This window comes from Filicampus tigris, chromosome 13 (assembly GCF_054856515.1).
Source record: "Filicampus tigris isolate MCC_2025a chromosome 13, RoL_Ftig_1.0, whole genome shotgun sequence".
Lineage (NCBI taxonomy): Eukaryota > Metazoa > Chordata > Actinopteri > Syngnathiformes > Syngnathidae > Filicampus > Filicampus tigris.
Genome location: NC_141229.1, coordinates 11,154,472 through 11,298,231, shown reverse-complemented (window position 1 = coordinate 11,298,231; position 143,760 = coordinate 11,154,472). Strand labels below are relative to the sequence as shown.

The 143,760-nt window shown below is 40.5% G+C and overlaps 8 protein-coding genes across 16 annotated transcripts; 4 read left to right on the top strand and 4 right to left on the bottom strand.

The window, feature by feature from the left end:
• The first annotated feature begins 26,813 nt into the window (after positions 1–26,813).
• Positions 26,814–38,086, top strand: nt5e (5'-nucleotidase, ecto (CD73)). The gene is made up of 9 exons (XM_086050605.1): positions 26,814–27,201; positions 27,275–27,497; positions 28,419–28,607; positions 32,928–33,125; positions 33,250–33,404; positions 34,791–34,899; positions 35,135–35,284; positions 35,701–35,901; positions 37,192–38,086. Exons 1-9 carry the CDS (start codon positions 26,863–26,865, stop codon positions 37,350–37,352), a joined length of 1,725 nt encoding a protein of 574 aa, XP_085906731.1. The 5' UTR covers positions 26,814–26,862; the 3' UTR covers positions 37,353–38,086.
• A 777-nt stretch (positions 38,087–38,863) lies between these two features.
• LOC147137591 (sorting nexin-14-like) lies at positions 38,864–68,107 on the bottom strand. Of its 6 annotated transcripts, XM_086050604.1 has the most exons (31): positions 67,725–68,107; positions 67,493–67,657; positions 67,301–67,421; positions 65,298–65,371; positions 64,721–64,799; positions 64,586–64,629; positions 64,330–64,417; positions 64,159–64,243; positions 63,932–64,088; positions 63,727–63,802; positions 63,572–63,616; positions 63,375–63,455; positions 63,138–63,252; positions 62,786–62,941; positions 62,581–62,705; positions 60,651–60,709; positions 60,428–60,454; positions 59,261–59,410; positions 57,236–57,368; positions 56,192–56,378; positions 54,278–54,361; positions 53,244–53,344; positions 51,464–51,575; positions 51,197–51,237; positions 49,752–49,871; positions 47,416–47,539; positions 46,671–46,835; positions 41,340–41,435; positions 41,163–41,254; positions 39,696–39,752; positions 38,864–39,048 (listed from the first exon to the last, which is right to left on the bottom strand). In XM_086050604.1, the coding sequence occupies exons 2-31, from the start codon at positions 67,645–67,647 to the stop codon at positions 39,007–39,009; spliced, it is 2,991 nt and encodes a 996-aa protein (XP_085906730.1). In that variant the 5' UTR covers positions 67,648–67,657; positions 67,725–68,107; the 3' UTR covers positions 38,864–39,006. The 6 variants fall into 6 exon arrangements, with proteins under 6 accessions (XP_085906730.1, XP_085906729.1, XP_085906726.1 ...); XM_086050603.1 differs by lacking the exon at positions 59,261–59,410 and having other exon boundaries at positions 62,786–62,911; positions 67,725–68,106; XM_086050600.1 differs by lacking the exon at positions 59,261–59,410 and having other exon boundaries at positions 38,864–39,045; positions 67,725–68,105.
• Positions 68,108–68,597: 490 nt separating this feature from the next.
• On the bottom strand, positions 68,598–76,383 carry LOC147137590 (heterogeneous nuclear ribonucleoprotein Q-like). 2 transcript variants are annotated; one of them, XM_086050606.1, is made up of 12 exons: positions 76,141–76,383; positions 74,405–74,564; positions 73,446–73,564; positions 72,919–73,026; positions 72,656–72,769; positions 72,051–72,227; positions 71,718–71,853; positions 71,057–71,262; positions 70,820–70,969; positions 70,623–70,744; positions 70,213–70,538; positions 68,598–70,063 (listed from the first exon to the last, which is right to left on the bottom strand). In XM_086050606.1, the coding sequence occupies exons 2-12, from the start codon at positions 74,550–74,552 to the stop codon at positions 70,035–70,037; spliced, it is 1,635 nt and encodes a 544-aa protein (XP_085906732.1). In that variant the 5' UTR covers positions 74,553–74,564; positions 76,141–76,383; the 3' UTR covers positions 68,598–70,034. The 2 variants fall into 2 exon arrangements, with proteins under 2 accessions (XP_085906732.1, XP_085906733.1); XM_086050607.1 differs by lacking the exon at positions 74,405–74,564 and having other exon boundaries at positions 76,141–76,381.
• Positions 76,384–79,813: 3,430 nt separating this feature from the next.
• On the top strand, positions 79,814–82,925 carry cga (glycoprotein hormones, alpha polypeptide). Of its 2 annotated transcripts, none has more exons than XM_086049934.1 (4): positions 79,814–79,883; positions 80,130–80,237; positions 80,359–80,543; positions 82,607–82,925. In XM_086049934.1, the coding sequence occupies exons 2-4, from the start codon at positions 80,144–80,146 to the stop codon at positions 82,679–82,681; spliced, it is 354 nt and encodes a 117-aa protein (XP_085906060.1). In that variant the 5' UTR covers positions 79,814–79,883; positions 80,130–80,143; the 3' UTR covers positions 82,682–82,925. The 2 variants fall into 2 exon arrangements, with proteins under 2 accessions (XP_085906060.1, XP_085906061.1); XM_086049935.1 differs by having other exon boundaries at positions 79,822–79,883; positions 80,126–80,237.
• A 2,301-nt stretch (positions 82,926–85,226) lies between these two features.
• znf292a (zinc finger protein 292a) lies at positions 85,227–102,339 on the top strand. Its single transcript, XM_086050137.1, has 8 exons — positions 85,227–85,480; positions 87,983–88,137; positions 89,363–89,441; positions 92,493–92,628; positions 92,723–92,925; positions 95,144–95,280; positions 95,587–95,728; positions 95,819–102,339. Exons 1-8 carry the CDS (start codon positions 85,331–85,333, stop codon positions 101,912–101,914), a joined length of 7,098 nt encoding a protein of 2,365 aa, XP_085906263.1. The 5' UTR covers positions 85,227–85,330; the 3' UTR covers positions 101,915–102,339.
• A 1,036-nt stretch (positions 102,340–103,375) lies between these two features.
• orc3 (origin recognition complex, subunit 3) lies at positions 103,376–112,803 on the top strand. Of its 2 annotated transcripts, none has more exons than XM_086049589.1 (20): positions 103,376–103,818; positions 103,904–103,964; positions 104,040–104,137; positions 104,685–104,823; positions 105,218–105,322; positions 105,682–105,869; positions 105,976–106,103; positions 106,742–106,901; positions 107,003–107,116; positions 108,389–108,522; positions 109,271–109,334; positions 109,426–109,542; positions 109,628–109,707; positions 110,497–110,630; positions 110,707–110,798; positions 110,881–110,978; positions 111,050–111,191; positions 111,500–111,616; positions 112,443–112,522; positions 112,619–112,803. In XM_086049589.1, the coding sequence occupies exons 1-20, from the start codon at positions 103,795–103,797 to the stop codon at positions 112,722–112,724; spliced, it is 2,181 nt and encodes a 726-aa protein (XP_085905715.1). In that variant the 5' UTR covers positions 103,376–103,794; the 3' UTR covers positions 112,725–112,803. The 2 variants fall into 2 exon arrangements, with proteins under 2 accessions (XP_085905715.1, XP_085905714.1); XM_086049588.1 differs by having other exon boundaries at positions 110,704–110,798.
• Positions 112,804–114,061: 1,258 nt separating this feature from the next.
• LOC147137586 (akirin-2-like) lies at positions 114,062–118,121 on the bottom strand. Its single transcript, XM_086049590.1, has 6 exons — positions 117,891–118,121; positions 117,410–117,590; positions 117,158–117,295; positions 116,216–116,365; positions 114,720–114,791; positions 114,062–114,629 (listed from the first exon to the last, which is right to left on the bottom strand). The coding sequence occupies exons 2-6, from the start codon at positions 117,579–117,581 to the stop codon at positions 114,619–114,621; spliced, it is 543 nt and encodes a 180-aa protein (XP_085905716.1). The 5' UTR covers positions 117,582–117,590; positions 117,891–118,121; the 3' UTR covers positions 114,062–114,618.
• A 1,640-nt stretch (positions 118,122–119,761) lies between these two features.
• On the bottom strand, positions 119,762–124,511 carry LOC147137585 (cannabinoid receptor type 1B-like). Its single transcript, XM_086049595.1, has 2 exons — positions 124,195–124,511; positions 119,762–122,276 (listed from the first exon to the last, which is right to left on the bottom strand). Exon 2 carries the CDS (start codon positions 122,225–122,227, stop codon positions 120,863–120,865), a length of 1,365 nt encoding a protein of 454 aa, XP_085905721.1. The 5' UTR covers positions 122,228–122,276; positions 124,195–124,511; the 3' UTR covers positions 119,762–120,862.
• Positions 124,512–143,760: the final 19,249 nt, after the last annotated feature.

Sequence of the window (143,760 nt, the reverse complement as noted above, 5' to 3'; positions counted from 1 at the left end):
GTCGTGGAAGGTATGCACATGTTATTAAAAGCTTTAGTAGAGTCATAGAGTGCATAATGATTTTGAACTATTAAAATGTTGATTTTTGATGACGAAAAATAGCTGTTGTGAGGTGGTTTAATTGGGTTGTCTGCAGTGTTGTTGTTGTTATTATTTACATATTAGACAACAACTCTTGAAGTTTATACATGTCGAATGCCTATGCAAAAATCATTGTTTTTTAATCACTTCAAGGTGACTAGCAGAGCTCAAGGGACATTGCTACAATTTTCACTGGTCCTCTCACCGTCATGAATGGATGGATGGATGGATGGATGGATGGATGGATGGATGGATGGATGGATGGATTTAATGACTGAGTGACTGATATAAATGTTTCATGGAATCCGTCCTCACATTTATAGTCACCACCTGGGGGGATAGTTGGTTGGCTGGGTGGGTGAATGGATATGTGTTTGGTTATGCATAAATGTTTAATAAGTCAGTCAGTCGATCGGTCGGTTGGTTGGGAACATGTATTGATTTTTGGTTACTTGGGTGTGTGCGTGAGTGCCTGGGTAGAACAACATTTGGTTGGTTGGCTATGCGGGTGGTACAGTGGAGTGGACAGATGGACGGGTTATCACACAACAGGATGAACAACCATCCTGTTTGGTGATTTGGTGGGCTGATTGTTAGTCAGTTGGGCAATTGGATTAAAAGGGGAATTGGTGTTTAGTTGTTCATGGATTGATGATTGGATTGGCGGGTTGAAGGGTGGTTGGGTGGGTCAGTGGTTGAATGGGTATTTGGTACGGGAATGGGTGGATGAAGTGATTGGTCGGACAGTTGGTCAATGGGTCTCGATGGATGATTGGATGAATGGGCGTAAGTGTGGATTGACAGCTCTGCCAGCCTCAATTTTCAAGGAAAAAAAGTTCCAAGTGTGTCTCCATGTTGGACTGCAAGAAAACAAGAACCACAATTAGTAAATTGTGAAAGCGTCTCACTAAATACATGTTTTTACTGACACTTCTGTAGTTTTTGTCGTACTAATGGCCTCTACCAGCTCTATCACTTGATAGACTCCTCCTTCCCTCACTATACTTTATCATATAAATCTACCCCATAATAATAAAGCTACGAGTAAGATCCAATCATAAAGCATGTCTTCTGTCACCTTGTAGCCTTGACTCACCCTGCTCGCTCTTCCTTTTCCACACATGCGGAGAATTTAGGAACTGGTGCTCGCTCACACATTTGAGTTGGTCTGCCTTTGGTATACCCACACGGCTGGAGCTGATATTAGTAATGGCTCACTGACACCAAGCTGTGACGATGCTGCGGCCATGTGAGAGCATGGCTGGAAATGGTACCGATTGTCAAGAAAGTATCCATGTGGAAAATGACAGGCTCAGATGGACCACACATACAGGACACTGTTCAGTATATACTCAGTGGAGAAAACATTAGGTACAAGAGCTGTATAAAAAATGGCTGCCTTTACAAACATAATAATACAATACAATACAATACAATTTTATTAATGCTAGAGTTTTGATTGACAGCTAAATGTTTATTACTGTTATAGGTTGCCTTGCATTACTATAAGAGGTGTTTTGGCGGGGCGGTTGGTTACATTACTTATTTTTGATAACCATTAATTGGGCATTCTTATCTTTAACTCATTCATTGCTAGGAACTTTCAGACCCTCTTTTACCTTAAACTTTGAAAAAGTTTCGAAAAAAATATCAATAAATCCCTGGGATTGAATGGTTGGACTGTGAAAAGACAAATACAGTCATTGTAAGTATATATCTTAATAATTCTGGTGTCGCACACACCATGAAGGGTCCCAGTGCCCCCTTTGAAGCTTTCAACTTTACATCATCCGCAAGTGGAAATCCTTTTGCAATTCCTTATAAATGTAGATTGCACACGGCGATCTCATGCACAGACTCCAGTGAGTCTCTTATGCTTCTGCCATGTAGACCGCACGCCTCTCCTGTGCTGAATTTAAGGGAATGAAAGGAGCATCTTCCATTCATTCATTCATTATCCATACCGCTTCTCCTCACAAGGGTCGCGGGGCGTGCTGGAGCCTATCCCAGCTGTCTTTGGGCAGTAGGCGGGGGACACCCTGAATTGGTTGCCAGCCAATCGCAGGGCACACAGAGACAGACATTCGCACTCACAATCACACCTAGGGGCAATTTAGACAGTCCAATCAACTTACCATGCATGTTTTTGGAATGTGGGAGGAAACCGGAGTACCCGGAGGAAACCCACGCAGGCACGGGGAGAACATGCAAACTCCACACAGGGAGGCCGGAGCCGGGATCGAACCCACGACCTCTGAACTGTGAGGCGGACGTGCTAACCAGTCGCCCACCGTGCCGCCCGGAGCATCTTCCATTGGATGGAAATCAAGTCGTCGGTGTTCACTCCCGTAGCGACGCAAATACCCATTCCTAACTGCGGACGTCTACAAAAATACCAAAAATACAGAGAACTCTACCCATGCACACATTTAGACTGCACTTTGCACTAGACCTGCGCTGAGTATTAAAATAGGGACCTTGACCTTGCTTTCACTAAATCATGTCACACACACAAAACACCTGACAGGAGTTTTAAACTATAGAGAAAAGGCATAATATGTCTCCTTGAATAAGATACAGTTACAATACGTGTATTGGCTCTAATTCAATTGTGCAGGTGTACCTAATGAAGTGCCTGGTGACTGTAAAAAAAAAAAAAAAAAAAACACTGTATATTCCTGGTCTTGTTTGCAGCTATTTAAAAGCCGCTAATTAAAGTACTTGAAAATTAAACATTTTAAAAAGAAAAAGAAAGCCCACTGTCAGAATTTTTTTGATTTGGAAACAAAAACTAAACCTAGTTGTAACCATGTAATGTTTAACCAAAATATATTTATATTCATATTACTTTATGTGCCCTGCGACTGGCTGGCGACCAGTTCGGGGTGTAGTCTGCCTTCGCCCATTGACGGCTGGGATAGGCTCCAGCAACTCCCCGCGACCCTATATAGGATAAGCGGTTTGGAAGATGACATGACATGACATATTACTTTATTTAGAAGCAGGGGGAGTGCATGTAAATTAACAAATTATTATTCATGTGTAAATATGCCCAATTGTAGTGTTTGCATCGTGTGTGATATAAAATTGGAACTCTTTCCTGAGATTCCTTTATTCCTCCTTTGTAATTGTTATCATTAACTTTGTTAACCTCTGTTACTTGGCTGGGGGGAATCATATGATTCTACTGAAGGCTTCGAGTTGGTTCTTTGTCTTGGTGAAGGCCGTTACAAAAACACGATGAAAAGTCGGCGCTGCCATCAGCAGACAGATGGCCGAATGGCAGAGAATGAAGGTAATGGGAGTGTGTTGGAAATAGGTGCTCGTGTAGAATGATGACAAGAGAAGAGGGCGATGTTTGCATGTCAATGAGAAGATAAGAGTCTCAGACAGAAACAGTGAAAGCTGAAGACTTGGTTGCAAAAGATGATTTGCATTTGAGCACCTATGAGTGAGCTCCCTTGTGCGCTATTATGTGGCGAAACAGTCTGTGCACCCTGCTGTGAGTTCATGATTGTAGTCCTCGACCTGCCGTGGATGTGACACCTAATGCAGAGGCACACACACTATTACAGCATCCACTTTCGCTGTTTTCATACCTTTATTCCGACATGCAAAAAGCATGCAAAGTCCCACTGTGTCGTGCCCGCTTACCTCTGCAATCCTCTTGCTCTAATTCTTTCTTTTTTTTTTTCATGAGAACACAGATTTAAATAATATGGTACATTTACACAGACTCTCTCCGTGTGACACTTCATTTGCATTCAAAGATGTTTTTAAATCATGTTTTTTATGTTACCATTATTTGGGTGTGACCCAATTCAGCAGCGGCAGCAGCAGCAGCAATATTTTCTCAGACACCGCACGGCCCTGTGTGTAATCTCACCTCATCTCTGGGCGCATTTGGGCAAAGCACAGTCGCAGACTACATATCCTATCTATCCTATCTCCCGCTGACTCTGAAAAGCCTATTTTTAGTCCTGTAAATCTCCAGAACACTTTGAGATTTTTCTGAGCAATATTACCTTACAGTTACCATTCTCTGACTTCTCTCCCAAATTTCAAAGTTTGACATATGGACAAAAGTATTGGGACACAAGGCTCCTATGACTTACAGGAAGGGAAAATGGAAGCCAATGACTGGAATGTAGTCTTCCATTTGCAGCTATTTGAAGGGCCAAGAAGGGCCTGGTTCCAAACTCTTAAAAGCTTTTGATGGACTTGTCGGATTTCAAATTCTTCCACACCAAAGTTATTAAATCACAACCATTATGGACAGTGTTTTCTACATGTTGGAACAGAAAAAGACTTGTTTCGTTATTACTTAGTTATTCCCACAAAATTGGAAGCATAGAATTGTCGAAAATGTGTTTGGAAGATTGATTAATTGAAGAATGTATCGCATTGTGATGATGAAGTGCCCCATTATTTTGTCACTATTACTCACCAAATTGCCTCAGTGTGATTATTTATTCATGGTATTTATTAATTGCATTAACTATCTCATGAGCCTGTGTGTGTTGGAGAGTTTTAACTGTTTGTTTCCTGTCACCTGGACAGATGGATGGGCGGAGTCTCCAGCACACACCTGCTTGTCATCATCATTAGTTTGGTTCATAAGCGCTGGAAACAAGAGCACTCGTCGCTGGAATATTGTGTTCTCTTTGTCATTGCCGGTTTGTGAGCGTGTTACTGGGTACTGGGCTGATGGACAGTAATGTGGGGTAGAGTGGTTTGACAAGGGGAAAAAAAGTAGTAGTAGAACTAGAAATAGGAGTGCTCTTAATTTTGTGTCACAGTTAGCACGTCTGCCTCACAGTTGAAAGATTCTAGGTTTAAATCTCGGCTCCTTGTGTGGACTTAGCATTCCATTCCTGGGCTTGCATGGGTTTGGAGTTTCTGGCCTCATCCCGCATTTCAAAAACATGTCCTGCTCTGGTGTACGCTTGCCTTTACAACTACTGTGATTAGATCAGAGGATGAAAAAAAAAAAATCTTAAAAAGCATGTAAAAGATTGAAAGTTATGCTTCTTAACTGCAACAGTGCTATATCAAAAATTACAACATCAACAGTGTAAAATGTGTGGTATTTTAGTTAACTTATTTAGCTTCAAGAAAGGGACAGAATGAGTTCAGTTCCCACTCCGTGATTGTGCGAATGAGAGTGAGGATGGTCGTCCATGGTTATATGTTCCCTGAGATTGACTGGCAACCAGATCAGTGCGGAGGCTGCTTTTCGCCTGAAGTCACCTCGTACATGCGATACCTGAAGCGCGACCCCAAACAGGACAATCAATATAGAAAATGGGTGGATGTAATGGAATGGAATGGAATGTAAATGGATGGAAAACACCTCTCAAACAGTGTCAATCAAAATGCGTTGGATTGTGCAGGTTTAACTAATGGATTTTCCCATGCCTGTCTATCAGCCGTTAACCTTCATATATATACAGTGTAAATAGTGTCATGATAGCATTCGTCTGAAGAGACCTTCCCCACCACCTGGCATATTTTGGTTGGTTAGTCCATATGTTTTTTCTTAAAGTCCTGAGCTGGCTGTTTTTAGGGCATCATTCACATTCTGCGCAGCTGCACATTGTATCTGCTACAAAGTGAACCTGATGAACCAAAAATAAATGAAGAGGTGATTCAGTCAGGGTGTGATTCTCCTCAGGTTCACATCACAATGAATCATAAAGACAGTCTAGCTTTTAAAGTAAGTGAGATTCGACAAGAGGGTGGGAATCTCGACACATCACGATTCCATTCGATTACGATTCAGAGGGCTACAACGCATGAGCGACTGCTCACCGTGACGCCTCTACTGCGGGGCCAAACTCAAGTTTGTTACCCTGACAACTGGGGCAGAGCTAGGTGGCAGAATGTGGCAAGTGTCTTTTTCTTACAGTTGCGGAGCCCGGAGTGAGGACAAAATCATTTTGGAGTACATTCCATACAGTACATTTCAGGGGCGGAGCTATGGGTCATTGACCCAGATTGACAGACTGCCCACCCAGTGAGATTCATGAAAAAAATATGCTTACAAATTTTGAGTAAATTATTTTTGAATTTGTGTTTCGTTGTTTTTTTTATTGTATTGAATATCAAGAATGGCATAATTGTGGTTGTCTAAGGAAAATCTGAACTTCATATTATTCAGTTTGTCATTTTATTTGAATATACAATGTGTCGGGACTGGAGGATTGTGCTCAGGGGTTAAATATTCAGGCCTAGCCAGGCCCGCCCATTAGCCATGTTCTGGCTCCGCCCCTGGTACATTTCCTACACTTGTTTCATATCTGACAATTGATTAATTGAGTCAGAATCATGATTTGACATTTGTTCAATACAACTCCAGCACTAATAGCATGTGTTTCATTTTCATTGGTCAGCTTTGAGTTGTCTTGTGATCTTCTATTTCGTTGCCAAAGGACAGCAGTGGTGACTGTGTACCAAATAGGACAAATCCAAAATGAGAGCAGATCCCCTGGTTGTCACATGCCTCCCTCTCCACCTACCCAAAACTCACCACCGCAGGAAACAACTTCACCTCGTCCAAGCGATAATGAGACGACACGGGGGAGGTGACCACTCTGAGCTGCTAGGTCAGCCGTGTTTGGCTTGGAAGATCTGGGAAGAAAAATATGTGGTTATGTCGCTGTCAGCGGGCCATTGCAAGTTTGAAGCAGTTTGTCACTAACGGTACAAGACTAAACAAAACCTGACCAAAAAAAAGCTGATATATTTCCAGGAAGTCGTGACTTATTCTGTTGTATGGATGGCAACAGGCAGGTTTATTATACCTTCTGCAATATAATGGAAGAGCATTTCATTGTTCTGCCTGTCACTATTCATCACTGACATTGATGTATGAACAAAGATTCGCTGGCGTCAGCCTGAAACCTTCCATGTCCAAATTTGGTCAACTTAATATTTTTTCACAGATCGTTACTGGCCAGTCCCCACATGTGTGTTATTTTGACCAATTATTGACCAATCTAAAGTGATGAAAATGGCTCACTCTCTTTAGACAGTGTAATGTGAAAGGCTCATCAAACATGTCAATTTTGGGGGTTTCCTGAAAGCTGATGGTTTTGGAGGTTCAAGGATTCCACCCAGTGCCAGCGATATACTGAATTTGGAATGAATAAATCCTCATTCTAGGGCAAATTAAGTGAAACTGGATCATCTCTCACAGCACACTAGGGTGACATGGTTCTCTGGGTTGGAATCACTGGTCTACACTTTACACGTTATTACTTTATATGTTTGAATGATTATCCTAATCAATCAACCATGAATGAATGAATGAACCAATGATTTAATTGAATAAAACAAAATAATTGTATATTATTGAATTACGATGTATCGGTTGACCAATTATTGAATGACTTGAGTTAAAACATATAAAAAATATATTTTTATTGAAGCAAGTTTAGGGAAAACAGCTAAATTAATGCAATAAGTATTACAATATTCTTAAAAATAATTGGTAGGCAGGATTAGAGAATGAAGTGGGCTGCATGTGGCCCTTGAGCCATACTTTGCCCACCCATGCTAGTCCAGATGCTCACTGAGCATAAATCCCAGCTCCCACATAATAACAATTAAGAGTCAACTTTGGAGGTTCTACTTTATTTTATGATGTGTTTGAGTGAGCGCTCTATAAAGCAAGCATGCCAGGCTTAAATGTAGGCCACGTACTGAGTTCCCGGAGTTGCCCCAGTGCAGTGCAGCCCTGGTCCGGTCTGGTCCGGTAGCATATGGCGCCTTGCGCTGCGCCAATCTGCCTGTTTAAAGTGTGTCACAGGAAAGATAACGGCTTTAGAAGTGAATGATTTTTTTCTGAGTGTTGGGCTCTAATTTTCCAGATGGAATGATGATTTAGTAGAAAGGGCCTCCGTGCCACTTTTTGCAGCAGTTTTGCCCCAATTTTCAGACGACCCCATGTATGTGGATTACAGTGGCGGGCAATATGTTTGATACCTGGGCACTTACTAAATTTAGTCCACCTCCTCATACCACTACTATCACATCACAAATCATAATTAAAAACAAAAAAACAATATAACTGCATGCAGCCTTGCCACATGCGGTTAAAGAAACACTCCCATAGCTAATGTAGGTTACTTAGGTTACATGGGTCAGCACAACAGCGAGGCCCTTCTATTCGTAAAGTTTCTCCGCAAATATAAAAAATGAGTAAGTAATTGACGCCAACACGAAACAGTTTGTAATTGCCTACAGGTACCAAAACCTTTTTTTTATGTTAAGACAGCCATGACTTAACTAAATAAAGCTCCCCTACTCATTTCAACATGAGTGCTTGGCACCAAGATGCCAACGTATGCCAATGCAATAGTTAGATATTAGACATGGCTTAAGCCTGAGCACAAAAACAGCGAGTAGGTGAACATTTCAGTGAATAACACGGGATAGCCAATAGTTAACTTTATGAATGCCAAACTACGGATATGTGAGTGTTCACTGTACATATTTTGAAGGCCCTGAGTAGATTTGATTGACATGGAACCCAGAGGTTCTGATTGGGAAAAAAATCCAACATCCATACACACCTACTGGAAGCTGTGCAGCCAAGAAAAATGATGCAAAATGAACAGTACAGACAATTTAATGGAACAAATATTAGAATTATGTTGTAGATAGTTAGTGCTTCTGCTCATGTTTAGGCTGGCAGAGATGGCCTTGCTGGCCCTGCCCGGCACTGGTAACTTAGCAGTTTTGGTACGTTTTTTGGCTTCCATCCAATAAGAGGAAGGTCACAAGTACATCTCATAAGCTGAGTGTGATGCACAACTTCATCCCCCTTTGGGGAATACGAGACGTGAAATGAGCCATGATACTGCGGTCGGGCCCGTTACGGCTCGTGCGGAAAAGACTGAGTCCATTTAGTAGCAGAATGGTCAGATGGGAAACCAAGTGCTGATTGTTTCCACGAGCTGGACGCTCGCCACGCTTCGCAGAGAAAGAAGCAAAAGCACGGGATTGATTTATCAAAGCCGGGGCCTTGACACTGCGCCGATACCGTTGTGCCAATGAACCAGGTTTGGTTGCATTATGCATTTTGAGCTCTAAACATTCCCAGAAATCAACCAAAGCACCACAGATGGCTTCCTTTTATCAATTAATCGGAGATTACCCAACGGCACAGGCAGCAAACATTGCAAATGACACGTCGCTATGAGGTACAAGCGAAATTAGACGCAATTATTCGAGCGACGTGAGATGAGGCTTGATTCGCAGCCTCCCGCAGGAATAGGCTGTCACATTTCGCACGTCTCCGACCAATGACAAAAATGTGCGCTTGGTGTGTGTTGGCACACACGAGAGCACTGATGCAGGATTTGCAGGCGTGTGCTAATCATACGTCAGTTCTGGGGAAGAAAGTGGGAATAAGGTTAACATCTACATCTGACAAATGAGGTTGTTCGTCAGCACTTCTCAAACTTTTGAAGCTATCAATATCATACAAGGAGTTTCCGCACCCACACACACTAGAGGAAGTCAAAAGAAAGTATTTTTACAGCCAATAAAAGCATTGTTATGTCAAGCAAATGATGGAAATAGAGCAGCACAGTGAACAATTTGGTATCACGTCTGGCTCGCATTTCTTAGGTTAAAGCTTCAAATCTCAACCCTTCTTGTGAGGAATCTGTATGTTCTTTCTGCGCTATAAAGGGAACCTGTGTTTCGAATCATCTGTTTAATCTCAAGGTTCCACATGTGTTCGTTTCTGAGAAAGGACTACGATCGCGACGACGTGTTAAAAGCCAACCAATTTATTCCTGACAGAGGAGTCTATACATACTTCAGAGCTCTGGGTCACCCACTACGCCTATCTTAGCCTTAGCAGAGATGGTGTAGACCGGAACGACACAATTTCATTTCTAGACCCAGCCTTTATACAATGCATCAAAAGTGAAAGTGTAAAGATGTCTTTGTCTGGTTGGTCCAGAGTCCACTGACGTCCTTGTTGTCATGCAGAATGATGGTCGTTGCCATGGCCTCGGTTGAAGGTGGTAGACTTGTGGTTTTGCAGAACTGCTTCGTAGCGACGGTTATTTCCAACTGATGTTCCTTGTAACCTGCATCTGCACTCTAAAGGAAGCTCGCAAGCAGTACATTTTCACACCTCCTCTCCACTTTACTTCATCTTTATTACAAGACAGAATTATTGTTTAAGCACAAACCAAGCCACTAGCATGATGATATAATTTTTAGCTATCAGCATCCTAAACAGAAAAAAAACCATATCCCTTTAGCTAGCATGGGTTTTCTCCTCTTGCATTGCAAAAACATGCCTGTTAAGTTCATTGAAGACCATAAACTGTCCATGGGTGTAAAATGTGAATGGTTGTTTGTCTATATGTGCCCCGCCCCCTTGATTGGTTGGTGAGCGGTTCAGGGTGTAGTAGCCTCTTGTCCATAGTGAGCTGAGATAAGTGGAATAGAAAATGGATGGTTGGATGATCAAATTGTCAAATTGTGACATAGTCATAAAAACAGAAATAAAAACTGGAGTTTTCAGTCAGATTTGAATTGCAGCTTGAAATTAGCTCCCACAAGCTAAGCATGCATGTACTGCACCTGTGGCTGTATTGATCTTATGTTGGAAAAGAAGACACTGTAGGCTTAAAGGGGAGGACAACCTAAACATATTTTTTCAGGAATATGTTCTATGCAGGCCCACTTGTTGAAACAGGACGTTCTGATTAATATTGCGTTTATGGAATATAGCAAAATCCACCCGTTTTTAGCCATCTCAGGGGGCGGCCATTTTGTCACTTCTGTCGACTGAATATGACATCACAGTTGCTCAGAGCTTAGGTAACGACCAATCACAGCTCACCTTTCAATCGGTCATTTCCGGCGCCGCGCGATTGGCTGTGTGCTACAGTAGCACACAGCCACTCGCGCGGCTGCTATTTTTTACGCGATCGTGTCCGGGGACATGGCTCGGGGCCACGGCTCCATTGTTTACAGCCGGGATCTGCTGTTAGCACTCCATGCTAACCTCGCGCCGGCTCCCAGAGCGAGACCCCATATCCCCCGTGAGCTGAGGAGGAAAAGACGGGGATCACGTGTGGGGGTTAAACGCCGGGCAAGGAGAAGACAATTCCACCCCGTCCTCCCGTCTGTTATCATGGGAAGTGTTAGATCTCTCCCCAATAAGATGGACCCGGCATGAGAAGGACTTCGGGGAGGCTGGCCTGATGCTATTCACGTAGTCGTGGCTAACAGCGCTAACGCCGGACGCGGTCGCAGAATTGGACGGCTTCCAAATCCTACGTGCAGACAGGACACTGGAGAGTGGGAAGAGGAAAGGAGGAGGGCTGGCTGTGTTTGTGAACGATAGATAGTGTAATCCTGGGCACATCACGATTAAGGAGCAGCTCTGCAATAAGGACATTGAGCTGTTAGATGTTGGCATGACATCGTGGTACATCCCGAGTTTAGTCATGTGATCGCGGCGACCGTGTACGTCCCCCCCGCTGCCAACAGTGATGCAGCCTGTGATGTCTTGACTGCAGCTGAGAGCAGGCTACAAACACAGCACCCAAACGCCCTGCTCCTCATCTCTGGTGACTTCAACCATGCCTCTCCTTCCTCCTCTCTGCCTTCATTCACACAGTATGTCACACCAGAGACAATAGAATACAGGACCTCTTCCATGCCAACACCAAGGAGGCGTACACATCACTGTCTCTCCTCCCGCTGGGCAAAGCTGATCACAACCTGGTGGCTCTCCAGCCTGTGTACAAACCCCCGGTAGACAGGCAGCCAGCTGTGACCCGCACGGTTCAGAGATGGTCTGGAGAGGCCGAGGAGGTCTTAAAGAACTGTTTCAGCACAACTGTGTGGGAAGTATTCAGCGATGCCCACGGGAAGACATTAATAGTCTAACGGACACTGTTACAGACTATATAAATTTCTGCATGGAGAACACCATACCCACTAGGACAGGAAGATGTTTCTCCAACAACAAACCCTGGATCACACCAAAGATTAAAGCCCTCCTGAAGGAGGAGAAGAGGGCCTTTGCGTCAGGTAACAAGGAGGAGCGGAAGATTGTGCAGCCCCAACTGAGGAGGAGGATCAGGGAGGGGAAAAGGTCCTACAGGAAGAGGATGGAGGAGCAGCTGCAGCAGAATAATGCCAGGGGCGTCTGGAGGGGCCTGAAGACCATCCTAGGCCACGGACAACCCAAGACCCGGACTGGGGGGGGACCTGCAATGGGCAAATGAGCTGAACCTCTTTTTCCATAGGTTCGATCAGATGCCTGCCCCCGCTCAGTCTCTCCTGCTGCAGCCCCCACCACCTCCCTCTGCTGTGTGCGTCACCCGCTCCCCTCTTTTCTCCACATTCTCCAGCTCCCAGCCACACCAGACAGCCACCACTCCCTCCTGCCCAACCTAGGCCTTGACAACATCTCAGGTGAAGAACCAGCTGAAGAAGATGAAGGCGAGGAAGGCAGCGGGTCCAGATGGCATCAGCCCCCAGCTCCTCAAATCCTGCGCAGACCAGCTGCGTGGAATTGTCCAGCACATGTTCAACCTGGGTCCCCCAGCTGTGGAAAACATCCTGCCTGGTCCCGGTGCCAAAGACTCCCACCCGAAGGAGCTCAACAGCTTCAGACCAGTGGCGCTGACGTCTCACCTGATGAAGACCCTGGAGAGACTGGTCCTCGTCCACCTGCGCCCCCTGGTGAGCTACTCAGTGGACGCACTACAGTTCGCATACCAGGACTGGCGTGGATGATACCATCATCTACCTCCTCCACACTTCACTCTCCCATCTGGTGAAGGCGCGGAGCACTGTGAGGATCATGTTCTTTGATTTTTCCAGTGCTTTCAACACCATCCAGCCCACCTATTAGGAGACAAGCTGGAGTCTCAACTTACAAGTACCTGGGTGTTCATCTGAACAATAAACTGGACTGGAGCGACAACACAGATGCTCTCTATAGGAAGGGTCAGAGCAGACTCTTGCTACTCAGGAGACTGAGGTCCTTTGGGGTTCAGGGGACACTCCTCAGGAATTTTTATGACTCGGTGGTTGCATCGGTCATTTTCCAGGGAGTGGTCTCCTGGGCAGGCGGCATCTTGGCCCGGGACAATAAGAGGCTGGACAAAATGGTCAAGAGGGCCGGCTCTGTCCTGGGCTGCTCCCTGGACTCGGTGGACTCAGTGGGGGACAGGAGGATGATGGCTAAACTGTCATCAATGCTGGACAACCCGGCCCACCCCCTCCAGGGCACTCTAACAGCACTCCACAGCTCCTTCAGTGACAGACTGTTACACCCTCGCTGTGCAAAGGAGAGATTCTGCCGCTCCTTCTTGCCTGCTGCTGTCAGACTGCTTAACAAGAACATTGGGTAGTCTCTACAAACTGGCGGAGATTAGTGCAATTGTGCAGTCCTGCACCTGTGCTTACATTGTGGAATACTCAACATTCCCCACTACTGTATTTTTATTTTTCATCCAATGCTGTTCCTTATATTTCACTGCAGCACTGTCACTTACTTTTTAGTATTATTCCTCTGTACTATGTACTGGCTAATGAGTGTTTCTTCATACTTTATATGTAGATGTATGTTGATGTGTAAATACATGTGTATATACACATGGTTACTGCATATATTTACATAGGTTTAATTCTGAATGTTTGCTGTTAATGTTATACATTAACGGCTACATTATGCCACCGTCTCTGTGTGACCTATATCTTTGCTGCCGTAACGCTGAAAATTTCCCCACTGTGGGATCAATAAAAACCTTCTTATCTTATCTTATCTTCTGAAGCTGAGCCATGATTGGTCGTTATCTGAGAAATGGGTAGTTGTAATGTCATTTTCAGTAGACAGAAGTGACAAAATGGCCACCCCCTCAGATGGCTAAAAAATGGGTGGATTTTGCTGCTTAACTCATATTTCATAAATGCAATATTCATCAAAATGCCTTGTTTCAACTAGTGTGCCTGCATAGAACATATTTTTGAAAAAATAGGCTTGGGTTGGCGTCCGCTGATAGTGTAGTGGTACACACGCCTGAGTTGTGTGCGGGCAGCGTGGGATCGATTCCCGCTCAGTGACAGTGTCTATGTGTGCCCCGTGACTGGCTGGCGACCAGTTCGGGGTGTAGTCTGCTTTCGCCCATTGACGGCTGGGATAGGCTCCAGCAACTCCCCGCGACCCTATATAGGATAAGCGGTTTGGAAAATGACATGACATGACATGACAGGTTTGGGTTGACTTTCTCTTTAACAGTCTATTTGATTTTTTTTGTTCATTATTTACTAAATAATTTACTTGTTTGCATGAGCAGGCAACAAGGTGTAGTGGTGGTTAGCATGTCTGCCTCACAGTACTGAGGTTCAAGGTTGGAATTTGTGCTCTGGCTTTCCTGTGTGTAATTTGCATGTTCCTCCGGGTTTCCTCCCACATTCCAAAAACATGCAAGTTAGGTTCATTAAAGACTATAAATAGTCTATAAGTGGGAATGTTACTTTTAGTGGTAGTTTATGTATGTGTCCTCTAAGTATTGATCAGGGTTTAGATGGATAGATGAATGGATTTGTTTGATTGTTGGAACATCATTTTTCATTGATACACAGAGTGTCCAAAAAGTCTCTTTAGAATTTAATACATTTATTAAAAAGGCAAAAGAATAGACACATCTGTGGAAATTATTACAAAATGAGGAGTAAATATTCATTTTTTTTTTATTTGTTTGGTCATCCACTGCACCCTTTCTCCACTACTGTACCTGTATCCATTCACTTCTTGTGCCAGGGAGGAATTGACGGATGTGACGGTGGACATCTTCCATCGTTTATCGTGTAGTTTCGCAAAGTGATTTTTAGGAGTTTGTGTAACAGAATGTATTTCCTCAAATTTTAAAAAACTTGATAAATACTTTTTTGTGTTTGTTTGCTTTTTTTAATTTGGTGATATTTTAGACACACTGTGGGGAAAAATGAATAAATGACCATAAAGACTCGACCCTTAATGGGAAAATTGTTCCCCACCCTTTCTCTGGAAGAAAGTAAAATAGGATACATTTATGTTAGCGATTAATGTCACAAAGCCTCCATTTGAAAAATTGTGTGCAGACGTCTGGAGCAGATGACTAATTATTTACAAGCCTCACTACAGCAGCCAGCTGCTGTTTAAGTTGCGCTTACACTATGTTTGTCCATTTCAGGCCATTATGGAAAAAAACAGCTGGTTGTTAGACAACGTCTGGGGACAAAATGGGCAACCATGACAGGCGGTGATTGCCCTGGATGCCCTGAGAGCTCTTTAAAGTGTGAAAAAATTTGCCATGGCAGCCAGGGCGCAAATGAGAAACCGTAGCAAAATGGAGTGAACACAACTAAACCTGACAGTAACATGGGTATCCAAACTTGGACGTGGTCCACAGTGGGACAGGAAGTGATTGGACAAATTATAATCTCCTCCTCCCGGACCAGCCATTCAGCGTGACTGACTTGCACCATATAGCTATTCTATTTCCAAAATCAGTGTGGGTCTGTGGGAATTCTGGACAAATGTTTTTTTTTCGCCTTCCTTCATGGTCTCCTAACGCTTGTCTGTGCCCAGGTTGCACTGTCGATATTTCCACCAATGCCTTTTTGTAGCATTCATTCATGCCGCGGTCTGGGAGGGCCCATTGCGTATGTAGAAAAGTGCCTACAGCTCTTCTAAAGATAAGCCATGTGTTTAATTTACCTCAAACTGCCCACTGTGGCATTCATGTTTACACTGGACGTGTGTGCGTGTGTTTGTGTGTGTGTGTGAGAGAGAGAGCGAGAGAGAGACAGACAGACAGAGAGAGCTTTTATTTTCTTTTTCTGTATGTGAATAGTGGGCTGTTTTGCATGTTTCGGTTCAAGAGATGGATTACTGAGTTATTTGGTGACAGAAAACTAATTTCATCAAACATTCATGAGCAACAGTATGTATTCAATTCCACGCAACCCCCGACCCACACACCCAATATGATGACACAGAGTCAGAGTCGGGTCCTCCCAAGCTTCATTGGAATCTGACGAGATGACAAACATGCTCCAGAGGCTGCCTGGTGTCCATGCGTCGTCAGTAGCAAGCCTTGACAGAATGTGATGAATGTGAGGGACTCGATCACGACGTGACGGGCCAAGAGGGAGCGTACTGGCATCCATGGCATGCCGTGGAGCTGTACCGTATGTGACTTTGAGCCTCTGGGACTCAAAGACCCTTACCCCACAACTTGTCATAGATAGACTGAGAAAACTGAACAAGACTTGAATACAGAGGGGTGAAAAATCCTACAACGCACTACGTTTCGGGCCGTGGTGGCAAAGAGGTGAACGTCGTTTTACTACCGCCTCCTCATGAGTCACAAAGAGAGTAGCGCCCATTTTGGGTTACTAAAAGTGGAATTTCCTGTCTCTCTTTCCATGCTGCATGAAAATTGCTTTCTGCCGTATAGCATGTTAAAAATAATTCAGACATGGTCAAACTGCAATGGACAAGCATCCTGACCTTATACTATTGTGTTTAGTCTTTAAATGACTGTGTGAGGTTGCCCAGAGGCACCACATTGCTTTGGATGTAATATTTAGCAAGTGATGTGGCAGTCTCTTTAGCACCAAACGTAAAGAAACGGGTTAACACAAGGTCACTTTTTGTGGCTTTTTCTGTGATACTTATTCCAAAAGAAGAAGCAGCCTTAACAAGAGCTGTCAAGAGAAGACAAAGTGTTGAAGAGAAGATTCACGTTCAAAAGTATGGAGTAGAAATCACAGAGGAACACAATAATTAATTGTTGTCAGTGTTACCAATGACATCCTGATATCCATGCAGTAATTAAAAGTGTATATTGTAAGAAAGCCCTGACACAATATCTGTACAGTAACCTGAATAAGGGAAACCATTTATAAAAATAATCCACTTCAACTATACAATATAATACAACATATATATTTTCAATATTTAATTCAATGTTGGATGTTCGTTTTTACTTGGTTTTCAATATACATTGACAGTTCATTTAAAACAACAAAAAGAACAGAAATTAGACTGATAGATTTTGTAAATCTAGAAATCTAAGAAATATGTTTCGTCCTCAATATTTTTCAGCGGGCATATGCAATATATAATAAATATATTTATTATATTTATAAATAATATTTCAATAAATAATATTTCAATTTGTAATAAATATCTATTTACTTCTTCATAAAACTCATAAAACAAGAGCACATGCTTGGTTGCCGCCATAGTTACTGTCTTTTATTTGATTGCTTTCTTTTGATTAACAAAAAACTCTTTTTCATTTTCAGATTGACAGCAGCTGTGACTTTAGCAATGCGTTGGCTTAAGTTAATGATAAACTATAGCGTGCTCCAATTCCCGTACAATTTCAGGTTACGTTGCTACCGCAGGAACTCATTGAGAGCATCATTTGAATTAATTAATTAATTAATTGTTAAAGAATTACCATTCAAGTGCATCTCAATGAATTAAAATACCATTTAATTTAGTAGTTCAATTCAAAAGGTGACCCTCTGTATTATCAAAAACATTTTCAAATGCTTTGGTACATTTCTCAGATCCAAATTGAAATTTGCAAAACAGTAAGTGCATTTCTCAAAACTATTCCGACAAATGATAAAACATCATGGGTCCCCTGCAAAAGCCAATTTCTTTCACAAAATCCTTAGTGCATCACTCAAAAGTAAATATTTGTATCACTGAACAGGTCAGTGCCATCAGAACAGAAAAGTCTTTGTGTCATTGTGTATGGATAGCACAGTCAAATTGCTTAATCATACCAGTGTACTCTGGACAGATGTTCTGATGTAAACTGACGCGTAGCTTTTGAAGACAAATTCAATATTTTAAATTGAAAGTTACACCTCCTTTGTGCATGTGCAAGATTGATTGCAAGATACTGGGAAATATTCACATTTACTTTTACTCTTTGCACTGTGATTTGTTGACAAGCCATCTCATTGTGATACAGAAAGGAAAAGACAATCTCCCTGGGAAAAATTGTACATGCAGCACTGTAGGAATTACAGTGCAGTCTTACGCCACAAATTCTCATCCACATCATAACAATTATCTTCACTTACTATGAGGTATTTCAGAAAACTGGTTGATCGAATGCTTCACAGATCACTTCCCTTCGTTAGAAAAAGTCAAAATTCGCCTGGGAAAATGGCTAATGGAAATATATAGAAATATGCTTGACATATGACTACTAGTTTAGCCGTTTTGCATGTAAAAACTTCAATAATTAATTAATGCCAGTGTTGTGTGGTGTGAGACAATTCAACAGAGACCCATTATAATACATTTTGATTACCATGACATAAGCAATTGATATTGTCAGAAACAGCAGATGATTGTACATCATGATTTGCATGGATGTGCCAAAGTATTTGCAATTTGCTCAACAAAATGAGAAACTGCTTTTTCATGTAAACAAGTGACACGTTGGCGTAAAAATTGAGCAAGTAGTTTTGAAAAATGTAATTCTCATCTGCGAAAAAACTAATGATTTCCTTTTTAACCATTTTGACGGTTGTACCATACAGCTAATTTAAAAAGAAAAAGGAAAAAATAATCAGGAAGATAAAATACTAGATAACAAACAATAGAAGTGATTTTTAACATGGAAACTGAGAAGCCATAGGCTTTCTGAAAAGTATTTATTTGAGTTTAATTCATCTGTATAGTAAGCAAGTTTCACATTTTTAATTGAACTAATGCAATAAAATAACTTTTCTGCATCTGTAAATGCACATTCAGTTGTGATGACCTTTGCAGCATTTTGTAGCCATTAGTGCTCAATGATGCTGTCAATGCGCCTCTCTCTCTCACACACATATGCACTGATCTCCACTAAGTGTTTTCAGAAGGATGGATGGAGGCGTCCAAAGCTTGTCAAGATGTATTAGCGCAAGAAGGAAGTGGACGACAACTTTTTTTTTTTTTTTGGTGCACTCAGTATTTCACAGAGGCATGGCTCCCACTCAATAGGCTTTGGCTCCTTACCCACGAGTTACTAAACCCTGCAGGTCTCCATGGTGACAAAGCTGCCATGTGTGTCTACAGCTTGCCTGCTGGGTATAAGGAGGCTCTGTGCACTGTGCATCATCTACTGACAACACCCATGCATCGCCTTCCATATGTGATCGAGCTTGCCTTTGCTCTGGTCATTTCTTATGCATTGAATTGCATATGTGACACTGTCGGAAGGATACTCATTGAAAAAAGAAGATTTATTATTGTGGTTGCCATGGTGAAGAATAACAGGGCATCGTATCGAGAGGTTTCTCATATTGTGGGCCTCTTATGATAAGGTAAACAAACAGCTCCCAGTATCAGCAAGCACAATAATAATAAGCGTAAAAAAAAACTCATCATCATTCTGTTTGTGAAGGGTCGTTTTTCTTTTCTATTGTTTTTTATTTGAGAATATCGAATGTTAAAAACTACAGTAATTAATCAAAAATATGCAGTTGAAGTGCAATGAAAGTATTGGCCAAGTATAAAGGGTGCAATTGACAAGTAAAGTGCAGTAGTGAACCCTTGCTATTCACCGGAGATAGGGACCAAGCATAAATGATGCACCCTAAAAGGTTTATTATTGCCGATAAATGCCAGAATAGTGGAAAAGCACTATTTCTGTCTGACTGAAATTCCTCAACTCACTTCAGCATAGTTTCTTGTGTCCAAAATGCAACAAGATTGTGACAATGCACTATTTTGTCAAATGAAACACCTTACAATACAATACAATACCACTTTATTTATATAGCGCATTTCACTAATAAGAATCTTGAATTACACTTACAGTCTGCCATTGTACTCAAAGCAGGGTACATGAATGCCTATAATAGGGGCGAGATCGAAGATTTGTCCTCTCTTCTCAGCAAAGACCCAATCGTTCGATGTTTTTACTGTGGTGTGGAGGGTATTAGGGATGATTTTTCTAAACCCGTTCATTATATATTGTACTTCCCCCTTGTGCTTGTGTGCCTCTGTGACTCTGAAGGCTATACCAGTGGGGGTCACATCCCCAGTAGATTCAACCGAGCCGGGCAGGTTTCTAGAGTAGAGGTCAGACTGAGAGCAGCACCTGGTCATTAGGTTAGGGGGTTGGGCACGGGGCTAACAACTTCACCTCGTAAAACACATTTTGTTTCAGAAACTACAACAAATGCTTTAAATTGACTAATACTATACATGGCATGGCCCTAAATGTCTTCAAACAATAGGTGCAAACTTTGGTGGAATGGGAACTTGCAAGTTACAAGAACGATCAGAGCTTGCTTCAACTCGAAATATTAGACGGATGGATAGACGGGCCGGTCTGTCGGTCAAACGGAAAGCCCACCTCTGAAGATTGGCGCACGCAAAGTGCCTATACAGATGAACTGCAAGAGCTTCCCTTGCAGATGATGTAGTCGCCCGTGCATATGACGTATGCAAATGGTGAATACCTTGTACCTCCAATTGTGCATCGGTTTGTGACACACACACCCCTCCCCAGTTGTGACGCACGGTCAGAAGGTGCTATTAAAATATTATTAAGATGATAATGATAATATGTTAAATGAATTTATTTCTACAACGATTGAGAGGGATTGTCCCACACAGTTCTCATCTTTATGAATGATGAAATACAATGTTGTCCACCACTCAAGTCCGCGGAGTGCAGAATCCGTCTGTCTGTCTGCGACACCACCACTTCGAGCAAAGCATACCGCAGCTATCAAATTTCCAAACATGCTAAACTCGACTTGCCCTGGCACGAAAATGAAGATGGACCCCGTTTGTACACCGAACGCACGGGCGTCTGTGTGTGAAAATAGGGCCCGATATGTTGCTGATTATAGCTGAGAATGCCAATGTTTCAGCCATTAATGGCAGAAAATAGAACAAAGAAAACTAAACTAAAGGCCCAGTTGCTGAACACCATGTCACAGAGGCCACAGAAACAGCCCCAAAAAGCCAATAAGACCAAGGAGGTCAAAAATATTGCAATGAATGACAAGAGGGCCTTTGTTGAGATGCTAGCTTGAAAAGTAGAATGGGTGGCTGCAAGGGGTGATATGAGTGTTGCATACAAAATTACCAGACAGTTCTGCAGCATGAATAGACAATCTGCTCCTGTAAAAGCAAGGCTGGGAACAACCTCTTAACAGGCAGTGAGGAAGCAGTAAGCTCAGTATGAGCACACTTTTTGCAAACCCATCAAGACCAATTCCCCAAATGAAACAGAAGTCAAGAGTGCCTTCAAAAGCAAAAAAGAATGTAAAACCCGATGACTGTGGCAAAGGTCTGATTGCCAAAATTCATAAGAAAGGACAACTACACAAGCGCAACAAGTGGTGAGGAATCATTACTATCCATACCATACAAGGTATTCTGCAGAATGTTGCCAAGCAGAATTGATGTAGCAACCGACACCAAACTCAGACAGGAACAGGACGCCTTCAGGAAGAGAAGAGAATACATAGATCAAACATTGCACTGTGGAACATCTTTGACCACTGATTGGGCTTTTTCACACTCATTACAGTCTGCACCAACTTCATAGATTCTCAAATGACTTTCGACAATGTTACAACCTGTGAAAGATTGCGCAATCCTCTGGAGTTCCTCCAAAGATAACTGCCTTAATAATAATGTTTTGTCATCGATATAAATGCAACATCATTGAGAATGGCAACCTCACTAAATACAGTACATAGTTCCGTGTGGAATTTGCAGAGCTGGGCAGTCCGTCCCTGGGCCGGACTGGTCGGACCCTCCGGCCCGGCCGGATGCCATTTTTTGGGGCGGAGGGGTGGCGGGTGACAAATTTGAAAAAATGGCTGGACTAAGCATGGCCGGAAATGGATTTTAGTCCGGCTCATTAATTGTCCCTCATGCATGTGATGTGCTCGCCAGGCGGCCAAATTTCATCTCAGCCTACTCGGTGAAAGGCTTCTTTTTAGGCTTCTTTCAAAACAACTTGTGTCCGGGAGTATATTCAAGCTGCGCACAGCACTCAAGTAAGACACTGGCACATCATGCACTTTCCTTCTAACGGAAATATACCGTAGCAAAACTGTTGTGTAGTGGTTTGCTGGCATGCTTTTATGGGAAGTGTGAAGAAGGGGAGGTGTGGAAAATAAGTAACTTGTTGAATGCTTGCAGACTTGTCGTCTGTTGGACCCGAATAATTATACAATACGACAAAACCAACCCCAGGGCTCAGTACACGCAGCTGGGTAAGTACGTGAGTAAGTGGCACGTTTGAAGCGTGTCCACGGCGGGTTTGAATAGTAAGTTAGCCAGCTAATTGTCTTTAAATAAACCTCTTCCGTTAGCATCTCTCCCGCGGGGAATCATGCATGTTTTTTACTCTTCCTATTTGTTATTGACTGAACCATGCATAAGATCACCACAGACAAGCCCAGAGGTAACCTGCAGACACTCTTGTCCCAGCTAGATGATCTTGACTCAAGTCATAATCACCTGCAAGAGAAGATCGAATGGCTCGACAGATTTGTCAAACAGACTGGTTTGAACATTAACATCTCCAAACCCCACGTGATGTGCATAAAATCAACACCACATGCAGCAGTCACTGCTGACAGCAACCCTCTTGATTATGTCAAGTAGTTATCTGGGAAGTCTGTTCAGAAAGTATAATTCATGCAGCAAGGACATCTTCATAAGGCTCAGGAGAGCTTGAGTATGAGCACTGCACCGTAGCAACTAAATGGCAGAGAAGTCATTTTAGAAGTTTATCATACCATCCACAGTCTTGGCTTTATAAAAAATGCACGTATAACAAACTTACTTACAAAGGAACAGGAACAAACCTAAGTAAAAAGCAATGGTTAGAACTGTAAAGAATTCAGAATGTATTTTTGTCATCATTGCTTTTTAGGTGTGAATGAATGAACCATTCATTGCAGTAGGCAAAATAATGGCTATAGCTGGGTTTCAATTACAGTTTTTTGCTAAATCAAAGCGAATTTTCTACAAGTTCAATAAAGCACAGTTGCGACATGTAGGTCCTTCGTTTGTTTACTTCTGAGGCATAATTCTCGCAATGACACAGCGTGAAACCATTGAGAGATAAACGGGCGGGGCTCACACACTTGCGCAGTCCGCACGGGGGATTCAACCCGGCTGGCGCGGTGGCGGCCCAGGGCGCGCGGGATCACCCTCCGAAGTGGGTGGATTCACTGGGGGATTCACTTCCACGCTCTACAGCGCCACCCTGCCGCTTCACCCGGGGCTGCAGGAGAATGTTCGCTGCGTCCTTCATGCAGACGTGGCGCCATCCAGGCTGGGACCAGTCCACCAGCTGGTGTCAGGGGTCTGCGGCGATGTCGGTGTTGTTGGATATGCCCTTGTTGCGGTGGTCCGGGCTCGGCGGGGTCGCCTGGGGAGCCCCCGTTCCCACTGTCCTCACCTCCATCGAACCAGTGCTTGTCGCTGTGGCTGGAAATGCGAAAATTGTGTCTTCATTACACTTTTGCTATATAGTTCTATCGAAACGTCTCAAAAACCACCTCATGAGAGTGTTTTTTGCAATATTTGAGAGGTTTTTCAAAATGTATTTGTTTCCATTACCAGTTTGTTATTGTGCAATTAGCATTTTGCGAATTTCAGAGGGTAAACGAAACCCAGCTAATGTGATGGTTCACAAAAACAAAGCTACAGCAAAGAAAATTACATTAAGATCAGTAAAATGTTGCTTTTTGGAATTTGATTTCATCAAATGCTGACTGTGGATGGTATGATAAAGAATGACTCACACACACACGCACACATGCACAGCCGACCCTGACTGAGGTATTACATCACCCTGGCCACCCCACTAAAATTTTTTTTTTTTTTTTAAATCAGTCGTCTGAGCCTAGTTTTACTTTAGCTTCAGAGTCTTGACTGCGGTGTTGGACATAGAGGACGGGACCCTGATTTTTACCTGGCTCTACGAAGGTTTCTGCCAATTTAACCACAACAAATGTGTCAACTTAAATCACAAAATTTGTGTATGAAATAATAAATGATGTGCATTTAGCTTGGTATTCTCAAGAGAGTACTCTTACGCCTTGAAAGTAAATGCACAAACAACACTGCAGTTAGGAACCATGAGGACAAACACATTCTTACAAATAAATAAAAAAACATGTTTCAGTTTATCACTCTTGCCTTTTGCTACCAATGAGATTTGTTGGAGAATTGAAGCACAGGCTCTCAGCGCAATGATGCATGCCAACTTGATTGCACACAAGTGTTTTCACTTGTCACTTATCGTTGTTCCGCACCTCCTGCGTGCAGTATTATATTGTCAACTTTTATTGCTTTTCATTTCACTCCCTGACAGCTGAGCTCGCGCTCTTGCCGTTTGTGTGTTCTTCCCGTTGCTAACGTTGTTTGTTGGGTTATCATCACACAATTCATTTGTGACTGCACAGTGTCGTCTCGTACTGCAAAGTCTGAAGGCAGATGGTTATGGATTGTTTTTCCCACTCCAATATTTTATTTGTAGCCAACGGTTGATTCAAAATACACATTTTAAACTCCACTTTGACTTTTTTCAGATGATGTTTTCACATTTTAAAAAAAAGTTAAAATGATCAATATTCTTTCTTCTAATAGTATATTTAGACAGCCAAAATGTGCATTTAAACACTTTTATGTTCTACTTTCATTTTTACCAGAGTAAAGTTGTTTCCTTTCAACACTCAACTCAAAGCACTTTAGAAATATTATATTTTACAACCAACAAGTGCATTTAATCACACTTATAAGGTATATTTTCACATTTACTGATGTTTTTTTTTACTTGTACAGGAGTAAAAATTATGTTCAATCAATAAGCTTTCTTCAAATATTAGCTTTATTCCGTCAAAAAGTGTGTTTGAACACATGGCTATACTTTGATGTTACCGATATTGTTTTTCCACAGTAAATAAAATGGTGTGTTGAATTTACCGGTACTCATTTTTATTTTGTCAAGTGGTTGCACAAAATAAAATCATCTGGATCCAGATAGATTTTTTAAAAGTAGATATATAGTCTACTAAGTTTGAAATTAAAGATTATGATGATGATGATGATCATGATGATGATGATCATGATGATGATCATGATGATCATGATCATGATGATGATCATGATGATGATGATGATAATGATACTGTGGCCACACAACGTATAAATTACCCAGTTTACGAGTTTTTTGTTTTAGATACAAGGTGTCGCTCGGATGGGTTTTTATTTTGTCTTGAGTTGTGAGCAAAAATTTGAGATACAAGCGCAAGCCCGATGGCAGTGAACTCCATTACAATTGACAGTTAACAATTCTTCAAAAAATAGGCCAGGTGCTTGCTTTGAGATTCTTGACATTCTGTTTAATATATTTTAATAAAGTACAATACTGTATGGAGTAATACTCATTACGAAAATGTTGTCTGTGTTTTGGGGGAAGGTTTAATGGATTAATGGCATTTGCATTCATCCATTCAGATGAGTTTTGGTGGTTACAAGCGTGCTCACTGAATTAATAAAAGATTACAATCTTTGTTGTACTTGCATGGTAGCATATTATTTTTATTATTAGCAGTAGTAGTAGTAGTAGTTGCATTATCAGTGCTTGAGTACTGGAATTAGTAGACTTGTTTCCATCTACCTAAAATGTATTTAAATCCAGATGATTCTATCTTGATTCTTCACAATTCTAAGCTTTTTACTTAGGCTTGTTCCTGCTCATGAATGTGTTGAGCAAGGTTCTGGATATGTGTGCATTTTATTTCATGAAACCATGACTGTGGCTGCTATGAAACAATTACTTTTCAGCCATGTTAGATGCTTCCTACAGTGTAAAACTAATGGATATAATAGACATTGACGGCACCAATCAAACGCTCTATTCTGAAGATAGATGTCAGAATATTAAAAGAAGAAAAAAAGTATTCCGACATGTGTCCTGACCACCCCTGGCTACCCTGTAGCTCAGCCACTGAAGTTGATTCTGATTGGTTGAGTTTGATGTACACCTTATATTATAAATGTATTAATAGACTGATCTAAATTGTGGGCCTCTCTCTTGGGGTAAAATGGAGGATAACAATAATTAAATAGCACCGTATCGACCCCAAACAACACCAGGCATCTGCCCTCTATGCCAGATGGCCTTTCCAGCCCTGGTCCAAAGGGTCACCAGTCCCAAAGATGGCCTTGTTCTTAAAAAAAAAAAAAAAAAAAAGCTCACCACTGATGGTACACTGTGATCATTTGACAATATTAGATATTTATATATTGTAATAAATTGTCGCACATTGATTAGTTATTCTTTCCTGCCTTGGTGATTCATTATTGATAACGGTTATGAAAACATTATCAGTGTCTGTACACAGATGAATATGTATGTGAATATATAGATGTGAATATTTGTTATTTCACCGGTCGATAATAAACTGTTTTCTCTTTGCATTAATCAGTACCAAAGAATAGCTCTTAGTTTAAGAAACGCTGGTGACCCTTGTTTTATAAGCCGAGATCAACTGTACATGAGGAGGACTTGCATGCAAAAAAAAAATAAAAATAACACTCCATAAAATAAGGGACTCAATTGCCAAATACCCAAGGCGCAGAGGCAAGAGGAGCCCACGCCTTTTCCGCGTCGTGGTCACTACACTCACCCAACCCAACTCAACACACACACACGCACACACGCGCGCGGGCGCGCGCACACAATGAGTCTCTCGGTGAAGACGGTCTCGGCTTGCCTCCACTTGTTGCTGCTTTTCGATACTTGGCAGCGCGGTTTGAACTTGGAGTTAACACTGCTGCACACCAACGACAACCACGCACGTATCGAGGAGACCAGCGTGGACTCTGGAAAGTGTTCCGCCGGGGGTCACTGCTTCGCGGGGGTGGCTCGACGCTTCAGTAAAGTGTCGCAGATCCGCAGGGAGGAGAAGAATGTCTTGCTACTGGACGCCGGTGACCAGTTCCAAGGCACCGTGTGGTTTAATTACTACAAAGGCGCGGAAGCGGCTTACTTTATGAACAAACTAGGCTATAACGTGATGGTAAATGTCTTTTGAAAAGTTGCCAGGTGAAGTCTTGCAAGTGGAAACAACTTTTTTTGTGTGTGCGTCACAGGCTTTCGGGAACCACGAGTTTGATAATGGAGTGACGGGTCTTATCGCGCCTTTCCTGCAGAATGTTAATTGCTCAGTGGTGAATTCCAACATCAAACCGGACCAGACTCTGGCTGCCAACTTCAGCCGCTACTACCAGCCTTACGCGGTCATTAGCGTGGGTTTGGAGAAGGTGGCCGTGGTGGGGTACACCACCGTAGAGACCCCTTTCTTGTCGATGCCAGGTAAAATGTTTCCTAGTACAGTATTCACGTCGAGGTTTAACTGTAAAAAGTGAGTTGAGCTAATTCATTGCCCTTATAAGGCCACGTCTACCACTCCATATTAAGAAGAGGAAGACGCAGTTACCTCACAGACCACGGCACGAAATCAGAAATATCCATAACTGCTCACTGTAATTTAGCAGAAGTACACATAGTGGATTAAAAAAAATTCAAATAAAACTACTGACTCAACTCCACCCATATATACGGTATATACACTGTATTATATATATATATATATATACACTGTATTATATATATATATATATATATATATATATATATATATATATATATATATATATATATATATATATATATATATATATATATATATAAATAATATATATATGTATATGTACAGAGCTGGGCACTGGGAATTTTGCAAAAAAATTGAGCGTCCATTATTCTTCATCCGTCTGCAGCGTGGGTACGTTTCTGTCATGCATCATTCGCCTTTTTTCCAGAAAAAAAATAGTACCGGCTACAGGCCAGTCTGCCTCTCATTTTAAACGGCAGTACAGATACATTTTTAAAGTAGATGTATAGTCTACTTAAAAAATGTATCTAAATCCCGATGATTATATTTCGTGCAACCACTTGAAGAAATATAATTCAGTAAATTCAAAAGAAACCTTTTTCAGTGTTACATATACATTTGTCTTTTCCGCTCCACATTTACCTGTCCCTTCATACATTTATTGTGAAGTCAATTTTTCAATGGTAAAATTGTCTGATTTCTCAATGGACTTTTACATAGCTTTTATTTTTAAAAGGTATGAAACATTCACTGCTTCATGTCTGTTTGTATATTTACTGTGTATTCAGAGCTGCACTAACCCCTTGCTGAACCTTTCTTTCGTTCTTTTGTTTGCGCATTAGGACCACACCTAAAGTTTGAGGATGAAGTAGCATCCCTGCAGGTGGAAGTTGACAAGCTGCACACACTCGGCTATAACAAGATCATCGCCCTGGGACACTCTGGCTTTGACGTGGATCAAATAATTGCTAAGCGAGTCAGAGGGATCGATGTTGTTATTGGAGGACACACCAACACATTCCTATACACCGGTACGTATTTATGCATTTGCCCTTCTTCTTCAATCAATACCCCTTACAGTCATGGTTTGACATACTGTAAATCCAACTGGAGCTGGAATAGAGTACATATCCTCTACATACATGCATACAGAGCTGGGCAGTTTACTACAAATTGAGCGTCCGTTATTCGTCATCCGTCTGCAGCGTGGGTACCCTTTCGTCGTCCGTCATTCGCTTTTTTTACCGGGTGGATAAAACTTGTACCCTTCTTATAGAGGCAGGTCCGCCTATAATTTTAAACGGCCAGCCGTCGGCGAGTCCGACTAAACTTTCACTAGCACTAGTACAATAAACGCATAGCGCCTGACGGGGATATTGTGGGACAAATTCTGAACAGGAAGAATTAGCAATATTAAGACAAAAGACAGAGGCACGGTGGCGTCACAGGCAGTGGTGCAGCCAGACGGTGGCTTATGGGTGGGGCTGGAAAAACCAGACTGGGCCTGAATATTTCCCTCTCTGAGCACAATCCTCCTGTCCCAACACATTGTATATTCAAATAAAATGACAAACTGAGTAATATGAGGTTCAGATCTTCCTTCCAACCACAATTATGTCAATAAAATAAATTTTAAAATAACATAACAAAACGCAAATTTAAAAAATAATTTGATAATAATTATACATTTTTTCATGAATCTCACTGGCTAGGCAGGATCTTGGTTCAAATCTTGGCTCTGACATTCCAACGTAGTTTGCATGTTCTCCCGTGTTTATGTGGATACTCCGGCTTCCTCCCACATTCTCAAATCATTCATTCATTCATTCATTCATTCATTATCCATACCGCTTATCCTCACAAGGGTCGCGGGCGTGCTGGAGCCTATCCCAGCTGTCTTTGGGCAGTAGGCGGGGGACACCCTGAATCGGTTGCCAGCCAATCGCAGAGACAAACATCCGCACTCACAATCACACCTAGGGGCAATTTAGACATTCCAATCAACTTACCATGCATGTTTTTGGAATGTGGGAGGAAACCGGAGTACCCGGAGGAAACCCACGCAGGCACGGGGAGAACATGCAAACTCCACACAGGGAGGCCGGAGCCGGGATCGAACCCACGACCTCTGAACTGTGAGGTGGACGTGCTAACCAGTCGACCACCGTGCCGCCCATTTTTTAAAAAATAAAATCACGATCACGATTTTATCATGATTCTTTTTTTTAAGACTCATTTACACATTTCTGACCATTTTCCTCATGTTAAACATAAAACATTTAAAATGTGTATAAAACTCTAAAAGAAAAAAATGACATTTTAAGTCAGCTAAGCTTTCTGAACAGGTTTTAATTTGAATAGTGACAATTTTTTATCAAATTGCAGTGAATGTAAACATAACAGGTAACATAATGTAAACATAAAAACACAGCTCGTAACGCAGGTCTAGTACTTTGAAGAGCCTTTTAAAGCACTTGTTTTCCACCGTTTTAATGGGAATCATGTCTTCAGCAAGGTAATAAGTCACTGCCTCAGTTACGTCTTTACACTGCTTGCTTGTTTTTTCATATGGAGTGCTCTTGTTAAATGTGTTACCGTGGGTTGCGTTAGCTTGGAGCTAGCGGCTGCCTCCTCTGGCTACCATGTGTCCGTTTGCTATGGCTGTCGGCGCTGACGTCCAAACCGAGTCCCTGCAAACTTTGCAAATAACTGGTTTGCGCTTTCTCCTCTGAGGAAAAGCCAAACCAAATCGACACTGTGGATGTGGAGTTTCTTTTCGGGACCAACTCTGCTTAGTGGTGATTTTCCGCTATAGCCTCCCGCTATACAAACAAACAGGTAGGCGGGGAGTGTCACGTACCGTGCACTGTGCGTGCTGTGGCGTTCTATGGGATAAATGTGTTGCATCAAGATCTAAGCATAATTTATACTTTCTGTGTTGGCTTATGCTGATGATATAAATGTTACTTTCATATTTACGTGGATATGGTGGTTACATAGACTGAAATGCCTTTACTGGTAAACGTTGAAAGTGGGTATGGGTCTGGGCCTATTGAGTCCAGGTGGTGAGGCATTTCATGCCGCTACCAGTTTCTGCAGCTCTTTGTTTTCTAATGGGTCATCTCTTAAATTCTTCATCTGCTTGAATAAACGTGTTGTTTCTACATTGTATTATTCACTTTTTAATTTGCACCACTAAAAGAATGCTACACGGCGCTCCTCTTCCTCTATGCCAGGGGTGTCAAACTCATTTTTTGTCGGGGGCCACATCGTAGTTCTGGTGTACCTCAGACGGCCGTTACGACTGTGAAGTGTGAACCCATATAAAAAATATGATCGCCTTATTGACATGATCACAACAAATTGATGGATAGCTAGTTTTGAAATTCAAAGCCAGTAAGTAATTGTTTGTTCAATTATTTTAAAGGGGAGGATTGGTGACAAATAACACATTGCAGTATCTCAGTGTTGTAAAAGTGAAAACAATTTGCAAGAAACGTGAAATTGAGGCACATGATTTGCCTTCCCGGGCCACATAAAATGAGGTTGGGGGCCGGATCTGGGCCCCGAGCCTTGACTTTGACACCTGTGCTCTATGCCTTTCGGTCAATGTATATGTGCTGCTTGTTTGTGTGTGTGCTGCTGGCCTGGTCATGTTGGCTGAGCTAATTACATGTTTACATGGTGATGCTGAGTCACATGACAGGCAGCACAACATCCAAATGAAAGAAGTCTGCTCCGCTGCGACTGCCTAAAGTGACACTAGTTGTAGGTAGCGAGTAGCGGTACACAAGCTAAGTTAGTCACTCTCAAACAATGTGCCTGAGCACATTAGTGTGCAACGGGAAATTGTTCAATTTCACTTAATTGGTAAAATACACATATATATATATATATATATATATATATATATATATATATATATATATATATATATATAGTCATGATAATATAGTTACAAATATTGTATCTTTGTTCATTACCTATGTCACAAACTTATAGTGACAGACAGACAAATAAATGATCCATGATCTGAAGATTGTGCCCTCGTCGCCCTCTCCAAGCCAGCCAGCCAGCCCGCACCCCGCAAGTCACACTGCACACGCTCCTACTCAACGTTTTAACAGAGTAACAGACCTAAAATGACACAAGACCCACCACAGGAATGACTTGTAAACAAGCAAGGCAAGTCGAAATCGCTTATTTTGTTACATTTTGGGTATTCCGTGAAAGACGGCGAGCAAAGACGTTGAAAGTGCAAGTTGTCTCTGCATCCACCGGCAACACAACAAATCTATTCAACCATCGTTTGGTTTACGATGATGTTATGACACACCCAAGCAAGAAAACACCGAGTTACATTTGGCCACGTCCGCAACGAAAATCTCACTCGTTGAAACACTGTACGCAGAAACCCCCACCCATCAACATCGGAGAGACACAAAAAGATAACAGAATCTATTGCCCGGGCAAGGCTTCCAAATGTTTAGGGCACAGACTCCACTTCGCAATCGGCACGAGGGAGTTATTTTATATAACATATCTTATGCAAATATACACTACTTTTACTAGCACAAAAATAGAAACCATGCTAAACATTATTACTGTGACTTAAGTTACATTTCTTGTGTAGTCTATATGAGGTCAAATTTTTTGTGTTTATTTATGTTTCAAATTGCTTCAAATGCAATTTGCAAACATATTATTGGTCATTATATTGTAATACAGTTTAGATATGGCCTTCTGTAATTTAGAAGTATTGTATAGATTACGTAATAGTATGTAACAGTCAACATTTAAATTAGTTTGACCCAATCAGCATATTAAATTTAGAACTTATCAGAAGCAAATTACTTTAACTTTCTTTACTATGTGTAAATATTACTTTAAAAACAAAACAAAAAAGGCTCCAGACAAAGGTCTAAATCCAAACAAACTTAAATTATTATAGCGTTTTAAAGAATTTTGTCTTAATATTTTTTACATGTTTAAACCTGTTCTTGTTTTGTAGCAAAAAATAAATAATCGTTTGAATAATCGTGATTTCAGTTATTACCAAAATAATTGTGATTAATATTTTTTTCATACTCGAGCAGCCCTGGTGTTTTTCAAACTTAAAATATGCGCCTTGACTCAAATGTTGGGAATCACCGAGCTAATTTACATCTGCAATAAAACCGCAGCAGTGCATACAGTTGATGAGTTGAGAAACCAAACCATGACTCAAGTATCGATGCCATGATACTAATATGATATCCGGCGATATCAAGACCCCCATCGGTATAAATTTGTGGATCGACCCATCCATCACTAGTACTTAATAATAAAGTTTTTATTGTTCTGCGCTGTAGGACCCGCTCCATCTACTGAAGTGCCAGAAGGTCCATACCCGTTCATGGTGAGATCAGATGATGGCAGAAATGTGCCAGTTGTCCAGGCATATGCCTTTGGAAAATACCTCGGCTACCTGAAGGTTACCTTCGACCAGGCGGGAAATGTTGTCAAAGCAGTTGGAAACCCTATCCTTTTGGACAGTAGCATACCTCAAGGTAGACTGCACTAACTGACCCAGTCATGTCTGGCTGCATGGCCTGGATTAGAACGCACCAACATATCTCATTACCACCGCAAAAAGCTTTTTTCATGTTTTCATTTCCCCTTTTCACCCTCCAGATCCCAATATCCTTGCTGATGTTCAGAAGTGGAAGGAGCAGTTGGCTCACTACTCGAAAAAATACGTTGGCCAGACATTAGTGTACCTCAATGGGTCCTTTCAGGAGTGTCGTTTTCGAGAATGCAACCTTGGAAACTTGATCTGTGATGCCATGGTAATGCATCAGAACGTCTGCCAGTAGGATTTTAGGTTACAGGGGCAAGAGAGATAATCACCCATATAAGTCTGGCGCTTGAATGATTGTGGTTAGTGATTGTGATCAATTTCACATCGATCATGGTTATCACCTGCTACGTAGTCTATTTACTCGATCACACGTGGCGGAAACGTGCGTGAAAACAGCCAATTACAGTCAGGCCCGACATTGGAGGTGGCCGCTCCATGATTTTTCACAATGTAAGTATTAATAAATTATACATACATTTAAAAGTAAACTCCGCGAAGTCCACCTCCACCTTTTAAGTGTAGAAGATGAGCAGCATAGAAGACCGGAGCAATGTGGGCCATGAAAGTGTTCTCCGGACTAGCCTTCGCCCAGGGCTCGTCTCCATGGAAAGGAAGGCCAGATTTGAATGCCACATGAATTTGGACACTGGCGTCGCCGGAAGTTACGTCATGTGGTTGACAAATTCAACTGAAGAAGTACCAAGCAAGTGATTGTGTAAAAAGCAAACAAATGCAAGCGGAGTCAGTACAGCCTGTCACTCTCAGCTGCCAGCACACATAGCATTAGCAGTTAGTCACAACTAGCGGTGAAGCCACTGGACAAAAGCAGAAATGAATCATGTCATCGATGTTTATTCAACATGGCAAAACTAGTTAATCTGTATTGGTAGATAATGAGCATTTTTAAAGCAACACTAACAGTAACAAAGTACATAGCACCAGCATAACTGGAAAATGATCATGTTTACAGTCTGAGGTGTCTTCATTATCCCTGAAGGGGAAATTTGTTTATTTTCTATCTTGTACATCTCCAAAAATACTGAGGACTCTAAACGAGTGTACTGTTGTGTTCTATTTTATTATTTTATTTTATTTTGCGTATTATATTTTAACTTGAAACTATGTAATCCGTATGGTTATTACATATGTGCATTTGTTGCACGTTAATTCATAATTGGAAAATTACAGTGTTTACATTTTAAGGCGTCTTCATAGTCCCCATGCATTCCCCATATTATTTTGGGTTTTGCATACCTACAAAACACTCAGTCAAGACTTTAATCTAGTTCGCCATGTTATTTGATATTTTCCTAAATATTTTGCACAGTTGGGTCTCTCTTTTTATTTCTCCATGTTGTGAAAATGGTGAAACTCTCTAGCTGCTTTAGTTTATAGTACCGAAGCTTTCAAACTGGCAGTTTAATTAAGTTTAAAAGCACTATTAGAAAATCTTGACAATAATCGAGATCAGACGATATGAAAAAATGGTGATCTTTTCTTTTTTTCATGTCGCCAGCACTACACCCACATCAGTTGAACTGTTGAAAAGCACAGTTTCAACATCTCACGTTGTTCTTTCCTTTTGTGATGTTAGGTTAACCACAATTTAAAATACTCAAGTGAGCTGCAATGGAATCATGTGGGTTTATGCATGATGAACAGCGGAGCCATTCGCACTGCAATTGATGAGCACTACAAAAATGGTAAAGTATTAAGAGGACACTTTTTCTGCTTTTCCACTGTGTAGTAACAATTGGCCCCACATTGAGGTAGCATTCCACATACAAAATATTACAGACCCAAAACAAAAATGCAAGGAGTCTCCTGTATTCATGTCCTTTTTGTTATGTGGCCGTTGGTGGTAGTATGTCTGTCTATGGGAATGTCGCAATTTATTTCACCATTGTGTTGTGTTTTTGTGTGACCCTTTACTCACAGGTACCATAACAATGGAAGAGATCCTCACTGTCTTACCATTCCAACAAACTGTGGACTTGATTCAGATAAAGGGGTCAACTATGAAAAAGGCTTTTGAACACTCCGTTCACAGATACGGAGGAATGCACGGAGAATTCCTGCAAGTTTCAGGTCTCATTTCTCATCACCTAGCATTGCTGAACATTCTCAGTAGGAACAAGTTTGGGAAATGCATTCAGTCATTTCCGCCAGTTGATAAGACCGAGACAACGGGCTATGAATCCATCGCAGTTTGTCTCTGTTTATTGGCCAGTTAAGTTGCACCAAAAAAACTACAGAAGCAATTTACCCTTTACTTTGTAGAAGGTTGTTTTGTAAGCCAAGGAAGAAACTTTTTACATTCTGGTGTTGATCCAAAAAAATGTCACTTCCACTTCACAATCAAAATGTCAGTTCAAGCTGAAAATGATTACACCATTTACCAGGAAATTACCTGCAAACAAACTAGAAATAACATTGTTGCACCATACTGAGTGTCAGCATATTTCTGTTTCTTACCAGACGTCCTCTTTTTTCTACATTTGTAGGCATCCATGTAGAGTATGACCTGTCAAAGCCAGTAAATCAGCGGGTCGCATCCTTATCCGTCCTCTGCACCCAGTGCAGAGTGCCGAAGTATGAACCACTGGATCTGGAAAAGACATACAGTGTGCTCATGCCTTCCTACCTGGTGGGTGGAGGTGACGGCTATGCCATGTTGAAGGAGGAGGCGCTAAAGCATAATACAGGTGGGCAGACGGACGACATTTTAACCGAGATTAGCTTCGGCCATTGCCCTGGTGACTACTTGTTTGTATGCATGAGTTCTGCAATGTCTCAAACTGTTTTTTTTTATCTGCAGCAATGTGTACTTACGATAACAATGTTATAGAGATTCATGCTGAATTTACTTGGTAGAAGATATCAATGCATTTACCAACGTTCATATGTGGGTAGTGGGGCAGCACGTACTTGAAACACGATGGTGCATTTAGGGCACCAGAGTTTTTACGAGGATTCTCCCTACTTCTTTGATTTCCTCCCATATTCCAGACTACCCAGAGACTTTGGACACTCCAAATTGTCCAGAGGTGTGAATGGTTGTCTTTCATCATAATTGCTACATTTCCAACGAAAGAGTTACATAACTATCTTAAGTTCACAAGTTTTTCCATTGCTAACCGCAATCATAGAAACAATTCAGAGTCAGGATGTCTTGTGAGTATGCTGGCTCTACATTTTCTGAAAAATGTGCTCGTTTATTGGCACTGGACAGAAGAAGAGACCATTTGAAATTACATTTTTCATCCCTTAGGAGATTTGACCTAATTGCCAACCAAGTTAAACCATTTAAAAGGCTCCAGCTATAGAAGGGAAGACGATCCATCAAAGCCAGAAAAAGCTTAAAGACCTTTGATGAAGTGCAAATGTTCGCCAAGTAATGGTCCATATAAAAATGCTAGCCTGTATCCTTGCCTGAAGTCAACTTGGATAGGATTAGAGAACAGAGAGAGAGAGAGAGCAACATAAATCATTTAAAAACTTTGTTCCACGATTAATGTGACTTATAACATAAATACATAGAAATCTTTTAGAGAAGGGAAGTAAAAATAAACACCTGAGATAATGTGGTTGCGCAAATGTGCACCTTATGACCGAGAATCAATTACATTCAAGATCATCAACACACATCTGCTATCATTTGAAGTGCTTTAACACCAAATAAAGTTCGGATTTGTATGCTTTTCCTGTCATTTGTGTATATACATACATAATTAAAAAATACACATAATAAGAAACGGACATCTTTGTCATCGCTCAAGGAAAATCCTTTTGCACAATTTCCTACTAATATAATAATCATACTAGCTGCCTTCACATCAAAGTGTTTGGTTTGGTTTGGTAGGGAATTCAAAACCACTTGTTAGAAGTTTGGAGTAAAAACATGTTTAAAACCCGCCTTGCAAATGTGCATTTCTTTTGTAAAGTATAACATCCAAATCACTTACAAACTAAGCTATGTTATTTGCTTCTTGCAGGCGATATGGACGTTGTGGTTTTGTCCAAATACATCACTGACAGGAAACGTGTCTACCCAGCTGTGGAAGGTCGGATCAAGTTCAGGAGCAACTCTGCAGCATTTTTGGCACCAAGCCTCGCCCTGCTAATGTTGAGTTTAGGCCTCTCGCTGACACTTTGATTGGGAAACTATGATGTGAAACACTCTGGTAAATGTATTCTCAGGGGAGATTCAATAGCCAGCAAGAAGTGCCCCATAAATATGAAAATATTCAATAATGTAATACATTCTTTGTACACTGAAAGTAGTAGGAGTAAGAGGTGAACACCCCTGCGTGTTTTTTGTTAAGTAAAAATGTTTACACGTTTAAAGTATGTGCCTGCTACTAGTTTGCACACAATTAACACGTTTTAATATGTTATGAAGCTAAGTTTGAGAAACAAAGTACCTGGATAAATGCACACTTTGAAAATCAGTGTTCTAGCATACTATTACGAATGGATCTTAACATAGCCTTGAAAGCATTTCTGAAACATTAGTTCATTTGGTGTTACTTTGCTTTTGTCAAATTTGTTGCACTGTGTGGTGTTATGCATTGCCGTGTCGGATAAGCCATATAACAATTTCCAAAAATGTACAAACGAGTATCATAACTATTAGTGTTGCTGTCATTGTAACAGACATTTTTATATCATTTACATTTTTTCTTCATTTTAGCATCACAGTAAATGATGTTCATAAATGTCCAGATCTACAAATATTTACATTTTATTTTATGAATCAACAGCAATTTGACCTCACTGTTCTTTTGTTAACTTAGTTACTCGCTCTTAATATAACAATTTAGTTTCTATGTGACTATGATGACTTGATGTATGAACATTATTTACATATTACAAATGTCATTAAAAACAGTCATGTGTATTATACAACTTTTGTTACTGGAGTTTAAAAGTCAGTTTATCTGTGTATCCAGCAAGGGTGGAGCCAGAACGTGGCTAATGGGTGGGCCTGAATATTTCCCTCACTGAGCACAATACTCCTGTCCCGACACATCGTACATATATTCAAATAAAATGACAAACTGAATAATATGAAGGTCAGATCTTCCTTAGAAAACCACAATTATGCCATTCTTAATATTCAATACAATAAAAAAACACAACAAAACACAAATTCAAAAATAATTTCATAATCATTTACAAAAATGTAAAAGTATTTTTTTTCATTAATCTCTCTGGGTGGGCAGTCTGTCAATCTGGGTGGGCCTGTGCACACCCAGGCCCACCTATAGCTCCGCCCCTGGTATCTAGTACTCAAATTTATGTTCAAATTTCCCATTGCTAATATGCAGGACAGTATTGACCCAATCCAGTGCTGTCATACTTCAAATAAAAATATTTTTTTCATAATTGTTTTTGCCCAGAACTGTTTTAACTTCAGCCTTTTCACAGAAAATGTTCTGAACATTTCTGAACTGCCATAACAACATGGCAACAAAAATGACATAGAACAATAAAATGTCCGAGTATTGTTGCAGTTCCAGCATTTTGACAGTTTAATAAATCGAGATGAAGTTTTGGTGGATGTTTCTTTGATTGGTTGATAGTATTTTACAGCATTTCTATTTTTTACTTTCTCTCGTATCAGTTCTGTTTTACAGTGAAGAATAATCATTCAACATTTCTGAATTGCCAGTGCAACGCTGTTATTTTATTTCACAAATTAAAATATACATACTTTACAGCAGAGAAAAGACCAACAGAAGTGACTGAAGACATCAAAGTGCATTAAACGTGCATCGAAATTGTTAGTTTTTGTCAGTTGTAACTATTCACATCCAAGGAGCATTGATGGAGGACTCCTTCTGCACCTGCTGGGGAAATGGCAAAAAGAAAGAAAAGTATTAACATTGTGTAGATTTAGGGTTCATATACCTCTTACAACTTTAACCCAATCTGACAATCAGGGTGCAAGATTTTCAAGCACCCTACGTCTGATTCTATAAAATTGCTTTTGAATGAAATGTCAAACGTGGTATATGTATTTGTTCTTTGAGTGGAAGGAATTTAAATCTTTTATGCCATGTTTTTGACCTAGATTTGGATTTTTTTTAAATGTCAGTATAAAGTGCTTAGTAAATGTATCATAAGAGCATGTGCCATAACAAAACATAAATGTAACAAAAAACTAAAACATTAAGTGTGTTAATGCGGACTCTAAATTTGACTGAGCTCTTGAAATTTTACACTTTTGAACAGGAATGATGAATTGTAAAGTGAATTCCTACCCACATTTGAGCCATGGGAATCCCAAAGGAGCCAGAAATAAATGGACCTTCAACTACTAAAACAATTTTGGGGGAATGCAAGTAAATCACTACAGTTTGACATCATAATCAAATAAATAATGTGCGTTATTACTAAAGCCACGTGAAGCTTAAGTTGTAAGCTTGGTGGTGATGTAATAAATCTGTATATCTGCACTGTATATTGAGAATAGACACAGATAAGACTTTTTTACCTTATTCAGCTCTGGAAAAAGTTCTTGAATAGCAATATCCAAAAGAATATAGGTCAGCTGAGGACGGCAAAAATGAGAAACATTGAAGCTAATGATCTTAATATGTTGCAGAACTTTTACATTTGAAAACCATGCACAAGAGTACCATATTTTTGTACATCATGCAGAATTACAAAGAAGAATTAAAGTGGGACCTCCAATGCTGAACACAATTCTTTCAGGAATTTCTCACTAAAAATTAAGTAAATGAATCCATTCCAGGTTCCAACTTTTTCCATCATAAAGCCTTTTTAAACTGTACAGGCAACGTGTTAAGTCACATTTTAACATTCTCAACTTTCTTACAAGTACAAACACAAGTTAAAAAATAAAACGAAATTAAAGTAAAACATGGCACTTTTTAGAGAAGGAACAGAAAGGTGTGTGCATAGTGATATTGTCATCTCATGGTATCTTGAAGGTACTGCCACAATTAATTATATTATTCAATTATATATCACTGGTACTTTCAATGGTGGAATCTTCAAATCAGAGATGGGCAAATGTTTAGACTCAAAGTTCACCCATATTTAATTTTCAATAAAGACAGAAGAGCCAGGTCATTCAAAGATAAACAGCTAAAATGTTTGCATATGTAAACTATATCAAATGGTTCATTTTAATAATAAAATAATAAATCAGTTTTAATTGCATTGCTTATAATTAGTTTATAATGATCTAATTATTTAACAAGATAAGCCAAAACTGGTGCAAGTACCAGTATATGTAGATGTATGATTTTATTTTTTTATTAGGTACAATAAATACATGAATAATGTATTTAATAACAAAGAAGAAAATGTAGAATGTATTTGTAAAATTGTTGAACAATTTTATTTTATTACTTGCAGCAAACTGACTAATTACCGGGATTTATGTGTTGAATTAATTTGAAAATACATACGATAAATGCCTTTAATGGACCAATTCTAAGAAGAAAAAAAACAGCACAACTAGCACAAGAAATATGATAGAACTCTTGACATTATCAGTACTCGGCGGCCTGGCTCAAGAAGAGCGGCACCTATGTGGGCCGTGGCCCATACTTTGCCTACACCTGCTTAGATGCTGACTGAGCTAAAATCCGACAGTATTAGTTGACGGCTCACGTTAGATCACGTTTGATGACACATCCAATTCCAAGTTTTGTTTGACTTTCAAGGCATAGTATTCTAAAGAGGTTTGGCTTAACTTGAAGTGCTCAACATTGGAAGCTTCCACTAAAATGTGATTATTATGGTTTGCTCCATTATATGAAGTCATTAAATTCGATTGAAACATATCCACATTCAGGTTATACCACACAGTATTTGCCAGAGCTAAGTGAAGTCCATTTTTCACCTTGACAGGACAGGCTATTAAGCAGTGGAGTAGGCGGTAGAAGAGGACGTGAGCCATGCATGCAATGGCGTGGGCGAGTGTTGTTACCTGCTTGTTGACAACTGGTTGCTGCAGCCCATCAAAGAGGAGACATACACCTTCATACTTAGCCTCTTCGCCGATACATTTCCCCAGAAGGTCTGCAGATAAACGGTTTTTGAATTGGCAGCCACCCTTTTAAACATCTTTGTGTCTTATGAGGGGAAAACGCTGACAGGAAATTACCGGGAATGTATCTCATCATCTCTGCAAATGTCCTTTTTGCTCTCCTCTGCTTATCCTGAGCTGAGCGAGGTGGACTACTCTCACAAAAAACAGCATCTAGGGGAGCAATCAAATATTTTCTGTGAGGTTTTTTTTCTTCTTCGTCTTTGAATGTATAATCACAAAATCAGTGGTCACTCTCTAACCTTTTTAAAATCAAGAGTTACTTCCTGGGTACAATGCAAAGAAATACCACTTTGGTACACACTTCTGCGGTAACAAATTTGCTCAAATGACCTTGAATTGTATGTTAATATTAACAATACATATAATTCATTGATGTGGATACACTGAACACGTTAATGATTTCTTTGTCAACAATGATTTTAATAAGGTAGGAAACAGATAAATATTAATATGCACTTAAATCCTATAAATATCCGTAAGCGTTTCCATTTTCAAATGATCACTTCTACACCATTGCTTGAAAGTAACAATGTCCCGTTTTCACAAGACTGGACTCTAACACGAACGATCTGAGTTCCAGTATTTCTCAAACAGGCCCGTGGGCTACTCATGTGATCTTGGGGGTGGTCTGGTGCCGGCAGGCACCATGTTTGTGACCCATGCACTGTAACAGTATATATTTGTCACATTTTTCATTCTTAGTTTCGAAAGGATGTAATTGTAATTTCTGAAAAACACATTTATTTTTGTATGAAAGTTTAATATTTACTGTACATTTTCCCATTTCAATTTCACATTGTTTACTTTTTGGTTTCATATAATTAGCATGTTTTTGGTAGTTTTCCAATAAACTGTACATTTTACAGTACATATTTTTGAAATTCTACTTTGTTTTTTGTCATAATTGTTTCTTCCAGATATTTGTGAGATCTGAGTAGTTTTACAAAATCCCCCTTTTTTTAAGTGAGAATTAGCTCTAGAATTGTTCATTTTCTTGTGCGTGCAGCATATAGGTAATAATTCTGAGCGTGTTCACATTTATTTTTTACATCAGAATCAAAATATTTCAAGTTTGACCGAGAGTTGATGAAAACTATAAATTAGCAAACTATCCACCAAGTTGCACTAAATTCTGTTTTCATCCACTTAAAGCGGAAGTCAACATAAAACATATTTTTTTCAAGCATATGTTCCCAGCAGACCCACCAGCTGAAACACGGCATTCTGATTAATTTTGCATTTGTGGAATATAAGTCAAGCAGCAAAATGCACTTGTTTTTAGCCATATCTGGGGGCGTCCATTTTGTCTTCTGTCGACTGAAAATGACATCACAACTGCTCACAACAACCAATCACGGCTCACATTCAGATAACAAGTCAGCCGTGATTGGTCATTGTGAGCAGTTGTGACGTAATTTTTCTTCGACAGAAGACAAAATGGCCGCTCACAGATGTGTTGTCTTTCAGCTCATGAAAGATACAGACGAAGCATTTAGTTTTTACTCTGTTAAAACTTTTTTTTTTAACAACTCTCAATAAGCCTCTTAGGTGGCTGAACATGTCTCTTGAGTCTAGACAGACTTTCAGCAGCTGGTAGCGCAGACACTGCCGTCGGGCCAGGGTCCATATGACCAGGATCGCCGTCAGCCAGCTCCGCAGATCCAGCTGTGTCCTGTAGAACCTTGTCCTGGGCCACAGTGACCTATACAGTCTGCTGTAGTTGAAGATCTCTGCGGTTCCTCCTCAGAACCGGTCCATTTTCCATCTGTATTCTGTAGGAACGTGGACTAACTTCCTCCTCCACCCGTCCGTTTTCGCTCCATGTACCTGTCAGAATGTCTCTCGGACGCACGATGCCTCCAGGCTTCAGTACCGGCAGGTGTTTGGCCGTACAATCAGGAAGCTGTTTTTGTTTCGCTTCCTGCTTGACCTTTGCTTGCCGGACTCCGTGTGCGCTCTCGAGTGTCAGCAGGTCTCCATTCATCGGTATGTTGGAACGAATGCGCCTACCCATCAGCATTTGTGCTGGTGACAGTCCATTTTGTTGTGGTGCACTCCGGTAGATCAGCACATTTTTCTGAAAATCATCTCGGTCCTGAGATTTTTTCAATAAGTTCTTCACGGTTTTTACAGAGGATTCCACCAAGCCGTTGGACTTTGGATATGTTGGGCTTGACGTGAAATGTCGAAACCACCATTCCTTGGCAAAGGCAGCGAACTCACAACTAGTGAACTGGGGTCCATTGTCTGTAAACAGTTCACATGGGATGCCATGTCTGGCAAAGACAGTCTTTAAATAGCTGACAACGGATTTGCTTGACGTTGACTGCAATGCTCCAACTTCAGGATAGTTTGAAAAGTAATCAGTGACTACTATGTAGCTCTTTCCACCACAATCAAGTAGATCAGTACCCACTTTGTAGTAAGGTCTGTGGGGCACTGAATGAGTCATCGGCAGCTCAGCTTGTTGATTTGGTCTGTAGGTGCGACAGAGTTCACATGACGCTGTTGTCTGGCCAATATCCTCATTGATTCTCGGCCAGTACATCACTTCTCTAGCCCTACGTTTACACTTAACTTCTCCAAGGTGGCCTTCGTGTGTCTTTCGGAGCATCTGTTTGCGTAATGTGAAAGGAATAACAAATCTGCTCCCTTTCCTCACTACAGTGAGCTCTGCTCTACAATTCCAGTAGTCTTGTATTTCCGTGGGGCAATCCTTTTTGTTGTTAGGCCATCCTTTCAGTATTGTGCTCTTGAGTTTTTTCATTGTGTCATCCGCCATAGTTTCTCTTCTTATTTGTTCTGTTCTGTCTGCAGTAAAGACATCACAACCATGTTCACATACGCCTGTATTGCTGTGCTTTTCTCACTGTCTGCACGTTCCTGTTTGTCCACTGCTCGCGACAAAGTGTATCCGTACCGGACAGTCATTCAAGGGTTTGTTCATGATGGACACCACAGGTTTATGATCAGTTTCCACTTTAAACCTCTGGACGTAGATTAATTGATGGAAACGCTCACATGCATACAAACTTGCCAACAGTTCTTTCTCAATTTGGCCGTACCTTGTTTCAGCACTTGTCAAGGCACAGGACGCGTATGCAACAGGTGACCATTGCTCTTGCAGCAGCACTGCTCTCAGGCCGTACTGTGATGCATCTGCTGAAATCCTGGTGCTCTTCTCTGCGTCGTCAAACTTTAATACAGGCTCTTGTATCAGAGTCTCTTTAAGTTTTGTAAAACATTGATCTTGTTTCTGGTACCAAATCCATTCATTATTTTGTTCCAGAATACTCCTGAGAGGTACTGACTGCGTTGACAGTTGAGGAATGAACTTGGCAGGGTAGGTGACCATGCCTAGAAACCGTCCGACCTCATCTGTGTTGGTTGGTCTTTGCATTTTGTTGATTGCTGAAGTTTTTCCTCGGGTCTGGCTTCACTTCCTCTTCACTAACAACGTCTCCCATGAAGGTAAGTGATTTCACTCCAAACTCACATTTGTCTTTATTTAGTTTTCTTTTAGTTCACCTCCATCGTCTTGTCCAACACTTGTTTCAGTCTTTCGTCATGTTCTTCTCGAGTTGAGCCCCAACCTATGATGTCATCCATCATTGTTTCCACTCCAGGTATGTGCTCGAAAGTCATGTGTATGGTTTTTGTGGTAGACTTCTGGTGCTGACAAGATACCATAAGGCAGACGAAGAAACCTGTAGCTGCCCTGCGGGGTGTTGAATGTAGATTCGAGAACTCTCCTCATCTAGCCTCAGCTGCCAGAAACCCCACGAAGCATCTAATTTACTGAACCATTTGGCTCCAGCAAATTGTGCCATGATTTCTTCTCTGGTTGGTAACTTGAAGTGTTCTCTTTTTATTGCTTTGTTTAGATCCCTTGGATCCAAGCATGGTCTCAGAGCACCTGTTTTCTTTTGCACAACAACCAATGAGCTGACCCATTAAGTTGGCTAATCAATCTTTTTGATGACTCCTAGTTTTTCCATTCGCGCTAATTCATCCTTCAGTTTTTTCCGCAGCGCAAAAGGAACCTTTCTGCAAGGGTGCACAACAGGAGTCGCTTATTTATCCAGGTGTATTTTATGCAGTCCAGGAAGACATCCAAGTCCTTCGAAACAGTCTTTATACTCCTCCGTGAGTGAGTCTTGAGCATTTGCTGTCTCTGATGAAGTCGCTACAAACACTTTTTTGACCAGATTGAGCTTCATGCATGCACTGAGTCCCAGGATTGGTTGTACACTCATATCCACGATCAGTAGCTGTGCTCTAATCTGTCAATCTTTGTGTTTGAAGGTAGCAATGCATCCACCTTTGATAGGAACACGTTCTCCAGTACAACTACTCACTTAATTTTTACTGGATGAATTTTGCTCTCATTAGTAAGTGTTTTGTAGTCCTTCAAAGACAACAGGTTCACATGTGCACCTGTATCAAGCTTGAATGGAATGGTTGTCTCGTTCACTGTGATTAGCACAATCCATTCCTCTTTTTCAGTTGTGCACGCGTGCACCGCATCCACAATAAACTCCTCACTGTCATCATCTTCTTCAACAGTGTGAACGTTGGGTCTTGTAGCTGCCTTACTACAATTTTGCATAATGATTTCCCTTTCCACAGTTGTTACAGGATTTTCCAAATGCAGGACAAGATTTTGGCCTGTGACTGCCTCCACATTTACTGCATTTAAACTCTGTAGATTTCTCTTTTTGGCCTCTCTGTTTGGAAAATGTTTTCTTTTGTTCTTTGGTCGAGTGGTTTCTGCTGCTCTACACATACTGACACACTTATTCAGTGTAAGTCCAGTTTCTCGAAGCAGTCTCTCTCTGAGTACATTATCCACTGTACCACAAACAATCCTGTCTCTCACTAAGGAGTCTCTCAGAGTGTCAAATTCACACGTTTTGCTTAGTGTGTGTAGCTCTGCCAAGTACTGATCAAAAGGTACTCCTTGCTTCTGATCATGTGTGAAAAACTTGTACCTTTTAAAAGTCACATTTTGTTTAGGTACAAAGTACTCTTCAAACTTTGTCATTAGTTGTGCCACAGTCAAGTACGATTCATCCAACTGAAAGCTATAGTATATGTCCAATGCATCTTCTCCTAACACATGCAACAGAATGTGAGCCTTGAGTTTTTCATTGATTCAGTCTTTCCTTAATTTCTTGAGATGGTGAATTTAGGTTTTTGTTAGCTGTAAACTATAATGATCAAAATTATGAGGAAAAAAAAGGAATGATCACCTTTCACTGCAGTACATTGTTATTTTCTGTGCCATGTCCTCATTTACTGTCTAGTTACACACTGCTATTTCAAATGTGAAATAAGCTAACACTAGGTTGTTGGCGTACAGTGTGAGATGTCAGTGCAGCACACCTCTCAGCAGGGTAATGAGGGAGATGAGCCGGTGCTCTTCCACCACCTGGTTCAGTTTTTGTTGAAGGTAGTAATCAGTATAGGCCTCCAGTGTGTTCTTGAACAAGATCCTTCCACCCATCAAGAGGTGGTGCAACCAGTCAGGAATGTGGAAGACAACTCGGCCTGTCAAACAACAGGGTAGTACAGGTAATGCATTCGCAATTTGTTAAAAGGCAAGTCAACCCCAACATTTTCTTTACAATAATATGCTCTATGCAGCCCCATTAGTGTAAACTCAGCATTCTGATTGATATTGTCTGTGGAATATAGTTACGTAGTAAAATCCACCTGTTTTTGTCCATCTCAGGGGGTGTCCATTTCATCACTTGTCGTCAACTGAAAATGACATCACAGTTGCTCAGGGCTCAGGTGAGCTGTGATTGGTTGTTACCTGAGCCCTGAGCAACTGTGTTGTCATTTTTAGTCGACAGCAAGTGACAAAATGGCTGCCCCGTGAGATGTCTAAAAACGGTTGGATATTGCTGCTTAACTCATATTCCACAAATGCAATTTCAATCAGAATTCCTTGTTTAGACTAGTGGCGATGCATAGAGCATATTATTGTAAAGAAAATTTGGGGATTGACTATCTTTTTAAGCTGCAGAAATATTATGGATAAAATGAAGTTATGCTTTTACAATGTGTCATATTTGTTATTTTGATTCAGTAGTACATAATGGCAGCTGGTGATCAATCTACTTACCAACATACATTAAATAGTCGTACACCCCCTCCACAGTGAGGATTTCCATGAAGTAGTTCTGGTTGTGCCTCTTTTCTGCCATCTCGGACCGGTTGGCATTGTTTTTGAAGAGGTCGTTGAAGAGCTAAAAAAAAGCGATTCTGTATTGTTTTTGTGGCTTCAACCGAACATTTAAGTAAAAATTCCCTTCTACTTTAATGCTGAATTGCATAACGTTGCTTTCGGGCAGAAACTGCATATGTCAATGTCATATTTTTTCACACATCGGTAATATGGACCTGCCCCCACATCGTTGTATTATTTGTGCGCAGTCTGAACTAATTCATTGCACTGAAAATATCATGATAACAAATCGATTATGTTTGAGAGGTGCTGCAAAACACCACCCATTGCGAAGTTCTACGGAAACCATGCCTCTTAATTGTTGCCCATATTGAAAATCTGCATGTTTTATTTAGACAATAACAAGTGAAAATATTAAGGTTAGATGCGATTGACTTGTCTTGTTTTGTTAAAATTGATCGCTTTAATGCCTCGTTGCAGAAGGAAGCTCGTCAACCATAGATGTACATTTGTGTGCCGAATATCCATTTCATACATTTGGTTAGTCGGCTCATTGTTTTGCTTATTACATCATTCATGGCTCTAAGACCTTTGAAAATTAGTTTGGGAAGATGATGTAGTAGAGGCCTTTTCTTTAATGTAGAATAAGGCTTTTTGTACGGTCGGTGGCGTCAGCTTTGGTGTGCGCATTAGCAATTTTTAGCACTCTAAATTAGTGATTGAACATAATTTTAGGGTGGTATTGTGTTGATGTGAGCGTGCAATGGTGAACGATATATATAAGGTATAATGCCAAATTTAACAAAGTGGTGTTTGCCAACTCAAGCAAGAGGGTGTCCTTTTTTGTTTTTTCTCCTGGAATGCAATGGTTTTGCTAGATACAAAATTTCTGCCCGACAGCAATAGTATGCATTTTTTTAGGCAACATTTTGATTTGTACACATACCTTTATCAACAGTTATTTTAAATGACAAAATAAAATACACAGTACTGTGTTCAGTATGTAGTTAGGTCGATAAATATAGGGACATCGGCACAAATCTCATCTTTTTGGCTCTAAAAATCAACAAAGGATTTGATGTGCTTTAACTGCAGACTTTCAGCTTTAATTTACGGGTATTTACAGGTACAGCTAAAGCAGGTGAACGCTGTAGCAATTACAACAGTTTGTATACAGTATATACCTCCCACTTAGGGACCAAAAGTAATGGGACAATTTAACAATCATAAACTAAACTTTAGTTTTTATACTTAATACTTGGATGCAAATACTTTGCAGTCAATTACAGCCTGAAGTCTGGAATGTATTGACTAGGGATAGACGGGCCGTATCTGCGCAGATATTCATAATTTTGATGAATATCGGCATATCGGCATCCATCTTTTTTAAACAATAAGATAACAATTTAAAACTGGGTTAACTTCAGGGAACTTTGTCTTTTTTCATTTATGTAAATTTTCACTTAACTTTATGATATGCTCCAGACACTGGGAACTCCCTGCACTTTTTGTTTTTGTTTGAAATGAAAACAAATATAATGGAAAGTTCAACATTTCTGTTACAGTATGTTGAAATTTTGGAAGAACTTTATTTACTGCAGAAAACTTTAGGGAGATATTCACATGTTTAGGTTTTCATTTAACTCAAGAAATGCCCCTGGAAGTTTCCTTTACTTTTTGTTAGAATATTAACACAAAGCTGTCTGTGTCTATTTGTCTAAAATTAAAAACATTCAACATATCGCAAATTTTATAAAATATTTTGACAAACAGGCATAATGGTTTTTCAGCAATGAGTTGGAGTTAGGTTTTTTTTTTTCCATTTTGACACCAATATTTTCCCTTTTACTGCAAATGAATATTGGCTCCAAATATTGATAATCAGCCCCTTGACTATTAATAACACTGGTCAATACACATTTTGGTTCAACGGTTTGAGGGTAAGTTGATGTCGCTGACTCCGAAAATGACATTGGTTTTTCTAAATTGGATCTAGTTTTTAAGATTTTTCATGTTTTTGTTTAAAAAAAAAAAAAAAAAAAGTGATGATAATAATACACAAGTTATGTTGTACAAGTTTATGCTGCAACTTCAATGAGGCTGTTATCTGTCTTTTCAAGCATACAGTATTCTTTCATTTGTTATGTGATTTTATTGTGAACGATGGCAATCGTTATCGCAGCGAGCCTTATACATGGAAATCATGCGTCCCCTCTCAAAGTGTTTTGACTCCACCTGAACAGTCTGGTAAAAGAACAAAAAAAGGGCCAAACCTTTTTATCATTTTCTGAAGTGGGGCTCAGGATGGTGAGCTCGGGGCGGCTGGGTTTGGGCTTTGGTGACTCACACGAGTTGAAATAGGACTGAATGAACGGCTCAAGATGCTGTCCTTTCTAATGGTGAAAAGGCACAGCAAAAGGTTACAAAATGAAAGTATAATTCCTCTTACTGGTGACTATGAAACAGTCATGTTTTGACTGGTGCCCTGAAGAAGTTTGGGAGTTAAATAATAAAAAATAAAAAAATTGTTCACTTTTGATTCATTTCTTTTTGCACATTTGCACATGAGCGAGAAAATTCCCAGCAGCTGCCTGGATGCATTGAAGCTTCATGTTAATAGTGATAAATAATCAAGTACATTTGAAGTCTAAATAGATTTTTTTTTTAATGTTATGACAACAGAGAAGGAGTTAACGGGTGGGCCTCTCGGCACATATTCCCAATATTTGGAATCATGGGACAACTGTGTTACTTCTTCTCAGGCAGTTGAAACCTTTAACATAAACATGAACTCCTCTATATCAACACAGACCTTCTTCAAACACGCAGCGTGGATTCATTATTGAAAAGGGCAAAGATAGTTTAAATTCTCTGTGATAAATATTCATATTTTCCACTAAACTCATCAAACGCTCATTTTTATTAGTACAGGAATTAAGTGTATATACAGTATGTACGTTTTTTTAATTTAAATTTCAAACTGTCTGTCGCACTTTGAGATTTCTTTGAAGAATGTAAAATGCATTAAAAAAAATAATGATGATGAAGAGGAGGAGGATATTAGGGGTCAAATACAGCCATGGAAACTATTATGAGACTGCCATGTTTTTTTTTAATTTTCTTGTTCATTGTAATGTCTGGTACCACTTAAAGTGTATCAGCTGACTAATTGACACATAAGAAAACATGGAATGCCTTAAAAGCACTGTTTTTGACAGTACAACACCATAGCTATTGATGTTGGAACTTAAGAAGTGATTTTAGCTATTATCAAGAAAACCTGTGGAAAATGTCTCATCAGGTCTTAAATCCAACTCTTTTGAGAGATTTTGTATTGTCGGATTGGTCCAAAAATGCCTTTAGCTGTATTAGGCATTTGAAATGAACAGGAAACTGAAGGAACAATGGTGGTCTCATTTTTTTTTCCCATGGCTGTATAACATGACTGCAGATCAAGTGACTGTAATGATGTGCTTAAAACACATACACACCATCCTGTTCTTGCAAGAGTTTAGTAGAATCTAGTTTGAAAAGCGATGCACTGTAAAGTACTACTCTGGGGATAACTTGACTATGAACACCCCCCCCCCTCCATCTGCCTTGAAATTAGAGGGGAAAAGTGCTTTTGTTGACAATATTCTCATTTAGCTACCATTTTATTTCTAAAGTCTCATGAGAACAAATTGCACACACACATACACCACTAGGAATCACTCACCTCTTTTATCAGTTTGCTCGGGACTGACTTAATGATTTTCCCTGTAAAACATGCATAATTATTCTCAGTGATGAATGGTCATGTCGTGCCGTGACGCTTGTCTCTGTCTCTGTCACAATTATCTTTTCACCACAAGCCAAGGTCAGGCCAATCAAACACTCAGCGTTCCTAACATTGTTGCCTGTTCAAACATAATCCTTTTCAGTGGACTTTTGTCACATTTCTTTCCTCATGTGCCCACACACAGTCTAAAAAAAAAAACTGTACCGAGGTTCACATCAGGCAACATCTTGTCCAAGAACTGAGACTCCATACTGTGCGGAGACAGGAAGTCAGCAAGAAGTTGGCTGTTGCTCAGCTCGGGGTGCTGCAGGAGCTTCTGCACAATAAGCATTTGAATGACATACTTTAGTAAAGATATGAGCAATATTCCAAACACCGCTTGGCAGGCTGCTGTGGCAAATACCAAAGGACAGATGCATAACAGATGTTGACCTCATTTCATAACCATGACTCTATTTGCATTTCAAATGATTAGAAATGCCTGGGAATAACTACAAATTATTGGATAACTTGCTTTGTCCAAGCCATTATCATGTGAGATGTCATGTGAGACATCAGTGAATCTTGGGAAAATTCATCTAAGGGAGCATCTAAATGGTGTTATTCCACATTTTGCTTCCTAGAGTTTTTGTGATCTCCAAAGGAAGTTATCAGTTATGTGGAAACGTGTGATGATAACCAGAAGAAAAAAAAAAACTCTAATAGAATAGAACAAAGTGTTTGGCTCCTCATTACAATATGATCAAATACAATGCACAACAAATTACTTACAGAAATTAATTATATCAAGCAGATACACTTTTTATACACTACACATTTATTTGTCCATGTCTGTCATGCGTCTTCAAATGGTGACTCGCTTTACTTTTTGCTGCTTTATTATACAGTGGTTAAATTATCTTCATACTCGTATGACAGTTAATTTTAGACTCTTTTTGAAAAAATATTCTGTACAGTTAACTCATTTACTGCCAGACATTTTCAGACCCTCTTTTACACTAAGGTTTGAAAGAATTTGAAAAAAATATAAATAAATTCCTGGGATTGAATGGCTGGACTGTGAAAAGACAAGTAAATTCGTCAATGGCAGGGAATGAGTTAATGGTCGTTTGAAAATGAGCCTGGATCAGATTACTAATTCACATTACATTATTTCCCATGTTTCCCATTTGTTTTGAAATTAAGACTTTGAAATCAACCTGATTTAGGGAATTTGAATTCATTGTACTTTCTTTACAGTGTTTTGTTCCCGATTGGCTGAGTGCAATTGCATGGTTGTACTGTGTGGTGTCCATTTTCAAAAATTCCTTAATCCGTAATCTACAGCAGAAAGTCTGAATGAGTTTTGATAACATTGGCTGGCTGATGTTGTTTGTTCTCTTAAAAATAAATACTTAACTAAAACGGTTTTCTTTCCAACACATCTGGATCTAAATTTTGTACGCCTTCCAAAATAAAGCATCCATTTTTCTCAAATGATTTTTAAATGTGTCCTTGTAGCTCGTTACCATTAAAGTGCTTCTTCTGCAGGCAAACCACGGTTTCCATGTACATAAGAGAACATTTTCACTTAATATAAAATGAAGGATTAACAGAGGTTATCTGCATTGAAGTGATGGTGTTCTCCAGTGGCTCAAAACAGAGCGATTCCATGATAATACTGCTGTCAGAAGGTCCTTAGTGTTTCCCACGCAAATATGATGACACAAGAGTGGAACGATTTGTCCCAAGCACATTCAGTGGTATGTGTCATGGGAGAAAGTGGAATCAATACAGTTCTACATCATTGTTCGTCTGTCATGCCAAAATTGATTTTGCTCAGAGTGAGAGTATTGTGGAATATTGCATGGCTAGACAGTGGGGCAGACTGAAGCAATGCATTTACTAGACACCGAGAGAAACCAATCCGGCAGGTCTGTTTTCTTCATTATGCTTTTTTGATCCCAACTAATGGAATTCGTTAGCCGATGGCTAAGACACTCACCTGAAGATACTCCTGAAACTCCTCTCTCTTGGACGTGAGAAACTCATAATTTTTGGGGCCAATGATTCTCTTGGAAGGCAACTGTGCATCAGGAAATGAACCTGAATTTCAAAAGAAACTGTAACTTCACTCCAGCAACAAGACAACCGTTATGAGTCCTGAAACGCTTCAGTGCAATGTCAATTTAACCGTCACCCAAGAAGCACATTTAGCCTGCGAGCCAATTCTTTTAAAAAATAAAAAAAAACTCACTAATGATGGGAAATTTTAATTCCCTAGAATTATTGTAGAAGAGATCAGTTGAAAATGTAAACAAAGACATTTAAAGAAATAAAGTGCTAAATATTTAGATTGATCAGTTTGCTACCTTGTTAAATCATTGTTGATAATTAGTGAGAAATTATTAACATTATCAATGTCTTCAGATAGTTGACAACCATTAAAGAGGAAGTCAACACAAACAGAATATATTCTATGCAGGCACACTAATTGAAACATGGCATTCTGATTAATATTGCATTTGTGGAATATAAATTAAGCAGCAAAATGCACCCACTTTCAGCCATCTCAGGGGGTGGTGATTTTGTCACTTTTGTCAGCTGAAGATGACATTGAAGTTGCTCAGGGCTCAGATAACGACCAATCACGGCTCACCTGTTTTATGATTGGTCGTTATCTGAGCCCTGAACAACTTCGATGTCATCTTCAGTCAACAGAAGTGACAAAATGGGTCACTGAGCTAGCTAAAAAAAACGGGTGGATTTCTCAGATTTCACAAACACAATGTTAATCAGAATGCCGTGTTTAGATTAGTGGGCCTGCATAGAACATATTCTGGAAAAAAATATGTTTGGTTTGACTACCAATTTAACAATGACATTTAATTAAAGGTAACTCCAGCACATGCGTTATTTCAGAAATACGTTTTTAAGAAAAATCGTAGCCCAGGAACCTAGAAGTAGTGATTACTTTCAAAAAGTTGGTGAACTGTGATCAAGACAATACATTTTGCAACTCCACAGAGAAAAACCTACCGTGGAATTCAGTAAGCTTTGACTCAAGAACGTAGAACTCCAGATATCTCCTGTATACAGACCAGTGCTCAGTCTCGTGACCCACTGTGGTAAAACACAAAGACAAAAAAACGAAGGGCCTGATTTACGAAAGGTTTGCACATGCAAAAATGGTCACAAATGGTCCGTTTTCGTTCCTCGTCTTTCAAATTTACATCGTCTCAAACTAAACAGTATGCCGGTATTTAGTGGTCAACAGATGAATTACACCCAATAAACAAGAGTTAAACCAAAATAAAGTGATTAAATGCCAAAAAACAATCTGCTAAATAGTGGGACCATGAAGCTGGAAGCAGAAATGGAGTGTGGTTTAATGTACATATAATAAATACATTTATATTCAAATTAAATTTTAAGAACGAAAAAAAACCCACTATATTAACACAGTAAATGCAGCAGCACAACACAGCTCTGCTGCAACTCTCTTGTCTTTTTTAGACAGCTCAGGTACAGCTAAAATGTGTGTGTGATGGTACTCTGTGCCGCTCATACTGTACATTCTGCTAATCAGAAGCAAAATTGCTCTGCTCTGCTACCCCGCTTTGCAAGGGACCAATCAAATTACAGCCACTGTGATGAGTAAATTACATTTTATCATATTACGCAATTTGCTTTATATAACAGCTGATGACTTGCGATAGCTTATTTGGGGTCTTTAAATACAGCGTTTGAAAGGCAGGTGCAAACAGCACCACAGTGTGTAACCATGACTAGGGGGCACAGCAAAAATGCGCAATGTGGAGAATCGATCTTTTCTGCTTGTTTAAATTGAAATGCCATCCACAAATATCATCACGACAAATCAATATTTGGCATGCAATTTCAGAGCTTCTGTATTCCAACGGCTGACTTTGAGCCAGTCACCTATGGCAAAACTCCTTCGTTTCAACTCTGCATTTCTTTGAGTCTGGGTCATTTCAGCACACTGGGTGTGGTGCTAGCCTCTCTGGGAGCAGTTTTTCAGGTGTGCTGTCCCGTGTTTTAAAAGCAATGTTATGTAGGGAGGGCACTGAGGTAGAGTTACATCCAACAAAACATGACTTTTATGTGGATGTTGGCTTCACCAAAGTTACTGCGCGGAATAGATTTCTTTTCCGGAACTTGGTAATGTGTTTGTCCTCCATTCACACCTCCACTTCCATTACTTCAAACTTTGGCACTTGCAGTGCTCTCCCAAATGTTCCACGGTGAAAACCAATGCTACTGTACGTAAAGCACATAATCCTCTTTTAAATACGCGGAATCCACGACTCTCACACCTGTTGCCAAGAGCACATACAGTCACGGTGAGTGCATACGCAAAGTAGTGCCGGCTATTGAGGATCTGAGCAAAAGATTGCAATCTTAGTCGATCACGTACAACAAGCCCACTAATAGCACATGCAGCCTGTTAGAGAGAAAACACAATTTAGCACCTGCTATTTGGGATCTTAGTGAGTCAGACTATAAGACTTCTTCAACAAGCTACAAAGACTTGGACAGTTTGAAACTAAAATGAGTTGTCTCCCTCCCCTTTGCAGCTGTAACAGCTTACACTTTTCTCAGAAGAATTTTTACAAGATATTGGGGTTTGCAGTTGGGAACTGTTTGTCCAGTCATCTAGAAGTGTATTTGTGAAGTCAGTGGTTTCTAATTTTAGATGAGAGGACCTGCTGGCTCATCTTGTCTGTTCTGGCCTATCCACACTAAGAATACCTTTTGTATCATGATGGGCCTCCCTTAAACTTCTCCCACAAAAGTGGAAATTGCCAAAATGTCTTCTCAAAATGAAGAAATACAATTCAGCAGTTACGGCTCATTGATTAGTTAGTTCTCAGGGTGTGGCATACATTTTTCTAACATATATTTGTGTTGAGATGCAGCACTCTGCCTTACCTGCTTTCCGGTCATTCCGCTCCACATCAATGCAGAACACCGGAATTCTTTCCCTCTTCACGTCGTCATCATAGAAATCAATGTAAGGGATTGTGATGCTCCATGCAGAGAGATTCCGTGGGGTGCTGGGAGTGGAGGCCGCTTCTATCGGGGAGTCATCTTCCAGCACCATCATGGCTTCCTCCACCTAGAATGTAAGGAAGTGAGGGAAGTTTCAGTCACGTACACACTCGTCACACTTGTCAAATGACTTCCTTAATGTTGTAAAGAAAATATAAATGAAATTCATGCCAACGTCTGTCTCATATATCTTTATCTGAACTCATTTTCTCCGCTTGACTTCCTGTTTATTTAACAAAAGACAAATGACTTTAGAATTTGTTCAACAATCTTCCTAATCTTTAATCACTGAACAAACACTGGTGAACTTTTTGGCAACAATTGATGGCGGTCAAAGGAAATCTCAAAGGAACACAGGATATCCCCTCACAGCAGTGAAGTCAGATTATATGCTACAGCACATAAGTGTGTGCGTGTCGTGGAAATTTGTGATTTATGTACTGCAAATCATGTATCTTTATGAATACACCTTTTACCATTCATACAACAGAATTAATAACGTGTTCAATTAAACAAGCCCAGATTTCACACTAAGAAATTTGTGAGTAAATTTAGCCAAAATAATTATTATTTCAGTACACTGTATTCATTTCTGTGACATTTTTATTTGGTGGTGGACATTTTTCTAATGCAAAATATGTGTTTTGGCTGAAGTTGGAAAACAATAGGAACCACAGAGACCTTTCCCGACTCACTGGCGCCCTCATGTGGTATCTTTCATGATAGTGCAGAACAGTGTTAATGAACGAGTTGTTGCTCTTTAAGGAACACGTGCGAGACTTTGCTATATGAGTAATAAATACATAAACATGACATACCCCACGTTTGTGACAATAACACTGAACAGGGTCGAGTCAGAATACAATTTCTTTCATTTATTTGTAATTGTGCAAAGTTGAGTGTGTGTGTTTGGCTTTGCCTCACCAAATCGTCCTCTCCCTCCACGAGCCCATAGGCTGGCAGCATGGCTCCCTCCATGGTTGTGCTCTTGAAAACACCCTTGATCTTGCTGCCAATGCGACTGATTCCAAAGGACTCTCCTCTCTTTGACGTGTTCCTACAGACCAAAAGGGAAGGGGGTTTATTAGACTTTGCTTAATTGAAGGGATGTGCTTGGCTTCAGAAAAAAAAATGTCCCAGACAGTTTAACAACATGACAGGGAAGGAATTGTAGCGCATAACAAGGGAGGGAAGCACCAGCACACTGCAGTGTATCATCACTGCACATCCGGGGGAAAAAAGCTGAGGAAGCCAAACTAAAGCCAGAGCACATTCATGGAATGAAATGTCTCAATCGGTTACCATGGGAACGAAAGCAAATAAAGCAGACAGCGATTGGATATGATTAAAAATGAATTGGGATCTCGCTTTGAGATAACAAAAAAAAAAGCTGATGCACCCAGGAGAGCAATGGTAAAGAACATCAGTTTAAAGTTGCGCCCAGCAAAGCGGTGATAAGAAACATGACCCTAAAGATGTGAGATTTGATTCACTTTTCTTTCATAACAGTGTGGTTCTTACTTTGACACGGCACAATTAATCATGAAAGGTAAACCAGCGTTTCAAGATGCGTCTTGGAGAGTGTTGGTAAGTAAAATGTCCTTTCAGACCTGAGCTCCTGCAAAAATCTCAAGTTGGACAGCTTTAAAATTAATATTGTTATTACTTGGACAGAAGTATTCATACTGAAAGTGCAAAATGTGACATTTGGCTACCATCAGACGAACAGCCGGGTACATTTTTCATTAAAATCAATAATGTTCTTGCTTTGACAGAACGATAATTATTATTCCAGGTTGAAAAAGATTTAAAGGGAAAGTCAACCCAAACATGTTTTTTTCCAGAATATGTTCTATGCAGGCCCACTAGTTGAAACAAGGCATTCTGATTATATTGCATTTGTGGAATATGAGTTAAACAGCAAAATCCACCCGTTTTTAGCCATCTCAGGGGGCGGCCATTTTGTCACTTTTGTCGACTGAAAATAACATCAAAGTTGCTCAGGGCTCAGATAACGACCAATCATGGTTCAGCTTAAAAAAAAGGTGAGCCGTGATTGGTTGTTACCTGAGCCCTGAGCAACTATGATGTCATTTTTGGTTGACAGAAAAGATAAAATGGCCGCCTCCTAAGATGTCTAAAAACGGGTGGATTTTGCTGCTTAACTCATATTCCACAAACGCAATATTAATTAGAATGCCATGATTAGACTAGTGGGTCTGCATAGAACATATTCTTGTAAAGAAAATGTTTGGGTTGACCTCATCTATAAGCAGAACATTGGAAGGGAACAGCCACAAAATGACATTTGAAGAACATCAATTCCGATTTGTGACCTGTAGAGTGCTGACAAGACTCCACAGGTAGCACACCGAAGTCTCCTAACACCAGGTAATCTTATTGTTTCATTCGGAGCACGATGACCATATCATATTGTTAACTACCTAAAATAATGGCTTAACTCATTTTTTTTTTTTCTGGGATGAACAAATTGAACTAAATACTGATTATATTAGATTTATTAATAATTTTGTTTCAGGGGTAGAATTGAATGAACCGTTTAACTCAGGGTGTAGTCGATTTTAGCATAGGTGACCAGCATCAAGCGGGAACAAATATAAATACAATGAATAAATTATATGTAATATATATATATATATTTTTTTTTGTTTGTTTGTTTTTTTAAGTGACTGAGGCCATTACTGAGGCCATACCAAGATGGTACAGATATTCAAGTTGTACGTGCAGAACAGACACGCAACATTACAGGTGCTGTTTTGGGGAGTTAACTTTAGGGTTGATAGCAATACATTGGTAGGAAGGACACAAATAAACAGGAGGTTGGCTGCATGCTGCTGTTGTTGGGGGGTTGTTACACTGGGACGGGAAAGTGGACAGCATGACATCCCACTGGACCACAGCTGGAGGTATGGATGGACCCTGACTTACTTGGGTGATAAGGAGTGGCGGTGGGATAGCGAGCCGTATGGAAAAGTTGTTAACGTGGGCTGGGCATGGAGGGAGTTAAAAGATGCAGGTGAAGAGCTGCCAGAGGCGGTGAACTGTGAGGACGGGGACTCGGGGCTCCAGTCCCAGGAACTATAAGCAGAACAGGGTTATGTCCCCAAGGACAAAAAGGAGGGAGAGGATGGATCATACCAAGGCGGGCAGCATGGCGGTGACAGAATCGGGGTGGACACACACAGCATGGCGTGGCAATTGGAGCCCATACATAAAGTCAATGGAATGTTAGGAACAAAGAGCCTGAGCGAGTGATGATGTTAGTTCAGTCTCCTTCATGCTTCCATGTTAAAATGCAGTGTGAGTGTCTCTTCTGCTTTGAAAACTGCCTTCGTAACAAAGTAACAAAACAAACGCAACAAACAGCTGACATCTTCCCGTTCCAATTATATTTTTTTAAAGCCATCAGTTCTGAAATTAGCAAATCAAAGTGAAAATCTCAAGCAATTCAAAATAACCAAAATTGACATTGTACTTGTATAATCTAATTAGAGATCCATTGAGCTGCATTTAATTGCTTTACTCATAATGTTAAATTTTGTTATTTTTAGATGGCTATTAATTTAACAATATGTTTGTTTTTTGTGGTTGTAGTTTGTCCAACTGTACACCTCTCATAATCATACAGAGGGGTTTTCCTATTCCTTTGGGTGCCTTATTTTATAAAATGGGGCAAAATGAAGCAGTGCAGTTCTGCACTACTGAAAACAACAATAATAAATATATTCTAATTTAATTGGTAGTTAATACTTCTCCATGCATCAATCAAAACAGTAACATTCTTATCATTGCTTTTTTCCGACACTGAATTGTACACCTAATTAAGAATCCAGTGAGAGTAAATTATGTTAATAGGCCAGATTTTTAATGAAGCACAAAATTCAAAAAACTAAAGAAGAAGCACATATTTAGAGATTTGATTAGCAAAAAAGTCATTGTTGTACTAGTCCATTAATGCGAATTGGCTTCCCCTTTTAAGGTCAAGCAATGATGGAATTGTTAAAAAGGCAGGATCCTCTTGTGTAGAAGAGCCAAGCGAGAATGGCATGTCAGCCAGCCACTGTTCCGATCAGGACAGTGAGGCCTTGTACTCACCGGATGTCATCCATACTGATGCTATTTCTGGAACAATATGCATAAGGAGTTAGTGGCAGGGCCTGGGGCCACATACACACCCCACCTTGTGACAGATAGAAACCATCACTTAAGTCCCTTTGCTGACTTGAATAACAAATTGCCATCTGAAATCTGTTGCATTCCACCTTTTCTTTTGGCTCGCTCACACACAAACACACACACCTAATAAAATGACACCTGCCTGCTCATTTTAGAATTCCTGGCAGGGGACTCCGCCCCCCTCAGCAACTGGCGAAAGTACTAGAGAAGGGAAAAAAATTAAATTAATAAATACTGGAGTTTGCATGTTCTCCCCGTGCCTGCGTGGGTTTTCACCGGGTACTCCGGTTTCCTCCCGCATTCCAAAAACATGCATGGTAAGTTGATTGGACACTCTAAATTGCCCCTAGGTGTGGTAATGTGATTGTGAGCGCGGTTGTTTGTTTGTCTCTGTGTGCCCTGCGATTGGCTGGCAACCAATTCAGGGTGTCCCCCGCCTCCTGCCCAAAGACAGCTGGGATAGGCTCCAGCACGCGTTGTGAGGATAAGCAGTATAGATAATGAATGGATAAATAAATACATCAGCATCATCATCAGTGTAAAAATACAAGCTAGGAGCTTTACAAGACAATACTATGCTTTGCATCTGGGGACCCGTTCGGCTTAAATACTGTTATAATACTAGAGAGAGATGTATTGTTGGTTTTCAAGCAGAGCCATGCATAGAAATGGAGTATCATATATCATTTGATTTTCTAGCCGTTCTGTTTAAGCAGGACGGTGGTGTGCTGGGTACAATAGTTGCAAGCTACTCAACCTAACTGTGCCCATTGAAACAAGCTGTGAGGGGTGAAATTGGTCTTGGCAGCTTGGCTTATTGGCAGTGTTGCATCAGTGGCAAACCTTTGTATGTGTCATAGTGATGACATTGAGGTTAGTGGTTGGGCATGGAATAATTGACTCACATTATGTCTAATTCCAGTATTTTCCAAGACCAATAAAAATGAATTTTTAAAATCAGTCACTTCTGAAGTGACTAGAAATATGGGTGCATTGTGAGTCGTTTCCCACTAATTAACGGGATGTCAACAACTATTACCGGTTTGTACACGTGCATGACTGAATGTTAATGAATAAAGAGGGTTGGGAATTTCTGGCACAAGGCCGATTCTGTACAAATCTAGATACACAGATTGCAATTTGATTCAAAAACTATATAAGGGCAGAACAGTTTGATCCGATTTGCTTCAGTATGGGTGTGATACGATTCGATTTGATACAATGCAGAAACAATGCAAAATGTGCGCAGACATTTTTGGAGTAAAACACTCAAGCCAAAATAGGGCACCCATCACCAGAATTCTTAACGCGATTAAGAAAAAAAAACACTAGTAAAACCTGTGTGTGTGTGTGGGGGGGGGGCGTTACGCTGACACAATCGACACAATCATAACATAACATTACTCAGTGTGTGTGTGTGTGTGGGGGGGGGGGGGGGGGGTCAGAGTATGCTCCACTCCCATTTAATTTCCAATCAGCAGCTCATGCTTGCATTTTTTTCCTTCTATACTGCCTGATGTACTAGGCTACGTCATTCCATTTTTGGAGCACTCTGATTAACCGGATGGCACATTTGAACAACATATTTCCAAGTGGCCGGAGTGAAGCAGTGCATGGTCGGTGCATATTTCTGAAAACAACCACGATTAAGGACCAGAGATTTCGGGTACGAGTCCGAGCTGTACTGTTCTTGGTCTCGGTTTTTGGAATGAAAAAAAAAAATCCCCCTCCAAAATGCGTCTTACACTCAGGAACTTATGTTTTTTGCCTTCTTCATGATGCATTTTTTGACTAGTGTGACTTATACTCCGGAGCGACTCATAGTCCCAAAAAATACGTGTTTACCAGTGGAATTAAATGTTGATCAAATTTAAAATGTAACATTCCTCAGTTTGATTATTAAGTAACTTGTCTTTGTTGTGTATTCAATTGAATACAGGTAGGTTGAAAAGGATTTGAAAATCATTGTGTACTGTTCATATTAACATTTTTACACAACATCGCAACTTCACTGGGATTGGGATTTATACTTTGATGTCTGTGTGGGTTTGCTTTGTGTTCTGAGTGCTGACCTCATCACTGTGGCAGAACATGGGCGTGAAAACGTTCTCCAGGAGGGAGAGGACATGCTCGTATGCTTCGAACAAACATCTCATCGTCTGAAGTTTCACCACTTCTTCATATGGGCCTTCGGCAACTGAGAAAGCACAGACCATAAACCAATTAAGCAATGCAAAACTCTTAAACAGGCTAAAAATGCTAATTAAAGTATATCACTGTTGCGTATCTCCTCCACAATAAAGGGGTCAAAGCGGATCTTGTCGACACTCTCGTCTAAACAGTAGGTCTCGTAGATCTTCTTCACCTCTCCGTGAAGCATCATTTTCTCAGAGTCGGGCAGCTCTGGGCACAATATCCTGTCGTTGAACTCCTCTGAGACGTAAGAGTTGAAACAATAACTGATGATGTGCAGGTGACAAAGGCCAGTAAGATGACAGGTGCTTGCATGATCTGATCTACTAAGACAAGCTCTCAGAAATCTCACTTTCCTATGACAGTTTGCATTTGAACGACTCAAAATAGTACATGTTTAGAGAAGCTAAATTTGACAAGAATGGGAAACACTTACCGACTGCAAGGCAGAACTGGAGCACGTGAACAGCTCCCTCTTGCTTCAAAAAGTTCATGAAGCGGAAGAGTAGGTCTTGCTGCTCTCGGATTTCTTTTAACTCCAGCTTTAGAACCTGGCAAGAGAGAAAAAAAAAAGTGACTAGAATGCAAATCCAAGTTGAATTGAATTGTTGAAATGTAATTGAAAGTGCTGTCTCTCGTCTTTGTCATGATACACAGTTGTACAAGTGCTTACTGAAGGCTTTCTGCTACGGGGATCAGAGTATTTTTGAAGGAAAGGAACCAGCATTGAGGTTGGCTCTGTGGCTTCTTCGGGCTTTGTGGAGAGATATTTTAGAAAGTCCAATTATTTACCTACAAATTAGTTATAATTCATTTTATTCTACAAACTGTATTCCAAGTTAATGTTAATAGACTTTGACGCTTACTTACCGGAGAATTGTCGATGAGGAGCAGAAGCAAGTGATTCACCGTGTCCTGAAACGCAAACCAGTAGAAGTAAATGTCACATGCTTGTAGCAGAGTGCTATGCTGATGTGGGCCGTCAGTCCAGTTTTGAGTTCAAGAATCAGTCTGACTGCACTCACGGGATCAGCCAAGAAGTCCATTGACGGAAGAAAGACCGAACCAGCCAGGACTTCTCTTATCAGCAAAGTGAGAGATCTGATGGCATTTAAGGACCACAAAATGAGATATTAAAGAATATCTGCTTTGAAAGTGAATTACTGCCTCGGCCCTAACTTTTAGGTGGTGATGAAATATATTGAATATATTTGGCGGCACACGGACTACCTGCAGTCAGTAGCCTTAGGTGGCAAGATGTAAGGAAAAAGCATCTCGGTCAACTTCCTAAGGTAAAGAAGCTCATCTCTGCGACTTCGGAGGGCTACATGAAGGTCAGGACCATATTCCTCCAGGACAGCTTGTTGAAGAAACTCAGCGCTCTTCACTAAAGAGCAGAGAAAAAAAAAATAGCTTTTATGTGATGAATTTGGACAAACTGACCGTATTGACAGTACCTCTCTGCCGGGCTTTAGCAATTATTTCAATGTGCTTCATGGAAGCTTTCAGAAGCTTTCGCGTGATGAGGGACGCCACGTCAACCTGGGACATGATCCAATCCCCCACAAAAATTACAATAATGTATTGTTGACGTATTTTGGACTCCATTTTCCAGCTCGATTTGTCACCTTCTGGATCCGGCGGACCAACACGGCAGCAAAAAAACGTAAAGTCACCCTCAGCTCATCAACAAACGCCTCATCATCTGTGACATCTCTGAAAAATAAGCATGGTTACTTACACCATTGTATAGCGGCAGTCACTTAACTATTATATGTTGTAAAACTGCATGCAAAGTACTGAAAGGTGTATCTAAAAAAACATCAGTATGATTCTGTTCTAGCTCTCAATCAATACCTAGGAAAAACCACAAACAACTCCTACCTATACCAAGGGTACACAAAGTTTTCAAGAACCAGCTCCAGAATCTAGGCAAGAACAAAAACAGATGGATTTACAATATTTTAAATAAATGTTTACTAAGATGTAGTCATTATATGTTATAATTTAACATTTTACCTCTGAAAGAGAAGCATCCACCTTCGAGGAAACTTTCAAGTCAAGCCATGGTTGATAATTTTCCAGTAATAAAGTAGGTCTATAAACGAGATTACAACAACAACAACAACACCAACAACAATAAAAAAAAAAGAAAAAGACAAAGGGGGTCCTCAGTTTATACAAGTATTGACAGACGAAATTTCGAGGTTACAAATGTCATGCAACATATTTTACTGGTTTTCATTTGATTAATATTATAATATAAGCAACTAGAAGTGACCAAACCTTTATTTACTCTAATTATGAACTTAGTCCCGTGTTCCAAATAACGTACACATTCATCTTAGATGCCCCACCGGCACCAACCAACTCATGCCCGCAATTTCGGTCTCCACTAGAGGGTGCTAGAACATAAACGATTTTGTGATAAACACCAACAAGCACATTAAACACGTTTTACCAATGGTAATGAATTCTACATTTTAGCAAGGGCACACTTATTCACGTGATGGATAACATCAGAATCATTACCGTTTTGAAATGACAGTGCAACATATTTGTGCTTCTCAAAGGTAACTTGAGCAGGTAAACTCACCTGTGTCTTTTACACCTGATCTTGCCACAAACGGCACAGCTGTGACCCAGAGGAAACAACTCCTGCTGGTAGGACTGCCAAAGAATCAACACACACACAGAAAAATCAATTCATGCATGACTGCAACTATGTGCAAAATAAATATTGTAAAACATTTTGATAAACACTGAAAGATGTATTATTGTATTTGCTTAAAATACTGAAAATAATGGCCTCCACAAAGACACTGTACCTTTAATCGTTACATTCCTTTCAATAACTAAACCTTGTCTTTTTAGTCCTTAGAAAATTAAATGAGATGCCACGGTCGATGCCTTTAGCTCAACAGATAACAGCATAACCGAAATAGCATCTGTAAAGCTGAAGTTCACTGTGGAGAGTTCACAGGAAGTGCAGCTGTATGCAGCGAGTAGCATTTTGGAACAAAAATTAACGTGCATATTTTTTTAAAATATGGAAGCATATGGAGTACTCCAGTGTGGAGAACTGGCTCACTCCATGCTGGAAGGGCTGCAAGATGAGATTCAAACCTAGACCTCTCAACTGTGATGCAGCTGTGCTTACCACTCGACAACTATACTGCTAAAAATTATTTGACTTGTAATGAATTGTGGCTTTTCTTTAAAATAAATATATAAATAAAAATAAGTCTAAAAATGCTTTTGTCCAACTAAACACCTTAGCCCCAATAGGTGTATTGTGCTATTTTGGGTAAGTAAACGCCCCTGAGAAATATTAGAGGACATACAGTGGTCAGTAGTAGGACCAGACTGTTACTCAAAGTAAACTGAGCATCTTTGCAAAGGCAAGTTTCATAGTAGAGCAGATAACAGAAACATCACTGCAAATCATAATACAGGCACACATTTGAAAATACAAGATGGCAGCCATCTTTCAAGATTGTTGCCAAAAGCTTCCCGAAATACCTTTTTTCATACAAGTGTAGTTGACCTATTTGAATAACATTGGTGTGAATTTAATTTAGACAGTATATTTTAGATAACTTGTACTGTATCTGTTTATAAATAGTACTTATGTATTATTTTTTTATTCATGAATATGTGTATATGTGTTTATTAAATACATACATTACCTCATTAATGGAAAAGGGGATCAACAAGTTTTAAACTTTATTAGATAAAAAAACAAACAGCAAGGACTTTAACCCTAGAACACTCACGTTAAAATTAGCAACACCATCACTAACGTCGGGTACATTTAACGCGGTATAATATCCAGGATAAAATACAATTTATGTAAAAGTACAACACTGTATGCCAAATTGGAAGTTGTCATCTTTAATTTCCCAATACAAAATCTCACATTAAAAACTGCGTGGGTGAAAATCACCCAAAGTTAGTGTTCCAGGGTTAATATGAGAGGTCTCTTCTCAGCTTGCAAACAACAACGCTGCCCTTGTGAAACTCTCTGCCCTATTCTCAATGTTGTTGCTTCAGGGATATACAGTACGTCTCTGGGATGGACTGAGATACATCATTCTTATTTGAAATTGTTGTTGGCAAAGATGAAAGGGGCAGTTCTGTAAGTGCTTTACATACAAGTTGAAGTCTCAGCGCACAGCTTGTTTTTCATTTCACTGTATATCTTTACAAAATGATACAAATGTGAATAATTTATCATTCTGTAAAATCCCAAACTCCAATCCAACAGGACTGAAAGCATATTGATACCAATATAAATCAAATTAGACAAACTAAACACAGTAGTAGCGAAGACCAATTTTGGAGGGTCATTTGGCGGCTGCCTCATAAAATGCCAGCAACCTTGGACTTTCAAGCGGTTCCTCAGAGACAGAGTTTTTCAAAAGCCTATGGAGAACAGACCAACTTTCATGCTTGTATCAAAAATTGCACAACTCCCTTCAAATTGTGATCTATCCACTCCACTACAGGTATTATAGTAACTAGATTCTAACGGTAATATTGTGACTGGTGAGTGTGGTACTGGAAAGCCTAGCTTTCGTTTTGCTATCAGTCATATACCTTGATCTTTGGCTTGATGCCGACCAGGATGTTTGGCAGCAGAGACTCGGGTCCCAGGGAGCAGTAGAATGTAACCACACCAGCAAGAAAGGACCAGACCACCATGATGATGTGAATGTACCTGTGTTAAAATGGGAGCGTTCACGGGAAACCAATGAAGCTGTCGGGGTGATGCAAGCCCACTCCAGTTACCTGTTTAACAGCACAGTGGTCAGTAGTAGGACCAGTAGTAGGAAGCAGAACACGGGATACTGTCGGCCCAAATCTCTGAGCAGGTCCAGCTTCATTTTTCGCCGTATGCGTTGCAAACAAATCCTGATGCATCCCATCGTTGCTTCGTCAAGCATACAAACCGTGCTGTTGAATGAAGACCGCATGCATCAAACCGGCGATTATTAAACTATTAAAATGGATCTTAACTTACACGTCAAAATCGGGTTGCGGTGGCTGGTGTGGGTCACGTTTCGTTGTAGTCGTTTGCAGACGTTACATCGTATACGAATGGATAGGGATCGGGGTACACGTCAAACCCTGCTTTCTTATTGTTTACAGTCCGATCGAGCAATGTTGAGCTTCCAGCTACCACCATTCTGTGCTGTCACTTGAGCCCGTTAAAGGGGGCGTCAAAGAAGGGTGGGGGGCTGCGTTCGCGTCGGCGTGATGTCACCTCCGCTCCGTACTAGAAGGCGTTCGATGTACAGCACAGTACAAAGCCAGCCTTTATATAAAAAGAAACCACTTCCAGTAGTGGACTGCCACTTTGTCTGCGGTCATCGAACCGTCGCCATTTTTCTTTTATGCATTTGCTGGGTGAATAGCAGGCAGGGGATCTTCTTTACCTGTCTGTTCTACGTGGCCATTTTGACGAAATACGGTCATAAAGTAGATGTAGCAGATGTAGCAATGTTTTTGTATCTGGAAGGAACCTAGCTACATTTTTGGAGGCCCCAATGTTTGCCTCGCGACTAGAACACGGTTTCCCCAAACTGCCCATAAACTTAATTATAAACGTTTTGCGTTAGCGTCAATTGGCTAACCCGCTACTCAACAGAATAAGTGTTAATTCGTGAAAAACAGCGTTTAGCCATTACTCTCGACACAATTATCAATGTTTAGTATTTAGCTGGCATTTGAAATGTATCATGGCAGTACGCTCATGTGACTTTTTACCTTCTAAGAATTTAGCTCCAATATTAATGTTCACGGTTAATTCAAGCGTACAATTACGTAATTGGTTGTACTACAAATAAACCTCGTCTAACTGGTCATTTGATCATCAAATGATTTAAGACACACATAGAAATCAAAAACTTTATTACAAAAATAAGTTACACTCACCTCCATTTTACAGTATAAAACAATTTATTTGCAGGAATGCAAAAATGTTGTTGGCCACCAACAATAGTTTAAAACTGCTAACATTTTTTTTCTTAAAAGGTGGTTATGATTTCATTGAGGGAGTTAACTGTAGCCTATAGAAAACTGGAATTGATCAGCACAGTTTCCTTGTAGCTATACCTGGAAATAGAATGTTCTCTCTGCAGCATCCCTTCTACCAGAATGTTATGTTGATGATCCCACACCAAAACCATGACATTGGACACATGTTCCGTCTGGGCAATATGGCCACAAGTAGCCTGAACATGTTCTGGTGGTTTAGGAGATGGACAAGGGACCTGTCCGGTGTTTAACTATGTTTGAAGATGTTTGAATATAAAAACAAACCCACCGGATTCACAGTGGCACAAAAGGGACACTGCAGGGCTTTTATTTTTGTTATCGGTTAAAATCAAAGGCAGTCTGATGCCCGTGACATTGAAGCCTTTACAAAAGTAACATTTTATCCAAAAAAAAAAAAAAAAAAAAAAAACTATACAAACAGTAACTACATATTCTGAAGAAGCAAGGCAGCTAATTCAGTTTAAAATAGGATAAAAGCAGAGCTTGTTCTGACTCATCTCATGAGATTGTTTTGCATGCCCAGTTTGACTGTTTGCAGTGTCAGAGCTGCAGCGAAAATGACTATATTACATTAAGTACATTGTTTGTGTGCTACAGCTCTTGTGCATATTTTTTTAAAATGAGAACAAGCCCTGTTTTCATCAATATAGTTTCCCTATTTACAGTACAGGCCGGGTAGTTTAGTCCTCTGTACTGAGGTAGTCAACCAACCCTTTAAAGACAAGTTCTGAACAGAACCACTTTCCTGGAATGCCTGACTTATCCATGCCAGGTGGGTACACCCTAAATAAAAACCTGCAAATGTTCTCTTTCAAACATCCACATCAAAACGATTAACATGGATATTCCAACATTTAAAATTGCGATTAGCACAAAAATATACAATAGCATCAAGCTCCTTCGAGCCACTTCAAACCTAAGAAACTTAAAAGTGCAAATTCATCAATAATTATTTTAAAATGGCATGTTCAGGGACAGGGAACGGGGGAGATTGTTAGGGCAATAAAATGAACCCTGTATCAGGGCAAGCTATAGGGGCGAAAGAGGCTTAGGCGAATACAATAATCGTGCGGTCATCTTTTTCAAGGTGGCAGTTTCTTTTAAACAAAAACAAAACTTGGGGAAGGGGAGATGCTTCTTCTGTAAGGCTGGAATATCATTGGACCTTTTTTTGTCACGCTCTTTTTTTTTCTTTTTTCTTTTTGTTTCAACATCCTTTGCAGCTCATGGTGTAACCCCACACATCAAGTCAGTATCCGCTGTGAGTGACAGGTCAGGAACGGCCACGGCCCCGCTTCCCTGCTGGATCGATCACAGATGAAGACAAATTCAGTTTACTAAATGCATTTTTTTTTTCTGACAGAATTGCTTTCGTTTTACATTCAAAGTCTTTGTGCTGACTCAATGTAAATAATGTGACACATTTAAAAAACAATTAATCAAACAGTTACCTCTGCTTGTTCCAGGTCCGCCCCGCTGCGTGAAACCCAATCTCCCCCTAGGAGTGATGCCACCACGGGCCCTAGTCTGACCAACACCACCACGGACACTTCCCCTTGCTCCTCGGCCTCTCCCAGAGCCCTGGAAATCGTCGTAGCTGTAGAAGGGGTCATCATAGCCGCCCCGGTAATTGTGGTAATCGTATCCATAGTAATCATAATAGTCTTCGTAGCTGTAGTATTCAGGAGGGTAAGAGTAGCCTCCGCGCCCGCCTCTACCGCGACCTCTCGTGGGTGGCGGCATGTGGGGAGGCGCATAGTAATAGTATTCATCATACCTGGTAAGGAAAACGAAATATATAAACCTAAGAGCATGCTTTTAAATGACACTTTAATACCAGAAGATGCACTTTTACTCTTACATTTGTGTTTTGGCTGCTTGTCGCTGCGCTTTGCGCTCTTTCCTCTTCTGGTCAGGAGGCTTTGCGAAGACTATCTCAATATGTTCTCCTTCCAGATCTTTTCCATTGAGATCAGCAAGAGCCTGTGAAAACGTTCAACAATTAAAATCAGTTCCCATACCTCATATGTTCCAAGGTATCCACTCTTATTTCAATACCTTGACAGCACCATCTCTTTCCTCAAAGTGAACGAATGCGTAGTCTTTCAATTTCTTCACACGCTCCAATTTTCCAAACTGACTAAATGCCTTTTCAAGAATCTCCTCAGTTACAGAGCTAGCTAGGTTCCTCACAAACAACACTTTCACCTGTGAACACAAGCAAAGGTCAACATGACACAGATCTGTGCTATCACGTACCAGAAAAGGCTGAGCAATTTACACCTCAAGCTTTACCTTGGCCATGACCTCTGGGTCTGGGTCCTCGATGGGATCTGCCCACTCCACAGTGACCACGTTGCCCCAGACCTTCACCTTGCCACTCATCAGACGTCGGCGGGCCTGAGCCGCCGTCTTGTGGTCTTCATACTCCAAGAAGCAAAAGCCACGGTTCTTCTTCTTGTCATCAGGTTGGTGATACAATATGACATCATTTAAACCCTCTGCGGATCAGAAAAGCAGGAAGGGAAGAATTCACTACAATAATAAATTACTACGAACTAACCTAATCGCTACACATAGTACACACACATTGTAAGTGTAATAATGAAAAACAAAGGTTAAGTAAAAATACAACAGACCAAAGTGTTTCATCTGTAAATCAAGAGTTGTCATTCAAAAATGTAGCTCGTTGACAAAAAGTAAACATACCAGTACCAGCAAAAACAGTGGGCACACCTGATGAGGTAAGAACTACAGCTAGTGTGATGGGGCAAAAAAGCACTGCATTATACAAAAGTGTTTCTAATAATTTAGCACATTACCGAGCTTTGTGAGGGGGGACAAAAATACAAAAAAAGACATGTAAGAGCCCAAGAGGTTTAGTTTTACGTTATTGCAAACATTCATTTTGTATAAAATTATTGTAAAATAAATGATAGAAAAGGTATAAACTCACCGGTGACTTTTGCAAATTCCTCAACAATCTGCTCTTTTGTTTTACTCTTGGGGATGGAGCCAACAAACAGTCGATTATTGGCCACTGAGATGCACACGCCAATTAGTTTGCCAGGTCGGATTTCATTGTTGTTGCACTGCAGCGCAATGAACACAGACAAAAAGGGCAGTATTGTCAATTTAAAGGGTACTTGTTTTGTTATTTCCATCAGCGAGCCGTTTCTGCAGCGTTGTGGTGACATAACATTTTCAGTATTTTTGGAGAGCCTATCAACAGATGACTGGTCCCTCTTCGCCATTCTCACTCAACCTTTGAATTGCAGAAGGCACGTACCAGTTTGACAGCCTGCTGCGCCGCCTCTTTGGTGCAGAAAGTGACAAAGGCGTAGCCTCTGTTCAGGCCACTAAGGGGATCCATCATCAGGCGCAGGTCCCAGATAGGGCCAGCTTTCTCAAACAAGGGAACCAACTCATCTTCAAAGAGGTCTCTGGGGATTTTGCCAACAAATATCTGCCGGAAGAGAAAAATTAGCATGCAAGTGTCTATTTTAAAATGAGCTAAGGCTACAAGATACGGATAATGTTGACTTTAGGTATCCAATCAGCTCTTAGCGGTAAACCTTCATCGTAACTAATGTTACTACAGATAGATGAAAACTGTCATCATGTGGACACCACACCAGTTTGTACTATAGCTGTTTCTTAAACTACAGCAGAACATCTCCATTTAACCCTCAGCACACTAAGTTTCATTTCCGGTACATTACAATTTCACTCTTTTCCTATCACTTTCCCCTTCTTTGGAGTTACAACAAAAACAAAAATCAAAAAAAAAAGCAAACCTATAGTCTTTTGGAGTGTTTCATTTTGGAGGTTTCACTGTATCATTCTAAACATATCTTGGCATTACCTGCAAATAAATCAAACGATTTGTCATACCTCTGTTCCGACAGTTGGTTGTGCCCCCGAATGAGCTGACTCAGGTGGTGGACCGCCATACTTCCTCTGGCCTGTAGTGACATCGAGTGTGTAGCCAGTCCTCTCCAGCAATGCCTGACAATAGTTAGTGATGTTATATGATGAATCAAGACTTCAAAAGAATACAATTTAGGTTAAATTTAAGACCCCAGGTTTTTTTTTGTCTGTTTGTTTTTTACTCTGAAGCATTCACACTTTAATGCACTTTTTAAATTGGTTCTCACTTTGATTTTGGCTTCATCTGGTCCTTTGTTAGTGTCTGACACTTTGGTCCCTTGTTTCTCTCTTTGCCTGTATGTCTTCATCACGCCACAAAGAAAGGCACTTTTGTTCTGAAAGGGAGAGGGGAAAAAATGTGAAAAAACAACTTAGAAATTGACATTCAGTAGATGAGGCTAATGGCAACTGTGAGATGATTTTGTCATGACAAAATAACATCATCCTGACATGGTGTGAAACAGTGGAGGGCTTTTGACCAAAATTTCATATACTGGAAAATGAATCAATTGTTTGGCCATTGAGCCATTCAGTTTAAATATTTTAAGGGCATAGGAAAAATCTATACTCGTTTCCATAAATATGTCACAAATTAATGCTGCCAAGAAGACTGGCCCATAGGCTCATATCCTAACGGATATAAAGCGCTATCTCCCATATAGTTTGGGTCATTCGTTTTATTGCCCCCGCCCAATAGATTATGACCATCCCTAGTTTGAAGGCAGAAATAAACATAATTGCTGCTACTACATACCTGAACATGTGAGAGGTCGCTGTCCTTGAATTGCAAAAGGACTTGGAGAGCACCTTCGTCGTTGAATTCTTTCAGAGCCTCAATTGCTCGATCATCCAAGTCACTGTGTGACACCAATCCTGCAGTAGTAATGGGAGTAAACACATGCAGAGACAAAGAGCTGAAGACCAAACTTTCAAGACATGGAAAAATAGCAAACAAATTCAAGTAATTTTGTGCATAAAATAGGGGATGGCCATTTCTGTTGAGGGGTTATGACAGGTCTAACAAAGGGAACTGTGTTCATTCGCTGTACCTTATTTTACATTTAGCATGATATTGCAGAATTAATCACACCAGATGTGACAGTGTGACTCTATCCAACAACTATGGGTTCCTAATGAGCTACTGTGCATATGTTCCATGGAAGGATCACTTGTCCTTGCCAGTCTAATACTCAGACAGCTGTTGCAATTGTTTCTGTCCTGGACCCATATGGCTTTAAAATATTTAAAATAAAAATAAGATATACTGGTGCATTTTGGGCTGTAGCTAACCAGACAGAACCCCAAAATAGGCTACTGACAAAGTTTCTCAGAGGCCCTACGAGGACAAACATACACTTTTGATACAAATTAACCCACAACTACTTCAATGAGAAAGAAATTGCGGTAAAGTACGTGGGAGATTGGATCGGCTAGAAGATACCCACAGTGAGGGGACAACTGTTGATGTCACACCAGTAGTCAAGCAACCATATAGGGAATGCAAATGCTGCCACCGTTTACACTTTCACTGTTGTGATGTGTAATTTAACATTATGTAGCACTGCAGTACCCATTTTGGTAGGAACCACAAAAAGTTGCTTCGGGATCCCAATTCCCCCACTCAAAACGGTAATGAAGTGACAGTACATGCAAGAGATTTATCGACAAAAGAGTTGCATATTATCATATGCAAATGTGTTAACAGTGCCTTACCTGCTATGTAAATTTCATCTAGTTTTTCAGCAACTTTCTGTGGTAAACCAGCTTCTAATAAAGTCTGGAAGTGCTCAGAATGGGTAACTGCAGCAGAGGTGTCCATTGGTTCTTCTGGACCATTTCCATTAATATGTTCTGTGGCCATGTCCCCAGAAATCTGTGTAGATGCAATGAGCCAAATTAATCCGGGTGCAATGGCATGGTTTGGGAAGCGTTTTTAGGATAGTGGAAAGTCTCAAACTTGACAGGAAGATCATTTCACATATGTCGTTTCTCTGCGAAATACATTTGTCCATAGCAGAGGGCAAGGGTGCTAAATTTATTATCGCTGTGTGGTCTCCAGACATCTATACACTACATTACCGCTCTCCAAATATATACTGTATCAAATAACCTGGCATGGGCATTGGACACAGGCTGAATATTGGGCGCAAAACAGACAACTCGCACATCCAATTCTCCACAGCTATCGATAAAATGACATTTTGTAAAACACTGCTGCATGTCAGTGTTACAAAGATCTGCAAACGCTACTTGTTAAGATTAAGTTGGTGCTTCTAGTGCAGAAAGCTCGCCTGCTCTGGTCACCAAATTACATGTTAGCTTACCTTCTCAACGCTGACTTCAGCATAGACTAGATAGCTGATACACGTGTTCCATCAGAGCACTCCAGTTTCCGTGGTTGCGCACTTATATGTAAAGAATGCCGCTTTTAGCATTAGGCTTTGTGCCATTTTATGATTACTATTACACAGGTGCTATAATTACACCTTTTTTTGGGCTTTAGCTTCTTCAGACCGTCTAAGCATAGGTAGGCCGAAACACTCAGCTCCCATTGCAGCACTCCACAACCTAGTTTCTTCAAACTGGTGGGTGCACTTTATTAGGTTAAGATCACATTAAACTTGCATTATTTTTTCATATGCCAATGCTACATTGGACCATCGAATATTTCTCTTTAAGTGATTTTCATACTGTCAGAACGGTAAGCACGTGCTTTAAAAGAAAACGTGCACATCTCTGCGGCGTCGATTTTGAGGTTATAAATTCTTTAGGGGAATTCGTAACATACACTTCAAAATGTTAAACTTGGATTAGTTCGAGGCGTGGTGAAGTTCTTTAGTAAAGTGTGTGCCTCGCGCACGTTGGTCAAGCTAGTGGGCTAGTTTGCAGAGCTAATGCTAATCCAACTAGCCGTGGGTTTATCGGACAATAACACAACGAGTTCGCATGAAGCTTTAGACATTCGCATCTATACAATGTAGTTAAAATGACAATCATCCTACAGTCGTTGGTCTATAACGATCGCCGATAGCAATTATAATAGCAATAGCCAGTTAGCTTCAGTTAGCATGTGATGACAATGAGCGTGTCGATTCCATGATCTGTCAAAATAGGCTAGCTCACGCTAGCATGCTAATTCGAACGGAATTTCAGTGAGGCCATTGTTAGAACGGCAACGGCCGGCACGGATTTCATTAGTTTGGAAAATATCGACGTCGAGTTGAATTGTATTGTTAGAAACGTGGTGAGCTAAGGATTTAGCTTGCTAGGTGCGTGCTCTGCCAACGTGCCGCCACATAGGAAGAGTCCATTTTCAAAAAGCCGGTCCGGAGAACTCGTTCCCAGCCACCACCAGTTTCCACATTGTTTGAAAAAGCAGCACACGAGTCGGACTTTTCAAACACAAACCCAGCAACGATAACGCGATCAAAGTGTAGCAATCGCCCTACCTGCCGCTGGATCACCACCGTGTACGGTGTAGGGTAATTTGGGAGATAGAGGTTATGTTTGAAAGACGGAAAAAGTGGAAAACTCCCGGCACGGGTCCGGCCTCAGTCATTCACTCTTGATGATGTAAAATGGCTGCCACGTTCACGCCTCGAGTTTTGTCTCGTCGATGGGGTTTCTTGGAGAGTTGTGCACGGGCTCTGCCTTGTAAGCGTTTGTACACAGTAGACTGCGAGACCAGAGAGGCTCTCAGGCTACACACGCACCCCGTCAACTGTGGCAAACATCAAGGAGACTGCCGCACTACTCATGTCCTTATTCTTTGATCTTAAACTGACCACTTTAAACAATAACATATGTGTGTATTAGCAATAAATATATAAATCAAAAAATTAAAATAATGTGATATTAAATATAATCAACTGAGCAGGTTTTTTAATGATAATTAACTGTTTGATACCTAATCTGGTTAATAGAAAAAAATCAAATGCAACACTTTATTAGAAATATCCATATCTACGTGATATTTAATCAAAAATATTTTTTGAACAAAACAGGATTGGCATTGCTGTAGGCCTTCTGTAAGTAATGTAGGTTCTCCTTTCTCCCGCACTGTGTCACTCTTCTCATCGCTTTCACGCAAAACAACACGGACAAAAGAATAAGGGTGCATGCCAAGGAAAGCAACTGGATTATTTGAGCAGATGCAGCGAATTTGCACTAGTCCTTTGTGCAAATTAGCGGCATCTGCAGAGGGGGCTATCACAACGGCAAATGTTCAGAGCAGTACACATAAACTGCTTCATGTATATCCCGGGAGTTTACAATGAAAGCCGTTAGCCAACATGGCATTTTTTATTTTTTCAATTTGATACTTTTCAAAGTTTTTTGACTTCAAAGTGTGTGAACGCTGTCCTTCATGCAGAGCATAATCAACGTCCCATCACAAAAATCTGTAAGAGAAAAAAATGCATGCTCTAGAAATTATTTTTATGCATACAATGATCTAAAATCAGGCGGTTCCTCCAACGTTCTTTCTATTGTTCACCAATCACCACAATGCAGCCCATACAATTTACTTCCATCCGTAGCTGCAAAAAAGCATTCCTGTGAAACCTATATGTTAAACATGCATGCGATGGTAAAGAATGAATCGGAAATTGTATGCATTAATGTAAGCAGTGCATTTAATATATATATATGGTAAATATTAAGTAAGCACGTTGTCTTTAAGAGGTGCAGCAATCAGACACAAAATTCTAAGAAGCTGTTCCACTGAGCTGTGTACAACTGTTTCGATACATAAACTCCAAATAAATCTATTTGTGTCAACATGAGTCCTCCTCCTCCTCGTTAATTGAATTAAAAGCTATGGGATTTATCACCCGAACAACCAAGCGTGTAGGAAGGGGGTACTTAAGTAACAAGAAACAAAATAAATTCATATTAATCCTTGACATTTCAGATAGCAGGGGCGAGCAGATTTTGGCCTCTCAAAGACTTATCAGGTTTCTTTCTGTTTATTAACAAGTTCCCCCACCCTACCATGCACCATGTTTTAAAGAACTAAAGAACTGAAACACCACCAAAAACACAACAATTCATGATGGATACATTTTACTTAAATACTTGCAAAACTAAAATAAGCGCAGTCCAGTACTTCTATGTAAAGTACTTTGAGTGTTTAAATGTGATATTCATTATCATTTCACATCTGACATCATTTGGTAATCACTGTTTCCAGCTTTAATTTAATTTAATATCTGAAGAGCGCTGCTTTTATACGTGTTCGGACAAAAACATTTTTAATTGTTTATGCTTTAACGCACCAGCACAATGGATTTTAAATCAAGTCATGATGTGATTGAAGTGTAGACATTATGTTTTTTATGTTAAAGGTTTACATGGTATTTTTGTCTCAATAGGATTTACGAATTACAGCCACTTTATGCAGAGTACATCAATTTTCAGGGTTATATTAGCTTGCAATCATGAAACTTACTGGGCCATGGCAGTATGTTCAATTTCCTTTCTTCAAGAAGTCAACAAAAGGGGATAATACAGAATGCTTTCCTTGGTTCCACTTAACATCTTCTATCGGTGTCCCTCAGCTCAATCAACAAGCGAAGACATTTTCAGACAGGTGACATATTCAACACCGCTTATCCTGTACACTGTACTGGATGTCATTTGTACTGGAGTCTATCTCAGCTGACTTCGGGCGAAAGGCGGACTACACCAGCCAGTCGCAGGATTTTCAGATGAGTGCTTGACTTATATTTGCAGATTAGAACAATAATGCACTATGTGCAGCCATGAAACACCATGAAAGTGATCAAGGCAAACACAAAATCAGCTCCAAGATCAAATCTAATTACAGTGAAGCATACTGTCTTTCTGTACGTTTTTTTATGTATATAAATACAACGAAATTACCGCTTGCCAAGGGCACTAATTTAAAACCCAAATTAGTTGAAACACAGCATTCTGATTAATATTGCGTTTGTGGAATAAGAGCAGCAAAATCCACCCGTTTTTAGCAATCTCAGGGGGTGGCCATTTTGTCAATTCTGTCCACTGAAAATTACATCACAAATTCTCAGGGCTCGGATAATAACCAATCAGGGCTCCGCTTCAGATAAAAACCTGAGCTCTGATAGGTCGTAATCTGAGCCCTGAGCAACTTTGATGTCATTTTCAGTCGACAGAAGTGACAAAATGGCAGTTTTGGTTGACTTCCGCTTTGACACAGTTGCCGAGTCTTCAGTTGCTTTGTTCCCACAAGGGGTAACAGAATGCACATTCTTTCAGGAGCTGCTATTGGCCACAGCTCACGCCCATTCACCCAACACACTGACTGCCTGTGCCTGCTTAAGCAAGCTTATATGGCACTCTGACCCTTTGATCTGCAATGTTCCTTTGATACCTTGATTTTCTGTGCATTCGCTCTTCCATCTCAAAGACATGACATACACACTTAGGACAAAGCAAATAAGGAGCAACTTTTAAATTAATACAACTCTATGCAACTATTTACAAGCATGCTGAGAAGTGTGTGGCTTCCCCATTGCTACAAAACTATGACTACAACGCAAGACTCAAAAGAAATTGAATATTCTTTCAAACCCAAGTCAGTGGCCTGATCTCAACTCAATACAGCATGTTTTCCACTTACTCAAGTAAATTAAACCTGAAAATCTACGCTTCATTATCAGGTTGAAGTGGCATAAATGCAAATGATTAAAAATCACTTTGTTCAAATGCCTCTTGTCATACAGTAATAGTAATTCTTTGTCATTAACAAATGCTATGAGCCTTTTAGACTAGAATAGAATAGAATAGAATAGAATAGAATAGAATAGAATAGAATAGAATAGAATAGAATTGAGTCTTGCAAATAATACAATTCAGTTCATCTCGTTCTTGTTGCGTCATGAGAGTTAAAAACACCCATTAGAAATTAGGAACAAAGGTATTAATTTCAACAACCATCATGGAAGAGAAGAGGAGGTTGACGTTCCGTGATTGCTCTTATCTTTCTATGCTTTCAAGGGATTGTTAAAGAGGTCATCATGCACGGTGAGAGAGATGATAGATAAGGTTGTCAGGTTTCACTTAATCCAGGAAGTGTTGGAAAACAGGCACACAGGTATAAAAACTTAAAACGCTTGAGAAGGACAGGTCTTTATCGAAGAGTCATCCTGAGCAGACACATTCAAAACAGAAAACTTCAACACTGAGAAAGGTAGTATAACGTTAGTAATATATATATATATATATATATATATATATATATATATATATATATATATATATATATATATATATATATATATATATATATATATATATATATATATATATATATATATATATATATATTTATGGTGAGGGGGTAGATTCCACTAACCTGTGATCCTGAACAGGACAGAAAGTAGAAATTGTATGGATATATTGTTCATTTTTTAAAATATGTATTTGTGCAAGGCAGCCACTGCAACCATAATGGGATCTGTGAAGTCAGTTGGACCACTTCTTTTCTTAGTGACGTCTCTTCTCTGCATGGTCAATTCTTATCCCGACTTGGACTTGTCACACAGTGAGTTGTAACTTGCTTCTTTCAGGAAAAAAAATTGACAAAGCTGGTGCTCGATGTGTTTGGATGTATTGCGTAAAAGCGACCCACAAACGTACCGACTTTAATTACCGTTTTTATACAGTAGGATGTGATGAGTGCACACTGAAAAAGAATGGCCTTTTCTCACGGGACAAGCCGGTCTATCAGTGTAAGGGCTGCTGCTTCTCGATGGCTTACCCGACACCTCTACGGGTCAAGAAGCTCATGATGAACCCAAAGAATATCACTTCAGAGGCAGCGTGCTGTACTGCGAGAAACAGCGAATTGGTAATAAACTATGCAAGTGAGAATTTGTATTGCAAAAGGTTTTAATACAGAGTAGTGATTAAATTGTGAATTACGTGTATACATAAACTTCTGTCATAATCCTCATATCATTGGGCTCAATCGTAACCATTTGGCCAAACAAAAATTTATAATTACTTCTGCATGCTGTAATGATCATAACAGCCTAATAATAATTCATCACTACTCTGTAATTGGACAGAATCTGTCATTTAAAGTATTATTATTTCTCACACGATTAACACATCTGCATCACAATTAAGAAGTTTGGGGTTTGAATCTCACCTCAGGCCTTCATGTGGGTTTTCTGCGGGTACTCTTGTATGCAGAGCATGCATGTTAAGTTAATTGAAGACTAGTCGAAATTGTCCATGTGATTAGCAATTGTTGTGTTTCCTGTGAGTGACTGGCGACCAATACAGGGTGTACCCCGCCTCTCATCCATAGTCATCACCCACAAGGGCAAGTGGTGTAGAAAATAGATGAACAGACTCCCTTTCTCTCTCTCTCTCGCTCTCTCTCTCTCTCTCTCTCTCTCTCTCTCTCTCTCGATCTACGGGGACATTGACTAAAGTCAATTCACTTGTTGAGTCTTACAACGAAAATTGTCTGTGTTTGCAGTTGGATTAGTTACCCTCGCGAGAACACCTAATAACGCCATGTGATTGACCTGACAATATTGACGCAAATTATTGCTGGTGTCTTACCAAAACATCCTGCATGGAGATTTAGTCAATTAAAAAAAGATTGATATCACAAATCGAAACTGTCGATTTTGAAATCGAAATCGCCAACGTGGGAGAAGTATCAACATCACAATGAAGAGATTATTCCATAATGGCACTACCATGTCACTAAAAAAATATTTTCTGAGGTCCAATTTAGCACGTTTAACTTGAAGTTTTAAATTATGACCTCTGGTACAATCCAACATTGCGTACTCCAAAAATGAATGAAAGTTCATGTCCACTAAACCGTTAATAATTTTGTACACCATAATCAGATCAAATATAACACAACGATGAGTTAGAGACTGAAGATTGTCATGTCATGTCATCTTCTAAACCGCTTATCCTATATAGGGTCGCGGGGAGTTGCTGGAGCCTATCCCAGCCGTCAATGGGCGAAGGCAGATTACACCCCGAACTGGTCGCCAGCCAGTCGCAGGGCACACATAGACACTGTCACTGAGCGGGAATCGATCCCACGCTGCCCGCACACAACTCAGGCGTGTGTACCACTACACTATCAGCGGACTAGACTGAAGATTGAAGTTTGCTAAACGTTCCTGATACGAGTACCCGGAAAATCCTGGCAGTCTACGAGTGAATAAGCGTTGCACTCTATCAAAATTAATTCAATGTCTTGTTTTAAATAAGGAGACCATACCTCCATTACATACTCTAATCAGGTCTAACAAAAACGTTCTATACTTTCATTAAAAAATCAATGGTACGTTTGTGAAAATGAGCTAAAATAAGATTAACCTTCAACAAGCCTCTATCTGCTATAGACAAACAATAATGAGAAGACTTAAAATTTTCTGAAAAATCAATCCCCAAGCCACAAACAACATTTCTATAACTGTAATGCTGCCTATCGTGTACCTGAAAATCCCATTTTCAACAATCTTACCGTTTTTTGTTTTTTTTAATATTTCCTGATAAATGATGGTTTTGGTGAATGGTGATGCCCGACACCAGCGAGTTATATTTAAAACTCCTATTCAAATCGGAAATCACAACATCATTCCATCCATTCATTTTCTTCGCCACCGATGCTGCAAAGGTCACAGGGAGCTAGAGCCCACACCAGCTGACTTTGGGCAAGAGACAGAGTATGTAAACCCTGAACTGGTCACCAGGCAACCACAGGGCACATACAGCATAAAGACAGATAACCAATCACACTCCTAATGTCACTGAGTGGGAACTGCATTCCGGGCTACCTGCACCATGTTCAGGCAAGGGTACCACAACACCGTCAGTGACCACATCAGTGAAATTGTAAAATGCATTTACTTCAGATTTTTTATTTGTTCACAGGTACTAGTGGATAACCTTATGGTGAGAAACCACACAGATTGCTCTTGTGGTACCTGCATACATCACAAGATTTGACCGATGGGAGATGGCGATGAGTGAGCCAGTGTTGCTCTGCAAAAGTGTGTCTTGTCTTCAATGTGCGCACGCTTTATTCTATTTAGGAAGGCATGCTCTAGTGCTGCCAAATCATATTTTGTGCAACGTTCTTTCGTCTGTGACGTGTCATGTACCCAAACAGTGTGAACTCATAATTTTTGTTTTCATTGGTGTAGATGAAACATTTGTGTTTATGTAACATTGATAAATATTGTTTGGTGAACTGTGTGTTATTTGTAGTGATTCTGTTGAGCAGATAAATGTGGGGGACCACCTCCCCCCAGACATTAAAAACAAAGTGACTTTTTTGGGTTCAAAACAGTGATGCACGCTGAATGTAAGCTAAATGTAAGTTAAATGTAAGAAATATTTACATTAATTTATTTAAAAAAAATGTAAATACCTGGTGCTGAAATACCCCCCCCTGGCCAATATTCAAGGAAATAGACGCTTAAAGAAAAGAAAAGATCCATCCATCCATTCATTCTGTTTGTCCTCATTAAGGGTCATGAGTGAGCTGGAACCAATGACGGCTGACTTTGGGAATGAGACAAGGTACACCATGGACTGGTTTCCAGTCACTCACAGAAGCCCTACAGTGCGGACTCACGGGTCACTTATCTTTTTCAATCTGAGAGCTACTTCATAGCTACTGATTAGTGCGCAGGGCTACTAATTTGATACACACTTCTGAAAATGACAAATTTGCTCAAATTACATGTCGTCATATGTTGTTATTATTATCAGAGATGGGCTCTTTACCCTATTTTGCCGGTACGCCCGCCATCCGCGACCTGGGCACCCTTCCGTCATTGTCCCTCCGTCCTTATTCATAAAATAATCATCCTCTGTCTCCATCTTTCTTCGTCCTTTTAAAGCACTTCCATCCTTACATTTCACCTGTGCATCTCCCCGCCCCCAAAAAATAAAACAAACAAAAACAAAAGAAAACAAAAGCGTCCGTGCATGACACCGTGGGAGACAGGCTAATGGAGGAGGTTTTCATAATTCATAAACTATTTAAAGAGGCAAGTCAACCCAAACATATATTTTTTTTGCCAGAATATGTTCTATGCAGGCCCTCTATAAACATGGGATTCTGATTAATATTGCGTTTACGGAATATGAGAAATCCACCCGTTTTTAGCTAGCTCAGGGGGCAGCCAATTTGTCACTTCTGTCAACTGATTATGACATCGAAGTTGACCAGGGCTCAGATAACGACCAAATCATGGCTCAGTTTCAGAAAACAGCTAATTGGTCGTTATCTGAGCCCTGAGCAACTTCGATGTCATCTTCACTCGACAGAAATGACAAAATGGCAGCCTCCTGAAATGGCTAAAAGTGGGTGCAGTTTGTTGCTTAATTTATATTCCACAAATGCAATATTACTCAGAATGCTGTATAGCAACTAGTGGGCCTGCATATAACATATTCTGGAAAAAAAATGTTTGGTTTGACTTCCACTTTAAAGCTCATTAGCTGGAAATTTCCTATCTTGGAAGTGGATTGAATTGTTTACAACTGTTTAAGCGTCAACCAAGATAGCATTTATAGCTGCGGAAAATAAGTCGTTTAACTGTGCTGTGTAAGTCAACCACAAAAATTGGCAGACACCGAAAAGTCTGCCTCAAAACTGGGGGCATTGCAATTAATCAATAGAAAAATGGAAAGGATAATCAAGTCTAAAAGAGATATGTTAGTGGCAGGTGTAGTTAATAATAATCATGTGAAGACACTGATCACATTAATGATGTCTCACAGTAATTAGGAAACAAATGCATGCAACACTTGCAACACTTTATTTATTCTATGATGTTCTTCCAAAATATTTTCAAATATACAACATTCATATAAAATCAAGATGCTCCATCACTGGTGAGCTATATTTGGAACAGGCCCATGGGATGAGAACAACCAGTCACACTCACCTTGATGCTTATCGACAATTAGAGCCTTCACTGAACCTAGTAACCTACCATGCATGTTTTTGGAAAATGAATGTGGGTGTGAATGGTTGTTTGTATGTGCCCTGTACCTCACTGGTAACCAGTCCAGAGTTTATTTGAACAACTATTACATCCGTTAATTGAATAATTGGATGAACATTTACAGTTACCAGTTACTCGATTGGTCTGTAACATGACAGAAAATAGGCAAAAATGTTGATCATTGTTTTACACAGTAAAAGTAAGATGTTTGCAAATGTGTTATTTTGATGAAACAAAAGACATTAGTCTGCTTTCATGAAGAACTAGATACGTAACACGTAATAAACATTTGTACAATCATTGCATCATGTTTTCCCCCTAAATGTAGGCGGGTGAATGAAAGAGTTCCCCCACCTCTGCTCTTTAAGGTCGTGGACTCTTTGTTTACATTCTACAGTGTGTGTGTGTGTGTATGTGTGTGTGTGTGTATGAGAGAAGCGCATATTTAGGCTGGCTGCCCCACCGCCCCCCTCCATCCCCACCAATTGATACCGACTCAGACCCACCCACCACCGACCCAACCCCCCTCCCCTCCCCTCCTCTACCTCCCTCCCTCCCCCACCCTACGTGCACGTGCGTGTGCCTTTCTGGCAGCGTAACATCTGTGCGTGCGTACGCGGTCGTGATTGTTGTGAAGATGGCGGAGGGGGAGACGGAGAGGGAATATGACACACGGAAAGCGAACGACGATCTCCGCGGCCGCTTCCACGGCTTGACCGCGGCACTGAGGGAGAGCACGAAGTCGCCGCTGGAAGCCTCGCTGATTTTCTGCCAGGAGTTTTGCCAGGTTCGCCCGCTCATCCCCGGCTAGCTCTGTTCGCTCTGCGTCCCTTCTCTAGCTTCCTGGCCGAGGATGCCCGTCTTCATTGGCTACAACAATGTAGCTAAAGGCGCTAGCCGCACTGTTAGCTTCTTGCTAGCCCCGAGATGGGGAACAGGAGTGGGGGCCTGCGTGCTTTTCCGCCCTTCCCCCGGGAAGGTTTTACTGTTCCTGCTAATTCTGCATAAAGACCAGCCATTATGGGGACGCCAAGTCGGGCTCATGTTCGCGGACTGTGCTTGTGTTGCTCGCATTTTCCCAGGCCAGATTGCTAGCAGGAGATCAATGCTGCTAGCTGGTATGCAGGGTCCCACTGTCCTGTGCAGTGGTCATGCTGTGAAAAAAATGGATAGCTACGTTAGCGAGAGCTTCGTTAGCGAATTTTGTTGGCAAAAAAGGAGCACAGAATTAACTTGTTATGTTGCAGCAGATGTGTAATAGAGCCGTCATAAACACAGCACCTCGCGTTCTGTCGTCTGCGTGAGGATTTTGATCGCTTGGGGGAAGTGGGCTACTTTTGTGAGGCAGGAAAAATCAATTATGTGTTGCCAAGGTGTTAGCTTAGGCCCCGTGCACTCATTTTAACCAGCTAATCACATCAGATGAAATGCTCATTTAAAGTAGCCACATTAGCAAGAGATGTGACTGCAGCTGGGAGACATTTTTGTAGCGAATGTGCGCCTGTGGTCAGTCGACTCCATTACTCTCCCACCATTCTTTTATTTATTTGCCACGACCACAAAAATATCGTCTGTTCGTGTACTCGATAGCCCTGTCGTTTTATTTAGCTCTAATCATTGCAAGGTAACCAACAAAGATGTAGCTCCCATTAAGGATTTCCTGCAACTTACAACAAAGTTCTTTGTGTGAAAGGGCGAGTGCAGCTCGGCCTCTTGTGTTTCCAAACACTGAATAATAATAAGAGAATAAGAGTCGTTCAGCGTCCAAATAAAGTGAAGGGATCTTTCAGGCCGTGTGCTGCTTTTGAGTGGATATTGTTGATCATAAATGTGTTGTAAAGTACATAACGTTGAATGCAAGTCTTTTTGTAACAATGGTCATCAAAAATTGGTTAAAAAGCACATTCAATCCATGATTTCTGTATGCTCAAGTCTATTTTCTATTTAATTTTTATCCTAATGCTGTTTCTCAACTGCGCTTCACCAATACAAAAAACAAATAAAAATTACGTCTAACATTGGTAGCAAACCGCAACCACAATAATACATGTAATGTTAAATTAATACAACACTGACAGTGTCGATCAAAAGGTAGCAGCAGGTAGTTATCTTCTTAAAGGCCATTTTTGTGACGCTATTCTTACATTGGCTCTCATTAGAGTATTATCACGCTTTTTCGTTTTTTTTCCCATTTCATCCTGTTATTATAGACTTATTTCAAACCACTCTTCAAAATGTGTTTTTATTATTGCAGATAAGAGTACTACTCACAAATTAAAATAAAACTAATGAATATGGTTCATTGTTATTTGTAAGAAATTTTTATACCAACAAATAACAACTAATAATACGTTTTGCATAAGCATAGCGTTTTATTTTTCTACTATCTGAAATCATTCTGTTAGGGAGAAAAAGAGCCCAAAATGAGATTGTTTGGTGGACTACAAATACTCAGGGAAAAAAACAGCTAAAAACAAGATTGATTGTTGGACAAAAAATACTCAACATGGAGTCACAACCGGTCGTTGCCAAGTGGGATGTATTGTAGTTGTCTGTGACCATGCAATTCTACTTGTCAGTCTAAATATATTTTTTCTTATGTTGGATTGTTTCACTCTTTTTACAAAAATCACTGTGTTCAGTAATTGCACACATGAGAATAGAGTTGAATTATTTTGCATTAATCATAAAACCCACATAAAGACTTAACTGTACCCCATTTGTGAATATGATGCATATTATATTATATGCATCACAATCACACATAGTCGCATCACATATTGTATGCATTACACATATTTGCACACACCAAGTGTTGTAAAGTAAATGTAAGGAAAAATGAACCATAATAGGGTTTCAATTTTTGTATTATCTGAAATTATTCCGTTGTAATTGTCTTTTAAATGCTAGAAAAAACATGATTGTTTTGTTGACCAACTGTTATGGCACAAATATACTGCATGTGTGTACTATTTTACATAACCACGATTTATCCCACTATTTCTAGCTGTTTTTGTAAAAGTAGATAGTTAAATAAAAATAATGTACCTTGTGAGGATAAGCGGTATAGATAATGGATGGATGTATTTCAGTAGAATGTGAATGTGGTCCATCTAAAAGTGTGATATGAAAAGTAGAGAAGGTGGTGTTCAGGAACAAGTGCCACCTATTTGATCAATGGAAATTAATCAATATTTCAATATTTTGCGCAATATTTCACATTAGATTCCACTGGGAATGGCTAACTTTTATGATCTTCATACTGACCGTCTTGTGTTTTTCTGCTCAGGCTCTGGTGGATTATGCCGGCCGTTGGAAAACCGACGAGGATCCACTGCCTTTGCTGGAGGTCTACACAGTGGCCATCCTCAGCTTCGCCAGTGCCGCCTCCTGTCTCTCCTCTGAATGTGAAAATGTGCCACTCCTACTTGAAAAGTTAACGTTGTACGTATGAAGCCTGGAAACGGCTTTATTCGATCTTAATCACTCTGTTGAAGAATTCATTCATTTGCTAGAAAACATAGATTTTCCTTTCAGAATCGGTCTTTTTTATTCTTTGGATTGATTGCAAATGAGATTGGTCAACGTGCACAGAAATTAATCTAATTTTGCCAAAAGAAGCACTCATCACTGAAAGTCTAGCAAAACTACATTTTAGATTAAAATGTTTCTTGTGTTCACTGAGGAATCGATAAAAGTCTTACTTTTCAATGGCTATGTACTCTCATTCAGGGACTTTAACTTTGACAAAGCATTTTGTCAGTTGTCCACTGGTGTTGTTTTTGAAATACACCAACCTGCCACAATATTATGTACATCTTCATAATCCAATGAGATCCAATCCAAGAGCTGTATCGAAAACGGAGGCTTTGTAAAGATAATGATGCCGTTTTGAGTGAGAATTTCACAGTGGTAGTGAAAATGCACCATACTGAGGCGTGTGTGTAATATTTTCACTTCTTCGTGTAGCTAAATAAGGGAATCAAAATATTGGAACACCACCACAAACTACAATAATTATGAGGCCAGGTGTGGTATTCATCACTTGTGCTTTATATGTTGGACAGCGGTTTATTATTCAGACAACAAATGACAAACAAACAATTAAAATGACAAACAAACAATTACAGTATGTTGGACGGAGACCTTGTCGTGGAAGTAAATAAATGTGCCGGAATCCACATGGAAATGTTTGCAAGGAGATTGAAATAATATGCAAAGTAGTACTGCATTTACACACTAACTCTTGACACACAGCAGATCCTCATGGGTGACAACATACACTCACTAGCCACAGGGCTAGCTTGCGCGTTGCAAGTTGATGAGACCCGATCCAAGAGCTTTACTCAGAGTTCTTTTGTCTTGACAAAACTCACACTGATCATTTTAACTGTATAAATTTTACACCGTTTTGTTTGTCATTGTGGTAGTTTTCAGTGATGTATTGTAGACATGCACTACGAGTTTTAGTGTTACCATATTTTAGCTACATGCAATGGGCAGAACATCAAGAACATAATAAACATTGTTAAATTGACACATGCATTGATTCATGTTACTACTCCATATGTCTTGTTTATCATTAATGATGGATGGTGGTCCTTGCAACGATCATTTGTGATGGGACCTAAATGTGGCCTTAACAAATGCCGAATGTCTGGATTCGCAGGAGCTGTGCGGAGCTGGTGCTCTTACTGCCCCAGCACATCCCTGGTGCCTTATGGGAGGAGTTCAAGTCCTCCATGAAGGTCAGTATCCCCTTAGTCGTTAGAGGGCATCTTGGATGCTTATCTTTGCGGTGATAGGCCAATCGGAAGTAATGGCAAAACATTAAGTTTAGCTGGACAGGGTTTTTCCTGCGTTTAAAATTGCGTGGCGACCGCCTCCAGCTAATTTTGTGCTGCCCCCAACCAGAGCGATTGATATCGCTCAACACAACATAAACCTCCAGCTGTGTTGATTGCGCGATTGATGTCCCTCTGCGGCAACTACGTATTTTAACTGCAGTTGCAGCGTTGCGTCACTATGGAGGCACTATATCAACAGCAGTGCACCGGAAAGACTTAAAGTAACTACAGAAGAAGAAACAGCTAGTTAGTGCTATCGGCGTCCTGATTTTTCCCTGGTGGATAATACAAACAGGTAAATATTGCCTGTTAGTTTTGCATCCAAGCATGTCGTGTTTATTTTAGGGCTGTCAAAGTTAAAGCATTAACTATGGAGATTAATTTCAATTTTATAATGCACTAATAAAAATTAACTCAGTTAACTCCGTTTTATTTACTTCCTGTAGCAGCTGACCTCTGCTCACTGTGCAGCCAAACTTAGAGGAGAGTCACTGTCTGACTTTTACGTAGTTTTACTTTAAAAAGTTACTTGACGACTCATTGGAGAAATCCAAAATAATTTGCACACTTTGCGTAGCCAAATTCAAATAGCAAATTAGTTGTACGTCTTCTGTGTATCGTTCAACTGTTGTATTTTACAGGAAAATAATCGTATTAAAGGAAGCAATTAGAACAGTCTTTGAATGAAAATATACTTTTATTTTTTTTCTACATTAATTCCAACATTTTACTCAAGCAAATATTGGTTCCAAGCTTCGTAATAAAATTGTAGTTGAAAAATACGATTAATGGCAATCAATTATGTAAAATTTTGTGATTAACTAGTTAAAAAAATTGACCGCACTAGAAAAAAGAAAATTCCTTCGTGTCAGAGTAACGTTTATGATTTTAAGCGTTGCAGATATGGCAGGCAAAATCAGACACTACTTTAAAAAAAAAGACCTGGCAAGGATGGAGACAAGAGTCTAGGTGAATTAGAGCAGAGAAATGAACGTAACAGGAAGTTAAAATGTAATAATTCATGGTGGTGACAACATTTGACATTTGTGCCAGGTCTGTAAGTACTTTACAAGGAACTGGTGATAGCGAGGGTTAGAATGCAGGACAGGACGAGTTGGCGAGGCGAGGGTACTTAAATCTGTTTCCAAAAAGGAGCATAACTACAATGGTGTATTAGCCTAGGTTCACACCGCAGGTCTTAATGCTCAATTCGGATTTTTTGAAAGAATCTGATTTTTTTTTTTTTCATTTTTTGTGTGTAAGCGTTCATATTACATAATAAATGCGACCTCGGTCTTGTCTGCTGTATGAACACATGCGTCGTCGAAGTGGCCCGCATGCGCAGAAGAAGAGACGACGTCACACCCGACGTTGTGTTTGCGGATTAAATGTGGTCCAGCGTGCCGGGACATTTATACAGTCAAGCGATTATGTACCAGGTAGAAATAAATACAGTATTTGGGGGAAATTATGAGGCGAGGCTTAAAAATCTCATTTCAGGGAGACATCACTAACGATGACGTCACGTCTTAACCGTGTGTAAAAAATGAATCTATCTGAGCCGTGGCTGAATTACTACGAGCGTCATAAATGTCCACTTTATGCTTCATGTTTAAAGGTGGATTAAATTAAAGTAAAATATAAAGTCAATAGTGTTACTCAAAACAACTTTGTAGATTCGATCCCTTGCTGCCAGCAGTTTCCCTCTGCCTGCGCGGAGCACATTTTGGGCTCCGGATGACGTCAATGTCGGATATATTCAACCTGGCCGTTCAGACCGCGAACACATTGGAAAAGATCGGATACGTATCCGATCTAGGACCACGTATGAAAGCTACCCAGGACGCATTTGAAAAAATCGGAATTGAGCCGTTCAGACTGTCATAAAAACATCAGATACAGGTCGCATATGGGCAAAAAAATCAGACATTTGCCTGCGGTGTGAACCTAGCCTGAGTGTCAACCCAGTGAGAAATAAAATGACATGACGAGATTTTAAGTCATCATGATAAGTTTAAAGTCGTCGTGATGAGAATAGAAGTCATCAGGATGACTTTTAAAGTAATCATGACGAGATTTAAAGTCGTCATCGCGATAGTTGACGAGGGAATGCTGAAGTAGGACGTCCATGGCTGCATGAAGTCAACCGGTCACATAGCTCGGTTGTGACGCCAGGGTACACCCAAACATGAAGTCACAAGTCTACATACCACAATGATGAATGAGTGGGAAAATACACTTTTCGGTAAGTTACCGTTTTGTTATTCAACTTTATTCCGAACACGAAAATGAGTGCTGTCATGACGAGATGTAAACTCATCATGATGAGATTTAAACTCATTATAATGACTTTAAAAGTCGTCATGATGACTTTTAATCTCGTCGTGATGACTTTAAATCTTTGTCATGATTTATACATTTTAAATCTTGTCTTGTCTTTTTTTTTTTTTCCTTGCTGGGTGACACTAATACGCCGTCATTCATAACAATGCAATGAATGTGAATGAAACATTTTTTATTGGCTTTGAAAAGCAGGCTTTTACCTGGCTCAGGCAATTGCTGCTCCCCAATGAGACAGCCATGGACCAACTATTGTCCAGGCTGGACACATTAAAAAGACATGAGGTGACGGCTATTCAGAAAGCAGCAGAAGTATATTAAACATGCTAGTACCCCAAAACACTCAACTAATAGAGTTTTTGGGGAAATTTTAACTTAAAAGTATGTTGCCTGTAAAAGAAAGTGAGTCACTTGAATTTACAGAATATATGCACGTCATGGCGCAAGGTCAGGAATCAGGATGGTACCACCTCTGCCTCATTTTGAGCCAGGATAAACTGAATGTAGAAAATACACATGGCTAGATATGCTGTATTCCTTTTGTTAATACGTGTGTGGGCGGCCAAAAGTAAATTAGTCAGTGACTGCATATTCAGTTGTCTTCTGTTACAGTTGGCACACAGCCTTTTGCAAGAAAGTGGGAGTGCACAGCTTCGTCCACTTTTTGCTCTGGCACAGCAAGATGGCATCTGGTCCAACGCCACACTCAGCAGCATCTTGTCCAACACCATCCCTCAAACAGAGCAAGGTGGCCCACACCCTCATACTGTCTGTTGCACGTTGTTTTCACGTCTTCCGTATGTATTTTCTCAACTTTCCACTTCTTCTTTCCTATTCTTTAGTTCATGAGTACCTTGAGTTGGAAGGCCACACTCTTCTCAGCATGCGCATAAAGCACCTTATCAAAGTAGATGGTGTTGATAAAGCCGCCGCCCTTGCAAAGATATGCTCGGAGTACCCAGGATATGAAGGAAAAGGGAACTTCAAACAAACCTACCTGCTCTGTATTTGCATGACCAAAAGTCAGGAGGAGCTCATGGAAGAGGTAAGAAGCATCTCATCTACCACCTTGTGTTTCGTTTAGTTTGCAATTTTCACCATCAGCAATACACTTTTTTTTTACCGCGGTTGGGTTTCTATGTGATTTTTCATACAAAAACCTGTTCTGCATGTTCAAAATCACTTTATTCAGTAATGTGAGTAAAGTCGGACCTTAAGACCTTTCGTGATTTTTTTTTCTAAATATCTGAAATATGTTTGAAAATATCTGCAAATACTGAGAACAATTTAGTGCAGGATTGTTGAGATATAGCATTGAACTTTTTCACCTCATATTTTTGGGGCGTGGCTAAAATTGGGCTCAGTGACAGAAACAATTGGATCACTGGCATGGGTTGGCCCTTCACCACTATATAACAATTGAAAGTTGTCATTCCGTCATTGGCTAACACTGCAAGTTACTTGGTCATAACGCGGCTCATTTGTACCACGACAACATGTAGTTCGCCAATCAGGGAGGCTTCAACCCGAAATAATACATCCTCCCTGAAGTGTTAGGTGTTATTAGAGCTACGGTGTCTCTATCGTGTGTGGGCCCTTGCGCACTGCAGCTGTGGAGAGTTGGATGGCCCCGCCGTCCCAAGCAATATATCTTCTGGTGCACCGGTGTTGGGGCCATCCAACTCACTACAGCCACATTCCGGCTGGCGCACATGGGCCCAAACGACGGAGACACTTAATAGAAATGTAATTGTGAATAAATATGTACGCTAGCATGCAAGCTAATGAGCCAGCGGGCTTACCATACCAGCGTTAGCCTCGTTGTTTTGTGTTGTGAGACCAGATAATGTTAATTATCTAATTAAAAACAGTGGCATTAAGTCTGTAAGAGGCAAACTGTGTTTGTGCCTCAGTGTGTGTGAGACAAAGTGAGCCAAGGGCATGCACTGATTGACAGCAGAAAGTTTAGCAAGGGTGTGTTTTCAGGGAACACACCCAGAGTGTCCGGTAAACTAAAAGATGGGCATATTTTTCATAAATTTGGAGTCTAATTTTTCATACTTGTTAATTTTTTTGTATTTATTTATTTTTATTCATTCAAATTTGGCCTTCCTAATATGTCAAATCAACACCATAAAGTTGAAGTTGATTCTCATCGCTGCATCTTTGTAACGTTTGGGGCTACTCCGCTAGAAAAAGGACATTAATAAACACGCTATTGGTACCTTAGTCTGTTGGTCAGCGGCAGACGTTGGTGTATTAAACTCCACATTCTCCACTTTGCTGCATCAACCATTTTGTTGCTTCCCTTAGTCTTGGCTAAACATTAAATTGAAATTGATTCTGTAATTTACAGTGGCCAACTGCCACTTGCTAGAATAAATACAAGGGGAGGCTCTTTCTCCTCCATGTCGTTGGATGACAGATGCCTTCAATGTGGCTTGGTTTTTGGGGTGTCTACAAGAAGTATTTTAAAGTTGAAAATGCCTCTGAAATTCAAAACATAAATTTGCTGTTGAAGTCAAAAGACCCAACTGGATCCAGCAGAACAGTATTGAAAACAATTCTGCCCAGCTTAGACCCAAGAAAATTGTTCATTCGTATTGCGTGTTTGTCAAAACCCCTCATTAATTAAAATGTCATCCTTTAAACAAACACTTTAATTTTATGTACACAAACACCACAGGCACCAGGAGCAGCGCCAGGATTTTCCCTTTCCTGGGGCTTAGATGATGGCTTGACAGATGTGTGAGGAGGAGTGAAAAAGTAATCGATATTGTTCTCCCTTTTTTTTGTCTAGAGTAAAAGCATTTTCACAGCATGGGCATCTTTGATATAAAATGAGTTCTTACTTAATTTAACCAAAGAACATTCAACAAAATAGTTAAGACTTATACCACGACCACAGGGCATTGGCAAAATATTTAATCAAATGAGCAAGTAAATGAAAGCTTCCCCTGGCCCCTCTCCTTACACTCGAGATACAGGTTCAGCACAAACACGGAATCAGCGATTGGATTGAAAAATAATGGCTACTTATGAGCTTCTCAATGTTTTTAAACTTTATTAGATGAACAAAAATATTTGAAAATGGGAAATACAATACTGCAGGAGCTTTACCGGGGCTGCACAGATTTTTGACGGGGCTGTAGCACCTCCTAGCCCTGGTGTATTGCTTTGCTTGACAGGCACCATTTCTCATTTTAAGACTGGCGTTTGATGATTGATTCCACCTGAAATGGCTGTTTCTTTGGCCTCTGTAGATATCATCAATAGACTGCAAAGATGCTCTGGAAATGATCTGTAACTTGGAGTCTGAAGGAGATGAGAAAGGAGCACAGTGCTTATGTTCTGCCTTTCTGAAGCGACAACTTCTTCAAGGAGACGTATATTGTGCCTGGTAAGCGTGGATGTTGGTTTGGAACAAATACCCTTAGAACTCTTGCTACGGTACTTGTAACTTTGGAGTTGTCTGGATTAATTTTTTTCAGTGGAACTGAAAGAATATGTATGAACACACAGTGTCACTAGCAAATTCAGATATCTTCTATTCATATTCTTAATTGTTAAAAAAATATTGACAGTCAATTTATCACATTGGCTGCATTCTGTGCATATCTTTAGGGGACACCAGTATGCGTCTGTTCTTTTTTTTACTTCCATTTAATTGCCTTTCTTGACCAATTCATTTGTGATGTTTTTGCAGGGAACTGACGCTGTTCTGGAGTAAGCTACTCATGCGTTTGGAGTCTTCGGCTGACTCCTTCCTCAGCCACAGCAAAGAGATGGCTCTTCTCTGCAGAAGTGTCTGTCACATTCTATTTCTTATCAAAGTCATCCAGAACGAGGTAACAGAAGGACAACTCTAGTGGAGCAAGTGAACTAAGTTATCCACTTCAACAAGCGTCTACAAATCTTTTGTTCTGTGTCGTGTCCAGGTTGGAGAAGTGGGTCTTCCAGTTTGTGTGGAAATGTGCATTCAAGCTCTGAAAATGACCTCAAGTGACCATACGGATAGCAAATCCACGATCTGCAAGACTATTTCCTGCATCTTGCCGACTGATCTTGAAGTGAAGCGTGCATGCCAGCTGACTGAATTCCTCCTCCAACCTACTGTTGACTCCTACTACGCCGTTGAGTCACTGTACAACGAACCGGATCAAAAGCCCGAGGAGGACGGGAGTCTGCCAGTGCCCAATTCCTTACGCTGTGAGTTACTGCTGGCCTTGAAGACACAGTGGCCTTTTGATCCAGAGTTCTGGGACTGGAAAACATTGAAATGCAATTGCTTGGCAATGATGGGCGAGGAAGCAGCTATCGTCTCGTCTATTGACACACTCAATGACACGGACGAACAAGAGGTGGAGAGTACACAGGGAAAACTCCCGGAGTACAGAGACCTGGAGGACTTTCTGTTAACCACTACAAATGAACTCAATGAAATCACAGACGAAAAAGAAAAAAACAGAGAGGCAAAGAAACTCCGGGAGCAAGGATTCGTATCAGCTCGCTTTCGAAATTGGCGAGCCTACATGCAGTATTGTGTTCTGTGTGACAAGGAGTTCTTGGGTCACAGAATAGTTCGGCACGCTCAGAAGCATTTTAAAGATGGAGTGTATCTATGTCCTATTTGTGCAGACAGCTTTGAAAGTAAAGAGGTTTTAGAGCCACATGTAGCGTCACATGTCAAGCAGTCCTGTAAAGAGCGGCTGGCTGCCATGAAAACAGTAAGAAAGGGGATAAAACTACCACAGTCTCCTAAAAGTCCATCAAAAAATATGAAATGTGTTCCTACAACGATTAATAGTCCTGTCAGTAATGACTCACAAACCGGTATCCAATCAGCGAAGGTAGAGCAAATGACATCTGTCCCACAAATAAGTCAAGATTGCTTCTGTCCGGTTAAAAATTGCTCCAAAGCGTTCAAGTATTTCCGCAACCTCATGGCTCACGTCAGGTCGCACAAAGACGACGAAGAGGCCATGAGGTTTTTGGAGATCCAGAAACAAAAAGTGGTGTGCCAGTATTGCAGACGGCAGTTTGTTAATGTTCAACATCTCAATGATCATTTGCAGATGCATTGTGGAAGCAAACCATACATATGCATACAACTGGGTTGCAAGGCAAATTTTAATTCGAATTCGGAACTTCTCATGCATAGGAAAACACACTCAGAGTTTAAGGCCCAGTGTATGTTTCCGAACTGTGGGCAGATTTTCAGCGAGGCCTACCTTTTGTACGATCACGAAGCTCAACATTACCTTACATACACCTGCCCGACAGATGACTGCGGTAAAATATTCTACTCGCAAGGTCAATTCTTATCCCACCAACAGATTCACAATACCAACAATGCAGTCAACAATGTGGTAGTCATAAATGACAGTTCTCCTGTCTTTCCCAAAGTTCAACTGCCAGAAGAGAATATGTCATGTCAGGCAGACATGCAAACTGCTGCTGTTTGCCATGACACGAGTAATTCAGATGCATTTATGGAAGAGGCATCAAAGGCAAACACATCACCATGCAGTTCCCCAGAAGTTGCTAAAGAGCTCATTCCTGTTAGAGTGAAACATTCAATTGAAAACATGTTGAATTCTGTGGCACATATTGAACTGAAAGAGCCAGACAAATGCTACACCCCTCTAACAAACCCTAGCTCATCACCAGCTGCCTTGAAAGCAGCACTGGAGGCTCAGCCTGTACACCAGGCAATGGCAGAGCAAGCAAAGATTCTACCGGATCCTCTGCCCAGTGCTACCGATGTCATGGCAAGTCAACAAGGAGCAGGGCAAAATGACATACAAGCTGACTTTCAGAAAGTGATACCACAAATGATTTCCCCTAACCAAATCAAGACAGAAATCCCTTCTTCAATGCAGGGATATCCTTCAGGAATACCTGCTGTATCCAGTAATGAGGAAAACCTGCATAGCTGCCCGCAAAATGAGTGCACAAGGGCTTACAGTACAAACAAAAGTTTGTCGAGACACGTGAAAAAGCAACATCCTGAAATCTTTGAGGGATGGAAGTTGGCCAAGAAATACAACAAAGTGGCCAAAATTACAGCAAAAAAGGCACCGGCTGGAGTAGCTGTGCGCAGGCAGTATCCCAACGGTAACAACAATCCGCCAAACCAGCCACCAAATCAGCCCGGACCTCTATGCAACAAACCCGGGATGGAGCAAATGGATTACCCAGTGGGATGTCCAACCTCACCTGCCCAGTGTTATCCCAGCTCAATGGACCCAGTGCCCATCACTCCAATGGTGAACCCCACACTGTACCCATCCTGGGGGAGCTCCAACAATACTGGGGAAATCAGTCAGTCCGATGTGTCCCAGTCGTGGTCTTCACCTCAACTGAACAGCTGCTACCCAGATGCCTTCAATGTGAACGAGTGCCCCTCCCGCAGCTATCTTCAGTGGCAGCCTGATCCTTACCCAACCACAGCTTCACTCCCAGCTGACAGAGAGCACTCAATGACAGTTTTACATGGAGCCGCTGGGTCTCACGTTCCTTCAGATTCAAGTTTGATGTCCCAATACTTATCCAGTTCATTGATGCTTGACAATGGAGGGCAAATGCACAATGGCGTGAACCAGTATGGACTAATACCTCCCGACAGCAGGGGGGTTTCAGTGGATGGAAAGAAAACCAGTGGAAACATGGCAGGACAGTCGGATAATGGGGACAGCATGTCGACAATTCACAGTCTACCCGAAGGAAGTTACCACACTCCATATGCTCAGAGCGATAACTCAGCAACTCGGAGTTCACCAGTTGATATTCCGATGAAATGTCTGAGCCCAGAGGCCCAAGAGACAACAAAAGTTGCAGCAAAATTAATTAAAACAGAAAACATGGCAACTTCTGGATATGGAAATATCGACAATGCTGTGGACGGCATGCTTAGCCCACACAGTGGCACCCAGACCGGCTTTCATTTTGAAGGAGACTGTGCTAATGCGGAATGTGAAGCTACTGATGATAAAGATGATAATGATGGCCAAAAAGGAAAACGTAGTAAGCTAAGCAAGCGGACCAAATGGCCAGCCATTATTAAGGACGGCAAGGTCATTTGCAGGAGGTGCTTCAGAGAGTTCACGAGCACAAAGTCCCTCGGCGGTCATCTCTCTAAACGCTCACAGTGCAGGCCGTTAGATGAAATTGACCTGACTGCTGATCTGCCGACATCTTTTCTTGATTTTCTCAACGACCCACATGTCCCGGAAACCAATGGAGCCACTTTTAACTTGTCAAATGGTGATTTCCCGCAGGAATCGAGTGGCTTGACACCTCTGAACTCTTCCATGGCACTGAAACAAGAACCCCAAAATACAAATATAACCGACTTTTCAAACGTCCCTGCTGGTGCCCTTGAAAGTCAGCAAGAGAAAGCAGCAGGGCTGGCTTACACTGCCACCGCTCCACCTCATCAAGAGGATCACTTGATGGAAATCTCCAATGCCTTTCAAAGGTTGGATTTGATTGAAGCTGCGCAAGAGAAGATGCGGGGTAATTTGTCCTTGGAGCAAAGTCTCACCCATTGCGATACAACCTCTGAACTTAAAAAAAGCAAACCCACACCAAGCAAGAAAGATGACAAGGTTTTAGTAAAAGTACCTAAACCTTTTAAATGTGTTAGAGATGATTGCGAGTACTCATTCATGACAAAGGAGGCGTTATTTCGACATTTAAATAAAATGCACGATTACTCTAATGGTATGATTGAAGAACTGAAACGATGCCCATCCAAACTGTCCCCGTATACTTGCCAGATATGCTCCAAAACCTTTACCAGAACGACAGGCTTGAGAATTCACTATGAGAAGGTACATCGATTGTCAAAGGCAGAAGCGCAGAAGTATAAGATAAGTGCTCGAAATAGGCAGCATTTAGTCCCAATGGACACCTCGCATACAAGTGAGGCTGACGCTGACACAAGTGGTGTCACAAAATCCACAGCTAGCTTTCCGTATATTAAACAAGAGCCCCTTGACATTGAAATTGAACCTCAAACTGAGAGTGCAAACAATCCAGAAGCTCTCCACATTGCTCCACCGGGAAATCTTGTAAATGATGGCTTCCCACATGCAACATCAACTGTCACCTGTTTACCACCGGCAGAAAGCTATTTAGATAACAAGCCATTGGTTGATGGCATGCAGGCTGATCCCGACAGATCCCATGAGCAGCTGGCAGTGGCGGCTACATGTCCAGATGGCCAACACACATTTAGTTTAACAGAAAAATGTGGTCTCATGAAACCAAAAGAGCATCACGCAGTCAGCAAAATAAGGGAACCAAAGCTCAGCCTTCCTCCCGGTTCTGCTTCATCTTCCCCAGAAAAACCAGGCAGCTCCAAAAACACTCCCAGCCTAGACGAAGTCCACAAAAAGCTTCAAAAAAGAATGGGGCTCAAAATGTGTGACGCCGACAACGCCTTCAGTCCATATAGACCATATCGCTGTGTTCATGAAGGATGCACTGCTGCGTTTACCATCCAGCACAATTTGATCCTCCATTACCGGGCCATGCATCAGGCATCCCTGCCCCCGAGTAAAGCAGAGAGCAGCCCCGAGATGATGAGCGTACCAAACGGCCAAGAGAGTTATGAGATTGCAGGCAAAGGTCACGAAGTCAGGTGCCAAGTGAAAAACTGCTCACGGGTGTTCATGGGAGTCACAAGGTTAGTGCAACATTACCTTTTGCTTCACAAATTCAACCGCGACAAAGCCACCTCAATGATGGCCAGCATGGCCATAGGCACTTTCAACTGCGATCGGCCTGACTGCGCGCTCCCCTTCAACTCAGTGGACAAGTACATCGAGCACATAAAGAATTTCCACAAGGAAATTGCTGTCTCGGAGAGCGGCTCAGTTGATACTACATTTAAGTGCGAGTATGAGGGGTGTGAACGCTTTTACTCCACAAAGTCGAATCTTCTTCGCCACCTGATAAAAAAGCATGACTATGTTTATGAGCCGAAATCAACTGACGGAAGAAGGAATAGATCTATAGGGCTGTTCACGGGGATGAACAATGGAAAAGAAAATGTGGAAAACAAATTCAAAATGAAGAAGAAAAATGTAAAGAAAAAAGATGGAAAGACCATTGAACATTGGACCAATTTTGGGAAGCCTACGCTTAAAACCCACGATGAAGCAACAGCCATGTGCACTAAAAAGTGGCCGTTGCAGTATCCATGCATGTTAATAGGCTGTGATACGATTGAGGAGGCAGAAAAAAGTATTTTTAAGCATTATGTGACTCATGGCCTCACAGAGAGATACATCGAAGACCAGAGGAGCCAGTTCATTTTCTGCAAAAAGTACCGATTCAAAGATGCAGACAAATCAGAGGGTGCATCTTCTTCTGGGGAGACCGAGCCAGAGGATTACGACAAATTCACTGAACAAAACACAGAGGAGGCAGTAGAAAGAATAAGCCAAGAGGACGGCAAGCTTTCTAACGACGAAAGTCTAGAGTCTCAAGCGTCAACTGGGATGGAAGGCGGAGTTAAAAGAGGGCGTCCCAGAAAACCCGTCAATCCAACACCAGCTTGTCCCGAGAGGATACAAACACTTCGCAATCGTACGACTGTTAACAGCTCTAGAGAGAACTCAAATCCTGGTACCCCTGTAGCCCAAGAGCAGCAAGAGGAGGTTAACGCCATGTCAGGGTCTTTCAAACCTTTGGGACTGGAGGACTCGTTCCTTAAGTTCTTGGAAACCTCTGAGTCGACCCATCCCAGCAAACGCAAACTGAACGATAAGCCTACTGCCGAGCAGCCGTCCAAAAGACGACAAACTCACAAACAAAGGACTGCTTTGAGAACTAAAACCAGTGATCACTTTCGAGGTTGTGAAAAACTTGTAGACTTTAGAAATCCACATAATCTCAAATCAGTGAGCAATGTGAAGATAGTCATGGATAAAACGTTTTCAAACGGTGCTGATCTTTTGCTTAAGCAGCTACAAGACATGAAGCCCTTGGTCATGATAAAAAAGTGGCTTTATAGCGGATCATAGCCCCATGTTTTATTTCCAACTCCGACTCACTCAGGATTTGAGATGTATGCTGCAGAATGGTTTGTCAATGCATCAAATTTCCAACTTTTAACAGTAATGGTCACAGTTAATGATGAAATGGCCTATTTTATACACCATAAACTTAAATGTCTTGGATGATTTTAATTATGTATGTTAGTCCTAATAACCAGGTAATCTATAGGGCATAGATTTTAGATTCATGTTTGTATTTATGCTTAGTACTGAAGATGTTTTTTTGCTAAATGGATACTTTTAAAGAAAAAAAATGTTTTTATATATCCCTATGGGATTTAATGTTTCGTTTGTATTTATTTCATCCTTTTTCAACACTAGTAGACCTATCTGTAATATTTACATGTCTTCCACAAAGTGTTCAATAAAATGTTACTGTTCTTTTTGTAAAATATTGTCTGTGTACTTTAAAGTGGGACAGTAGTATCTTGCTGTGAAATGCATCGCAAATAAGATGTTTAGTTTCACAAGAATCAATCATAATTAAAAAAAAAAAAACCTTGCTATGTTAGGCTGAATAAATACCTTTATTAACTGGGTAAAATGAAATATACAGCAAGAATACAGCATTTTTTACAGCATTACAGATTTAATATTTAGGGGGTGTTAATAAGTATAAAGAAAGTTCATACAGTGCTTAAAAAGTTAGACAGCCACATCCACTTTGTGTCAGACCATCCAACATCATGTGGCATTTAAGACAACTCTTTCCTTTTCAGGTTTTACCAATTTGATCAGGAATGAGGAATTTAAAACTGAATTCACCTTTGAAACCCAAATTTAACTCAGATTTAATTAATCATTGCATAACATTCAACCACTCAGGCAAAATGTTCCATTTGGAAATGTAAGTAAATAGTAAACACATTTTATTTATCATCTTATTGGAGAACTCACACACACACACATTTGTTTTTTTTATGTAAAAGTAACTTTAGATAATAATAGTTACATTTTAGAATTTACAATGGAACGTGTGAAATAGATTCTACAAAATGGATCATTTAAGGGCAGTTGTGCCCTAAGCAATAAGTGTTATGTGTTTAAATTTGAGAAAATCACAAAAGTAGAGCCACGATTGCACAGTGACAGGCAGAGCAAAATCCACCCGTTTTTAGGTATTTCCGGGGGTGGCCATTTTGCTACTTGCTGTCGACTGAAAATGACATAACAGTGCCCTCAGGTAACAACCAATCATTGCTCATCTCAGCTTGCGAATGTCACATGGACAACCCCAGAAAACAAAAATAGGGGTGGGGGGCATTTTTTTTATTTTTATTTTTTAGCTCGTGCCTCAGTGGGGGGGGGGTGGAAGTTTAAATCTGTGATTTAAATTGAACGAGATAATCATATCAGTACGTATACAATTTTTCAAATTTCCAAACTTTGTTCGAATGTAAAATACATCTTGGATTCATTAAAGGTTGGGAACACTTAACTAGAGGACGTGTTGGAAGATTTCGCTCCGGGGTAACTGCGTGGCGGTATGTTCAAAATCGCCTATGTTGCAAATGAAGTCGACATTTAAACTTGAAAGTTGGTGAAAATTAAAAAGAAGTTGGATGGGCTTACAATTTTCGTTCATTTCTAATACCGAATTACCTTTTTACTGTACTGACCAATGATTGAAACGACTATGAACTGCGTTTTCTGTGACGTTGAGCGGAAGATGAGGAACCTTGAACACAACTCTTTCCGGCAACGTCATCATGACGGGAAGTGGCAGACTTGGTCAGTTGGGAGATTTTTTTATTTATTTCTTCTCACTGTGGGAGTTCAACGAAACAATCTAGAAACCGGTGAAAGGAGTGGCGTTATTTCACCGTCTGGCGGCTTGTTTAAAAAAAATGGCCACGTCGTCAGTATCAACGGTAATGTTTCGTGTTTACGTAAACTATCGCATTGTTGTTGTATTTTTTGGTCTGCGTACTTTCTGACACTAACTCCACATTCTAGGGTTGTTTTGTTTTCAAGCCAAACACAAAGAAGAAGAAAAAAACAAGCTCCCCCACTTTAGGTAAAATAAGGCTTCCCTTTCCACTATTACAGTAGTTATCACTTTTAAGTCTTTAAATTTTATTTTTCCCCACAGACGACTATTTCACTCATGATTGCAAAGGCGCTGAGACCAGTGATATACGGTTCAGACTCTTTCATGATCTATGGAACAAGATTAAAACGGACACAGAGGTATTCAATACAATCGTACACTTTGAAGTGTTGACATTATCAAGAGGTTGTTGAGAGTTGTCCTTTAAATCCATTGTATATTTACATAATGAGAGCTCTAGGCTCCCTAGTTCTATTGCGCTGAATAGTATATTTTCTAAACAACCTGTGGTGACAGAAAAAGCATATCACCAGAGGAATGTTTTATAACAGGGGTGGGAATCCATCTGTTTTCTATAGTGCTTTTCCTCAGGGTCATGGGTGAAATGGAGCAACACCCACCAGTCTTAGGGACACTATAGCCAATTGCAAGGCAAATTTTTCCCATTCAAATTCAGACCTATGGACATTTGACTATTCAGTTACCTTAACATGCATGTTTTTCGCTCACTGTTGACGATGACACAACCCACTTCAACGGTTGAATATGACTCATGATTACTAGGTTCCCATACTGCCCCTTTCTCAATTCATAAAATGACGTTCAATCAATGTTGTAGTCGAACATTAGGACAAACAGTAACAGCAGAAACTTTGTATGAAATGTGTAATATGTGTTTACTGTCAGCTTTTGCAGGATGAACTCAACAGGAACATCGTGGATAGCTTGCTGGACTTCACCAGAAAGTGCTCCTCCACTCGACAACACAGCGACTGGGCTTCTCAGATGAGGGCCAGCGAGATTCCCACTGCAGCGCTAATGCTTGGTATGATGATGATGATAATGTTGATGACGACGATGTCGATGAGTGTCAAAGGTGATCTTTGGATGTATTTGGGACAGCAGTATGAACATGGGCTTTGTAACAGTTGGGTTATGGTTCAAGTCCGCCTGAGGACAAAAAAAAAATATATATATATATATATATATATATATATATATATATATATATATATATATATATAGTTGTTAGAGATGCGAGTCTGACTAATGTTGAGGTGCCTTGGAGCAACAAACCAAAACACCTTCACTCTAACTCTATCTCTCCTGGCATACCTGAATGTGTGCGAGCCGTTTCTCTGTGTGGTGTGAAACACAAATATACAGCAGAAATGTAAATTTAATTTTCACTATTTGTCATCTCCTCATCTCCTCTCTAGGAGTGAATGTGCCAGACCATGACATGACCTTCCAGAGTCTGTCTGAGCTCCTCCAGCAGTCTGTCACTCCTCATGTGGCCTCTGTCCAGGCCAAAGAATGTGCAGGTAAGTTAATTCACAACATGGTGGAGAAAGTTAAAAACAAATAAATACAATTACAGTGGAACTTTAGTCAAACTTACACCACAGTTATGAAACGCTGTTTGATATTATTTGGAAACAAGTTTTTTTTCCTAGTAAAAAAAAAAAAATCTTCAAAAATCAAATTCCAGTGTCAAACTTTGCCATCGTGAACGATTATGAACTGTACTGGCAATGTTTTAATGAACATTTCATCATTCCTACCTGATGCGTTTCAAAGGAGAAAAAGGCGTTTCGAACTATTGTATAACCGCAGAGGAGTTGAATTTCGGCTTGATTCTGAAATGCAAGGTTTCAATCTAGTGTATGTGCTCCTGTTTCAGCCTTGAAGCACTTAATGAAGAGGGTCTTGGAGAGGTTGATGGACACAGTGGTGGCTGCTGAAGATGATGATGATGATGAAGAGGAGGAGGAGGTGGCGGCAACATTGCAGCAGAGCAGCCCTCCAGTCCACAGGAGCATGCACTGCTCCCTGAGCGTGCTCTGTGAATGGTACAACACGCAAACAAAGGTAGGATCAATGCATCATGCCCTTTTTTTGGTTTTTTTTTCCCCCTGCGTTTTCTGTCTTTAAAAAAAAATTTGTCTTTTTTTTTTAATTTACTGCTGCCCTGCAGAAATCCAGCACTCCTGGAAAAAAGCGCAGTTCTCCAAGTAAAGACCAGCATCCTCCTATTGTGATTATTTTTAAAGATTTTGAGGCCTTCAACCAAAAAGTTCTTCAGGACTTCATTCTCATCTGCAGGTAACATGGAAGTCTCTTGTAGAGTTCCCATGGTGGAGGTTCGAATTACTGAAACTGCACATGTATAGTGCATTGTCAAAATTTTTGGTTCAACTTTTGACTTTAAAACCTGTATAAACGATGATTTATTTTCCCAATCTCTATTCTTCTTAATTTCTGAAGTGTTTTTCAAAATAATAAATCATATGGTATTTCAGAAAATAGTTGAACCCCACAAGTCAAACACAATCTGTTTTGCAGATTGATGTCAAAATTGTTAATCCTAAAACAAAATTTCCCATAGTAGATTATATAGATTAAATTGAATAGAACTGTATTTTTCAAACTATAAGTCACCGTTGGTACAACTAATTTGTGTATGTAATTAATATTCAATGAATTGTAAAATTTTTGGTGATCTTTACAATTTTCCTCCTTTCCATGACGGGTACCCTAAAGGTAAGGGGAGCTGAAGTCTGACAATTTTGCCTGGTTCTTGTGCGATGATGGGTTGAACTAAACTGAAGTTTTATTTGGCTAGTTGAACTAGAGGTTCAACCTCATAAAGAAAAATACAATATTTCAGGAGTATGTGCAGCAGAAGATTGGTGGACATGGAGCCAAGGTGTGTGAAGGTGACTACTCTTTCTGTGTCATAGTCGATACATCGAGCGTCTTCCCCTCATGTTCATCTTCGGCATCGCCACGTCCCCGAGCACCATCCAGCACATGTTGCCCCACTCTGTGTCGTCGCTGCTATGCATCGAGCTCTTCCAGTCTCTGTCATGCACTCAAAACCTGGCTACTGTCATTGACAAGGTGCACATTCATTCACATTGCACAAAGATGACCTCAAAATGTACCTTTGATTCTAATTTTGACTAAATTGTGTATTGGTTTGGCTCCATTTCATTTCTTAGTTGATCCTCACACCGAAGTTCCCTTTTAAGCTGAGTGGCAAAGTGTTGCAGGTGCTGATCAGCCTTTTCCTCTACCATGACTTCTCAGTGCGAAATTTCATCAAGGGTGTGCAGGTACCTTCGCAAGAGCCTCTTGAGAGCCTTGTTCAGTGTATCAACCTGGATTGTATTATGTGTATCCCTTTTCACAGTGCCCTGTAAAAACTATCATTTTTATGTATTGTATATACACAGCCATGAAAAAGTATTTTCCCTCTTCTTTCTTACTTGTTTACTTTAGCATAGTCTTCCCACTTTAAAGTTTAAGATCATCAAACAAATGTAAATGTCAGATAAAGATAACCCAAGTAAACATAAAATACAATTTTTAAATGGTAATTTTATTTATTAAGGGGAATAAAATATTCAGTTACCTGGTCCTGTATGGAAAAAGTACTTCCCCCTTTATTAAATTATGAATGAAAGATTTTGGGGGAATTTATGGAAAGCAGAGTACATGCCTGACTACCTCCAGACCATTTAGTCAACAAATCATTTAAATAGAACCTGTCTGACAAACTGAAGTCTGCCAAAAGGGCTCAAATAGCTGCAACAATATGCTATGAACCAAAGAAATTCAAGAGCAGATGAGAACTAGTCATTGACATCTCTCAGTCTGGAAACGGTTTCAAAATCACGCTTAAAGCTTTAGGACTTTAGTGAACCACGGTGAGAACCACATAGAGAAAACATGGAAGAGTGTTGAACAGCCGACCTACAAAAATTACCCAAGAGCACAGCGACAACTAATCACATAAATCCTGAGAATCATTCAGATTATTATTATTTTTTTATGTTGTAGTATTTGTTCTTTTTTGTCAGCAGTGGTTTTGGAATTGTAACTCTGCCACGGATGTTATTTTCGCCCAGTCACTTCCTTATTGTTACGGAAAACTGACCTTAACTCAGGCAAAGGAGGCCTGCCGTTCCTTAAATGTTGTTCATTTGAGACCTTCTGGAGAATGTTCTATGGAATGACAAGATGAAAGTTGAGTTTTTGGGAAGGTGTGTGTCTCGTTACATCTGGTGTAAACGTAACACAGCATTTCAGAATAGAACCATCATACCAACAGTCAAACATGGTGGTAGTATGATGAAATGGGGATGCCCCGCACCTTCAGGACCTGGATGATTTGTTGTGATTGATGGAACCATGAATCCTGCTCTTTACAAGAAATCCGGAGAGAGAATTTTTGGCCATTAGTTGGTGACCTCCAGCTGAGGCACACTTGGATTTTGAAGAAGGACAATGATGCGACCTTTTGAATAAAATTGAGTGGTTCTGTGGGATCAAAGTCAGCTATCTCTGCATACAAGAGGCTAATGTTATCTACGTTTTTGCTCAAGGTGGCACTGCTGGAACACTTCCACTCGCAGCCTCTCAGCGTGCTGTGCTGCAGGAAGAAGGTAGCACTGAGTAATGTGGCGCAGCTCAACCACGAGGACCTGGAGAGGATTAGACAGCTGCCTTCATTCACCAGGTACATGGGTCACTGGTCAAAGTGTAAAACTGTTTGTGGACAAAAGTATGAGGACATGTGGAAAGTGATCTTCTGGGAAGTTGTTTTATGAGAACTTTACAGTAGGTCTCTTTACGGGATTCTAAGGGGTCTATACTACCCCCTGATTTGTTGATTTTTTTATATGGGAACTTCTGGATTCACAATCTGTTCCAGGACGATGGCTGATTTCTGATTTGTTTGTATTCTCAAGTAATGGGAAAGGAAATAATCCATTCCAGGGTCCAACTCTTACCATTAAAAAAAAACAAAAAACCTTACTAAACGTACTAGCAATGTTAGGTCACATTTGACATTCTTAACTCTCATACATCCTAAATTGTCCATCCAAAAAGCAGTGAACTGCTGTGAAACGTCAAAACGTTCCATGACACAGATGGAGTCTTGACTGCTTAAAATGTGAGTGTGTGTACTTCATATAAGATCCGGTGTGTCCGTTCTCCACTCACATTCATCTGTTGTTGAAGATTGTCATTTTTAAGTAAGAGGCATTGCCAAAAAAAAAAAGGGAAATAAACTGCAGTTGGCATATGCTGAGGTCTCCTACATGACAGCGTTTTTTTTTTCCTGTTCTTCTCAAATTCCAAATTGTGCCACTTTAGAGCATCTGTAACTGATTAAGTGTCGCTCATACTTTTGTCCATGTATTGTATGTTAATGTAGCGGCAATGGAATATGTCTGCTCAACATCTTCGTGTCTCTTCTTCAGGTATGTTAGCGAGCAGGAATCCCAAGAGCAGGTTCATTTGTTAAAGGATGATGCTCACTTAAAGGTACAATGTTGTATTAGTTTCAACTTTTGTTTCAACGCTAACCTTAATTTTGCTGACATGAACACTTGAGCGAGACTTTCAACTGTTTTAGGAGGTTTGCCACAAGCTGATAAAGGACCTTTGTAAATACCACAAGAACTATTATCCCACGCTGAGGTGTCTTCACGCTTTGACCTCCTCGCTGCCTCGCTACCCCCTCGGAAAACAGGCAAGAAGTCCCTTTATCTCAACAAAGCATCCCTTTTTTTCTAAACTGTCATTGTTGCTCCGGTGTAACACTGGATTACCCACAGATCCGGGAGCTGCATTTAATTTGCCTGGAGAAGAGTGTTTGGGAGACGGAGGATTACCAGTCAGCCATGAAGCTGCTTAAGTAAGCCTGGATAATTAATCTTGCTTGTCTTGGTCAATTTAAATGGCTGAAATGTAAGCACTGGCTGTATTGCAAATGAGAATATACACTTACTGGCCACAGCATTAGGTACACCCCCCCCCCCACCACACACACACACACGCGCAGCCGTACAGATGTCATTTCTGTATGAAATATTCAGCATGGTTGCAGTTCTCAGTAGTCTAGAAATACAGGAAAAGTAACAAGGAAAAAAATGTAACAGAATATTATGAAAAAAGTTACCAGAAACACATTTTATTGGGAGTGTCAAAATTCCCCCAGTCTAAAAAACCTGCCTTGTATTTGCAACACAATATCATTAAACACAAATATTCTTATCTTAATAGATATTGTTCAATAACATTATAACAATCTCATGCAATTCACAACTTGAATTGATTAGTTGTGGTGTGCAATATGGGTTCATGCAGTTAAGCAAGGTACAACAATATTTATTGTACATACTGTATAAAGAATTCTTTCGAATTATTTAAAAAAAATAAAGAAGGTAAAGCATATCATTTGGACTTGGTCATTTCACAAGTTGCTCGCATGCTGATAGTGTGGGCTTGCTTGTCTCTGTGATTGTCTGTCATTGATCCTGATCCCCTTAACCATTATAGAGCACCAAAGTCAATGCCATGAATCGTTTATATTGCGCCCTCAGGTGGCCAACCGCATGATTTTTCTTTATTTCGTTATTTAAAATAGAGGCTGTTTTTTTTTGTTTTTTTTTTAATTGTGAGACTCGTGTGGTTTCTCCTCCAGGATGTTGGCCAAGGACGAGCTGATAACTTTGCTCCAAAGATGCGCAGAGATTCTGCAGCCCATCAACTCAACAATGATGAAGAGCGCCCTCGTCCAGCTGGAAGACATGCTCAGCAAATTCAAGCAGCTGGATGGTGAGTTGTGAGAAGCATTTGCCCAGTGCTGGCTTTGCCACAGAAATAAGGAACACTTCCTTTCTTCTACAAGCAGGGACCAGTGAGGTAGTCCAATGTGACGAAGAGAGCCTCGCCTCTCCTGTGAAGAACCTTCAGAAGAAAACCGACCTGTTCCAGCTGCAGAAGGTACCGTAACTCCCCACTGCGGAACGTTACGTACAAAACTTTGTTGTTCTAGCTGACGCAATATTTTACTTGCTCTCAACAGGCTCTTCTGGAGATGAACGAGTCTAGAAGGTCCAAGAAACGGAGTCCCTATGAGAACCTGCGAAGTCAAGTCCTGGAGTTTATCGACAACCTCGTAAAGTGAGACATATTTATCCTCTGATCTTCAGCTTCCTGTTTTGTCAACGCTGCCTGTCTTATTTGCTTCGTAGGAGTCACCTGCCTCCTCCAGAGTCTCAGACGCTGAATGAAGTATGCTACTACAGTTCCTCGTCCTGCGTGAGACGTCACCTCAACGCCACACCTCGCACCTCCATTCAGGCCGCACTCAACAGCCCTTACTATTATCTTCTGGTACGTCAACGTCACATTTAAGCACTTTCAAGTCATATTTCAAGCATGCATGGAAGATTAGATGCTTTTTTTTTTTTTTTAGAGTTTTTTCATTACACAGTGACGATGTTAAAGAATAGACATGAAAAAGCAGCAATCATTACCAAAAAAAAAAAAGAGGTCTCATCAGATTTGCCAACGTCTCATGTGACTTCACTCATGACGAGTGTTTAAACGTCCAGGACATAATTTTCCTGACATTTTTGGTTGAACTCCAAATTTGGTGCGTTGTGATGCAAGTGCATTGTGAATTCAAATTGTTGTTTCAGAATGAGAACTTAAAAACTGATGACGGGAGCGTGTCCAATGCGGCGCCTGACATCTGCATAGTGTACAAGCTGCACCTGGAGTGTGGCCGCCTCATCAACCTCTATGATTGGATGCAAGTGAGTTTACTTGTCTTTATGCCTCATAACAATATCACCTTTCAACTTTTCCCTGATAATGTCAACCCATTAAGGCCTAAAGTGCCTGGCTCAACAGCTCCCCAAAACCTAAGGTCGTCTTTGGAATTACCCTTGAAAACCTGGAGTTTTCCCAGAAATTCAACACCTACAAAATAATTAATATCTCAGTCCCTGTAGTAGACAGAAACATTATCCCAAAAGAATTTGAGAGCTTGGACGTGTGGCTTTCACACAGACCAGAGTTTATTCATCTTTACAGTTTTTCAATCGAAGAAATGAAAATAAAGTGTCAGTGCAAGAGAAGCACTACTTTTAATTTAAAAAGAAAATTGAGTGGTACTTACCATCCTCTTTTCTGTTACAAAGATGTCGATATTGTCATTATCTACTAACATATATCTTAACCATATATCACGTTCGACTAGTTCTACTGGTTCAAAGTCCACAATCGCGTCGCCTATATGACTGCCGTTATTCATTTTAGAGCTCCCGCGATCGACGCCATTACTGCTTGAAAAAATTCCGGATATCCTCCGACGACTCACGACACCGTCACATGTCTATTCTGATGCATTTCATTGGTTAAGAGACAGAGAATTAAATAAATAGAAAATGACGTATACGCTCTCCTGGCTTCAAGGGTAGAAAGACGCAACAGCGTTCTAGTGGTAGAAACGCGGTTATGTGCTCCAGTCCTTAATGGGTTATAGTGGTGTTCCCTCCTTGTTGTTTGTTCTGTGGATCAATATATTATTTATCCAAAAAGTTGACAGCTGATTTGATGGCGATGTTTTTTTGTTTTTAGGCCTACTCAACTGTGGTGTCTGCAGCGGAGGGGAATGATCCAGATTCAGACAACTTTGGAAAAGTGGATGCCGTCAAACAGTATCTTTTTCTAACATTTAAATGTATTTTTCTTATCTATAATAATAATTTTGAAAACAAAGGTATACTGCAAAAACTTCTTTAACAGTTCTCCAGCGCTCGGTTCATCAGGGCCGTTTCTGAACTGGAATTTTTGGGCTTTATTAAGTCCACCAAGCAGAAGACGGATCATGTGGCCCGACTCACTTGGGGAGGATGCTGACCCATTGGTCAGAGGAAAAAAAAAATGTTTTTGTAGTTTTTCCCCTTTAATTAAAGTTATTTAGTGCCTGACATCTTAAGATTCTGTGCTAATTTCTTAAAATATTGAATGAATGACTTGACATTTGATCAATACTATATTATATTAAATTTAATGCAAGAGGTGGAATGTCGTAGACCAGAGCCTTAATGATCAAAAGTGGTCTGAGTCACGCCTCTAAAAAAAAGTCATGGCAGAGGAAAAGTGTGATGAGAGACATAGAACAAACATTTCAATTTACTGCAACATAGGAAACAGTGTGGCTGCTTGGTACAGTATTTTAACTTATCACAAGTTTTTTTTTTCTAAATTCCAGCCTATGTAGAAATCAATAGGTGTCAGAATTTGTTCAAAGGGTGAGTGGTTTTGCTATTTTAGTTTCATTGTACTTTGGCTAAGTTTTGTTTTTACTTATTTGATAGTTAAGAATTTTAGAATGAGCTGAGAGGGGTTTATTCACATTGCATTGTTCCCTATTGTAAAAATTACACCTTTGAAGTCAACCAGCATCTTGAAACTCGGTCCGATTTGGGGTTTATACTGCATTAGGTACCCAATCAGAGAACCAATGTAAAGGGTGTCAAATTCTGCCTTAATGTGTTTTTTTCTAAGTTGGTAGGTTATTAAGTTCCAAACTAGTGCTTGGGTGGGTTTTCTCGCACGTGCAGGACACTAAATTAGCCATAGGTGTTAATGTGATTGTGAAATGTTGCCAAAATGTGCTGTGATTGACTGACAACCAGTACAGGGTGTCCTCCAACTATCAAAGTCAGCCGGGACAGGCTCCCTCTCATCTGTCACCCTATTGCAGACACGGACCACATCCGGCCCACCCCCAGCCTGCACATTGATCATAAAGTCAAAAGTAAGACATACAGTATGCTGTGCTTTTATTTTGAGAGTTATGCTTTTATTAAATGTGCAAATGTGAATGCTAGCTCAAAGCAAGCAAGGAAGCGTGCAAGAGCTCCGACTTGTCTGCAGTGTTGCCAACTTAGCGACTTTTTATGTTATTGAACAACTTTTCCGACCCCTCCACCATCTTTTTAGAATAGCAAACATAACTGGTCTTAATTTTATTCATTAAAAAAAATAGAGTTGAGGTTAGCATGTTGGCTTGGCCCTCGATAAGCGTTTAGGTTCATGTGGCTCTTTTGCAAAATGAATTGCCCACCCCTGTTCTAATGGATGGTTTTCTCCAGATTCAAACTATTATGCCAAAACCATTGTATTGAGCTCACTGTGCAAGTCTACCTCATGATGTCTTTTGTAGGAAAAAAATAAGTCCATAGCCTGCGGGCTTTAAAATTAAGTCCTTTATTGTTTTTCTGATTAAGTACAATGGATTCAAAGTTATACCAGTAAAATAAATAAAACACTTGGTCAGGGAGGGAAGAAAGTCTATTTGGCCTACTTAATTATAAAAAGGAACAAATGGAGGAGTGACTTCAAGTTTCCTTGTGACAGCAAAGTCCAATGCTGCTTCAATATATTTACATGTAACAAACTGAAGAGTGAACAAGCTGGTAATGCTGTGAATTGTCACAAAAAGTGTGAGAATTGTCAGCATGCACACAGCTAGAACCAACCACACAGGTGGGAAGAAGGGGAATATGGAGGAGGAGAGTGTAGGTGGCGGGGAGTATTGGGGGTCCGCTTACATCGGGAAGCACCGGGTTGTTTACAACCATTTGCCCAACCACAGAAATATGGCACAGTAAGAAAAAGTTTCATTTAAACTAAACTGAATCTCGTAACAACGATGAGCGTTTTGTGTGTGTGTGTGTGTGTGTTTGTTTTTCCTTCTTGGCGGTGTCACATCTTGTATGCAATGAGAGGCCATCGTCATGTGAGCTCAGGAAACATCTGGAGAAGAAAGGCAGATGAACTCAAGAGTCAGAAAGCAGATGTGTAACTGGGGCAGAAATGTGGGAACGGTGCATGGAGAGCACTCACAGCTTGCGGGTTGTTCACCGAATCGTCGCATTAGCTGGTCGTGCGTGAACTTCACGAAGGTGTCGTATTGTTCTGTAGTGGCAAACAATACAAAGCGGTCAGCGAGAGCAAAAGCGCCACACACATAGGCATGTCTGCCTGTGCACAGTGCTCTCCTCTATGCTACAGCAGAACATAAATTGCATTTGGAGCAACAAGGATATAAGAACGATGTGAAAAAAATAATGTGGATGCACACACTTTGTTTCTTAATGTTTGCCAAGGTATCAGATTGGGACTTGGTATGGATACTTAAAACCAAAGACTCCAATACCAAAAAAGTGTAAATGGCACATCCCTACTATACATGTAGCAAAAATGTCTTTTGCTTTTGTCTTTGGCATTTAATTTAATAAATGAGCCTTTGGGGTTTATTCTACATGTTTTTATTTAGGTATCGGCCAGAAGGACGTTTCAACAGTCATGTAGGAGGTGTGGTCCTTTTAGTGCAGGTCATCTAGCAGCAGCCAATAAAATGCGCCACCAGATGACGTCGCTTCAAAGCGACGAGTTAGCGTGTTTGATTTTTTTCCCCTGCTTTTGTCATTTAAATCAGCCCGAAACGTAATGCTAGGTAAGAAGTATTTTCCTTTTTTGGTTCATATATGTATGAGAAAAATATACACAGTATATATTTTTTAAGAATTAAAAAAATTGTACACTATACAAACTGGTTTAATACTTGCCAACAGGAATCCAAGCCACAAATCCACTTTAGAAGTGACAAACAAGGCATCCTAGCTTCATTTAATTAGGGTGACGATGAATCTAACTTTAGAAGCGGTATTACGCACTGAGCTTATTGTAATTCAGTCTGTCACTGATATACCTGTATTTCATTTGTGGAAGATCGTTGTTTTTAAAATATTTTCGGGGAACTTTTACTACACAATACATTTTTTTTTTTTAATCTTGCACACAAGTAATACATACATACTGAAAGCCACCCTGAAAACTAATAAAAACTACATTTGAAAAACAAAACTCAACTAGAATGAACATTCAAAAACTATTATGCAAGTAATACACAGAAACTTCTTGTGGAATGCTGAGAAATCAAGGAAATCCAGTTGTTCATACAACATTGTGTAAAGGTTTTGCGATAACCCCAATATTTAACCTGGACCTGCCAAGGCCAAACTGATGACAAATCCTGGTGTGTTCATTAGCAGGCTACTTGCCATTTTAACTCTAGGGTGCACGAAAGGCTGCCATAGTGACTCAAATGGTGAAAATAAATTCATCCTTACCCAGAACCTCACTTAAATTGAACGTGTGGAAGCTGCAAAAATAGCTAATATTTTAATTTGTTTTCTTACCTGTAAAGCTCTAGGAAAATCAGCAGTCACTAATTATGCACAACTGGCCTTGTCCCATTTGCATCAATGTTTGTCGGATTATTAACATTTTTTTTTTCAATGTTCTGTGGAACAGACACAGGGGTGACATGTACCGACCTGCCAGTTTGGATGTCATGGTCTCCTCGTACTCCTCTCGCACCTTCTCTTCTCTTTCTTTCAGCAGGCGTTCACAGATCATCCCAACTTGTTTGAGGGTAAATAGTGGCTGCTCCTTCCTTGATGGGGAAACGCCTCCAGAGGGCGTTGCTGCAAAAGCCAAGCAAGCATCTCCATGGTGAGTCAATCTCCAGTGAATAAAAAGAAACAACTACAACATTGTATTCCTTTAAGATGTAATTAAGTAACGCAAACCTTTACTAGTATAATATTGATAATATTACATCTGACCAGACACGGATTGCTGTAATTTTACATGACAGACTATACAATCACTGGCCAACTTTAGGGGGAAAACAAACAAATAAAAATATGCTCATGCAGTCATCGGGCGGTCTACATGGCAATGACTGCACTGTCATTGGACCACTTTTAATCACGATTCATGTCGGGTAGCCACATGTCAGTGACTATTACTTGTCCACTTTTTTTTTACACTGTTCATTCATTGGTTAATCGACACAGCCATGATTTTACTCTGTCACTGACTAGCCTTTTCAGTCACTGTTCATGCAGTCAAACATTTACAAGTCAATGATTGTACCTTTATTTGCTCACTTTTTAACACTGTTCATGCAGTCATTCTCTCATTAGATTTTCATGACTATACTAACACAGAAATAAACACTTCATACGCTTTATTATGATTGTATAGAATTGATGTGGAAATCAGGCCTTCTAAAGTAATCGGCATTAATAAATGTGCAGTTTTGGAGCTGTTGCCTTGTTAATGGCCATATGGGTGTTAAACTCATTGTTTTGGTTAATACTACATCACAATTCAGTGACAATAATATTATGACATAAGTACTTTAAAATGGCTGTGCATTGTAATGTTTTACACTTTGCAAGTAAAACTGTCTTGGGTGAATGTTGACCAACCTGACATGGTGGACTGGGACTGAGATGGAGGAGATTCCGGAGAGCAGCAGCACTCAGGCGACTGGTAGCCTCCTGCTTCTAGATGCTTCCTCTTTTGTATGCGTTTGTACTCCTGCTTGATGCTGTGGAGGATTTGTTCTGGGAGGGGAAACAAAAGAACGTTTGACAAAAGACATCATTGTCTTAACGAGGCTGAACAACAGGTTGCTCAGGCCTGTGGGCTCCAACTTTGCTAGTTCGTAGGAAGATTACCTGCGCTCAGTCTGGATGACGTCTCTCCGAACGGCGAGGGCTCCATATTCAGATACTTCCTGGGGGACGGGGACGACGGAGACACGGGCATACATCTTCGTCTTTTGGGGGAAGCTGGACTCATGAGCGGATCGAAATCCATGGTCCTTTTCAGGGTAGCTCCGCACGCCATTGCTTTAAACTGATCAAAAAGGAGGAAGAGGTGTCAAACCAACCCCCAAATGAAGAGAAGATATTGTCAGACGTTTACAGTCCTAAGGTTATGGATTCGTCATCACAGGCAGCTACTGTCATGGTGAAATTCTGTACCTCAAACCACACTGCGCCGCTTATCCGGCACATGATAATCATGTTGCGCAGCTGAGCCTTTAAATTAGTGCTAACCAGCTAACGTTAGCTCATGGCGCTAGCTACTAATAACAGAAAACAAAGCAAATGGTGGCGTTAGCTGCCAGTTTATAAATTAAATATAATGTCTTACCTTTTAAATGAGGGTGTCTTGTATAGTAGTTGAAGTGTCTTTTAAAAGTTGCTTCCTAAAAAAAAGTTGCGGAAGCTCGCAGCCCAGCAGCGGGCTGACTGCCGTTAAAGATAGCGGAGCTAGCTTTAGCAGACGCGACACGGCTCGGCTGCTTGTTTTCGATACGAAGCTATCGGCTTCCTGACGTCACGTGTGACCTCACTGCAATGCATGCTGGGGCTTGTAGTAAAGACCACACAAAGGCGGATGACACACGCCGTCTATAGTAACGTCCTTAAAAGAGCTGACGTGAACAGTTCGTGTTTTTTCGGTGTTTTTCACGACATCATAGGCTAAACGGCTTTAAAGTCACCTGCCTGACCGGACCACGTTGGAATAAAAATGAAAACGAGGCGTATTTGGTTGTTTCCACAAGAGGTCAGTATGAAACAACTTTAAAATGTAACAATTAAAACGAAGCTGTCAACTATACGCACAATGCAAAAATAAATGAATAAATAAATAAATAAAGAATTTGAGAAGAGGGTATCTACTTTTTTCACGGCGCTGTATATGGGTCATTTTCATATAATTTATTCTATAACGCGAAATTCATACACTACTCAATTTCATTTTGAATATTAATTACAATAATTACTGCTAAGAGTATTTGAATGATTGGCCGCTGTTATCATTCAAAAGGTAATAATTGTATCTCAGGAACAAAATTGTTCTAAAGTAATATTTTTCAAGCTTTTATTGCCGTTATATTTCCCAAATGAAGTTTCATGATTTCCAACGTGTTTTTTTTTTTTTTTTTTTTTTTTTGGAAGATGTTAATCAAGATTTGGGACTTAACATGCTTGTGGATATTCTCATTCATCCAGGCCATTTCTTTCTCAGGACATTGAGTCGATCGCAACTGGACTGCTTTGTTTGTCTTAAAACGTTTCGGCTCTCATCCGAGAAGGCTTCATCAGAACATGCAACAAATGCTTGGTTATAGGACAGACCAGCATGAGTTAAACCCACCTATATATGCTCCAAGTTAGAGGCATGTCCCACCACCAGACGTGGAAGTTATGAGTTTTTTGAAATTAATTATTATAAATATTATTTTAATTTTTTGTTTGATTTTCAAATGGTCATTCAAATGGTCAAATGAAAATTCATAATTTTCAAATGGTCATGTATATCAGTCTAGCTGTCTTTACTGTTAAGTCCACTGGAGGGAGCCTCATTATGTTGTTGTAATACAGTACACCAGAGGGGTCTGTGATGTGAAATGCTAGGTTGTGGCAAACATTTTGCATTTGCACAATAGTAGACAGCATAATAACCCGGTCATCTGGGATAGGCTCCAAAACGATATGGATGGATGAATGGATGGATGGGTGGATGGATGGATGGATAAAATAACATGAAACTATTAATGTTCTGGCTTTCAGTATTTCCTAATACAGTACTTGTGATATAGCTTATGGATTATTGCTGGCACGACAGTTGTCAGTGCTTCTTGCCTTATAGTTCTGAAGTTTGAGGTTCAAATGCTGGCTCTTACCTTGTTGAATTTGCATGTTGTTCCTGAACTTGTGTAGCTTGTGGGTGCTCTGTTTTGCTCCCACATTGCCCAAAGACATGCTTCTTGGGTTAATTGAAGACTCTAAATTGTCTTTAGGTGTGACTGAGAATGTAAATGTTTGTCTTAGTTTTTCTTCTGTGATCCTAATGAGGACAAGCACTCAAGAAAATTGATTATTTCTGTCTCTTTGACATACAGAAATGCATGAATTATTTGTTAATTAGATGCATTACGTGTTTGGTGGCATTTCATGGTTTTATTATGAAAAGACAATTTCATGATATGAAAAATACACATTTACTGAAGATAGAATGGTACTACAGATGCTTGATATCAATATGGCAGTGTTTGTTTGCCACACAATGTTTTACAAGCACACTGAACATTCCTGTAAGAGATGCAAATACTTTCTGCTCTCAAAAAAAGCCAAACATGTTTCACAGTTTTAGCTTAGCAAAACACACACTGGAATTGTACAGTAAACAACTGAGGAGTGGTGAGTGCCAAACATCACAAACATTTTACATAACCACCCACGGCTGCTTTCAAGTCACAGATGCTACTTTGTATCTAGTTTAGAAGTGCAGTTTTCCACTGGATATTTTGGAAGTACTGTACTACGGCCACACTATTGCTAATGCTATTTTATGATGTTGTGGGGAACATAAAGCCCATGGGTCATAGACTTTACAGCACTGATCCTGCACGCCAAGCAGTTCTAAAAACAAGAGCACAAAAACTTTTTACCCACGAATGCTCATAATAAATAAATAAATAAATGAATAAATAAATACGCATTTGCCTTTCGTCTGAAGTTAGCTGGGATAGTCTCTAGCAGCACAGGACCGTGACCCTGAACAGGACAAACGGAAGAGAAAATGCATGGCTTGATGAATAAAATATTTGTTCATCAATTTACTATGGCCTAGGAGAACTTTATAAAAATGTAATGGCTTTCTGGCAGGAAAATTCTTTCCCACACCTGTGGTATGCAGTATCAAACATGGTCACCCCTAAACTGTTTAAGACTGAAACCTGGACAACAAAGCACATTTCATTATTCATAAGGAAGAAACTGCACAAACTTAAGGGGATCCAATAAAATTAATTGACTAATTTTCAGAAAAGGAGGCAAAATTAATGCAACAAATTTCACAGGACTCTTTAGAATGCTTGCTGGGCCAGATCAAAGAATGGAAGAGTCAGTATGTACTTTGCCCACCCCTTGTTTAGATCGTGCAGGTTTACGTAAGACAACAGCTTCAGAGTTCATCTTCAAAGGCAAACGTCCATCTTATGTTGGAATTACAAGTCACTCTTTGGCACGCTCCAGTCAAAATCAAATGCACAAGGAGCTGCAGCCTATCCTACACAATATTCATGACACACTAGGCCCACAGTCAGAAGGCGTTCACACTGAATCCGCACCAGAAGTTGCATCTGTCACTCCAGAAATATAAACTTGGGCCACTTTCACTCGGCTGTTCGCACCACTGCCTCCGCTATCTTTGGCCCTTACGCTCCTGCTGTTCCAATCGCTCTCCCCGCTGTTATCCAGAGGCTGCGCGTTTCCCCGACACAGGCGGCAGATGTTGCCGAAAGCTCTGCGCAGGTCTTTGCTCCTCATGGCGTAGATGACGGGGTTGACGGTGGAGTTGAGCAGGCACAGCATGCTGCAGAAGGCGAACACGGTCTTGATGAAGTCGTCCACTTTCCCCAAGAGGTCGTAAACCATGATGGCCAGGAGCGGCCCCCAGCAGATGATGAGGGCCACCAAGATGAGCACGAGCGTCTTGGCCAGACGAAGGTCCATGCGGGCCTGCTCGGGTCTCACTGTCTGAACTTTGGTGCCCTCCGCCGTGTAGACGATGATGCTCCTCTGGGAGGTGCGGCTCAGCATGCGCACAGCGTGGTGGTGCGACTTCCACAGGATGAACATGTAGGCGTAGATGATGAAGAGCAGCAGGACGCTCGTCATCCCGATCCAGAACATCAGGTACCTCTGGTCGATGAGGGGGAAAATGTCCGAGCAGACAGAGTTGAGGCGCTTGCAGTTCCAGCCCAGCAGGGGCAGCAGCGCGAACACTGTGGACACGCTCCACATGAGACTGAAGGCCGCGACCGCTTTGCTCTTGGTCACGATGCGCTTGTACGCCATGGGCCTGTGGATGGAGATGTAGCGGTCGATGGCTGTGAGGAAGAGGCTGCCCACGGAGGCGGTGAAGGAAGCAATGACGCCAGCCAGTTTGAAGAGGAAAACCTCAGGGCTGTCTTTCCTGTGGAGGACGTGGAAGTCCAAGAAGCTGTAAACGAAAATGATGCTGCCGATGAGGTCCGCCACAGCCAGGCTTCCTATGAAGTGGTAGGACGGCCGTGATCGCAGCGTCTGTGAATACAGGATGACGCACAACACCATCAAGTTCTCCAGCACTGTGAACGTACCCAACGTAAGGGCCAAGATGGCGATGGCCAGCTGCTGGCCAGGAGTCAGGATCATAAAGCACTCCATGTTGTCCACAAAGTTCTCCCCGCACTGCGCCGCCATTCCATCAGTCTCATTAGTCAGCGGAATGTCTGATATGTTGGTGGGGAAAATGGGCGTGAGGGTGCTGTAAATGACCTTGTTTGTGTTACTAATGGATGCAGAGTGCATTTTTTCAGAGCGGAATCCGGGCTTGGTGGAACTGTCATCATAGATGGCGTCGTTGGAGCCCAGGTAGGGCGCGATCGTCGTCAGCGCGCTCATGGTGGCACCCGACAGCCTGTGCAGCTTCATGACTGAGAGGTGGCGCTAGAGAGGGTCAGTGGACTGGTGTGCAGAAAGTCTAAAAAGACAATATAGAGGGTTATTTCTCTTTTCTCTCTAGAGCAGTGGTTCTCGAACCTTTTATACCAAGTACTGCCTCAAGAAAAGACTCTCCAAATACCACTATAATGGCCAACATTAAAATACAATAGCGCAGTAAGCCCAGCTGCTCATGAGTAATTTAAAGTTTTGATGTAGTTTTATTATAAGCCACAGTAATTGATGCACAGCTTGAACATCACACGGCCGCACAATCGGGAATTTTACATCATCCGTGGAGATCTTGCAGTTCCTTTTAAATGTATTTTGAGTGCGCTGATCTCATGGATGGACTCCAGCGAATTCTTCCACCATGTAGTACACTTGTGTTGTTAATTTAAAGGGAACGAGGGACGCCACATCATTGGATGGCAAACAATCAGTTGTGTTCCTTCCCACAACCACGCAAACGTCCCTTTCTAGCTGAGCATGTCTAGAAAAATTCCAAAAGCAAGACAACTCCGCCCATACAGTTACAGACTGCGCTTGGCACAAAAATAGGGCCCCATGCGTTATCAAACTTAATACTGTAAGTCAATTGAAAAATAAAGACAAATATAGTTCGCTTTTAAATACGGTAAAATGGAAAACATTTTGTCATAAATTATTTCAAAACATTTTTCCAACTATGTGACCTAACAGTTGTACAAATGAATTGAAAATGACAAAGGGGAAAATTCAACAGGAAAAAAAACATGAACATAACCTAAAAGTTACTTTTTTTAACTATTTCTTTTGCAAAACTGGTTACACTTGGTTTGGGCAACAACAGTGAAAGGTTGGTGCTCTTTCCAATTCAGTGTCAATGTTAGAGTGCATTTGCAGTTTGTTTCAACAAAGACGCTGAGGTGAGCTATTAATATATTGCTTTATCTTATTTACTGTGTGAAAATGTCAAAATATTAGAAATTGCTCTCTCTTATGCAGTGCAGTGGTACACCACTCACTGCATTCTATAGCCACAGTCAGGAGCATATTGTTCAATGGATAACTCTCAAAACTGCCAAATTTTCTTGCTACATCTTTTGTATTTGACGTCATTAAAGTGTGTCCCTATAATGAATAGGTTGTGACTGTGACCTCGTAAATGCAAATGTGGCAGACAACGCAATCTGTCTAAGTGTTAAAAGATGCATGATGATGTCATTGTATTTACTGGGGTGAATCAGTGCATCAGTAAAGCTGACAGTCGAGCAGACAATAGTGAGAAAGTGAACAGTTGATGGCAAGGTTGCGCGGCCTCGGGGGAAATCACTGCATTAAGTATGTAGGACAGTCAAGGCTTGCTTATTAGTTAAAAGCAGGGCATTGAACATTTGGCTTTTTAATTCAATAATCATCGGTTTAATGAAGTGTCAAAATGTCCAAATAGCTATTTAGATTCTGGATGATTTCAATTAGTAGCAGACATGTTTTGCATAACAATATTGGATAGGTGCTGTATTGGCTTGTAATTAAACTTCCAAGGGGACTGGAAAATTCTTGTAATTTGGGATCAACTGACAAAAAATAGATTAATAGTTCACTTCTTAGGTAGGAGCAACATTATTGCTTGTCGTTCATTCCTTCCCTTAGACAAGTTTTTTTTTAATTTTTTTAAAACAATTATTTTTAATAACCACCTTGTGGGTTCAAGCTAACTTAAAGCTAATTAAGATAAGAGGTTTTTTTTTTACTGGCACATTCTTAATAGTTCCTATGGCACCTTGTTCATATGCTGCCTCATAATTTTATAAATGCTGCTTCAATTCAAAACATTATTTTTAAAATGTTTAAGGACTTTTTCAAAGCCTTATTGAGGTTACTCACTTACTTACATACTTAACTTATCACTTCAGTAATTAAAACATTGATCAAAATGCAAATGGAAATAAAAACAATAACATGCATCCACATACCTTAACTTGGCGCGTGTCCATGAGTCAACACAGATTTCCAGCATCTGCCTTAAATAAACATCTTCATCTCATTTTGTTGCTGCAACTTCAGCCCCAAAATAAGTCAATAAAAAAGCGACTTCCCGTGTTAGAATATGTTTTGTGATCACTTGCACGCTATTTTATCGCATGTTGACTGAGATGAGGATGTCGGCAAGAGTAAAAGCAGGCAGGCAGCCGGTGGGGGTGTGTGGGTGTGTGCGAGTGTGGGTGTCTCTTTTTTTGTATGCTGTGCGCTTGGTCACGTGGTATCACACGCACGTGAGGTGAATGCGCGTGCGTCCCCTCTCAGCTCACGAACCAAACCACCTCGTTATTAATAAATGAAGAGGGAGGCGACCACATGCTCACATACACTAAGAATTAGTGGAATTAGCAAAAACGTTGATGGCCGACTCTTTGTGCTATCTTGTGACTTAGCCTATGTATTGGGGACCCCCCCCGCCCCCCCCCCCACCTTTGATTTAATTAATATCTTTGTTATTAAAGTTGTGACTATAATGTAATATGGCATAGCTCATTGTGGCTTTCCTCAGAGAAGCATGAACAGTTTGGTAGCTCCAATTTTCTTTAAAGAGGAAGTCAACACAAAAATGTATTTACAAGAACCTTCTATGCAGCCCCACTAGTCTAAACATGGCATTCTGATTGATATTGTTTTTTGTGGAATATGAGTTAAGCAAAAAAAAAAACAAACACCTGTTCTTGTTCATCTCAGGGGGCGGCCATTGTGTCACTTTCTGTCAACTGAAAATGACATCACAGTTGCTCAGGGCTCAGATAACAACCAATCATGGCTCAGCTTCAGAAAAAAGGTGAGCTGTGATTGGTCATTACCTGAGCACTGAGCAATGGCCTATTCACCAAAACATAAGACACCGGTGTCACCGGCATGTTGCTAGCATAGAGCACTACAGAGTCTATGCAGAGTAATTCTCTGGTCGCGAATGTATCCGCCATATTTGATGTGGCAGCGCCCCCCTAAACTAATGTGCATTAACTTCCCTCAACTTCAAAACGCGACAACCTACAAACTGCACAAAGTTAAAGCCTTTTGTTCACCCATTAACACACACTGATTAGATTTGGGTAACAGATTGGCACCTGAAACACAGTATGTAGTTTTTAAATCTGATGATTATACACCTTTACACCCTCATTCAGCATACAGTATTTCAGTATTTATCACCGCATTAGCAGTGTGCCACTCATATAAACGTTAATATGAAAAAATAACATGCATTCCTCTGTATAATTGGTGTAGCTATTCAATTTATCAGTTAATTGGTTTTCATTTCATTTTTAGAGATGTAAATGTTCATTACATTTTTAACAATAATGTAATGTTATGTGGTAGGATCAGTGATTTAAAAAAAAATGTTATCACTCCAACATATGTTTTACTGAGCACGATTTTATGACTTGACTTATGACTTGCTTGAACCAAGTAATGACTTGACTTGCTTGAAATTTGGTGGCGACTCGACTTGATTTTATTATATAATTATGTTTATGTAAATGTCCATGTATTCTTGTTTTATTTAATCATATCTAATTTGAGCACAAACTGATTTTTTTTTTTTTCTTTTTTTACTGGTTTGGAGAAATCGTTTGGTTATATTGCTTACTATATATTGTGGTGTCCATTTTGACTGGTCTCATACAGTATGGGCGAGGGAGACAAATTTGGGTTCCATAAAAGGTATTCAGAGTATAATATTGTGACTACCTAACTGAGTTTAACCTGTACCTGAACCAGATCTGGCCAAATGACTGTTGATGTGGAATAAGACATGTATCATATTCTGATGGATGTGGAAGCTGATTTTTGTATTTTTTTTTTTTTACTTAGTTAGGATTGTAATTGAAAGTAACAAGTCAAGTAAAAGTGAGTTTAGAATACATCAACATTTGTTTGATTGTCCATACAACATGTGTTCATGACGGCCTTTGGAAGAAAAGGTTCCCGAGCCTTGTTAACATTAAGAGCCATTTCTCCTTTCCTTTTCTGTCGTATGCAGCTGCACAATTATTTCCACTATTCTCTCTCAGCAGTGCTACAGCCCAAATTACATGGCTGTTGTTGTGGAAAGTACATGCCATTTGGCCGCACAACAAAGTGGCAAAACAATTAATGCGCTGGCATGTAAGCCTGCAGAATGGCCCATCTCTTGTGATACTCCATTAAAAAAAAAAAAAAAAATCAAATAGTCAAACAGAATCATTGTGTTAATTGAAGATATAGGCAAATCAGAATTCCGCAAATCACATTGCTCTTGTCTTGAGTTGAGTACGACTGTGCTTTGGCTCGGAAAACACAATCTATCATACCAAAAGCAGCGGGCAGACATCCACCATAATAATTAGCATCATTATTTCAGTCAGGGCGAGATATTTTCAACACAATGCTGTCTGGCAAATGACAAAAGGCTTGTGATGCTCTTACATTGACTGCTCTGAGAAGTGGACACCATTATTTTAATTTTAGTTTTCCTCTGCCAGTGAATGCGCCAAGCAGCTTAGCAAAATTGATTTTGGTATCTGATTTGATATTGATCTGTTGTTTGAGTGCTTTCATACATTTTCAAGTTTTTCCCCAAGATAAAAAAAAAAGGATTTCGGTGTTAATTCTACGATATTTTCATGAGCTATTGTACAACCACAAGATCATTCTTGCAGATGAGTGATTATATGCAATCAGTGCTGGAAATGTGTTTCCACTCAGCATGTTACCAGATGACATACTAAGGTAGGCGGGCTGTCTCTGATGTGTGCTTGACGAGGTTGCATAGTTGGTGAGAGGGAGTGTGAGGAGGAAAAAAGATGCTGTCACCGTGACCTGCCGCCTCCCCAGATGGAAAGAAAGGTCTGTTTAAAAACTGAAATTGGCCACCACCAGATGCGCAAACATTTTATTGGGCGTTATCTTAAAGCGGAAGTCAACTCAAACATATATTTTTTTAAAGAGTAAGTTCTACCACCAATCACGAACAAGCAGTGCAAGTGAGAGCTCTATATAGGCTAAGCAGCGTGTTGGCATAAAAGGCTCCCAATCAAACAAGCGGCTCATCCAAGGCACATAACATTTCCAGATTGCAATCAGACAATCGGAGCGTTCATTGAATTTGAACAGAAAGAGTGACTCATTGCCGATATTTGAACAGAAAGAACCCTGTTCACAGCCTGGTCAATCACGTAAAAAATCTGCCCCCCAAGCAACAACAACATACTATTGTTCCTCGCTGCAAAAACTAGACCAAAGACGGACCACAGACGAAAGACGGATTAAATACATAGTCTTACGACTTTGCTTAGTCCGTCTATTTTTCATTTTTTTCCATCATTTGTCAACCGTCAGCAACGGGCACCCGTCATAAGCGGATAGAAATACCGGTCCGTCACAGACGGAATGCCCAGCTCTGCTGATTAATATTTGACAAATATTAATATTTGTGTTTGTGGAATATGAGTTAAGCAGCAAAATCCACCCTATATATTTCATCATAGAAGCCAAGTTATCATTCATCATTTCTTATGAACGTATCTTATCGTATTCTATTTATCACGCCAATACGCATTTTAAACAGAGCTGCTGTTAACTAATCAAACCATATATCTAAGAGTAGAGTGGTGGATTTTCTCACATTGTAGAGTGGCCAGTGGGAAGAAAGCATCCCCTTCATGCACCATTTAGTCACATTAAGCTCTAGTTTATCTGATCTGAACACAGAGGTGATCACAAAGACTTAGCATGCGGTTCAGTGGACGCTCTTTGGCAGAAACGCTATGCAAATGAGCGCTGCAGGCACACACGCGAACACACGCACACACACAGGCCTCTAAATCAAGCTGGTCCCTCACATATTTGGGATGATATTGGCACCAAGAGCTAATGATCTCGGGACATAATGATCTCCACGTTTGCCTGTAAGGAAATGAACTCATGAAATGATCAGGAAACTCAGCACAAGTGGGGACTTGAACGTGCGCGCCCCGATGGGCTACAAGGGTCGGTCTCCCCGTGCCAGAGCCACAGTGCAATTCGTTTGGCCTGGGCGCAGGTGCAGAGCTTCCCAGACTGACAAGAAACCCGGGTCTGACAACAGTGACGCAATCATGGCTTTACCTGGAACCACTCGTCTCTTTTCTGTCAGCTGGATGACAATGTGAAATGGAGGTGTGTTTTTTTTTTTTTTTTTCACCTCACTGTTGTTTAGGCTCATTGTCTGCATTTTCCTGTCCTTTGATTGGTTTAGCTATTTTATCCCTCTGATTGGTTGAGATTGATTTACAGGGGAGGCAGATGTCGAACATGATCGTCACAGAGTCGGGCATTTTACTAAAAATTGAGCGTCTATTATTGATCATCCGTCTGCACCGTGGGTATGCTTCTGTCGTCCGTCATTCGCCTTTTTTTCCGTCAGGAAAAAAAATAGTACCCGTCTATAGGTCGGTCCGCCTCTAATTTTAAACGGCCGTCCGTCGACGTGTCCGACTAATCGGACTGCTTGTTTCAACCCTGATACTGACTTTAATACCCACTGAAGGCTGAGGTCTGAAATACATCGCTCCACGCTGGTATCACCAAATAGACACCTCCCATCCATTTGCATTTCAGTAAATAAATGACACCAGGTTGTCTTTCTGATCATAATTGTTCCAGTAGACTATGTCATGATCACTCCACAATGTTGTGTGTGTCCATGTGACTTAATTGTTCTGCTTAGTCTGCCATGTCGCTTCATTTCTTCATGAAAGTCACACTTATTTATTTTTTTCTTCACTGTACTGGTAATATTATTTCAATATTACCCCCAAAATGTGTTTTTTTTAACGTGGTACAAAAAAAGGCCTCCCTCTAATAGACATCTTTCCACAACTACAGTTTGGTAGATAATTGCCCCAGCCAGTATTTGTGGAAATATGGTGCTTATGAAGAAAAATCATGCATTAAAGTCTTCTTTGTTTCCCATCTTGAAAACACAGCACATCCATCATTGTCAAGTTGTTTTGTATTCCACTCCTTTTGCTTTGCTGAAATTGTGTTACTATGGCACAACAATGACTTCAAAATTGCTTTGGGATTGTGCTTCCTTGTGTTTGGCCGGTAATTACTAGAGGTAAAGAGTAGTAGTACTGACACAGCCTACTGATTGTGTTCGACATTTATTTATTTCACATCCTTTGAACAGTTTTGAACAGCAGAGTTAACCTTAAAATTGAGGAGATACAATAAATGTTTTGTCACTGCAGATTCTATGTAGTGTTTATGTTTGTGTACTGGCCCTCTGCTGGCATAAACATGATCAGAAACACTGACTTACCCTTGTAACCTACATTCCAGTAGTGCTGATTGATGTAATGTGAACATCCATCCATCCATTATCTATACCGCTTATCCTCACAAGTGTCGCGGGGCATGCTGGAGCCTATCCCAGCTGTCTTCGGGCAATAGGCGGGGGACACCCCGAATTGGTTGTCAGTCAATCGCAAGGCAAACAGAGACAAACATCCGCACTCACAATCACACCTAGGGGCAATTTAGAGTGTCCAATCAACTTACCATGCATGTTTTTGGAATGTGGGAGGAAACCGGAGTTCCCGGAGAAAACCCACGCAGGCACGGGGAGAACATGCAAGCTCCACACAGGGAGGCCGGAGCCGGGATCGAACCCACGACCTCTGAACTGTGAGGCGGACGTGCTAATCAGTCGACCACCGTGCCGCCCTAATGTAAACAATATATTGGAAATTCAAATTTGCATTTTTCCATCCTCACGTTGGAAAGCAAAACTTGTTGCATTGCAATCAGTACACATAAATACATTTAAAAATCAGCATATCTACTGAGTATGAGTATTTTATTGAACATTTGTATTTTTTTATCATGTGATGAATGGATGTGGATTGTGAACTGTTGTAAATGCTGTTATATTGCGTTTTTGCATTGTATTAATGTTAATGTTTTCTATAATTGTGATGTGATAGTGGTGGTATTAGGAGATTAAGATTAAGTCGGCTAAATTTGCACCGAAACCTCAGGTGTGTCCTGTGGCACCATGCTGGCTCTAACAGGTCAGTTTGGTACTACGAAGCCAGCAGGTTTGAGATGGAGGCTCGTGATTGTTGATGTTGTCCACTGTATTCTCACGTCTTCCTCTTTGCTGATTGGTTGAGGAAAATCACAGTCTTGGACTATCTCATTAAAGTGGGAAATCAACCCAAACATATTTTTTTCAAGAATTCGTTCCCAGCAGGCCCACTAGTTGAAACACGGCATTCTGATTCATATTGCGTTTGTGGAATATGAGGTTTGCAGCAAAATCCATTCGTTTTTACGAAATCACAACTACTCAGGGCTCAGGTAACGACCAATCACGGCTCAGCTTCAGAAAACAGGTCAGCCGTGATTGGTCGATACCTGAGCCCTGAGTAGTTGTGATGTCATTCTCAGTCGACAGAAGTGACAAAATGGCCACCCCCAGAGATGGCTAAAATCGAGTGGATTAACTCTTATTCCACATACGCAATATTTATCAGAATGCCTTGTTTCAACTAATAGGCTTGCATAGAACATATTCCTGTAAACAATGTTTGGGTTGACTTCCCCTCGTTAAGAAATGTGTGGTTTCCATTTTCACTTACCTCAGTATACAATGGAGCAAGTTCTGTTCCTATGGTGTTGATGGAAGTTAAATATGTACATAAGGAACACACAGTCTATCACTAACATGTGCTTATGCAGTAATAAAGTCATGTTTTACACACAACATTAAAAATGACTTGTCTGTACACGGAAATATAACACACAGACATATTTCATTGTAATCCTTGTCAGGTAGGACTCAAACGTGGCCCTCCAAAAAGCAATCACAGCCATCTGTGCTTGAAATACATCGATGGCTGCGGTGCATAAACATCTCTATAGGCCGCCGGCCGCCAGCCATCGAGAGAAAATTGTCAAAGCGTGAGGGTCCCTGTACCCTGTACTTTACACCTACACCCCCTTCCCCCCATTAAACACATCCACATACTTCTTATCACTTCTCAGCTTGGGGCGTAATTGACTGCAGGCTGTCGCGTACGTGCCCTAAACTTCAATCCGTAGATATTATCCCCTGTGGTCCCAGCCCTGCATTACAGCTCATCACAGAAACGGCTTCTTATCTTCACTCCTCACCATCCAGCCTGACACGTGCTGTTATGAATATTTTTCTGCTTTATTCATAATATGCACATACAGTAGGCTGTGTCTGTGTGTGCCCATCGAGAAACACAGGCATACATTCGATCGACTTATTTTCTAATGAAAGGTCTTTCATATACTGCACACTGGTGTTGTGTTTGTGCAGAGTTGGCCCAAACCATAAGTGAACTAACTAACTAAGCACCTGCTTTGTGTGGGCTTAAGTAGTTTCGTAATTAAAAAACAAAACAAAAGCTAAACTAAAAAATAATCCATAGTTTTTCCACATTTTCACCTAGTTTTAAGACCCTTTGTTCAACATATTTATAGTTACATAAATATAATCTAGCCCTTGTCTGCGACAGCCAATCAACATTGAGAATGTAATCTTCACGTCACACCAGGCGTGGAGCCAGAACGTGGCTAATGGGTCGGCCTGGAAAAATCAAGGTGGGCCTGAATATTTCTCTCACTGAGCACAATCCTCCTGTACCAACACATCGTATATTCAAATAAAATGACAAGTGAATAATATGAAGTTCAGATCTTCCTTAGACATCCACGATTATGCCATTATAAATATTCAATAAAATAAAAATAAAAAATCACAACGAAACACAAATTCAAAAATAATTTCCTCATAATTTGCACAAAATTTAAAAGTACATATTTTTTTTCATGAATCTCACTGGGCGGGCAGTCTGTCAATCTGGGTGAGGCCGTGCACACCCAGGCCCACCCATGGCTCCACCCCTGCATCACACGCAGGCTCCGCACGAGCAAATGTCGCCAAACAAAGAAAAAATATCAAACAAAAACAAAAGACACACACAGAGTGGTGATCGGTAAAATAAAAACAGTATAGGGCACATGTCATCGCGTCTGTGGGACCGCAAGGTACTCAACACAGTTTTATTTTTATTTTTTTCCTTACTCGGCTGCGTGTCAGGAGTGCGACATCTGCATGTGACGCGGTACCGGTTAAGTCCGTTCTTGGCGCCGTTTGGCTGATTCGGACCGACTGGGACCACGTGGGTCAATTTAATATGCAGACGGGAACTTGGTGGCGGTTAGGCGATGCCCCGCTCTGGTTATCTCATTAACAAAAATATTTTTACAGTTTCCGTTATTTCATTAGTTTTCGCTAAGTATGATAACATTGGTACAGCTAATTCATTTTTAGTTGTTGTTGCTCTACAAATGATATGAACACATTGCTGTTGCTGTCGTTTTGGCGATGCAGATGTCATCACTGTACAACATGCAGTGTTTACAGGTTAGGCGTCAGCTCATTAGTGCGCTCCAGCGTTGTCTTTGCACAGGTTCAAACCCCCCGCTGTCAGATTGACAATCAGGTCAAGGGGCCATGACCACCAGAGTTGGAAGTGCATTGTTAAATCCTGATTGATTAATGGCATGTCACGCGGCAACACCTGTTCCCACATAGAAATCACAGCGCGGTATGTATTTGTTCTCGGATTATTCTCTCCTTTCTCCCCGAAGCATTGTGGTGAGAATCTCGCTTTGCTTTCATGTGAGGAAGGGGGATGAGTGTGGAAGTGAGGCTGTTTCAGTTATTTTCTTGATGTATATGAGCTTTGGTAGTCTGGGTCTGGATTTTGGAGATAGTCATTAAAATGCAGTGGAGGCTCCCAAGTCGAACACAATTTATTCTCTGACGCTGTTTGACTTCTGTTTTTATTGGATTCCAAAACCAAATGTTCCCATTTAGATTTTTATGGAGAACCATGCATTCAGGTATAGCACAGTGGATTAGAGGTTAGCACCTCTGGATCACTTAGTTGAAAGGTTTGAATCTCAGTTCAGTCCCTCCTGTGCTGATTTTGGAGCCTTTTCTCAAACCAAACTGAGGGTTGCTTAATGTTTTTGCCTTTTTTGTTTAGTGGTTTGCCATGAGATTTTTCTTTTGTAAAATGTCTGCTTTGGCTCAGTAAAAATTGGCGAATATTGATTTAAGGAATAAATGTTAGCTGTTCTTTTTCATCAGTTGCCCACAAACTCATTTTTGTCACAGGCCACATTGTGTTATGGTTTCCCTTTGAGGGCCGTTCCGACTGTGAATTCATCCAAAAGCATAATCATCTCATCCAACTGATGAATAACTATTTTTGAAATGAGTGTCATGAAAAACAATTTGTTCAACTCCTGTTCAACTTGTGGAGGTTTGTTAATAAAAATGCTTAGGATCTATCAATGTTATTAAAAGTGAAGACAATATGCAATTTAGGAACTCATTTTAGCAAGAAACATAAAGTAGATGCACATGATTTGCTTTCGCAGGCCACATAAAATGAGGTGGCGGGGCGGGGCGTACCTGGCCCCAGGGCCACCTATATCTCCTGCGCTTTAAATGATTATGTCTCAATTCCTCAAAAAATGCCTACCCATTATAAAACAATAAACACGACAACCACCTTCATTTAAACCAAGCGGCTCTTGTATTTGTTCCCATCAGTCGCAATCATCTAGTGTTGTTGATCCACATCAGTTCAAAAGGAGTACGGGAGGAATATTGAATGTGTTCATTATTCAGGGAGCACTATGAATCTGTGGCAATCACATTAGCAGATAAACAATCAGGGCCAAGGGAGACACCTACAAGTTCCCCACAGAGCGCTCCCAATTAACACTTCAGCTTTCTCCCTCTCGGTGTGGAAGGATGCGAGGCAAAGCAACACTCATTCATCCTCATGTCAGGTTGTTGTTTTTTTTAAAACACAGTCAACATGCAATTTAATTTGCATTAACGCTTTAATGAGTGTTATTGTTTTCAAGATTCGCTCCACGTCCTATCCAACGATAGTGTCATTGTCATTTGATGAAAGTGATTTTCTTGGGATAACGCTTCACTGTTAAAAGGATGACAGAGGTCTGCTTTCTCACTCTCTGCCTGCAGGCCTTCCAGTGCCACCATCCTCCATGTTTTATTTCACATGTACTTGTGGCAATTATCAGTTCTGAATGTATTTTTTTCCCTGGAGATTTTGACATGATGCTCACCGAGCGTAACATGTGGTACAGGATTACGGAAGGGTTAGTGTTAAAATTAGGGATTAAGGTTAGGATCAGGGTCTATGTTACGGTTAAGGGTTACGGGTACGGTTATTGGCTAGTGTTAAAATTGGGGATGAAAGATAAAGTAAGGGTATGGTTGGTGATTAGGATGGTCTTGGTCATTAAAGAAGGGTTAGTGTTAAAATTAGGGATTATAGTTGAGGTTAGGGTTCAGGGTTAGAGTTCGCGATTAAAATTGGGGTTAGGTTTTAAAGCAACTATTAGGGTAGGTTGGTGGTTGGGTGTAGGGTTGGATTGGTGTGAAAAGTATGGATTATGTTCACATTAGTATTAGTTTTAAGGTTAGGAATTGAGGTTGGAGTCGTTAGGGTTAGGATTTAGGACAGGGTTAGAAGTTTGGGATTGGGTTTAGTGTCGCATTGGACATAGGGTTGGATATGGTAGACGTTAGGGTTAGGGTTTGATGAAATCAGAGTTAATGGTTGGGGTTAGTGTTGAATCTAAAAATTCTGGGTGGGGTTAGGGATTAGGGTTGGGGTTAAGGATCGGTATGTTTGGTAAGGTTTAGTATTTAGGTTAATGAAACTGCCCCTCACCTCAATGAAGAGGAGAAATGTTTTCAGATACATGCTTCACTGTATTTCCATCTGTTTTGGGCCATCGAAAACCATGAGCACAAATGAACACTATCAGTTTCAAGAACAGGACCAAATTCAGTGAAATATGCAGTACAACTTATCTTTTTGTAAAAACAAAGAACAATTGCCTTGTTCCACTTGCCAAGGACACAATTCTTAATGTAGACTGTAGATTTGTTTCTTTGTTCTGTAGCTCACATGCAAAGATCTGAACATGATTATCGGAAGAATAAACAAATGCAACTAGATGAAAGCAAAGAACGTTTATCGTTAGTCAAGACGGTCATCATAGACATTATCTTGAGACTGCGTATTTATTTTTCCTTGCTTTGTGTACTGAAGCTCCTTTTTGTAAAGTGTTAGAGAGAACTAGTTTCTGCTTGAGACCCCTGGAGCCCAATTCTGTATCATGGCCTTGAAAGAGATTCGCTAATGGACCTTTTTGGTGTGGAAATGATAACAAGCGTGCAGCTCATTCAAAGGAGTGTTAGTGAAAGGTTATGGATTCGATTTGGGATTACTGATACAGTTTTGGTAATATTTAGTGTTAGGGGTTAGAGTTGAGGTAGGAGTTAGTGTTAAGGTCCTGATACACCAAAACGACGTTCACCAACGTCTTTATGATATTGTATACTCTTTTTAGGCATTGAAATCTTTGAATGTTCAACGGCATATTGGAACGAATTTGGTTATCTGTGTTGTGGTCGGATTTGTGTGTTGCTGAGTTGTGATGTTTACGAGGTTCATGAATGCATCGTACGGCAAGCGAGTGGAGCAGCGGAGAAAGAAGAGCGCAAGCAGTTGTACTTAGTTTAATTATCACGTTTTTATTAATCTATGTCTGACGGCGTGTTTCTGGAAGACGCTACGATATGATAAATCTCGCTATTTAAGTTTGACGTTTTTGCTCCCTCGTCTAAGAAACATTCACAGTCGGATGATGTCGTGCATGTTAGACGTGCTACAGTATCTGCAACATAGTTGCCAATCTCATGTAGCAATATCGGCACACAACCTTCGGACTTAACCACGTACCTTTCCCCATCGGCGATTTTAACAGGACATCCAGAATGTTCCCAAACAGGAGACCGCAGTGGACCTTCGAGCTCTGGCTCTTTTCTGGCTCTCACTGTTGTGCCGCCACTCTCCTCTCCCGCATGCAACAGTCAATAATAGCGCCCGTGCGTAAGCTTGTGCTAATAAGTGGACCGAACCGAACGCAAGTGGACCGAACCGAACATGCCATACCCGAAACGTATTAATACACCCACGTGTACCGTTACACCCCTACGCTTGTTAGCTGCCAGCAACCACCGTGATGATGAAGATGATGATGATGATGATGATGATGATGATGATGACGCAGACCGGAGCAAGCCAGGGGACATCACGAGAGTATTTGAGATTGCGTAATAAAACAATACTATTAGGTTTTGTTGCACATTTTCACTTTTTATTGTGTTATTTTGCAATAAAAATAATCATTTTATAATAAGCCAATATTATTTGAGGAGGAGAACGAATGTCTTCCACTTCCGGGACATAGCTTTCAGTGTTTTTTTTTCCTTGTCAGTGAAATGGGCGTCCACTAGAGGGCAGACTATGGCTGTGAGAACAATACTGTAGGGAGGGAACACACATGAAAACGCACACTCCAGTGTTGTGCAGGCTTAGCAAGGCAGTCTTTTTAGCAGGCAGTCATTTTAAAAGAACCCAACACAACCAACCCAACACGCCTGCCAATACTTCACCTGGTTAGGAACGATTAGATGGATGGGCGGAAACCTACTTCCGTCCTTGCTTAGTCAATCCTTTTTAACAGAGTTCTCATCCAACTGTCCACAAAATGGGCGTCCGAGACGGATGGATGGACCGTTACGTCCCTGGGACGGAATGCCCAGCTCTGGTAATTAATAATAAGGATTGATTATTGTGGGTGTCATGTGAAGTAATTTTAATGTTTAGCTTTAGCTACGCATGAAGGACTTATTAGAAATGGTTCTCAATGGATTTACACACCACTGCAAACTACAAGCACATTTGTGTATTTTGAACAGTGCGTTTTCTCTCGAAGGTAAACGTCAGCTCTGCTTAACACACTCAGCTCTCCTCCTCCTTCTCACACTTGCACTATAAGGTTGACGTTATTGGAGCAGACAGCATCCTTGCCACGACTGTCAAACAAAGGAAGGGCTCATCTCCTGCAGAGCTGCTCTATAACTCCAGCTTTTCTTATTTTAGAGACAATTGCCGCCTTTCAACATTGCAAGCTGGTGAGCCGCACTGTGATTTGTCCTTAACCAAAATCTACAAGTCTATGATGCCACTTGCATAGTAATGGCTTTACCCACACCGACTGTTATCATTTTCTCCTATAAATGACTAACAAACAAGACAGAAAAAACAATAGTGCCTGAGTGGTCGAAAAAAAGCTTTTAGGAATCAGTTGCAGTTACATCAATAATTTCATTCAGTTAACGCTGAAATGCTTGAATAGAAAAACACTAATAGAGTGTGACCTCTTATCCCCGCCCCCTCCAAACTCCATCCCCTGAAGATGTAGGACGAGGTGATAATATATTCGCATCGAAAAACATAAGAGTGCACTGATGTACTGCCAATGACAGCAATGACACACTTGCACACACATGAACACGTGCACATATCTGAAAGACCTGAGGGTGCGATTGGAGATGCATTTTTGTGCGGTACCCCTTCCAAGCATGAAATGCTGACAGGAGGCAGGAGGCTAAAACCGACACCATGTCAGCTTCCTTCAGCAGGGCGGAACCTTCATGTTTAAAATCACACTCATCAACACATGTAACTTTTATTTATATTTAGTATTGACTTGAATCTATGTTACAGACTTATTTTCGGTTTGACCTTGCACATATATATGATCTGCTTTTCTTCAGAGGGGAAACAAAATGCGGGTTGCTTCAAGTGAAGAAGAGGAGGAGAGAAAAAAAAGAGTTTGAATATTGTTAGTCAATGTGATGACCGGTGGTTGTGTTAATACTTCGGCTGCTAAATGCTATATTGGTTGACAGTGTAACGGCTGTAAATAAGTCAATACACTCACCAGATCCGCCAACTTCCTCACTCCCTATTCTCCAAGCCTACTCCTTTTTGGCTCGGTCCCGACCGGTATTGGAAGCTGGCCGTGTTGTATCTCTCTTGGTCCCACAGACTGCAATGATTATATTGTTCTATATTGTCCTCCATTGTTTATTTCACCATTCTGTGTGTGTCTGTTTGCGAAGTGGTATCATTTCATGACATATTCTTAAATGTTTATTTACTTGTTTTTATTTATGTTGTTACATTCTCATGATGCTATGTATTTTCTGTTCTGCCTTACATAGAATATTTCATTACTTATTTTTATTTTAATAATGAAATATTAATATTTCACTATACTCACATTTTGTATTTATTGTCTCTCTTTTTAATTTGCACATTAGTACTTTGAGTGTTTCTACGTTGTTATTTATTTTATTTTGATTTTCTATATAAAAAAATAATTGGACTAATTCCTATTTGTGTTCATGTAAACATGATTCAATCATTTTTCAAACAGTGCTTTTATAGTTGTTTAAATTGTTTTACATGAATGTTTTCATTGTTTTGTATTGTTTTATTTACTTTGTTTTATTATCTTATCTATCTTTGTCAATCCTGATGGTGGTTGTGGTTGTCCAAATGAATCATCTGGAATCAAGCTCATTTCCCCACTAGGCAAATCCTTCGCTAAAACAATGGGGTGACACATGGTCCGCCTCACCCGACCCATCCCCTCATTCCCCTTCCCTTCCGTGTCATTTAATTGATTCACAATAGAAAGTGACAGACATGGTCGGTGGTGCGTAAAACCTCGCTGACGGACAGGTCACTTCAGGCAACCGACTAGCTGAGTGCTGTTCAACATGTCCCCCCCTTGTGAGTGACAGCCGCCCCCAATTAAACCCCAGCACAAACAGACATATGCAGGCACGTACACTTGCTCACTCCCACGCACCGAGATGTGTCTTTATTAATTCCATTGACCTCGTTCCAGAGGGCAACTCATTTGCATGTTCTATAAACAGCCTACATACATGATGTATATCTGTATGCATACAGATCCATGTTCACTGCCATTTCATAGAGGAGGTCTGGGTCCCTCTAGCGTACTTCCAGAGTGATGGCCAGTGGGTTGGATTGAATCCCGCCTGCCTTGCATGCATTCTCATTACATGCACGGCCTTCCTCTGACCTTTTAAAACAATGGCGACGTATCACTTCCCTCATGCGTGACATCAGCATACAAACAATGGGAGTTGCGCTGTTAGGACTTTTGTCATTGATAACTATCAATGCTAAATGTTCTTGTAATGGATTTTTTTCGAGATGTGTTCTTTAATACTGTACAGGTACAGGCAAGACAAGGCAGCTTTATTTATATAGCTTATTTCATACACAAGGTAATTCAATGTGCGTCACAAAAACAAAGACACGACACCTACAAGCACTTACAAACACAACAGTTAACGACATTCAGAAGCGAAGCAGAGAAAACAAAAGTATCTTACCCAAATTACTAAAAGAAAATACAATGACAAGATTTAAAGACAGTAAGAAAAAACTTTAGAAACATTTAAAACATTTAAAAAGTGGAGTAAAGAAAACATAGCTTTCTAAAACAACTAAAAGGAAATACACGGTTTAAAATTATTTAGAAGACCTTAATCAAAGGTATGGGGAAAAAGCAACATTTTTAATCCGGACTAAAGCGCATTTACACTCGAGGCTGACTTCACTTCTGTTGGCAGCGTATTCCATTTGTATGCAGAATAGCAACTAAATGCAGCTTCTCCATGTTTGTTTTGAACTCTGGGCTCCATTATTTGACCCAAGTCTGCAGATCTCAGAGCCCTACTGGGTTTATATTCCATCAGCATTTCTTTTATGTTTTCAGGACCCAACCTATTCAGTGATTTATAGACAACTAGCAGAATTTTAAAATCTATTCTGCAGCCGATTGGGATCCAGTGTACAACCTTTAGGACTGGAGTAATTAATATATGTTCTGATCTCTTTGTTCTGGTCAGAACCTGAGCTGCAGCATTCGGAATGAGCTGCAGCTATTTGATGCTCCTTTGAAGGAGTCCGGTCAGAAGAAGGTTACAATAATCAAGTGTACTGGAGATAAAAGCATGGGTATAGTGTCTCCTTGTCTGCTTGCAGCATGCGACCCTTCAGTCTGGAGACTTTTTCAGCTGGTAAAAGGCTGTTTTAGTGCTTAATTTGATATGATTACTGACAGTCATGTTCGAGTCTATCAGCACCCTAAGATTTCGGACTTGATCTTTGGTTGCAAAAGACAGTGACTCCAGGTGTTTTCTGACAGCAATCATATTTTCTTTACATGGCTTCTAATGAGGAAGCTTATACAGTAGACCAGCAGATGGGGCCACATGCTTCAGAAAACCATCCAATGTTTCATCTATTACAGATTACAGGAATTGGCAAGTTAAATGATGAAGCGAGGCACAATTTTTATACAGGGCTACTGGTGGTCCACATAGGACCACGCACTTCCTAATCAGATCTATGACAAAAAAAAGCATTCCAATGTTGAACAGCCACCATTACAAAATTTTTATTAACTGTACTGGTTAATATATCATTTTAGTATTTGTAGCAGTCACCAAGTATATAAAAAAAGTGGCACAAAAACAAACTCCACATCCACAATTGAATAACAAAGGCTTTATGCTAATCGTTTTTTCTAAACTTCTTCCCTGTGACCAATGTTAAACAACACATGCACCCCTGGCTTGGGCGGTGTCAGTTATCACCTCTGCCAAGGTCTGTCTCTGCTTCTTCTGTGCTTTTGTGGGTGTGGAAACAGCTGCCAATTTCCACAATAATAAATGAGTCTGGCATGGGAAGAATGCAATCATACCCTAAAGCCAAGTTGTTAATAAAAAGCTGAACAAATACCTTGGCACTACGGAAAATGTAGTAGAGTAGTTTCTACTTAGCATTAGGGACTATTCTCACTTCACCTCTTCATGGCCATAGTCTTAAGCCCACTAGCAACATTTTCTATGGATGTGAGGTGCATCTCCGATGGAGCCAGAGCTAGTAAGCAAAGGAAAATCAACCCGCTCTCCTAACTTTGCCAAAGCCAACCATCAAAACTCACATGCTGTTGTTGTTCTGCTGGTAGCTAGCGACACCAGCAAGACCAGTTGGTCACCAGATATCACCAGCTTTTGGCTGGGCCCCGGCAACATGCCGGTCCTGCTTGTTTGGCTTTGGCTCAGTTCATAGATTGGGTTACCCAATGACAGAAGCTTCAGCTGTTCAAATCTGGGCTATTTTGTTCTGCTTTTGCAAGACCAGAACGAAAACACAACAAAACCATGCTGGTTTATGCTGTTTTTTTGGTTTGTTTGTTTTTAGCAGGGAAATCCTTTGTTTCCCCAGTTTTATTCCATAATATTATTCCATTAGCTAAACATCTGCCATAGTGACAAAACATCTAAAAATCATGAAAAAGAAGTTGAGACGTTGAGAGGCCATTTGGTTCCCTTGTATTTTTTATTTTTTACTGTGTGAAAAGAAACCAAACCAGGAGAGCTTTTTGTGAACCCATTTACTGAAGCCAACCTCATCAGGTTATTTATTATAATAATAAAGCTAATATTATGATTATTTATATGTTCCCTGCGAGAGACTGGGGACCAGTCCTGGGTGCACCCCACCATTCCTCCAAAGTCATTGGCTAGACTACAGCTCATTCGTGATCCTAATGACGATAAGAAAATGGCTGAATGGATCAGTGAATTGAAACAGCTGAATCCCAAAGTCCCTCTTCTGCGCACGCACACACGTGGCAAACAAACATTTTCTTGACTGGATCTGACTGTTGTCATAGTTACATTAAACTACTTACTAAAAGTCCACATAAAGAAAACAGAGTCGAATAGAGCGGACTGCAGTCAATATATTAATATGTTCAAAGAGAAGGCCTTCCATCACCATACAAGTATGTTCCTCAATTGTTGCCATGGAGACCTCGGCTGTCATCTCGCAATTGAACTTTAAAAGAACAAAAGCCCCCCTTCGTTTGCCTCCCAAAGAAGCAAATTCCTCTGCACTCCTGCTGTGTTTCACATTCTCCACACAAGCAATTCAAACATTGAGAAAAATGTTTGAGTGAAGAGGCCGCACGCAGCAGTAGTAAAGCCCTCAGGTTACACCAAAAATAAGCATTAGTTGTGTGTGTGGATTCTCACAAAAATGAATCAGCGACATCTGAAACTGCATTGAAGCACTTCAGGATACTTGGTGGTCTCTAAAGCAAACACATTTACATTTACATATACATTTGTTAAGCACTGTAAATAAACGTAGAATAAATGTAGAAAAATGAAAATGAAATAAAAATATCACAACAACCGAAATATGCATCAAGACCATTTGCAGGTTTTGTGAATTGTTATAAAAAAAAAGAAAATCCTATTAGTATATTTCAGCATAATGCAATTTCTATATGTCCTGTGATTGACTGGCAGCCAGTACAAAGTGTAGTAGTCTGATATTCTGTATTTCAGGACAGGACAGCTAGCTCGATAGATAGCTGAATAGCTAGCTAGATAGATACATAGCTACATAGATAGCTACATAGATAGCTGCATAGATACATAGATAAATAGATACTGTTCTTTATTCATCAGTTAGACAGTTTTCTGGTAAACACGCCTGCCTCTCAATTCTGAGCTTCTGGTTTCAAATTTCGACTTGGGCCAGCCTTGGTACTGCGGCTTCCACAAACCTTCCAAAAACAAACAAACTCGAGTGGAAGTGGATCTAATTTTATAGACAGAAACACAAACGGAAGCCCATTTATAATGATAGGCGGACCGGCCTATCGGCGATTACTATTTCTTCCGGCCGGACAAAAAGCGGATAGATAGGCGGATGGCAGAAGGGTACCCCGGCTGCAGGCGCAAAGCGATAAACGGACCGGTAAATTTTAGTAAAATGCCCAGCTCTGTGCTTTAGTCCATCTGTGAGTTCTCAACTGTATTTCAGGCCCGCCCGGTTGGTCCAAGTCAGCCAAGTCGAGAACGGACTTGCCGGTACCACGTCACACGCCCGTGCCGCACTCGTGACGCGCAGCCAAATTAATAAAAAATAAAACAGTGTCGTATACCTTTCGGTCACACAGACGCAATGACATGTGCACCATATTGTTTTAATTTCACCTATCACCATTCTGTGCGTGTGTGTTGTTTTTATTTGATATTTTTTCTTCATTTGGCGACATCTCTGCTTGTGCAGCAGCCGTGTGTTACGTGAAAATTAAGTTCTCGACGCGGATTGGCTGTCGCCGGCGAGGGATGGACTGGGACCACATAGTTCGGCTGGAAATACAGAAGGGAACTTAGTGACGGATAGATGATGCCCACCTCTGGTGTTTTCTATTATATGTCAGCATTAACCTAGCACGCTTTCTGTAGCAGAAGTGATGTGATTTGGTTGAACAATGTTTAATTCTCTTTTGTGTGTCAGTTCTACAGTAAACTTAAACTACGACCGACAAATAAATAACTTGAGGAAGAACACCTCTTTTATTTGAGATGTGTGTGAGCAAGGGAGTGAGCGCAAGTA

Coding starts and splice junctions, on each gene's coding strand:
- LOC147137590 (XM_086050606.1), bottom strand. CDS start 74,552: ATGGCCACAGAACATATTAATGGAAATGGTCCAGAAGAACCAATGGAC. Junction 73,565..74,404: donor AGATGAAATTTACATAGCAG/GTAAGGCACTGT, acceptor TTACTACTGCAG/GATTGGTGTCACACAGTGAC. Junction 70,064..70,212: donor CGGACCTGGAACAAGCAGAG/GTAACTGTTTGA, acceptor TGATCGATCCAG/CAGGGAAGCGGGGCCGTGGC.
- cga (XM_086049934.1), top strand. CDS start 80,144: ATGGGATCTGTGAAGTCAGTTGGACCACTTCTTTTCTTAGTGACGTCT. Junction 80,238..80,358: donor CGACTTGGACTTGTCACACA/GTGAGTTGTAAC, acceptor GTTTTTATACAG/TAGGATGTGATGAGTGCACA. Junction 80,544..82,606: donor CTGCGAGAAACAGCGAATTG/GTAATAAACTAT, acceptor ATTTGTTCACAG/GTACTAGTGGATAACCTTAT.
- LOC147137591 (XM_086050604.1), bottom strand. CDS start 67,647: ATGCTTGACGAAGCAACGATGGGATGCATCAGGATTTGTTTGCAACGC. Junction 53,345..54,277: donor AAAGCTTACTGAATTCCACG/GTAGGTTTTTCT, acceptor TTTGAAATTCAG/GTTCATTTCCTGATGCACAG. Junction 49,872..51,196: donor CGAGCAAACTGATAAAAGAG/GTGAGTGATTCC, acceptor TTTCACCATTAG/AAAGGACAGCATCTTGAGCC.
- orc3 (XM_086049588.1), top strand. CDS start 103,795: ATGGCCACGTCGTCAGTATCAACG. Junction 103,965..104,039: donor AACAAGCTCCCCCACTTTAG/GTAAAATAAGGC, acceptor TTTTCCCCACAG/ACGACTATTTCACTCATGAT. Junction 105,323..105,681: donor CCAGGCCAAAGAATGTGCAG/GTAAGTTAATTC, acceptor CTCCTGTTTCAG/CCTTGAAGCACTTAATGAAG.
- LOC147137586 (XM_086049590.1), bottom strand. CDS start 117,581: ATGGCGTGCGGAGCTACCCTGAAAAGGACCATGGATTTCGATCCGCTC. Junction 117,296..117,409: donor GTCATCCAGACTGAGCGCAG/GTAATCTTCCTA, acceptor TTCCCCTCCCAG/AACAAATCCTCCACAGCATC. Junction 116,366..117,157: donor GTCCCAGTCCACCATGTCAG/GTTGGTCAACAT, acceptor TGGCTTTTGCAG/CAACGCCCTCTGGAGGCGTT.
- znf292a (XM_086050137.1), top strand. CDS start 85,331: ATGGCGGAGGGGGAGACGGAGAGGGAATATGACACACGGAAAGCGAAC. Junction 89,442..92,492: donor AGTTCAAGTCCTCCATGAAG/GTCAGTATCCCC, acceptor CTTCTGTTACAG/TTGGCACACAGCCTTTTGCA. Junction 95,729..95,818: donor TCAAAGTCATCCAGAACGAG/GTAACAGAAGGA, acceptor TGTCGTGTCCAG/GTTGGAGAAGTGGGTCTTCC.
- nt5e (XM_086050605.1), top strand. CDS start 26,863: ATGAGTCTCTCGGTGAAGACGGTCTCGGCTTGCCTCCACTTGTTGCTG. Junction 28,608..32,927: donor CAACACATTCCTATACACCG/GTACGTATTTAT, acceptor TCTGCGCTGTAG/GACCCGCTCCATCTACTGAA. Junction 35,285..35,700: donor AGAATTCCTGCAAGTTTCAG/GTCTCATTTCTC, acceptor CTACATTTGTAG/GCATCCATGTAGAGTATGAC.
- LOC147137585 (XM_086049595.1), bottom strand. CDS start 122,227: ATGAAGCTGCACAGGCTGTCGGGTGCCACCATGAGCGCGCTGACGACG.